General features: G+C 43.7%; 1 protein-coding gene across 2 annotated transcripts; it reads right to left on the bottom strand.

Moving 5' to 3' along the window:
• Window positions 1-1,898: 1,898 nt before the first annotated feature.
• KCTD3 (potassium channel tetramerization domain containing 3) lies at window positions 1,899-78,462 on the bottom strand. 2 transcript variants are annotated; one of them, XM_006137347.5, is made up of 18 exons: window positions 77,973-78,462; window positions 67,874-67,927; window positions 64,747-64,792; window positions 59,021-59,094; window positions 58,398-58,456; window positions 58,102-58,182; window positions 47,461-47,601; window positions 44,158-44,248; window positions 42,107-42,297; window positions 33,924-34,039; window positions 21,083-21,170; window positions 20,840-20,956; window positions 15,313-15,483; window positions 12,093-12,248; window positions 10,192-10,288; window positions 3,951-4,135; window positions 3,729-3,861; window positions 1,899-3,109 (listed from the first exon to the last, which is right to left on the bottom strand). In XM_006137347.5, exons 1-18 carry the CDS (start codon window positions 78,044-78,046, stop codon window positions 2,545-2,547), a joined length of 2,439 nt encoding a protein of 812 aa, XP_006137409.2. In that variant the 5' UTR covers window positions 78,047-78,462; the 3' UTR covers window positions 1,899-2,544. The 2 variants fall into 2 exon arrangements, with proteins under 2 accessions (XP_006137409.2, XP_006137408.2); XM_006137346.5 differs by having other exon boundaries at window positions 3,729-3,867; window positions 77,973-78,460.
• Window positions 78,463-121,896: the final 43,434 nt, after the last annotated feature.

The following is a 121,896-nucleotide window of genomic DNA, read 5'->3' as shown; positions in this document are numbered from 1 at the left end:
CCATATAGTATAGATAAACTCTACTAGAGTAGCTTAATTATTTTTGTTGTAGAGAGAAAGCATTGCATAGTTCAAAATGTAGTAATTCATTCATTTTCAAGAGTGTAGGAGTCTATTGTGCCTGTAAATTAATTTGAAAATATAGAATAAAAGATTACATCTAAATATGATTTAAGAATATCTGTTACCACATACTATAAAGAGCAAAACTTAGGCTGAATGTACAAGCCTGATATTAGTGTTGCAATAAGAAAGTGGTGACTTTGTACTACCTTTTCTCCAGTCTATTTAGCAACAGAAAGTTCAAAACAAACGTGATAAAGAACTGTGTGGTTTGAAATTGAAAGCTGAATCACAGGATTGATCAACAGTTGACATTTATAATGATAGTATTCCTACCCTACAGATCAATTCATAAATGAGCTACTTTATAGGGACTGATTTATTGATAAAACATGTACATTTGACCAGTCATCTTATTTCACATACTTGATTTTAGTATTATGTAAACTTTATCAGAAGATTTTTTTCTCCAATGAATAAGCACATTTTTAGACTGTGGAAATATTTTATCTGGAAATGTCCCAAATATACAACTGACATTATTGCGCAGCATACCAGATACAAATGGAAACTTATTCAGGTGCAGCACTTCCTGTTTATTCTTGCTGAGGTATCCTTTCATGAGAGATCATGTCTGAAGAGCAGCATCTTTATTTTGCATTTCAAAACCTGAATGAAATCATGCGAAACTGAGCATGAGTTGCTGACTTGTACTATGAACTGTCCTAGCAATAGAACTAGCATGCATAGAGCAACAGTTCTAAGAGCCATTTGAAAGTGGATCTAAAGTTAGCTTCAGTGAGTGGAAGGGAATGAAATTATTAAAATTGTGAGCAATTCTGAGCTTTGTATAAGTAAAGGAAAATAATAGCACACACTTATTTACATAGACTGCTATAACTATATTGGTGCATTGATTACATAAAGTTAAGTAGATTGAAACTTACTGTAATAAATATTACCCACATTAATTTGAAAGAACATAAAGCTGAAGAAACCACCAAGAATCAGGTCCCACTGAGAAAGAGTATTAGATAGTCCCTCGCTAGCAGAGCTTACAATTTAAGCAGACACAGGGTAGAGAAAGCAATGAGTGAACAAGATAATAGGAGCAAACATCCATTTTTTTTTCTTTTGGAGAGGAGCTAAATGGAAAGATGACAGGGCAGGTGTGGTGAAACCGAGGTGAAAGGCACCGTTAGGGAGGGGGAATAGGAGGGTTGGAGCAAAGAGCCAATAAGCACAGTGGCGACACAAAGTCCAGTTAAAACTAGAAAATTCTAAAGCTCCCTGCTTTAGTCCTTCCTACAGCTATTCTTATAGACTGAATGGACAAGATTCCCTCCAGAATTTGCAGGTGCAGATGGAAAGTCTTCTCTACACAGTTCTGGTGTTCAATTTACTCCCTCACAATAGTGCAGTGGTCCTTCCTTTGGCTGCTCCTTGCAGCTACAGTGTCAAACTTACATTCACAAAGTAAAGTTGTATGGGATACATCAGTTAAGGCCCACTTTAATTAAAGTTTAGTACTAAAGTAGCTGTAAGCAAGACGGGGGGGGGGGGGAGGGAGGGGGGGACTTCTATCCAGCATTTCTAGCCAAGTTCTGAAACTCCCATGATCTGGAAGAATCATGTGCAGCAGCAAGCTTAAAAGAGGAATATGTGAATAACCTAGTAAGTTTTCTAACAAGAAATATCTAATCTACTTCTTAGTGTCATATTACAGAAATAAAGCAAAATGTGTACTTTTTTTCCTCTCCATGAGTGGCTATAGTTTATAATTTCAAGTATTTGAAAGTTCTGTAGAGAGTACTGAGGAAAAAAGTACAGGTAAACAACATTACTTTGTATTTTAATATCAGGACAAATATATGCAAAATAATTTTAGAGCATCTAAGCATAAGACTTTGAATTTCAGTTTCATAAACAAAGGATTGAGCACATAAAATTTGTCAATACAAAAAATAGTAGCTCTACAAACAAGGCAAACTTCAAAAACAGCAGCTTTTATAATTAATGAGAAAACTAGCTGGATCATAAAAGCTCTATTTTATATCATCTTGAAGAAGGTGAAAGGGCAAGGTTCGTAGTCACTTGAATGACAGGCATTTAATTTTTTGGTGCTTGCGAAAGTAAGGTCCAGTAATGGAACTCAGTTATCCTTAATAGAAAATTCTTCCTAAAACAAATATTGTAGTGCATGCTAGACTGCATTAAATAGGACTATACATTAATGTTTTGTACCTAGTATTGTTTAGCTTTATACAATTAAGAAAATGAAGTACATAGAGTATTTTTGTTGGTTGTGCTGTAAACACAAGTTTTTGAGATGTAATATGAAAGCTCTTATTACAGTTTTAACTTTCAGTCAGAGACACTCAAATGAAGCCTTTTTATATGATAAATATGTAGTGTAAAGTTACATCCAGTTACGTGTTTAACTTTCATCTCAAACACAAACGTACATCATTGTAGGCATTTTCATAAGCTGTAGTCTTGGCAGGAAGAGTCACTTTTCTTGTGGCGTGGAGACGTGGTAGTCTTTGTGGGTGATGGCGATGCTGTACCAGGTGATTCAGGCCCTCCTTCTGCAATAATTGGCGAAGACACCAGAAGAGGTACCTTCTTTCTCCCTAGGAACCCTCCTCCATCAAATCCACTTTTCTTTTTATTCTCTACTTTGTTCTCATTTTCATCATCTGGCCCTCTTTTCTTCACTTCTGAAGAGTTTTCAGGCATTTTCTGAACCTCTGCCCCACCATCGGATATTTTAGCAGCTCTTACTTCAAGTACTGCTGCCTTTTTGTCTGTTGAATTGCTCTCACCTGCTGCTTTCTTCATTTCAGCTTGTATTAGACTCAAATTGCCAGTCTCAGGGACAACCTTGTCCACCACACTTTTGTTCATATTAAAAGTCTGAAAATCCCTGTAACTGTGAAAGCTCTCGGTTCGTCTTGCCCTTGCTAACAGAGGGCTCTCTCTATATGGTCTTACTGAGCCATATGTAGCAGCTTCATGGATGGTTTCATGATGCTGTAACTGGAGGCTGAAAATATAGTCAATAGTAAAACATTTCTCCCTCCTCTCTCATGTCACCAGTTACAACAAATAATGATGCTAACACACACACACACACAAATGGGTTTAGCTTTAAAAAGCAAGAAACATGCTGCGGGTTGTTTCTTCGCTCTAGCCAAACAGAAAATCATTTGGAATTTGTGAAAGGTATACTGGGTTCCCTAGATGTATTTAGAGCATACACATATAAATCCATGGGAATAACACTTCTGAACACCTGAGAACGGACATCCTGTCAACTGCATGCAAACTACCAGAAGAAAAATATGGTTTTTGAGGGAGGATGTTTCCTACTGTGGACATTTCAGAACTATTAACACTGAAGTATCCACGGCTGTGCTTATCCTATTATTGGCAGTGGAATGTGCTCAGGATTTCCAGCTTGTCTATCTCTGTAATCAGGGGCTCACTCAGTCCCTAAATTGTACACACACAATTCCAATGGGAGTAATGTTGCCACAACATCGGGGCACATGTTTGGGTGTCCAAATATGGTTTAAGGGGTACCTAAAATTAGACACTTGAGTTTGAAAGTTCTTGCCCAAGAACACAGAGCTGATAGTGTATCCTGTGGATCTTTGGCCTACCTCGAGCTTGATTCCCGCAGCCGGCTTTGCTGAACTACTGAAGTGGCTGGACTGATGTTAGGAGTAGCGCAGCGTGACGTGCTCAGATCACACTGATCAAGCAATTTAAGCAGCTCTTCTTCTGTTGGACCACCTACATCTTAGAAAATAACAATAACGGTCACTGATGACTTCTAATGGAAGCATTTGAGCCCAAAAAAGTTCTGCTACATTACAACCTACCCTTGTCTTCACTTTTATTAACCATGTCCATCGCTGTGGTCAAATCCCACATCTGAATACTGCCATTTGAATGACCGGTAAAGAGATAACGTCGTGGTCTTGAGCCCATCCTACTAGATCCTTCACATTCCCGTACAGTAAATGAAGAAATTGTGGTACAGTCTACAGCCTGGATCTCACATATTCTACAAAAAGGCATTTAACACAATTACAGATTATAAACCTAACTATATAGTATCACATACCCTGGAGGACAATTTTGAGGCTTAATTTATTGAGATTTGTGATCACTGGAAGGTGTTATGATAAGTTTTATATTTTACACCTTCCATTTTAACACCCATTTCTAACTCAAATTTTTGCAATTAACTTATCACTTTTAGTAGGGTTCCAAAAGAAAGGGGTAAAAATATAGATTAGTTGCTAGACATTTAAACAACACAAGCTTCCTGCTTTCTTATGGAACCCAGGCTGCAGATTTTGGGATTCTAGGTTTACATGTACTTCTCCAGAAAGTTCTGGGATCATGGATGTGTTCAAAGCCAGCAAAGTATTGTACATAACAGTATGAAATTTCTAACTGCTGTCAGTTTTTAAAGTTTATTGAACAAGTTTCTTCAAACATGTCACAGGTACTTGTTCTCACAGAGAAACAAAATCCAGGGCAACTCTGCATTTAACAACTAACCAGTTTAAGCAAAGAGTTTATTTAAATTCAGAAAATGTCACACCAAGATGAAAATGAGGTATGGAATGAAATGACAAACTGTTATAGTAGCTGTGATGGCACTGATCCCACCAGTGAAATCAGGAAGCCTGGAACTTGGGGATCTTAGTCACATATTTCTTGTTCCTACTTACAGCCTAAAGTTGTTTAGTTTTTTTTTTAAACACTTAAGGACAGATTTCATTACTATCATAGCCTATGAGAGAACGACCATACTGTGCATGTAGTTACAGTAAAACTCCAGTGGTCTGGCATCCAATGGTCTGGCACCATCTGGAACCCGGAAGTGCTCCGGGCAGCTGGACAATTGGAGCTGCTCTGCCCCCAGCTTCCCCGATTCAGCCGCTGCTGAAACTGACCAGCGGCTGACTCGAAGAAGTCAGGGGCAGAGCAGCTGGGGTGCTGCCGGGTTGGTCCCCTAGCGCCGCCCCTCGGCGCTGCGGGACCAACCCAGCAGCACCTCAACTGCTCTGCTCTGGGCTTCCCCGAGTCAGCCGCTGGTCAGTTTCAGCAGCGGCTTACTTGGGGATGCCTGGGGCAGAGCAGCTGGAGTGCTGCCGGGTTGGTCCCGCAGCACTGAGGGCGCATCCCCTCCACTGTACCCCAGATCCCTCATAGCCCCCCCCTTCCAGCATATCTGATAATCCAGCACCCCCGGGGTCTTCAAGGTGCCAGATTATCGGAAGTTTACTGTACATTGCAAGGAACTGAGAGACAAGCCAGAGTCTGAATCTATAACAGTTCCAGAGCAAGAAGCAATATGCTAACGTGTACTCAAGACTCTCAAGTGTTGTAGAGATGTTTGTTCCAGACATTAGCCTGGGGCAAGCTGCTGTGCTGCAGACTCAATCTGGCTTGCCAGGCAGAAATTTACTGTGTTGACAAGCTCTAGGAGTCAGTCTTCCAATACAGCCCATTGTACATATCCTCTTTGCACTTCTACTATGGTTTTAGAAACAAGATTTTTTCTGTAAGCAAAATCTTTATATAGTTGGCAAAACAAAACAAATAGAATTTTCAAACTGACCTTTTTCCTCCTGCATTGCATTAAAGGGAAGAAAAAATGGCTAAGCAATAGGAAACCCTCTTTTCCTTAACTATTGCTATACTACAGCATCAAAATCTTAAACTGTGGCTTAATTAAGTTATCAAGGAGGAATAGTTTGATTAGAATACAAAATCTGCCATAGCATAAAAAGACAGGGAACAAAAAACAGGTCAGAGTTGAAAATAGTTTTGAGTTATTACTTTATTAAAATTTATTCTAATAGGACACCAATTCTAATAAACATTTGGCAGCTTCTTCACTGTGTATGCATAGAACATTAAGTCATAGTGATTTATAACATTCATTGGGACAATAATTTGGCCTACAACCATATTACAGGCTTCTAATGCTATTTTTGTTTAAAAACAAACAAGCTGTCAAATGAATAGCCTAGGTACATGGAAAACGTACTCCTGATTAATTCCTTTAACAGTTACTTATGACTATATGTAATGAACTTTGAGGCAAACACGATTGATTCTCTTAGAGTTTTTATTCATTACAGGACTGAGCAAGAAAGAACTATAGTCCATAAATATTGGGTACTGGTGGACTACTATTAACAGTCATGGCAATAGTAGCAGTTGCAATTTAAAAAATAGCACTAGTTTTAAAAACTAGTATCCAAGGCATTGCAGATCATGTTAGCTACTGCCATCCCAGCTTTGGCTTTCATTTATTTTAAAAAGTGAGCACAATATCAGTTTCTTTATGAAAGTTAACAATACACACCAACACATAGAAGACCGCTTTAATATCAGGGACATAATTAAGTATCCAATAAAAAAATAGCAATAATTGGCCTGAAGCAGCTTGCATTTAACTTTCAAAGTACGACTTTGTCATGATATAAGTGAAACCCAAATTGATTTCATATAACCCCCATCCAAGGCTAACCAGCACTTTCAAATATTTATTAAGCCTCAAAATATCCCTGGAAGATAGTGTATACCCATTTTACATATAGGTAAAGAGAGACACTTTCATTAGCTGAAGGTCACAGTGAATTAACAGCAATGCCAGAAAAACAGCTTAGAAGAGTGCTGGTTCCCAATTTCCATTTTTACTCAGTAAATGGAAATTAGCAATAGTGAAACAAAAAGTCTATTCAAATCTTCTATCCCCAAGGCACTGCGTCAATTAATTCTACAAGGTCTTTTTTCAAGAAATACATTGTATAGTAAAAGCCAAAAGTGTTAAAACAATTTTTCAGGTTTCCTTTCAGCCATCTGACGATTACACTTTCTATGCTTGTCTGAAATAATTCTTTTATTTACGAATCTTTTTCTGATAAAGTAAAAAGCAAAAGCAAACACCAGTGTTCCCTGTAATCCGGGTGCTTGTGCGGCTGCTCTGGTGAAATGCTACCCAGCTGTTTAGCAGAGCACCCATAGATAGGTTTTGTGTTTCTATTGGTGCTGCACATAAAAAAATTATTCTGTACATGGACTGAAAAAGTTAGAGGGAACATTGCCAGGCACTCCTTATTGTTGGCAATGATAATGAAACCAGAGAACCTGTATTTTTACATTAAAGTGATTAAAACAGTTATATACTCACTTGAAACGTGTTCTAAATAGAGCATCCATCTGCTCTGACTTGCTAGCATAAGCATCAATGCCAACAATATTCATGTGACCTCTTGGATATGTACAATAAGTGGATTTGCCTCAGAATCATAGAGCTGGAAGAGACCTCAGAAGGCCATCAAATCCCAATTAAATCAACCCAGCCAGGGCTTTGTCAAGCCAAGACTTAAACACCTCTAGGGATGGAGACTCCACTACTTCCCTAGGTAACCCATTCAAGTGCTTCATCACCCTCCTAGTGAAATAGTTTTTCCTAATATCCAACCTGGACCTTTCCCACTGCAACTTGAGACCATTGCTCCTTGTTCTGCAATCCATCACTACCGCAAACAGCGTTTCTCCAGCCTCTTTGGAACCTCCCTTAGGGTATGTCTACACTAGCCACCTTAGTTCGAACTACGGTGGCTAATGTAGTCATTCGAACTTGCAAATGAAGCCCGGGATTAAAATATCTCAGGCTTTATTTACATGTTTCCAGGCGCCGACATTTTTAAATGATCGGTGGTTCAGACTCCCTGCCCGTGGCTACACGCAGAATGGGCTAGGTAGTTCGAACTAAAGCCCCTAATTCGAGGAGTAACAGTAGCCCAAATTAGGGGCTTTCGTTCGAACTACCTAGCCCGTGCCGCGTGTAGCCGCGGGCAGGGAGTCCGAACCACCGGGCATTTAAAAATGGCAGCTCCCGGGAAAAGAACGGTTACTTACCTGTAACTGTTGTTCTTCGAGATGTGTTGCTCATGTCCATTCGAATTAGGTGTGCGCAGCGCGTGCACTGTGTCTTCCGAAGCGTTTTCCCTAGCTGTACCCGTAGCGCCGGCAGGGCGGGGCATACGTACCCCTGCCAGCACTGCCCCACCTCAGTTCCTTCTTACCGCACGTAATGGTCGTTGGAGCGTGTCTCTCTCTCTCAGCTTAGTTAATGGTTCCTGTTCCTCTTAGCACTGTAAATAGTTCAATTAGTTAGGTAATTAGTGTCTACTTCGTTCTTTGTTCTTCCTCCCCCTTCAGGGGTGAGGAATGCCAGGGCCGCAAGGCGTGCACTGTCTGCGCAAAGTTCATGCCCAAAGGAGACCCACACGACAGCTGTCTGAAGTGTCTGGGTGAGAGCCTCCTCACAGACTCCTGTAAGATCTGTAAGTCTTTCAAGCCACGCACTAAAAGGGAGAGAGTCTCTCGCCTAAAACTTCTCCTCATGGAGACGGCTTTACAGACGGCACCAACTAGCCACCCTACGGTGCGCAGTGCACCGATCTCTCTCCGGCATTGAAGAGGGCGAGAGTCTCGCAGGAGGTCCCCGTCTCGGAAGACCACACCGGCCCTGCACCGTGGTGCCGACTCACCGGTGCACGCATCCTCTGCGGTGCGGCGTAAGCGAGCAGAACGCCCCTCTAGCCCAGGGCAATTGTCCCCGCACTGCCCGTCCACGCCGGACACCTTTGAGGCTGCACAGGACCTCATCAGTCTCACCACCTCCCCTCCATCGTCGGTTGAGGCAGAAGGGTCGAGGTCGCCTACGCCAGAGGCCGTGTTGGCTCGGGCTTCGCCTCCGCACCGGCATGACCGGCAGGCTCAGGCCCATTATGTGCCGGGACCGTCCCCAGTGGGACCGGTACCGCTTGTGTCGGCATCGACGCAGTTCTCGACGCCGGCTCCTAAGCCTCACTCGGCACCCGACTGGGCTCGATCCCCATTGGTGTTGGGTTCTCTCCTGGCCCCTCGTTTGGCTGCACCGGTGCCGTACCACCCTAGCCTTGGGGCAACATCTGTGGCACCGTCACCTTCGACGCCGGCTCAGAATACCTTTCAGGGACTGTGCCTCCAATCATTGGCACCGAGCTCTTCAGCACCGACGCATGTCTCGGCACCATCGCAAGCACTGGCACCGACCATGTGGACCTTGCCAGTGCCCCAGCCGACAGCGATGTCGTCCTCTTCAGGGTTTGTCTCGGCACCAGAGATGCAACCGGCACCGGGACTGGGCCTCCCGGCACCTCTTTCGGCACCAACACCGTTTTCTGCACCGGGTCTGGGTCCCCCGGTGTCGCAACAACCGTCGGTTCCCCCGGTACCGCTGCATGATTCGGCTCCCTATGTGCCGCAACAGCCTACTGTTCTCCCGGTGCCGCAACAGCCACCGGTACCGGCACGTCCCCACCGTGTACATGCCGACAAGCCCGAGTCCATGGCCAGGTTTGCCCCTCTGTTGGTTACAGGTCACTCCTCGTCGGCACCTCCCTGGCCAGAGTCCGATTATTCTTCGGATTCCGATGCGACATCCCTCAGGTCAGGATCTTCGGGAGCCTCTTCGGCCCATAGATCCCGTTCCCGGCACCAACGCATTTAAAAATGGCGGTGCCCAGGAACATGCAAATAAAGCCCGGGATATTTAAATCCCAGGCTTCATTTGCAAGTTCGAATGACTACATTAGCCACCCTAGTTCCAACTAGGGTGGCTAGTGTAGACATACCCTTAAGGAAGTTGAAGGCTGCTATCAAATTCCCCTTCACTCTTCTCTTCTGAAGACTAAATAGACCCAACTCCTTCAGCCTCTCCTCATAGGTCATATGTTCCAGCCCCCTAATCATTTTGGTTGCCCTCAGCTGGACCCTCTCCAATGCATCCACATCCTTCCTGTAATTGGGGGCCCAGAACTGGACACAATACTCCAGATGTGGCCTCACCAGAGCCGAATAAAGAGGAATAATCACATCTCGGGATCTACTGGCAATGCTCCTCTTAATGCAACCTAATATGCCATTAGCCTTCTTGGCTACAAGAGCACACTGTTGACTCATATCCAGCTTCTCATCCATTGTCTGCAGAAATGCAACAACAGATAACTATCTGTTCATGTAAGATCAGACTAGTGCTTTTACCTTTTCCCAGTAGAAGACAACCTCACAAAGAGTTTATTAGTGACAGGAACAACTTTTTGGATGAACACTTGTTGATCATCACGCTCACCAAATGGTCCTGTAGTTAGAAAAAGAAATAAGTATTTCAAACACATTACTCTGAAAAGTTATTGGAAAAAAAAAAAATCTAACCATTCCCATCCTGTCTAGAAATACAGAATTTCTCACACAGATTCAATCTCATTAAAATGAACCAGGAATCTCAATGATTTGTCTTTCAGCAAAATATAGCATTACTATGCATTGCGATGTGTAACTACCAACAGTCCCAATGAAACACCCAAACTGGAGGGCTATCCAGTTATGTTTAGTAATTCTGAACTACCAAGGAAAATGGTGACCTTTATACTGAAAAAAATCAATTTTATTCATTTTTGTTTTTAAAAATAAACCTCTCTATATTAGAGTCATGGAAATTACAGAAAGTGTAGTTATGATGTACTGAAAGAAAATATTTATGGGATCTGAAATATGATTTGGGATTCATCACCTCTTGGTCACTAATATGAATTAGGGAAGTAAAAAAGAGTAGTCAATTAGTCGGTTACCCAATAAGCCAGATAGTCACGCTGACTACTCGCATTCCCTGCCTTGCTTCCTCTCTCTCAGAGGCAGCAAGCGGGAGAGGGGAGCAGGAGCTGGTACTGGGCGCAGGAACCGGATTTAGCAGTTTCCCCCCCTCTCATGCTGTTGCCTCTCTCAGCCCGAGACCTCCTGCGCATAGGGGCTGCTGCCAGAGTAGCTTTCTCTGCTCCTCCTGTGCTGCTGCCTCAGAGATGCAGCAGTGGGAGGAGGCAAGCGGCACCGTGGAGAGCAGCCATGAAGAGAAGCTACTCTGCAGCATCCCCTCTGCTGGCAAACTCCCCTAACCCTCATGGACAGGGGCTGCTGGACCCAGTGTGAGCCGGGACGGAGCAAGCCCAGTTCAGTACTGGTTTGTACTAGGTATAGGAGCTACCCCCATTGCAGCTCTGAAGTTTAAATGTAACAGAAGCCAGGCTGCCTGCGTGCCTGACTCTTACTACATTTCAACTGAAGAGCTGCAGCAGGGATAGCTCCTCCTGAGTGCCTTCCCTTATCGACTAATCATGTATTTGACTACACGATTACCTAAACACCTGCCTCTTAACATCTTTAATACGAATGTGACCAAGTTTTCTATAGTCTTATTTTTCCAGTATTGCTCAGCACACCTGTACCTCCCTCTAATGTCAAGGGAGGTGAAGGTGCTTCATAATGTGTAACACTCTGTACTTGTTCAATACCCCCAGAATACAGACACTGTAAAAAGTTACAAGCAAATTGTTATCAGTATACATATTATAAGATGATCTGGAAGCTCAATCAAGAATCGGTGTTCTAGTGGGTTAAGGTGCTGTAATAATACACTATTAAAAGACAGACCTTGCCACAGAAAGCACACAGTTCAGTACTATAATAATCTTTTGATGGATAAAAAGCAAAGGTGAATGGCTTCTCAGTTTGCCACATGCCTACCCATTCAGTGTTGTGTTAGCATCATGCTACAGCAGATGCAATGTTAGCCCTAAGTAAAGACTTTCACAATTCTGTTGGGTTTGTGACCATTTCAATGTAGATTTCAAATGCAATATGAAAAGAATGTTAAATATTACTCACAATATTTTTTAATTTACAAAATGTGATTGCCCATCACACGTGCCACAATATTATCAAAATGCAAGCGGACTATGCTGTAATTACTCAAGTGTAAATCAGACTCTCACACTGTATGTCAATGGAGTCACATGAATGTGATGAGAGCAGAATCAGGCTAAATGCCTTCAGTGAGTTCACTAGCCCTCAAAGTCCAGTACCCAGTAATGGAAAAACATTTTGCCTACCTATGTCATTTCCAGAAGAGTAACTACCATGGCTCTCTGTTTCTTCCAAGGATAAGATTTTAAATGAAGCTAAGGGAGTAGACCCTGGTTGTGTGGAAATCATTCCTCTGAATCGAGTCACTGTCCATGTCCGAACATGGTTGTTGTCAGCACAAACTAAAAAAATAAATAAATAGGAATATTTAAAACAGATGGAAGATTGTTTTTTGAAACACTTTTTAATTTGTAAGACATAACATTTACGAGGTAATCAAAATTATCTGATCTCTCACTGAGATTATCTGATCTTCTCAGAGTATTTCTACACAGCAACTAGACACTCACGACTGGCCCATGACAGCTGACTTCAGGCAAGAACTTTTTCACTGCTGTATAGACTTCCAGGCTAATGCTGGAGCCTGGAATCTAGGACTCTTCAAGGGTTTTTCTTTGCTGTGCAAACAGATCCTCAATAGTCAAAAAACATTAATGTCCAAGCAAGCTAAACACTCGAATAAATTGCCTAGAGATGTTGTGGAATCTCAATCTCTGGAGATATTTAAGAGCAGGTTAAATAAACAACTATCAGTGATGGTCTCGACGGTACTGGATCCGGCCGTGAGGGCAGGGGACTGGACTCGATGACCTCTCGAGGTCCCTTCCAGTTCTAATGTTCTATGATTCTAAGTTCAATAAAAGGCATTCAATCAACTAAAATAACAAAATGAGAGGAAATTGTGGTCGTCAACAGTTAAATTATTTAATATGTTTTCTGGAGACAAAATGCTTAAGAAAGCTTTAAAATTAGCAATGCATGCCAAAGAAATTTGGAATTTAAAAAGTTAAAAATATTTGAAAACTGGGTCCTATGCATAATGCATATGCTCTCCAACTCCTGACTTCTAACAGGTATTTGCTTTGGTTGTAGGTAAAACAATTCACTGAGCTTTTCTGCCTTGGTTTTCCCATCTATAAAGTAGGACTAAAACCACTTACAGTACTCTGCTGTTGTAATGTTTAATTAACACGTGAAAGTACTACATCTTACTGTTGTAGTCTCTTATTGAAGAGACAAGGTGGGAAAAGTAATGCTATGTAACTGAAAGTTTGTCCCTCTCACCAAGAGAAATTGGTACAATACTCCTGGGGGAATTTTGTGCCACTGCACAATGCAGAATTTGGTGTGTTCCCTGTAGAATTGGCATTGCAGCGTGCAGGCTGAGAATGTTAAATTACAGTTATCTGGCTAATCTGATTTGTATTGACTACATTATTAGTCAATAAGGACCGCTTTGCAGAGCCACAGCAGAGCTCGGCTTGAGCTGGGACTGAGCAATCCTGGCTCGTGCCAGCTCCAGGAGCCATCCCCACTGCGGCTCTGCATTTTAAATGTATGAAGAGCTACCCAGCTATCACTACATTTAAAATGCAGAACCTCAGCATCCTGGACTAGCACGAGCTGGGACTGCTTGCACTGAGTCCAGAAGCCCCTGTTCACGACGGACAGCTCCCCACTGGAACCCTCGCAGCAGCCTCCCCTATCTACCCCCCACTATCTCTGATAGAGGCAGCGGGAGGGAGGGGGCACCGTGAGACAGTGCTGGAGGGAACTGGCTTTTAAGCCGGTTCCCCCCAGCACTGGCTCCTGCTACCCCCCCTCCCTTGCAGCAAAGGAGGAATGGGGGGGAAGCAAGTAGTAGACACTCTAGTCCAGTGGTTCTCAACGTGGGCCATATGGCTTCCCAGGGGCCCACATGGAATAAAACGGAACATTGGGGGCCACAGTAAGTTTCTGAGGGGGCTACTCAAACTTAACTGCCAGGCATATGATGAATGAGGCTCAGAAGGGGGCCATGAGCAAAAAAAGGTTGAGAAACATTGCTCTAGTCGATGACTCGCTAACATCCCTAAGGCAGACTGCAGTTTCCAGATAAGACAGCTCCATCTGATCTCATGGTGTGGCCAGAGCCACCCTCCTCCCCCACAAGTAACAGCCCTAGCTGCAGGTAGGAACTACTGTTTTCCAGGAAGAGAGAGCAAGGAAGTGCATTACTCAAGCTGTTTCAGAAGCAACTAAATTTTGAAATGGAGCCGCCCACTAAGAGCCCAGTGAGACAGTAATGAAGCTGTGTGGAACAACAGCTGGACTCTAGGAGCTGGGGGAGGAAGGTTGCAGAAAACTGGGCTAAGGTGGTGCTCTACAGCTAGGCTCTTTTGTGACTAGGCTCCTATGAGTAGGCTTTCAAGAGGAGGACATGCAGGAGACAGCTGTGGGGGCCCCTACAAGCCCTCCAGCATCCCCCAAATATCCCCTTTTATTCCTCCAACACTCCATAACTGATTCCCCCCCCATCCCTTCTCTCCCATCCCAACCAATGTGCTTTATTTGGGACCCTAAAGTAGGAGGGTGGAGCAAAAAAACCCTCAAAAATGACTAAAAAACTGGGAGGGGGCAGAGTTTTCCGCCAATATGTGTCCAGCTGGGGCATGTGACAAAAGCATAACAGAGAAACAGGAACAGAGCTGTTTTAGAGGTTTCTTAAACTCTGCTCCTGGGAGAATCTTTTTTGTTGTCTGTATTGTTACAAGTGTACTTGCTGACACTTGAAATCAATTACCAAAATAATTGAAACAGATATAATTAGTGTGTTATTTTGACAAGTAAAATATGCAGAATTTTAGGTGCCGAATACCCCCCAGGAATAAATAAAAGATGAACTCGCCCACCTTACCACACACGCGTGCGCTTTTCTTTTAAACGAGCCATCTCAGAATTCAACAACTGACAAAAGAACAGCAGTCACAGGAACAGCTTGCTGACAGAAATGGTAATTCTCCAACACTTGGAGCCTTTACATCCAAACTATCTTTCTGAAAGAGGCTCTACTTCAACTGCAAATTACTGAGCTCCACAGTATATGAATAATTCCTGCCACTGCAGTTATCACTGGAGTACTCTGGCTAGTATTATACTAGAAGTTCAGACTAGAGGACCATAATGGTCCAGTCTAGCTTTAAAATCCACTCTCCTGAGCCCAGCCCTCCCTGACGATCACGTGAAGAGCTGGGACTGCCATGAATCTTTTTTAGAATTTTTTTTCTTAATATGCTGTTCTGCATATAATCAACTATGTTTAGTAATTCCAAATGATGGGATTTGAGATAAGGACTGTGAACATTAGAAGAAATGGAAAAGGGAAAATGAGTGACACACATGTGCATCTGCAGATAAAACAATTACCGGACACCAGGTGTTTCTCGGACAGCATAATCTTTGTAACAGGACTTCGATGAACTGTAAAGGTTTGAAAAAGTTGAGGGCCTGATCCAACTGTTTCAGGATGCTGTACAATCACTCTTACTGCTCCAGAGCTGGTGCCGTATGCAATCTCAATCCAATTACCACTTACACCTACAAAATACACAAACAGAGATGTTTTAAACCAACCAACAATCCTCAAAAGTAGGGAGGGGAAGTTATATCAGCACATCTGTAACACTGAAATGGCTACTTATTAGTAATTGTTGATAATGGCTCCTTAAAAAGGGCTTTAAAAAAAAAGAATGATCTTTTCTTTAATTGGTGATTTTCAAGATACATGGCTCATGTTCATTCCATGTTTAAGGGTGTGTGTGCTTGCCACATGCAGCAGTTCTAGAAGTTGTTCTCTAAGTTCTTCCCTTAGTGGATCCCTCCCAGGCTGGGGAGCCCATCGCTGCTCCATTAGCCAGAATCCAGCCAATGGAGCAGCAAGAAGTCATGTCCGGGCCAGGGAGCCTGCGAGCAGCAAAGATGCAAAAAGCAAATAAGCGCCGCCTATATCTTGCACACCCCACTGCATCTGCGCTGAGACCCTGCACCCCCAAGCCTGCTCCTGCCCTCTTCCCCATGCCAGACGCACACAAGCACCCTGCTCCTGCCTCCTCCCCTATGGCCAGACACCACCCCCAGCTTGCTCCTGCACCCTGCCTGCCACCCAGATTTTGCAACTCCATCCCTATCCCAATCATTGGCAGCTGTGTCCTGCACACACTGTAGCCCTCATTTTTGGCTCAACCAGAGGGCCTGGAGGGCCCACAAAAATCAACAAACCCTGAAGCCCCAGAAGAATTAATTTGGTCTGAGGCCTTGAACCTCAGTCCTCCCTGCCCTCCTCTCCTCCCTTCTTCCCCCTCAACATGGGCTGGCGTAACAGGGGAGTGAGCTGTCTTAGTTGGGGGCCACAGTACTGAGGGTTCAAGGTTCTTGGAGGTGTTGTGTTTTTGCTTCTCACTTGTGTGGTCACGGATTCAAAATATGTTCCCCACTCCTGCCATAAATAAAGACATTGATGAAACCTCTTGTGTTGAACATAATATTGTACTTTATTTAAAACTGAAGCTTGGCCAACAAGCTTGGGGCCCATCCCTCATCTGGCAGGAGCATAACACACTTGCACCCCCCCATACACCTGAACGCTGAGCGCATCATACACCTGAACCCCCTGCTCTAAGTACTTCATACTCCCATATCCCCAAACTCCTGTACCCCCACATCCCCAATCCCCTGCCATAACTCTCCTGCAGCACCCACACATCCCAAACCTGTGCCCTGAGCCCTTCATACCGCCAAACTCACTGACCTGAGCCCCTCATATACGCGAACCCTGACTCCTACACCCCCACATCACCAGCTCCCCCCCCATAAGATTGACAGAAGACAGCCTGAAAGTATGCAAGAAGCTGGATTTGACCAGTTACGATGTAAACTTCAAAGAAATGTGCAAAAAGATGCAGCAGATGTTCCATTAAATAAAGTCTATGAGTACCAGGTTTCATTTTTGCTATTGATCATTATATCAATTATCAATAATATTGTCTATTTTTAGTCATGCAAATGGGCATTCTGATATGGCTCTTTGTTAACCACTTGCTCTGAAGTTTGATGTAGTTTGGTTCTTTGGTTTGAAAAGGTTGGTGACCAGCTTCACAGGTGATTAATCAGCCCCACCCAGTTAGAGGCTATGGGCTCCCTGCACTGAGCTGACTGACTAGGCAGGGCTTATTTTCCATCTGTGAAGTGGTGTTGCCCCACAGCTTAGAGGGAACACAGTTATGGACATCTGTGCTACAGTATAAAGTGTGCCACCAGTTCTGCAACCCTCTATTTCTTCTTGCTGGCACTCCAACAGTGAGGAAGGACAGTGGGTTATGGAATGGACATGTCCAACACATCTGGAAGGACGCCAGTTACAGATAAAGTATTTTTTTCTTCAAGTGCTTGCTCATGTCCATGTTAGGTGACTCCCTAACAGTACCAACAGCGGTGGATAAGAGTTCATGGATGTGAAGCTTGTTAACACAGCTTTGCCGAACCCAGTGTTATTTTTGGCCTGCTGATTGATGGCAGTGTGTGCTGTGAACATGTGAACCAAAGACCACATCATAGCTCTGCAAATGTCCTGGATGGGAATATGCACCAGAAAGACTGCCAAGGACACTGGCACTCTCACTAAGTGGGCCTTCACCAGAGGCAGCGGATGGACCCGCAATTATTCAAAATAGTCGGGAGGTGATCCAGCTGGAAATTCTTCATCCTGTCTGATATTGCGATGAAGAGCAGCGTTGATATACAAGAACCTGGATCGGCAGATGAAAAGCCAAGATGGCAGCCAGATGAACCTTGATAGAGATGGCCAGGCCCGACTCTTTAGGAAGAGCAGACAGTCCAAGATGGACTGCACAGAACAGCATGCCACGGAAATGCCACTCTGAGGTGCCCAGGAGAAGAACCTTGTCCACTTCACAAGCTAAGTCACCCTAGGGTTTTCAGTTTCCCAAAAGCACCTACTGCACCTATATGTTCAACCATGCATCTACCACAGAGTGAGGTGGAGGGAGGCAAGGCTGGGGTGCATGAAGTAACCATCGACTTAGGAGAGAAAGTCCAAGCAGAAGGGGGGGGGGGGAGGGAAGAGCCCTAGTTTGCACTGTAGAATCAGTCTCACCCAAAGTGTCGCCCTTGTCACTCATTCCCTGCCCCTTTTCCAGGATGTCCGGGAACTCTTTCCTGGGATCCTTTGGGAAAGAATCAATACATTTGGCCATTAACTGCCAAATATTGAAATTGTAATGGCTCAATAGGGTTTCATGATAGGCCATCCTCAGCTTGATGAATAAAGCTCCCTCCGAAAAAGGTCCTGTTTTTTCCAATCTCGATTTGTGGGAATAGCCCCCGGATGGCCCTATCTTTCCCACTTGTTGCCTGCAGACACTACTAATGAGTTCAGCGCAGGGCGGGTATAAAGCAGGGGTGGGGTACCTGAGGCTCAGGGGCTGCACGTAGCTCTCTGGTTTTCTTGCAACCAGCCCCCAAGGCTCAGGGCTACCTCCAGCATTGGAGAGCCTAAGCTGGTGCTCCAGCCCTACCCCCCGCCACCTACAGGGCCAGAACATGCAAAATCTTCTAGTCTAGGCCTCCCAAGGTTCTGGGGTGTGAGGGGAATGTGGAGAATGTCTGTCTTCCTACTTCTCAGTTGGGAGCTGCCTCAGTGAACTTTTTTTTGTTTTTGTTTCCCACTTGAGTGTGGCCCCCCAACTGATTCTTCTGTGAATCAGTGGCACCCAACCCAAAGAAAGGTACCTTTATACCAGAGGTGGGGAATTCATGCCCCCCCTGACACTTTAAACAACTGATTTGGGGGTTAGTAACTAGCATAGGCTGCCTATAGGCTTGGTCACCATTTTTATAACTATAATTAGTTTTTACAATTATAATTAAAATACACTACAGGAACTAATAGTAAGTGTTGCAACTATTTACAACAGAAAATTCTCAATGAACAGTTTGAGAGAAGGAATTATTTGCCAAAAAGAGGAACATTCCAGCGCTACAACTAGCAGGAAGAAGGAACTGAATGTGTGCGCCACTCGAAGAGGCACCAGAACCAGTCCTGTTCAGGGAAAAACAGTACCAGTGCATCTGGCAAGGACATAGACCTAACACAGAATGGACATGAACATACACTTAGGGAAGAATTAATTTTACCTATTCTACAAGCATTTACCAGCTACTATTGTGTAGTATACTCCACTACATCTTGCAGTTCCCAAAAAACCAAACACAAAAAGGGGGGGGGGGGTGCCTGAGGAAAAAACCAAGCAAATCCCAAAACACATAGTATACATCAGCTCCTTCTCTGTGACTCTAAAGACACACGTCAGTATTTGAAGAGTTAAGAAACAGAGATTAACATTTGTCTTGCAAGATTTTCTTCTCCTTGCTGTGGAAAACAGTAATATTAAAGAAGAAAATAAGTTGTATTAATAATGCAGGTATGAGAAAGATAAAAAACGGTTGATGAAATGTCTGTATCTTCATATAAAAATATTTGAAGCCCACATTTTAAAGCAACAACTGCATATATGAGAGCTAGTTTTCTATTTTTTTGCATTATCTCCCTATGGTTATAACACTTCATGAAAGGGTTAAACTGAATTCAAGCCACAGACTTACACTTATCAGTGAAGCAGCATTTTTTTTCCCCCAATAAACCACCATTATGTCTACAATGCTCACTTATACTTTTTCTTCTTCCTTAAGGCTGGGCATCACTCCATCCTCCCAGAACACATGGGCTATGTCTAGACTGGCATGATTTTCCGCAAATGCTTTTAACGGAAAAGTTTTCTGTTAAAAGCATTTGCGGAAAAGAGCGTCTAGATTGGCACAGAGGCTCTTGCGCAAAAGCAATCTGTGCCAATCTAGACGCGGTTTTGCGCAAGAAAGCCCTGATCGCCATTTTCGCGATCGGGGCTTTTTTGCTCAAAACAATACCGCATTGTCTTCACTGGCCCTCTTGCGCAAAAGCATTTGCGCAAGAGGGCTTTTGCCTGAATGGGAGCAGCACAGCATTTCCGCAAGAAGCACTGATTTCAGACTGTAGGAGTCAGTGTTCTTGCGGAAATTCAAGCGGCCAGTGCAGACAGCTGGCAAGTTTTTCCGCAAAAGCAACTGCTTTTGCAGAAAAACTTGCCAGTCTAGACACAGCCATAAGGTAAGCAGAGCAATCCCAACTATCAAAGTTTACAGTGGGAATTCTGATCTGAACCCTGCTCTTCTGGATCTCTTAATGACCTTTAATGTTTCGGTGCAGAGATTCCTGGTAAGAAACTCTGGTACAGTGTCACCAAACCAGAGCAGCTTCTATAGCAAGAGTGCCATTTATGGGGGGCTACCCCGAGGTTGGAACCCCTGGATTTCATACTTGAGGTGTCTTTAAAGCTGCATGCCCTAGCTGCAAAGACAGTTCTTAAACGCAACAGAGTTTGAGCCACCAAAATCTGAAATGGCACCCCTGTTGCATAGGCTGTGGCCATCTTGTCCATACAGCATAATGACAAAATGGATAAGAGCACTGATGTTTTTGAAAATAAAGAACACTGGTTAAAATCTAACTAATGTGCTCTGAATATCTTCCCAGGAGATCTGGGAATGCAATTTAGTCTAAACCGATACTATCGGTCTTTCTAAATCATACTTTCTAAAATGATTTTTTAATTAAATTTACATCCAGGCTGACAGTTTGTACACCAATTTTAAGACTGATGAAAATTAAAATGACAATTAAACACTGATAAATGTTTATAATGGAAAATGCAACACATGCCTTAAGTAACTTTATTAGTGATACTGTTGTTAGAAATCTAAAATACTTTAAAAATATGAACATGAAACCTTAATTTGCAATGTTTTTCAAGGGAATGTAAATGATATGCATTCTACAAACTTGTCTTGGGTGTGAGGTAGACACTGAGTGCTGTAATGGCATCATTGGAGGGATCATGATAAAGTTCTGTCACCAGAAGATCATTATCCTTCATTCGCAAGGGAAATTTCTGCATATCTGCATAAAATATAAACAATAAGACACAGCAGAAATTTGTAAGTCAGATCATAATAATGACTGCACTAATATTCCTGGTCAGAACAAAAGTGAACATTATAATCTTAATGTTGTTTTTATTCTTACCTATGTAATATATAGAGCCATTGTTACAGCCCAACAGCAGAAAAGATCCAGCAGTATCATAACTGGTGATAGGGACAACATCCTGAACCTAGTACAAGAGCAAACAAAATATAAAACATTAGTTCACCATTTTCTTTCAATTATAACTTCATCTGCATTCTTTTTTTGCTGCTTCTTGTAAAAATAATTTTTATAAACAAAACTTAAAGTGTATTTATCACCACACCATTTTAAAAAAACATAACAAAAAAACCCCACCCCCAACCTTCCAACCACTGCCCCAGACAGAAGTTTTGAAGCTCTCAGCGTTTGCCTAACTCCCCTGCCATTAAAATTGATGGAAGTTTCAATGAGGTACACTTAGGCCAGCACTGAGCATTTTTTTCAATCCAATTGTAAATATGCACAGATACAGAGAAACGTGGCACTAGAAGCTATAATTATTATTCAGCATTTTACCTTCAAAAATTATTACCATCAATAATTTTCAAAAATTCAAATATCTGCTAGAGCACTCTTTAAATACTACCTCCTAGCTTTTTAATATTATATATATTAAAATCCACACAACAGATTTTTTCCCCCTCCTGCTGATTTTTAGGAAGGGGGGGGGAATGAATAAATTGAAGAGCAGCCATTCCAAATACATTTGAGCCTGTCCCTTCTCTTCTCCCACTCTGTGGAACCTCCTGCCTGCCATATGTCAACATCAGTAGCAATGTTGAAAATGGGTCTCACTGTCGAGATCCATGGAAGGAAAAACGTATCTTTTCCAACTCCCATGTTTCAATAATTTCTTAGCCTCTCATAGGGAGCTCAAGGGAATGAAAGGGGATCTCTTACATTCCAGGCACCTATTTGTTTTGTTTCCTAGTCTGAGGACAAAAGAATGTCTCTTTTGCCAGAGACAAGATACATCAGCTGCTATGCTCGTCCCTGCCCTTGTATGAGTGTGGTCATCATTCTTGAGCATGAGACAGGAGGTTCAAGTCACTATTAAAAAAAACAACCAGTCCAACTGATTTTACATAGAGCATGGTCAAATGCACATAAAAAACGGAACCAGTTTTAGTCAATTAAGGAGTTGTCCAACTGTACTGAAAGGACAGGAGACACTTGTTATGAATTTAATAAGGAAACAACTTTATTATTAAATGTCTGAGACTACCTGGCAGATAAAAGTACACAGTTCAGGCAACCCAATGTTCATTTAAATAACTACCTGGAGCTTTCACTACCCCACTTTAATTTTTCATCCAGGTCCCTCATGGCCTGGGCCCCACTATAAGTAAAAGAGTGGAGGTTGGTTCCCTACTTTACAAAAGAAGCCCTAAACCACCTCTCACACAACCCAATTTGTTTAGCCAGCTACTCCTTTTAAGTACAGGCAGTCCCCGGGTTACATGGATCCGACTTACATCGGATCCCTACTTACAAACGGGGTGAGGCAACCCCGCAGTAGCTGCTTCCCCCCAGCAGACCAGGGAGACACGAAGCTAGTGCCCCCCCCCCCCCCCAGCAGACCAGGGAGACGCGGAGCGGCTTTTCTCAGCAGACACCTCAGCTTGAGAATAAAGGACTGAGGGAAGTGAGGTGTGGGAGAATAAAACTGAGCTCTGGAGAAATGTTTGGCTCGAGTTTCCCCTACAATATGTACCAGTTCCAACTTACATACAAATTCAACTTAAGAACAAACCTACAGTCCCTATCTTGTACGTAACCCGGGGACTGCCTGTACTGTATCAAACCATTTATCTGGTCACTTGGATGCCTTCCTCAGCCTGAGGGGGCTGGGCAAAGAGCACAGCTGCCTCAGGACCTAGCCATTTAAAAGGGCCCGGTGCTCCCGGCCGCTGCCACCATTACGGTGGAAATAGAACAACTGGAGCCACGGGCCCTTTAAATTGCCACTGACACCACTCTGGGCAGTGCATGGGGCAGTGCTGAAAAGCTGGGTCTAGCCTCCCCCAGCCAACTCCCCACTTCTGCCTGAGGGCCCAGAGCCACCCTCGCCTACCCATCCCACACACATCTTGCCCAGGGCCCAGCAAAGTTTGTCAGCCACCTTGGCCCTCCCTTTGGAGCATCTACACTGGACATCCACCCCAGGCTTACAAAGCAAGTTGTGACATACAGACTAACGACTTTTCCTCCTCACAATAGGGCCTCCCGACACCCATCGTGGGGAAGCAGAAAAACCTCCACTTTACCAAAGCCAAATGTGAGGTGAGGGAAAAATTCCTCCCTAGCTCTTTCCTTCTCTCCCCAAAAGAGGGAACCTACTGCAGTGCCAACAGCAGGACCTACCCAAGCCTGATATTCGCACCTTGAGGGAAGGGAGGGTGGGTGCTGCCTTGCTTGCTGCATGGAGAAAGGGCTTCCAATACCAGGGCTTGTACTTTTCAAACCCTTTTGTCCTTATGTTCTCAGGGGAAGGGGATGATGATGTCCTTTAAGTCCCTTGAAAAACAAACTATTTACATAATATCTACCACACAACAATGCATAGGATAAACAAACATTTTCCACATAACTATTTCTTGTTATTTTCTGCAATGCATATTTATTTATAAACTTACATTTTGTTTACAAGTAATCCACAGAATTATAGCACTTTCAGATTCTGTGTTAGGCTTCACAAATAAAACAACATATAAACTGAAGATATGTCTCTTATTTCAAAGGTCAAAGTTCCTTAGTCCAGACTGCCAAAGCTAACTCAGTGGGTCTATTTATTTAAGTGATAATTCCCTTTTCTTGCCTTCCTTCACCAGTATGATGCAGTGTCTGAGCTAAGGTTTAAACTTTTATTCTTGGAAGGAGTTCAGATATTACTACAATGAGCATCAACTTCATAACCCAGATGGCTTTTTTACTAGTGAGCGACTGCACAAAAAAACTGAGCAACAATGTCAAGAATAGCAACTTATTTAGACAATTCTTTCTTATTAGTAGAAGTGCACCATGTCAAATTCTTACTGTAAAACGGGAAAGCAAAAGAATCACCACAAAGAACAATTTTAAAGGCCTATGGTTCCATTATCAGAATTCTTAGACTACAGTAACACACCTTCCTAATGGTTCATTAGCGTCCCAAGTTCAGACATTTAAGACTGGAAGGCCAAAACCTCCTTAACTTCAACAACTTTACCAAGCCCACACAATTACCCAGGTCCTCTATGTGAAGAGGGTAGAACAAAAGATATATTAATACAAGACACCAAGCAGTTCCCACCATTTCAAGAGGAAGAGAATTACAGACCCATGAAAAAGCGGGTGGCAACTTGTCAAGCCATAATAGCTAAACTATCATAATCATCTCCATGTGATATTTCTGTGCAGGATCAAAAGGCATCTAAAAGACAACACTGGATGTGTTTCCTGAGGACTTCCAGAATGCTAGCAGTGTTTGTGCATGGACAGAAATAACACATACTTTGATACTATAAAGAAAAACATAAGAAGCAATAAAAATAGGCTCCACACAGTGAACCCACCTGAGCAGCAAAACAGGCCATAACAGAAGGAACTGTTTAGGGAAGGGGAAGTGTGTGTTTAGAAGACAAGTGAGACTCAAACTGCAATTATAGACAAATGTCCTATAGAGGGCAGAATACCTCTCATCTCTCAGGGACAGAGACAGGGGACTCCTGCACAAGAGCCCCAGAGAGGAGTGCAAGGCCCCTTCGCCTTTCATCTCTCAGGGAGTTCAAGTTGCTTTCTCTGAGTCAAGATTCATTTGTTAGCTTGTGTGTTTTATTTGCACTTATTGATAGTAAAATACAAATAAAATGGAGGGAAAACTGTAATAGTAACCAACAGAGCCAATGAATAGAAGCCCTGCTATGTGACATAGGCATAATCTACAACAACCAAGTAAGAAATGAGAACAGGCATGAATCTTACTAGGTCTCCTGTGTCATATCTTTATTACATTCTGTGCTTGGTCTACACTAAGGAGGACCATTTATAACCAATTCCTACCACTACTATTATGTTGACTAAAATACACAATGCAGAAAGGTACACTAATGCAAATCTTGAAACTTCTGAAGAAGTTTCAGAGTAGGTCATCCATTAGGTCATGGGAAACCAAAATATTAGATATTTTAGTGGTGACACTATCTTTTTCATCATTTCATGCTATTCATTCAAGTACATCAGTTATAATATGTTTTCAGATCTACTGATGAAAAGTGCAATACAAGAGCTAGGTACCATAACTTGTTGCGCAGACTTTTGTCCTAGTGTACATCCCAATAAAAACTGAATTTTTATGGCCACTTCTGGTAGCAAGAATGGAGGAAATACTATTAAATTCTGGAATGCTACAAATTAACATCTACAGAGAACTTACTATAGGTTCTTTCCATTAGCTGTCCACATGGGAAAAAGTCACACTGAGTAATGGACTGTTCACAGAAAAAGCCCCCCACAAACTAACACTGAAGGACTAAATTCTGACCTTTATAAAACCACATATAAAACGGATTAAAAACAGAAGTCATGAGGAGACCTTTCAAAGGTCCAAAGAACTCAACTTACTGGGACCTACAATAAAACAAACAAAATAAAATTCATTCTCTGTTATCCTGTTTGTGTGACAGCAGCACTAGCACATCTTTGGGTGCTTCTACATAACAGGCATTTGTGTCCCGTTCCCGCCCCCGCCCCCCCAATTTGGATTTTCCACAAAAAGCAACACATTTTCCACACCCTGGCAATTTATTTGGTCAAATTCATCATCTTTTAGCAAAGCTGGATTTTTTGCCAGAAGCCTAAGGCTACAGCTACAGTACAAGTTAGGAGTGTTATTTCCCTGCTCATGTATGCATAGTCATGCACTAGTGTGTTTAAATAACAGAGTAGCTGCAGTAGAAAAGGAAGAAGCAGTGGAAGGATAGCTGGGCTGTGATAAGTGCATACCCACAGGTTTTAGGCATCACTTTGGAGGACAGAACTGAAAATCAGAGGGATGTTCTTAACTTGCAGAATTGACAACAAAATGAAATTCAAAAAAAAGAGATGTAAAGGAAGAAAAACCAAATGCATTAATACAGATGTTAGGGCTGTTCCCCATGCTGCCACGCCAACTGCAGAAGGTGGAGGCCTGCAAGAGACCTTAAAATATCTTGCCTCTATAGGCACTGTTACAAAAACTCTACAGAGTCACAGATTCACTGACTTTGGGAGATATCTGCCACATCAAGTGATTTAATCCCTAAAAACCAGGATGAAACACTTGAATTTCTTCTCAAGGGGCACCCCAAGCTCCTTTGCCAGAAGAAAGCTTGAAAAAGAGAGAAACAAAAAACACAGAAAACAAACTCTCTCTGATAGCTGACCTTCCAGGCTAGGCCAGCACACACACAGGCCTCCTGTTACCTTCCAGGACACAAGAATCAAACCATTGCCTCAGAAGGAAAAAAAAAGTGATTGCATTAACAAAACAAAAAGGTATACTTGATAAAGTACACTTGGTTGCTTAATGTTACAGAGCAACCGAGGAAAGAGCAGATTAAAACACAGAGAAAAGAAATCTCTCTGGGTACAGCTTGGATATGGTAAATGGGGGGAGGCACAGAGGCACATGGATTTCACACAGAGAAGTTTTACCAAACAGCAAAATAAAGAAAAATAACCTGATCACAACTAAATATACATTTTCCCTCCACTTAGGACTGTACTGATCCACACTTTAAGGCCCAGTCCAGTCCTATGCCAATATTTTGCATAGGCATGGTAATTCTGGTTGATTATTTCATCTTGTTCCTCCCGCTGCTAACTTAGAACTCTCAGACAGAGAAAGGGCAGCAGAATTTAAATTTCAGCACTGTATCCTATTGGTTCTTCTGGCCCCCTCCCAACACCCTTAGCTACCTGAGTTTAACCCTTGAGTCATTGCGTGCTGGCCAGCTACCCTCCTATTCATCACAACAGAATAGGGATAGCTAGCTTGCCAGCAACACTGCTGAGAAAAATCTGAGTTGTGGTGGATCACACCCTCAAGATGAGCCAGCAATATGATGCTACAGCAGAAAAGCAAATGCATTTTAGGCTGCATTAACAGAGGCATAGCAGGCAAGGGATAGCACTGCTTTACTTGTTGCTGATTAAGTCTCAGATGTAGCACTATATTCAATTTTGCTTACCAGTGTACAAAAAGGATGTAGTTCTCTCTTGCCATAGAGGGCAGCACAAGAGGGGATGAATTCAAAATATTCCATAAGTGATTTAGATTAAATTTTTGGAACAGTTTCCTACCTGTAAGAACAGGAGGACAACTGAACAGATCTCCTAGGGAAATTGAGGAAGTTCCTTCACTGGAGCTTTTCAAAAGGAGGCTGGATAGCCATCTGTCTTGGAGGGTTTAGACACAACAAATCCTGCATCTTTGGCAGGAGATTAGACTAGATTACACTTACAGTACCTTCTAACCTTATGATTCTATGTCTGCATTCAGCAGAGCTCCAGTGCCAGTACTTACATACCTGTGACTATACTGTTATTTTATATTTGCACAAGCTCAAAAAGTATGTGTACACACAAGCAGGGGAATCAACCCCCTAGCTTGCCATGTAGACATAATCTAAGTGACCAAATGATTAACTATTTTTCCCAGTCTAAAAGCCTCAGAGCAGTAGCTGTGTAAATCCGTAACTTTAAAAACAACAAGTAGGTGCCAAGTAGTCCTGTGGCACCTTAGAGACTAATAAATAAAATAAAAATCTATATAAACATGGTCTAGTAGCATTTTATAGAATAACAAAACATGTAGATGGTATCATGAGCTTTCATGGGCACAGCCCACTTCTTCAGATGACCCGTCATCTGAAAAAGTGGGCTGTGCCCATGAAAGCTCATGATACCATCTACATGTTTTGTTAGTCTATAAAATGCTACCAGACAATTTGTTTTTTTAAAGTTTATCCTGTACAGATTAACTCTGCTACCCGCTGAAGTTTCTAAATTAAGATAGACAGACAGATGGATAAGCTTTCGTGGGCAAAACCAGATGAGATGATCTTGAGTCCAGAATAAAAGGGGGACCCTCAGAATAAAAAGAGAGAGGGAAAAAAAGTGCCTGTCAATTGCAGTCCCAATGCCAATGAGGCTAATTGAGTGGGCTGCAAATTTCCCATACTTAGCTTTTTTATTTTTCCCTGGTAGATGAAAACTTGATACATCTAGAAATAAGACTAAAATTAAATGACAACAGTCCTTACTTGCATAAGTGGCTAGAAATGTGCCATTAGGAATTATCGTACTGTTTGGCATACTGAAATGTTTATGTCAACAATTTAATACAGTATTACTAACTTAAAAATCTGAAAACTTTCTACACTTAAGCTCATCTGAAAAAGTGGGTTTTGTCCACGAAAGCTCATGATGATTTTTTTTTTAAACACACACACACACACACACACACACACACGGCTCGACAAATACAATCTACTTGCCACGGGTGAGTAGATTCGGGCGATCTGCGCATGTGCAGATCGCCGGACAGCGCGGCTGGCGAGCGGGGCTCGCCGCGGTTCAGCAAGCCCTGTATGTATGTATGTATGTATGTATGTATGTATGTATGTATACACACCCACACCAACTTACTTTTTTTTTCCTAAGGTGCCACAGGACTATTCGTTTTTTAAGTTACAGACTGATACAGCTATCCCTCTGAGATTTTTCAAACTCTTCTGTTTACACAACTGATTTTCATTGCTAGATTATCAAATGCCTATAACCTTCTTGCTATATCATATACCATCAAAATCTTGCCTGAGGAATGAGCATTGGGGAAAGCCTCCTCAACTGGTTTGCCCCAGTCTAAGAATCAGGGAGGAGATGCCAGAATCTATTATGGATACAGAAAAAGTAACATCCCAAAGGAAGAATTATATAAAATGCATAAGTATCTCAGCTCAAAGGAGAGTGGCTAGAACCAGGGAGGGGAGGGGGGCAAGGGGAGTAAAAAACCATCCTTAAAGTAGAGCTTGAATATTGGCAATTCAGAAAGAAAGGGATAGGAAAGCACTGACTGAGAGGACTTGTAAGAGAATGGGGTATTTTTTGTGTTTATACTAAGATTATAGGACACTGGAAAAAACATCCGCCTCTCTCTTCCCCCCCAATTTCATTGACAATGGCTCTCCCAAAGGCGGCACAACCTAATGAAGCATGAGGTTTATTTTTTATGTGCTAACAACTAAGAGTGGTGAGGAAACTATTGTACATTTTCTAGCTTGTGAAGCAGGAATAAAAGACCAAGAATTAGCAATTTTTTCAGAATGCTATTTAGAGTATGCCCACTGTAAATGAAAGAACATTGTACATGAAGTCATAATTTTCAATTTCTTTTCCAACTGAAAAGGGAATAACTCATATCTTTGCATAGGCCTTCTTTGTATGTTCTAAATGTAGTTCACTTAAAAAAAACCTGAAGAATAAGGGAATTGGACTGTGACATCTACTTTATGAAAACTGCTTCATTTCCTTCATTTAGGAGATCTTTTTCTTTATGCTATCTTTGGGAATCTAGGTGCTCTTCTGAAAATTCGTTGTTCCTTCTCAATGAGAAATCCTGTTGCTATAGCCATAAACATTATCCAAGTTTTTTAAATACTACAATCAGAAATCCCATTTTGGTCTCTTGACCTATTATCTTTGTCATTACAATCTCTAAGGACTTTAACAAGATCTGTTATAGGGTCTAGGAAATACATTTTACTGCCAAAATGGTTATATTAACTTACTGATTTACAGAATCTGTAAATTGTTTTTGATGTTCTAGAAGCCTACGTGACTGTAGCCAGACAGGAACCCCCCTGTAACATCCATTTTTGCTTGCCTGGAGCATACAGGGCACACAGAGCAGAAGGCCCAGGCTGTGTGACCGTGAATGACTATAAATAGAGATATGCCAATTGCTGACCAAGAGGCTGCCAAGGAGTGTCCTTGACTCAAACCCATATTGATCCAAACACACAGCCGTCCGCAGGGGGAGGAATCTCTCACCCAGTAAAAGAATATCCGGCACTCCTAATTTAGCTATCTTCCTCTCTTGCAAGTGTAAATTAACTTGAAACTTGCTTGTAAGAACTGGCGCCACAAAACGGACCAGTACAATTTGGCCTCTTAGATAAGAAAAGAGGATACAGGCCCCCAGGGATATAAAGATGGGTCCAGCAGCACATTTACTCCGAGTGTCAATCTACCATCTATCTGCTGGTCGGGTTAGGTGTTTGATCTCCCAAGGTTCCAAGGGGACGCCCACCTCGTATTCGTCTTTCCTAGGAATTGAGAGACCGGCCCTGGCCTGACACGCTGGAGTCGAGAGGCACAGAAAGGGGTAAAAATTGTACCTGGATGTGGTCCTTTGTTTTAAGTGTACACATAGATTTAGAGCTCTTTAAAGATTAAGCTGTCACTTGGTACCATTATTTCTACTTTCTATCTTTATTTTCTTTGTAACTATTTTTTTTTAAATCTATATTTGCTAGCAGTTAAGAAATAGAGCAATAGCCATTGTAACCATATGCTTTTATAAGTCTTTTTAATAAACCTGTAACTGTTTAAGCTTTAACCTGACTCCTTCAGTTGCTGTAACAGAACCAAGCACAATTTAAAAGAACTTCAGCCGGTCAAAAAAGGACAGGCATAGGAAGAGCTTGGGCGTTTGGATTTGTGTCACTCCCAGGTGGCAGATCCGTTGGGGCACCTCTCAGTCTTTCCCAGGCTGCCCGCTGCAAAGGAATCTTGCATTCTAGCAGCTAAAATCTGAGGTGTAATAAGCTCTTTCTATAAAGGGGTGTCTGTTGGCCTGCTGGCTACCCTCTGCGACGGGACCCCGGTCCTAGCAGTAAAGACATGGACGTTAAACCTTTTTTCAGAAACACACACACACACACACACACACACACACACACACACACACACACTCACTCACTCACTCTGCCCTGACCGTCGGCTGACATTCTCTAATACTGGAGAACCAGAGTTCTGAGACAGCTGCAATTCAGAATTCTGACACAAAATTATAAAAAGTCAGGAGTGGGAGTAACCCTTTTTGATAGACAGTGAAAGTAGTCAAAAAGTCTCTTCCTCACTAAAAATAAATCCAACTCACACCAGAAGAGAACCTAAACCAATTTCTTGTTACAGGTCTGCTGAGGAAATACAAAAAAAGTCTAGGAAAACTGACCATATTAAATTTCTACACAGAATGGAAATTTAACAAAACCTTGTAAAAGATGTGTACACTATGCGTTATTTTCGAAAGAGGATATGCAAATTCCTGTGGAAGATATTTGCATATCTTCTTCCAATCTCACTTTTGAAAGTGGGTCTTTCGAAAGTGAAAGTAGTCTGGATGTGTTTTCGGAAAACAAATCCTTTTTTTTGAAAAAAAATGCTCTTCCTTTAAAAAAAAAAAAAAAAAAAAAAGAGGTTTATGCAGTTTTTTGAAAAATGGTTTTTTCCCCCAAAACTCCCCCACATCCAGACTACTTTAATTTTCGAACAACCCGCTTTTGAAAGTGAGATCCTACGGAATTTGCATATCCTCTTTCAAAAATAATGCATAGTTTAGACATACCATATATGCAACTTCCAGAACAAAATCATATGGCACAGAAATACAAGTTCAAATCTGGACACATCCACATATTTCAGAGGGAGAGAATATTGATAGCATCTCAGCAGTACTGAAAAAAAAAAAAAAAACACACAAATTCCTGCCTTTCAGAGATATCTATGAGGTCTGATAACGAAGACAATTGTTTTTTCCTATATTGACTGTTTCTTCCACCTTGTTCCACGAGCATATTTTGTGTGAAGATTTAGTCCTAACCAAATGGTGGCATTACTTCAAAAATATTTCAGATGGTTTCTTGCATTTTGCACGGTGTCAATTTAGATTTCAAAAATGCCTTTCAGCTTGTTTCATTTCATGCAAACATATTAGGTCAGCCTTCACTATGTAACTAAAGAACTGTGCTGCACTGGTTGCCTTTTTGCACTCTCTGTGTTATTCATTGGCAGAATTGTTGCTAAAGGGCCAAATCAGAACTTAGTCAACTAGTGCTATGGCAGTCCTGGGGTGAGCCTCAGGTCACTTCTGCCACTTGAGATTTGTAAGGACAGCCCCTTGGATTTCATTACATTTTGTTCCTACATTGTACCATGGAGACATTCATCTGGCTGTATTTCAAGGTTTGTTTCTTGCATGAATGCCCAACTCTTTCCTCAGTCTTGTCTGGAATCCAAGAATCTCTACTCTTGTTGTCAGAGTGCATAACATACATAAAAACATCACAGAATAGCTATGATGAACACAGATATAAAATAGATGCGTTTGAGGCATGATATACGGAGTTATCAAAAGGAAGAGTCTCTATTTTTGCAATACTTTTGCAAAAAGTCACAGAATCGCCAGGCTCTTGTTACAGTTCAAAAGCAAAAACCCCACAGGGAGCACAGAGCCAGCGGGGACTCCTCCATTGGCGCAGGACCTCAGCCTTTGCAATTTACAAGAACCCCAATGGGGCTCTTGTACATTTCAAAAGGAAGCCCTAAAGGGAACATGGGGCCAACAGGGGAGTCCCCCACTGGCCCTACACTCCTGGTGGGGCTTTTGCTTTTGAAATGTACAAGAGCTCCACCGGGGCTCTTATACACTTCAAAAGCAGAATTACAGCAGAACCAGCATGAGTGGAGACTTCTTCAGTCCCTACTCGCACCATTTTCCACTGGGTCTCTACCTCCCCTGCCCCCCGTGGAGATGGTGCTGAGGGAAATTGGCTTTTTGGCAAGTCCCCCCAGCACCAGCTCCTGCTCCCCCCACTTACTGCCACTCTCTGATAGAGGTAGCAAGAGGGGGGAAGTGACTAGTCACATCACTAGTCATCTATCCGATAAGCATAAGCTTATCAACTAGTCACTTGCATCCTTGTTCTGGATATGCTCCTCATAGAACCTGGGTACTTTTCAATGTAATATATTAAGTTTCCTATTGGAACTACATACAGGCAGCCCCTGACTTGTGATGCAATAAGTTCCTGGGGAAGCGCTGCAAGTCGGGGGCATTGTAACTCGAACTCGCATTTACGATAGGTGTCGTGCACCGTTGTAAATGCGGGCCGAGGACATAGGTCAGGGGGGTTTCGGCCCCTTCCGCACTTACAAAAATTATTGTAAGTGCGAGGCGTGGGGGAGTGGGGGAGAGTGTCGCAACTCGGGCCATCACAAAGGCGGGGGGGTTTCCTGTATCCGAGTTCAAACCTGGGGTCCCATTGGGAAAACAAGGCTATTAAAATAAGAGGTAGAAGCTAAGGAAGGAAGGAAGGGTTTTGAAGACACTTATGGATAACATTGAATAAAAGTTCCCTTTTTGCTTAAGACCTAAAGGCATGATATTTAAAAGATATCAAAATGATAGGCATTGGTCAGAGTCTCACAATATTAAAAGTAGCGATGTAAAAGGTTAATTGGTAAGCCTCATCCTTAACAGTTACATTCTGGGGCTCCCCAGGAGCAGCTGCTGGGGAGCTGGATGCAGAACCTGCAGCAAAGCCGGAACCCCTTGCTGGCCCCACTCCCAGGGGGCGGCATCGCTGCATATTCTGCAGTATAAAGCAACCCTGCAGTTTGTGTAACTGACAACATTTTTGATGTTTACATGATTGCCTTTTTAAACGACTTTTTATATCCCAAATTAAAATGCTGATGTAGGAAAAATGTATGCATTATCTGAAAAATACATTTTGTTTCTGTTTCCTCGAAAAACATATCAGCTTTTGAAAAAAAACACAATTTATTAACTAAATGCTTTAATTCAACTCACCTGCCAATGCTGAGTCACAGCATTCCATACTCCCACCTTTCCTGTATGACTAGTAGCCACCAGCTGGTTGCCAATGAAGAAGAGAGCATCTACAGGGACTCCAAGACTGAAGACTCCTACAAAAAACAGTCCATGAAGCTTGTTTTCAGAATAAAAACGGGGTGGAAAAAAAAAAAAACAGTAAAAATGGACTCTGTCTCCTCCCTTTAGATATATAATGAATTTGACCAATTGCCACAGTAAGCCCCGATTCTAAATCAAAGGCATCTTTTCATGATCAGCCAATCATAGAAACTGCAAGAAGCTCCCCCCTCTTGCCTCTCAAAAATGACAGCCCAGAATGCATGAGCATCTCAATAATAATAATTATAATAATAAACCAATTTGCTAATAAAAATATCAGTATGATGAAAGCTGTTCAATCAATAATTAAGATATTTGAAGCAGTACTACAGAAGCAATAGGCCCTTATTTTTTCCTTTTTTCAAGTCTTACACCTACTGATCCTGTTTAAATATATTTTTCCACACATTTGTCTTTACCACTGAGTGCTACTGGTACTTTCACTAGCATTCACTTGTCACTACTGTGACTGCTGGAAAAAGATCAAAAGGGGCTCACAATACAAAAAACAGATGTTTAATTTTCTGAATTCTCACTCATCACATGATTAGGAAACGGTGTCAACCTAATTAGGGCAGCTGACTCATTCCACTTCACTGCATACTTATTAGATACTTCTAGTGGCACTAAGATGTCACAGTGGCATTCAGGCTCGGTCTACACCATGAACTTACATTGATATAACTACGTTACCCAGGAATATGAAAAATCCACATCCCCGAGCAATGTATTTATCCCAACCTAATCTTCAGTGCAGACAGCACTATGGCAACATTTGGCTTCTCTTCAACTTAGCAACATAGTTATTGCCCCTCGCAGAGGTAGATTAACTATGCCAACAGGAAAAATTTGCCCTTTGGAGTAGTAGCATCTGCACTGTAGCAGTGCAGCTGCACCATTGTAGCATTTTAAGTGTGGACCTGCCCTCAATCTCCCATTCAGGGCATAATATGACCGGTATTGATTGACATGCTTAAATTAGTGTATGATAATATTTAGTACAAAATCAGACTGATCGTGAAGAGTCACAGCAAATCAACATTGAAGAGTTTTCGTAGTTCTCCAAGTTTGTTTTCTTGGGGGTGATTTGGAAGGATGCTTGCCAGCTAGATCAATCGTGTATACTGCCATGTAACAAGAAACAACAATGCTAAATACAGTATGGTTGTAAATATAAACCTATCTTCTTTCATTATTAAACTCATCATTGCTTACTAGAACACATACACTGACAAAAAGGAGTTTCTCAGTCTACACTTGTCTACTGACATTTATACTAAGTTACACAAAGATCTCACACAGCTACTTAAATGTTTTAATAAATAATATATAGAGGTACATGTCCAAAAGCTATGCAAATGCCTATATTAAAACTCAACAGAAATCCCTTGAAGTTAAACACTGAAAATTCTCAAAACTTTATTTGGACAAATTTAAACGACAAAAATCAAGATGCTGTTTCAAACAAAAGAATAATAGTCTACTATGCTCTATGATGGCAGTCTGTAAGTTTGTGCACTAGTCATGATGCCAAAAGATTTTTCAGGTCATGGGAGATCATCTCTGATGCAAATTATATTCAGCAGTACCAGGCACATAAAACCAGGCAATAATAAAAAAAAAAAAAAAAGGGAAACAACTAGAATTGATTACTCCAGAGAAGGATAAGGTTCAGGGAAATCAAGGAAGACAGCTTGAATGGTCTGAAGGAATTTAAAATGTCACTCCTGCTTAGGCTCAACAATCTTGACGGCCATCTACAGGGAAGACGATGGTATAAGAAATGACAGGTTCCTGTCTTAAGGGGCCCTCTCAGTAAAACACTGCTTATAGCAGCAATCCAGTAGTGGTGTCCTACGTAACTAATATTGAAAGGAGTACAGCCTCTGGGAGAGCTCTATCATGGAGATGCCAGCCCTTGCAATTTTCTGTGGATAGTGTTGTCAGATTCTGAAGAGCATTTGTAACAACAAATTGTTTCTTTTACAGGACATGGAAAAACTACTGCTTTACTATCCCAAGGCCCAGCTGCAAACATTTGACTGTGTAGAGAAATAGGCCAGTAAAACTATTTTATTGTTGGGTTACTAGATTGCTTAGTTTAATTGAATTGGTGGAAGTGGGGAATCCTACACATTTGAACTGTAACAGCAATTTGGAAACAGAAGTGTGGAACACTTAGTCTGTAATATTAACAAGCACACATAATACAGTTAGATAGAATGTTTCAAATTAAAACATGGAAATTTTCATAAATGTTTGGATTCTTCTAAAATTTTCCATGTTCAAAAATATGGTAGCAACTTCCCACAAAAAAATTTAGGCTGTTGATTGCTCTGCAAAATATTTTTCTTTTTCTGGTTTCTGTTTTTAGTTGTTTTATTGACATTTGGTCCTAATAGGACATTGTTTTATTGACATTTGGTCCTAATAACTGGTCCTAATAGGAGAGGCAGACCTCAGAGCATGGGTTCCCAAACTGGGGGGGCGTGTCCCCCTGAAGGGGCATGAAGAAATTCCAGGGGGGGCCACAAGACAACCCAGCCCTCCTCTCCCCCCCCCCCAATCAACCCTCTCCCCCAAGTTTGCTGCTATTTTTATTCTTCGGCCCTGGTCAGTTCCTTTTTTCCCCCCTCAAGTTTTGCTGCTATTTGGTGGGGGGGAGGGGAGAAGAAGAGGGCCTGAGGGTTTCTCAAAAATGAAAAAGGGGGCATGAAGCCAAAAAGTTTGGGAACCACTGTCATTGAGAATGGGTTTATTGATATAGTAGATTGGTGCAAAACTGGTCTACAGAAACTAAGCCATGCTGCACTGGACAGGGAAAGATGGAAGGAAATAGTGAGGGAGGCATTGGACACCAATGGGCATTGAGCCCATGGTTGTTGATGATGATGAATTTTAACTGGCCTACTTAGACACACAGCAAGATCTTTTCTAATCTGAAATATTGTTTTCATAATTTTCAGATGTCACAATATATAAAAAAATGTGTTTTCAAAAACTTTTCCAAACAAAAGATATACTGCCATGTAACATTAAACATGTTTTTGAATTTCTGCACCTTGGTATGTAGAATATTTGAAGAGTGGGCGGGGGGGAAGGGGAGAAATTTTTGCAGGTATCAGAAACTATTTTAGCTACAGTAATCCAAAAATAATCATGTGTTGACATAAGCAGCAATAGTATAGCTATGGCTACAATGGCAATTACAGCTAGCTTTATAAACACACCCTAGGCTTCTCCAGAGTTTAATAATTTCTTTGAAAAAGGAAAGGTCATATAATGAAATCTCACAGACCCCTCTATGCTTTCACTGATGAGAGAAAGGAAATTTTAAAAATTCTATTTTTTTTGTGTTCAGATTGTGTCAGCTGTCTTGGACTCAACGCAAATTGTACTGTAGGCTAGGGATCATAGAATACTAAGACTGGAAGGGACCTCGAGAGGTCATCGAGTCCAGTCCCCCGCCCTCATGGCAGGACCAAATACCATCTAGACCATCCCTGACAGACACCTATCCAACCTACTCTTAAATATCTCCACAAATGGAGATTCCACAATCTTCCTGGGCAATTTATTCCAGTGTCTGACTACACTGACAGTTAGGAACTTTTTCCTAATATCCAACCTAAACCTCCCTTGCCCATTGCTTCTTGTTCTATCCTCAGAGGCCAAGATGAACAAGTTTTCTCCCTCCTTCTTATGACACCCTTTTAGATATCTGAAAACTGCTATCATGTCCCCCCTCAATCGTCTCTTTTCTAAACTAAACAACCCCAATTCCTTCAGTCTTCCCTCATAGGTCATGTTCTCTAGACCTTTAATTATTCTCAGTGCTCTTCTCTGGACCCTCTCCAATTTCTCCACATCTTTCTTGAAATGCGGTGCCCAGAACTGGACACAATACTCCAACTGAGGCTTAACCAGCACAGAGTAGAGAGGAAGAATGACTTCTCGTGTCTTGCTCACAACACACCTGTTAATGCATCCCAGAATCATGTTTGCTTTCTTTGCAACAGCATCACACTGCTGACTCATATTCAACTTGTGGTCCACTATAACCCCTAGATCGCTTTCTGCCATACTCTTTCCCAGACAGTCACTTCCCATTCTACATGTATGAAACTGATTGTTCCTTCCTAAGTGGAGAACTTTGCATTTGTCTTTATTAAACTTCATCCTATTTACCTCAGACCATTTCTCCAATTTGTCCAGGTCATTTTGAATTATTACACTATCCTCCAGATTAGTCGCAACCCCTCCCAGCTTGGTATCATCTGCAAACTTAATAAGCGTACTTTCTATACCAATATCTAAATCGTTGATGAAGATATTGAACAGAGCCAGTCCCTAAACAGACCACCACGGAATCCCACTTGTTATGCCTTTCTAGCAGGATTGTGAACAATTAATAACTACTCTGAGTATGGTTATCCAGCCAGTTATGCACCCACCTTATAGTAGCCCCTTCTGAGTTGTATTTACCTAGTTTATTGATAAGAAGATCATGCAAGATCGTATCAAACGCCTTACTAAAGTCTAGGTATACCACATCCACCGCTTCTCCCTTATCCACAAGACTCACTATCCTATTAAAGAAAGCTATCAGATTGGTTTGACATGATTTGTTCTTTACAAATCCATGCTGGCTGTTCCCTATCACCTTGCCACTTTCCAAGTGTTTACAGATGATTTCCTTACGTACTTGCTCCATTATCTTCCCTGGCACAGAAGTTAAACTAACAGGTCTGTAGTTCCCTGGGTTATTCTTATTTCCCTTTTTATAGATGGGCACTATATTTGCCCTTTTCCAGTCCTCTGGAATCTCTCCTGTCTCCCATGATTTTCCAAAGATGATAACTAGAGGCTCAGATACCTCCTCTATCAGCTCCTTGGGTATTCTAGGATGTAGTTCACCAGGCCCTGGTGACTTGCAGGCATCTAACTTTTCTAGGTGATTTTTGACTTGTTCTTTTTTTATTTTACCTTCTAGAACTACCCCCTTCCCACTAGTATTCACTATGTTAGGCATTCCTACAGACTTCTCAGTGAAGACCGAAACAAAGAAGTCATTGAGCATCTCTGCCATTTCCAAGTTTCCTATTACTGTTTCTCCCTCCTCACTGACTAGTGGGCCTACCCTCTCCTTGGTCTTCCTCTTGCTTCTAATGTATTTATCAAAAGTCTTCTTGTTTCCCTTTATTCCGGTAGCTAGTTTGAGCTCATTCTGTGCCTTTGCCTTTCTAATTTTGCCCCTGCATTCCTGTGCTGTTTGCCTATATTCATCCTTTGTAATTGTCCTACTTTCCATTTTTTATGGGGCTCCTTTATTTTTAGATCATGCAAGATCTCATGGTTAAGCCAAGGCGGTCTTTTGCTGTATTTTCTACCTTTCCGACACATCGGAATACCTTGCTTTGGGGCCCTTAACAATGTCCCTTTGAAAAACTGCCAACTCTCCTCAGTTGTTTCTCCCCCCCCCCCTCAGTCTCGATTCCCATGGGACCTTACCTATCAGCTCTCTGAGCTTACCAAAATCCGCCTTCCTGAAATCCATTGTCTCTATTTTGCTGTTCTCCCTTCTACCCTTCCTTAGAATTGTGAACTCTATGATTTCATGATCACTTTCACTCAAGCTGCCTTCCACTTTCAAATTCTCAACCAATTCTTCCCTATTTGTTAGGATCAAATCTAGAACAGCTTCCCCCCGGTAGCTTTTTCAACCTTCTGAAATAAAAAGTTGTCTCTAATGTAGCCGAAGAACTTATTGGATAATCTGTGCCCAATAAGTAGGTGGCCTGTAGTAGACTCCTAGCATGATATCACCCTTGTTTTTAATCCCTTTTAGCTTAATCCAGAGACTCTCAATACTTCTGTCTCCTATGTCTCCACCTCACTCCAAGGCCGTGTCCAGACTCAGGGGTTTTTTCGGGAAAAGTAGCCTTTTCCCGAAAAAACTTCCCCTGCACCCAGACTCAAGCCGCGTTCTTTCGAAATTATTTCGAAAGAACGCGGCTTTTCTTTCGATGGCGGTAAACCTCATTTCACGAGGAAGAACGCCTTCTTTCGAAAGTTCCTCTTTCGAAAGAAGGCGTTCTTCAATGTAAAGAGGCCGTCTTCGAAAGAGAGCATCCAGACTCGCTGGGTGCTCTCTTTCGAAAAAGCAGATTTTTCTTTTGAAAGATCCGCCTGCAGTCTAGACGCGATCTTTCGAAAGAGGCTCTTTCGAAAGAAGCCTGCAGTCTAGACATAGCCCAAGTGTGTTCATTTTTAATGTATAAGGCAACACCTCCTCCCTTTTTTCCCTGTCTATCCTTCCTGAGCAAGCTGTACCCTTCCATACAAACGTTCCAATCATGTGTATTATCCCACCAAGTTTCTGTGATGCCAAAAATGTCATAATTGTACTTATTTATTAGCACTTCCAGTTCTTCCTGCTTATTTCCCATACTTCTCGCATTTGTATATAGGCATCTAAGATCCTGATTTGACCTTGCCTTCCAGTTTTGCCCTGATCCTCCTTTCTCTCTGCCATTATAGCCCACGCTCCCTCCCATTTCCGACCCATCTCCCAGGTCTCCATGTTCTCCGCTTAAATGTTAAATATAGATTAATGGGCTAATCGAACAGTCAATGCTACAAGCGAAAGTACTGCAGGGAGCACAGGGCCAGCAGGGGATTCAAGCAGTCCTCTGTTAGCTCCACGTTCCCCGACGTTTCAAAGTGGCAGCTACATGTGGAGCCCAGGGTCTGGCTCTTTGCCACTTTGAACCACCCCTTCTACTCCCCTGTGCCTCTTTCTGATAAAGGCAACAGCAGAGGAAGAGGGGGAGCAACTAGTCAACTATCTGATAAGTCAAATGCTTATCAGATAGTTGACTAGTCGGTCACATGCCTAGTGTAAATGTTCAGGCTCTGAGACCAACCCACCTGCCACACCAGATTTTGGAGCCCAGGCTCCATACTGAGCTCAAACTCTACACTGCAATTTTTAGCCTCACAGCCCATGTGAGCTGACCCTGGTACTGCTGGGTTTTACACTCTTAGCCTTTCACATCAAAGTCTTCTGTTCAAATTCAATTATTTAGCACTACAAATTCAATCTAATGAATTGAGTTAAACTTTAATCTATGTTGTCAGATTAAACCAACTAAAAATGGCACAAACACAAACAGTAGCTCTGAATTGCAGCTGAGAGATACTCAGTTTTTGGATTATTCTTCTTTTCACCCATTCAAAAAGAAGCTTCTTCAGACCAAAATGAAGGGCAGAACGGCACACACACAAATTCCAATAATAGATTTCTGTATAGGGTTGCCAGGTGTCTGGTTTTCGCCCAGACAGTCTGGAAATCGCATCTTCTGTTCAGTAAAAAAACAAACAAAACAAAAACACAACACAGAAAATATCAATATTTTCTGCTTTTCTTGCTGGGCACCTGACAGAAGCCTGGCAGGGGTGGGGGAAGTGGCTGGGAAGGCGAGGCTGCAATCTCATTTCAGCACTGGGAGCCCTCTGCTGCTCAGTTGCATCTGATGTGGGAGCAATGCCTTGGGGAGGAGGAGTCCTGTCTGTGCTCCTGAGCGCTCTTCAAGCATGTGGTGCAGCCATAGTCTGGGAAAGAAGCCTGCAGGTGCCTTCTGGCTGCGTATTTAGGCTCCCTCCAAGGGCTCTTGTCTCAGCCAAAACTGACTGAGGGGGGGAGAATTTCTAACTGTTCCCACTAGGAAATTGATAAAAGCCACACAATCTAATGTAAAACATATGATGTAGATTGTTGTTAATAAAGTCCCCATTTCATGGTGTTGGATTTTTTTTTTTTGCTTGACAAATTTTTGGTTTATTTATTTATTTATTTATGCTTGACAAATTTTTAAGCACGTGTGTTCGGGTTGTTTTTTTTCTTAAACCATCTGGCAATCCTATTTCTGTACCAAGATTTATTTTGTATTAAGACTTTGTAAATATTTGTTATGAGTTGTAGACTACACCAGACTGTATTTTTAGGAGACAGAATACATTAGCAGTAAGACATTATTGCACAAAACTATCACACTCACCAATTTCACTACCACTGCCACCATCCTGAATGCTCCACAGGATGATGCTACTCTCAGAGGCAACAGCAACCATCTTATCTTTGTCCCCATGTGGCCCTCCAACGACCTTAGCATTCAGAGCCACTCGTTCAATAGTCCAATCCAGATATGGACTTGTGAAAACTTGTTGCCATCCTGAAGATTCTTTGATTCTGAGATTTTAAAAACATAAGTTTCAGAAATATACTTTCCAAACAACTTCAAGTTTGGAGTCTGTATCCATAATCAGTCTTACAAGCCTACTATATTTCCTTTTAGTTATAGAACAGAATCAAATAATGGATTCTGATATTAACATACTCTTCACAGGCCTACAACCATAAAAGACAGGAATTCTGGATTAAATACTTCACAAAAAGTTAACTTTTTGGAACTTAATAATGCAGAACATTTAGTCCTCTGCTCAGCGGCCCCAGAAAAGATGGCATTGTAAACCATCGCTCCCAGTCAGAAGGAAACACGTAAAGGTTGGAATGTTAGTGTTATGATGCTGGCTTTGCCAGTTCAAGACATAGCTTTAAGGTTCTGCCCCAACCAACAATAGAACCCACTCATGCTAAACTGAACGTGAATCTCAAAAAAAAAAAAAAAAAAAAAAAATCTAAATTTATGCACGTCATTGCCTAGAAATGATAAACCTTATTCCTAAATAATTCTTTCCATTGCTTATAGGTTTACTTTGTAATTCAGTGTTACTGATACACAATGAAGAAAACCATAAAAAGGGATGCAACAAAAAGAAGGTGGAGAATAAATGGGAAAGTGAAAAAAAAAGTTTAACAGACAAAAAACTGAATACTAAATGGGGGGAAGGGGGAGAAAACGCTGAAGAGTGAAACAGAATAGAAGGAAAAGATGATTAATGAAACAGTACAAAAATGTTATAAAAAATGTTTGACTAAAAAGATAAAATACTTTAAACGAACCATTCTTTAAAAGTTACAAAAAAGCAAGGCATAATGTTGCAGTTCCTATTTTTTGCATAGCTTTTAATGAAGAAAAGAAAACCTTTGTAATTAAGTTACTTTACTCCATCAGAATGCAAAACCACAAGAGAATATTTTAACACTTTTGGGTTATTTCTTTTCTAGTATGAAATTAATAAATCTATTTGCCCATATACTCAATAACTAAGTGTATATCAAAATGAGTAAAAGACAAGGACCAGCCATGGAGTATGCATGTGACTTCATGAGAGTTGTATTCTATTTATCTAGGGGAGATAGAAGGCATTCACAACTCAAGGTCTATTTCAGCCTATTTAAATCCAAATGGGGATACCTCTCTTTCCCTTGAAATTTTGGATCAGTGCACTTGAATGCAGCTCCTGCATTATATTTATTATATATTTATATTTACAGCTAACATTATTTGGTCATCTATTATTACAACTAAATAATACAGGGAGGCAATAATTTGCATTGGGGCCCACTCCAAGATTTTGGTAAGAAGTCAAAGGCTACACTTCTATGGAGGAAGTGCAGGGTCTGAGATGGCATGTGGGGGTGCAGAAGGGAATCGGTATAGAGGACTGGAGTGAAAGGAGGGGCGTCAGAGGGAGTTTGGATGAAGGAGGGGGTTATGATCTGGGGCAGGGGTTTGGGGTCCATGGTCCAAGAGGGGGTATGGGTGCTAGAGAGGATTCTAGCTTAGGGGAGGATTGTAAGAGGGGGTACAGGGTCTGGGAAGGAGTTCTGACCTGGAGATGGTGGGAAAAGGGTTACCAAGAGTTTGGATAATGATCTGAGGCAGGAGGGGGTGGTGACATAGGGCAGGTAGTTGGGGAGAGGGAGGAGGTAGGATGCCAGATGCAGGCTTTGGCCGCGGCAGCTCCCAGCCAGCAGCCCAGCAGGAACCGGAGACAGGCCTCATTCATGTCTGCTGTATTCCCAGGCTGATTGGCTGGCTGCTCCATGTAGCTCTGCACTAGCATAGGGAGGGAGGAGGCATCCAGAGCAATTAGCAGACAGCTGTTTAAAGAGGTGCAAGATATTCTGTAGTATTATTTATACCTATAGCAAACAGCAAAATGGGCATATGCAGCTACAATCCAGTTATGATGGCCAGCTACTATCAGAACCTTTCGAGGATCCACAGGAAATCCTAGAAAATAGTAAAGAAAAAAAAAAATTCTCAATTACAGACATCATTCTTTAATCAACTTAAATATACTAGGTGAGAGTTTAGGAAAACATACCCAAAGTGTTTCAAACTAGGACTTCCAAGACTGACTGTTTTGTAGAAATGAAACTTTACCTTCTGAGATGGTGTGTACTGGCCGTACCTACAAACAAACTTATTACTTGATTGACAGTGCCCCTTAAAATTACAAATCTACCAATGGTTTTGATATCTGAAAACACAGAACTTACGTTATTTTGTACAATAAGGCAACACAGATAATTTCTAAATCAAAGGTCTCACAATAAGTAAAAACTGGCAGGCAAACTTAATTAGGTCTGTGTTCTTGCAAAAAAAGGAGGGGGGAGGAGAGGAAGGGACTTTTATTGTTAAGTACTTTCCAATGTGTGTCAATCTTGTCAAGAAGCTTAGTCTCAGATGTAGCCAAAGGGAAACTTATGTCTAGACTACATCCCTCTGTCAACAGAGAGATGTAAATGACGCACTTCGAAACTGCAAATGAAGCCAGGATTTAAATATCACGCGCTTCAGTTGCATAAGCACATAATGCCGCTCTTTTGAAAAAGCGCTATTTCGAAATTGAAACCGCAGTCTAGACACAGTTCTTTTGAAAATGGCAGGCTTTTTTGAAAGATCCTGTAAACCACACCTACACACAGTTTGCCAAAGTCACCAGACAGCAAGAGAAGCAGTTGTATGGATTGTCCTGAGAGATAGCAAGACAGAGCTCATTGGACAACAGGACTCTCAGAAGATTCGGGTGCATATTTGTTTCTCCAGTGTTCAGGAAGACATGTCTTTATGTACATTCTTTATAAATAAAATAAGACTGCACCAGTGAAATGCCCAACTTGCATAATTAGTTTATCCTCCCAAAGAAATAACCCTACACCCTTAAATACTGGCTAGTGCCAATTGGACCAAAGGGGCAACAATGCTCTCTGGAGGATGAAAAGCATTGGAGGGATAGGTGAACAAAAAAAAAAAACAAAGGATGGGGTTACACAAGCGGACACAGTACACAACAGTCCCTGAGAGAAACACAGTTTGATACATATCGATTGAGCCACAGAGGCTAACAATTCTGCAGCTGCCAGATACTGTGGTTAATTTTTTACCTCAAGTGGTTGAAGTTTGTGTTGAAGTGTTAAAGATTCAGGGTTCATATGCTGATTCATGAAAGAAAGAAGCTACAAACTCTCTATAAAAATATATATATATTCCTGTGGGACAACAGAGTGACACCATCACATCACAACAGCCACAGGCTGAGGGGGCAGGAATGGGTGGGTAAAGTCTAGTTCCAAGTCCCACCCCTTCCAACTGAAGCTCTGTCCCTGGAGCCAATCCCCACCCACTGCCAGCCCAGCCTTCCCCGGTTGCCACGTGGAGAGCTGGGACTGGCTTTCCCTGGCTGCTGGGGCCAGAGCTGGGGCTGGCATGCTGTTGCCTTGGCCTTCCATGGTTGTCAGGAGTAGAGCTGGGCCTGGTGTACATAGCCTTGGCTCAGCCCTCCCCGGTGGCAGAGCTGGGCCTGGCATGCCATGGCCTTGGTCCTCCTCAGCCACCAGGTGAAGAGTCGGGGCTGGTATGCTTGCGACCGGGGGAGGGGAAGAGCTGGTACAGCCGCAGCTGGGAAGGGTGGGGAAAGAAAGAGCCATGGCTGACGCAGCTGGGGAGAGAGCTGGGGTTGCCTATCCCCCTGAAAGAGGGGGGTTGGCTAGCGTAGCAAGCAGGGGCACAGCCCCCTAGTAAACTACAGAAAGAATAATTTGTTTGACTTTTCGAAGAAAACTAGGAAAATACACACAAAAACTACATTAAAAGAATGTTGCTCACGTTTAAGTCAAGAACCTGAACATTAGGAAATGCTAAATGTCAAGCTACCTGCACATCTTCAATTATGTTGCCCTTTGCATAGAGGATTATGATATAATCTTTAGTTACATGATCACACATCATCTGTTCTACTAGACCATGTCTATTTCAATACAAAGGATGAGTAATGAAAGAAATAGAAGGTAATAAGAGAAACGATGTTCTCTTGCATTTAAAGCACTGGGCTAGGACCAAGAGTCTGGTTGTGTTTGGGACTTTGCAACAGAATTCCTATGTGAGGTTAAACAAGGCTATCATAATTCACATGCATACAGGGGACAAATTAAGGTTTCGTGTGTAACCTTAATTCTGCCTTTCCTAATTTTGTAATGCTTGACATTCTGTAATGCTTGGCTAGCATAGCAAGCAGGGGCATAGCCCCCTAGTAAACTACAGAAAGAATATGTAATGTTCAAGTATTGCTGAATGTGCAGTATATACTTAAAAACAGTATATACAGGCAGTCCCCGAGTTACGCGGATCCGACTCCGCAGTTACAAACGGGACCCTTCTGCAGACCAGGAGGATGGGGAGCAAAGCAGAGCAAAGCCGCGGAGCCCGAGGGCAGCAGGACAGCCACGGCGCGTCTGGGCTGTCCCGCTGCCCCCGTGCTCCGCGGCTTTGCTCTGGACGCCTGTGGTACAGCAGCTGGGGTGCTGCCGGTTGGTCCCGTAGCACCGCTCTGGGCGCTACTGGACCAACCCGGCAGCACCCCAGCTGCTCTGCGCCAGGCGTCCTGATTCAGCCTCTGCTGGTCAGTTTCAGCAGCGGCTGAATCAGGACGCCTGGGGCAGAGCAGCTTGGGTGCTGCTGGGTTGGTCCAGTAGCGCCGAGGAGCGGCGGTGCTACTGGACCAACCCAGCAGCACCCCAGCTGCTCTGCCCCAGGCGTCCCCAAGTCAGCCGCTGCTGAAACTGACCAGTGGCTGACTTGGGGATGCCTGGGGTTCTTAAGTTGAATCTGTATGCAAGTCAGAACTGGCATCCAGAGTCAGCCGCTGTTGAAACTGATCAGTTTCAGCAGCGGCTGAATCTGGACACCAGTTCCGACTTACATACAGATTCAACTTAAGAACAAACCTACAGTCCCTATCTTGTACGTAACCCGGGGACTGCCTGTAGTATACATTTAAAAACAGAAAAAGATAAAGCATTAGAGTTTGAGCATAGACAGATCATTAGCCCCTTAAACGCAGTATTTCCCACTGGAAATGCCACTGCCAACATGATGAATTAAAACAAAAAACAAACAGCTCAGATCCTACCCCCAACAAAGTAGATGAAAACTTGCCTCACCTAGCCTGACCATGCCTTCGCTAGGACCAGCAAGTGTAGGTTGGACACTACCTCCTCGGACCTCGGCTTCACAGTGGCTCTGACCTGTTCTAACATCACTACACAGCCCCGTGGTAGTGTTTATTTTACGACAGGGAATGCCTACCAGAAAAAGAAAAAGTTATTTTATCTCACCCCCTTTACTGTGGCAGGATAATTTATAAAACAGTTAATATACAAAGCACAATTAAAAATATTTAAATTCTTCTTATACGTCTAAGTCATCTTTCAGAGTTATCAAAAGGTGTTCTTGCATTTTATTCCCAAAACCAAATTTAGATGAATTGCTACAAAACTTAAACTAATAAGGTTTTACCAGGTTCATAAACAAATACCAGTTATCATAAAAGCTTTTAAATTAGTCTAGTGAGAAACCTATTAGCCAAGAATTAATTTAGGGTTACATTTAAAAGTCCAAGTAGATAGCTCACAGATATGATGCAATTACTGGATTAGTGTGTAGAAACTGAAACAATGCAATAACCATCCCTCTTCAGCAAATGTTAAATATAGTTTAACTTCTAGTGTAGACAGAACAAAATTGCCTTCTGTCACAGTGTAGAAAAAGGGGGTTCTTCCTTTCTACTTCATTAACTAAATCCATGATCACCAACCAGTCGATCGCGAGGCGTTCCAGGCCCTCGATTTCCCCCCACCCCCAAGAAGCCCCACTACCTACCTCAAGCAACAATGGAGGTAGTGGAAGCTTCCCACGGGGTGGATGGAAGTCCTGTAGCTGTGCGTCACTTCCAGGGGTTCCAGAAACGCACTCGCTGCTTCCTTGCCCCAAGTCTGTGGTGTGCCAAGAACTTACCAGGTAAGTACCTAGAGGCGCATGCTGGGACTTTCCTGCTCCGCAGGAGGAGGTAGTCAGGCTTGGAGGGGCCGTGCGATGGGGCTTCCTTCCTCTGAGGGAGGTGTGTGTGGGGGGGGGAAGGGTTGGTCCCAAGGGGGTGCATGCGCAGGCTTCCCTGCTGCGCGGGAGGGGGGAGTTGGGCCTGGAGGAGGCGTGCGACAGGGCTTTCCTCCTCTTGGGGGGAATCCTGGGAGGAGGCTGGTACAGGGGACTCTCTGCCCCCACTGACACCCTGCCCCTTGCCACAGAACCCTGTACCCTGCCATCCCAGCACCCTGTTCCCTTTCCCCTGCCCCTGGCCACAGAACTCTCCCCACTGGCACCCTGTCCCCTACCCCAGCACCCACTGGCACCCTTCCCCAGTACCATGTCTCCTGCTCCCACCAGCACAGTCGGGGCCACATTTGGGGAGGGGGGGGGGGGGGGGGAAGAGCCACCTTGGAGGATGTGGTTTTTTTTTTTTTTTTGCGCATCTCACTTGTGTAGTCCCAACTGACTTTTGAGTCAGGGGTCACTGACCCACAGAGAACAGCTTCCCTGCCCTTCTCATAAATAAAGAAAATGCAGAAACTTTTTGTGTTTGACATAGTATTTTATTTAAAAATGAAATCTGGCTAACAAACCCCCAATTGGGGCCAAGCCCCCATCTGGCCACAGCATCATAACACTCCTGCACTCCCCCTTATCCCAGACCCTAGATCTGAGCCTATCATACACTGGAACCCCCTGCCCGAGCCCCTCACATACCCCAACCCATATTCCTGAACCCTCACATCCACAAGCCTGTGGCTTGCTTAGTACCCTAACCCTACATCTGACCCCAACACTGCCCAGCCTGGAGCCCCCTCCCCAAGCCAGCATCCCCTTCTCCACCTCCTCCTGCATCCAGATATCCTCCCAGAGCTTGCACACCTCACCCCTTCCCACACCCCTATATCAACCCAGTGAGGGTACGGCTAGACTGCAGGAGTTTTTCAGGATTCTGGAGGTATCCCAGAAAAACTCTTCTGCATCAGTGATGCATTTGTTGTTCCACTTTTTTTAAGTGCAAGAGCAAACATGCTCTTTTGGTCACCACTATATTCCTCTTTCCACGAGGAATAAGGGGGCTTCCAAAAGAAGGGGTTTTTCTGACATTTGGTCCAGTCTAGATAGGCCAAATGTTGGAAAAACCTCTTCCTACAGAAGAATTGGAGGGAAAAAAAAAAACCAGCAGCAGCAGCATAAGGGTTGGGGATAGCAAGTGATGGAGAGGAGGATAATGGAGAGGGTGAGGCTTCAAGGAAGGGGCCAGGCGGTAGATCTTGGCTTGTTCTGTCATTTAAAAAGTGATCTTGGGTGTAAAAAGGTTGGAGATCACTGAACTAAATAATTCTCAAATGTGGCCTCCATATCTGCATGCAATTAGGTATGTAAATAACAACTGAATTAGTTAACAGGTTAACTGATTAAACTTGTAATGTTTAACTGATTAGCTGCCTGTCTGGCTTGGGTCGCTCTGGCATGGGGCGGGGTCCTACTGGCCTGCATGAGCCAAGTCAGGCCGGCCAGGATCAGAGCATGTGCAGTACCCCCTCCTACCTGCCCTGCCCACCTGGGGCCAGAATAGTGCTGGGCCATCCTACCCCACGGGGCTGAGGTTACACCAGGCTGCTTATACTATAAGCCATGTTCCAGGAGGCCTTAACAAAAACCAGTAAGCTTATTGCTTAACCATTTAAACAGTTAAACTCTTACATTCCTACATGCATCCACTAGTGGATTATTCTGCAGCCATGACAGCCTCCAAAGTCTGGATGAAGATTGGGGCAGGAGCAAAGCAGTGGCCCCTCCCCACAGCACACAGCTGTTGCTCCTGAATGGGCAGTGAGATGCACTGCCTTCATGTTAGTGCTGGCACTGCCAGAAGGGATCAGGCATTCTACAACACAGTCTCCTCAGAGGCTCAGGACAGCACCTCCAAAGACAAAGGGCAAAGTGTATGAAGACTGGAGGCAACTGCAACATTCACTCACTGGAGAGTTTACCTGAGCAGCTCTTCCACTTCCACCTGACTGGGGCATGAGGAGCCTGGGACTTCACAAGTAACTGGTGAGTGCCTGACCCACCTTCCTGAGGGCAGGCTCTTACCAAAGGGTCACAGGAGTCAGAGTCAGAGACATGGATTGATTCTTCCCCCATCTGGTGCTGCACTTGCTATCTGAAGTTGTTCTAGCTACTTCAGCAGCTCAAGATCTCCAGGCTGCTGCAGGACTTGGCAGCCACCCAGCAAGGATAAGGAGGTACTGCTCCATGATCACTACAGCTCAAGAGCAAAGTCTGGATGTGCTGAATGGGGAGCTCAACTTCCTACTACCTTCCCAATGCATAAATAAGTTATAATGGTTTGGATATGCATATGTTCTTTTTGTTTTTTCATAAAGTATTTTATGAAAAACTGTCAGAGAGGCCACCTGCAAGAGCTGGTGGCCATTCTGAGACTGTCAACCATTTGTTGAGAGAACCCCTTCATGTCATCATTGGCTCATGATAATTCTATGCTAGCAACTATTGTCAGTAGGAAAATTAGCCTACTTGTAGTTAAGACTCAAGGCATTAGCTGAGCTGTTAAAACAACTGTGGCTACCTCCCCACTGTCAGAGCCTTTCCCAATTGCCAGTCTTTACTTGCAGTAACGCTGCAGGTAGCAACTTCTGGTGGAGAAAGGCTCTGGTAACAGGGAGCTGCCACAGCATTACTCCTCTGCTGGAGCTTTTTCCTTCAGCAGGAAAAGTATGGGTGGCGAGCAGCATAGGTCAGGGATGGCTCCCCAAACAGCCTGGTCAACCTAACGCACTCTGCCTCCAGATCCACTCCTGCCTGCTTCCAGTTCCCTTCTCAGCACTTGTCCATGACTGAAAGGTTAGGGCAGGCAGTGTGGGGTCAGTATTCACAATGCTGGAGGTTCACGGTGGTGGGAGGGAGGCTAGACATTCATGGAGGGGGCAGCAGTGGTGTATGTGTGTGTGTGCGCGCGCGCGCGCACACACACTTTGGGCTCCAATGAGGAGAGGAGGAGTGGAAGGAAAAGAACAGTTACTTACCTGTAACTGTTGTTCTTCGAGATATGTTGCTCATGTCCATTCGAATTAGGTGTGCGCACCGCGTGCACAGCGTCTCCGGAGCATTTTCCCTAGCGGTACCCGTAGTGCTGCCAGGGCATCCCCTGGAGTGGCACCACTATGGCGGAGCATAAGTACCCCTGCCGATGCTCCCCCACCTCAGTTCCTTCTTGCCGGACACTCCGATGAAGGAAAGGTGTGTGTGTGTGGGGGGGGGAAATCGAATGGACATGAGCAACACGTCTCGAAGAACAACAGTTACAGGTAAGCAACCGTTCTTTTCTTCGAGTGGTTGCTCATGTCCATTCCAATCAGGTGACTTCCAAGCTAACCCCACTTCACGGAGGAGGGGTCGGAGCACCCAGAAAGAGAAGTCCATGAAAGTTGAACAACCCAAACATATTTATTCAAACAACAGAACACAGAGAACTGTTGAAAAAAAGTGCAACGTTGCACAGAAAAACAAAACACATTTATAACACGGAGCTGAGGACCGCAGAGCCCAACCCTGCATCCTCCCTGGCCTGCTGTGTCAGCGCATAGTGTGCTGTAAAGGTATGCACTGATGACCACGAGACCGCCCTGCAGATTTCAGTAACTGGAACCTGCACCCCAAAAGCTACAAAGGATACCTGTGCCCTAGTGGAATGTGCTGTAACCCGGGGCGGGACCTTCCCGGCCAGGACATAACACTCCCTGATACACCCCGCGACCCAATTGGACAACCTCTAGGTCGAGATAGGGAGCCCTTTCATTCTGTCCGCAAAAGCAACAAACAGTTGTGTGGACTTACGAAAGGGTTTAGTTCTATCGACATAGAAGGCTAACTCCTGCCTAGCATCTAGAGAGTGGAGCACTTGCTCCCTAGGAGAGGCATGGGGCTTTGGAAAGAAAAATGGGAGGTAAATTTCTTGGTACAGATGGAACGGTGACACCACCTTGGGTAGAAAAGCCGGGTGAGGATGGAGCCTCACATTATTCTCCGAGAACACTAGGTAGGGCGGGTTTACAGTTAGCACCCTCAGCTCGGAGACCCTGCGAGCCAATGTAATGGCTACAATGAACGCAACCTTCATAGAGAGGTGCTTCAAAGAGCATGTGGCCAGCGGGTCAAAGGGGGGGCGACACAAGTCTAGACAACATGAGGTTAAGGTTCCAAGCAAGGAGAGGGGGTCTAACTGAGGGGTACAACTTATCCAAACCCTTAAGGAACCTTTTGACCACAGGGTCAGAGACTAGAGAGACTCCTGCCGATCCAACATGGCAGATGGAGAGTGATGCCACATGGACTTTGATAGAAGAGGTAGAGAGCCCACCGGACCGGAGTTCGAAAAGGTAGTCCAGATCGGACAGGACAGGTGCACAGGATGGGTGCACCTCCCTTCTGGACGCCCAAGACGAGAACCACCACCACTTGGCTGCGTAGGACCACCTGGTAGATGGTTTACTGCTACCTAGTAGCACAATCTGCACCTCCTGGGAACATTCCCTTTCTGGTTGCATCAGCCACGGATAAACCAGGCCATGAGGCGGAGAGAGCTGAGATTCAGGTGAACCATGAGCCCCCCGTTCCAAGGCTGGGTCAGGAGATCCCAAACTGGCGGGAGCATTATAGACTCGTTGCTGAGCATATCCACCAGGATAGGGAACCAGAACTGCCTGGGCCACCAAGGGGCTATCAGGATGACCATGGATCTGAAGATCTTGACCCTGGTTAGAACCCTGGGAATTAGGGGAAATGGTGGGAATGCATAGAGGATGCCCACCGGCCACGGCACGGTCATGGCATTTCCCCTGGAGTGGTCCCCCAGCCCCAACAGGGAGCAGTAACTCTGGCAGTTGGTGCTGTGTGCCAAAGCAGAACAGGTCTACTAGGGGACAACACCACCTGTGGAAGACCAGATGAAGGGCCGAATCCTTGAGGGACCATTCGTGGGTTCTGAAGGACCTGCTCAGAGCATCGGCCAGCAAATTTTTGCACCCCAGCAGGTATTCTGCCTGCAAAAATTTATTGTGAGCTATGCACAGGTCCCACAGCCACAAAGCCTCGCAACAGAAGGGAGGCGACCGGGCTCCCCACGCCTGCTGATATAGAACACAGTCATTGTGTTGTCCAGGCGCACCAGGACGGAGCAGCAGGACAGCTGTGTCAGGAAAGTCTCGCAAGCTCTCCTGACTGCCTTGAGCTCCCAGATATTTATATATAGGGCCCACTCTGCAGGGTTATGTCTACACTACCTCCCTAGTTCGAACTAGGGGGGGTAATGTAGTCATACGGAGTTGCAAATGAAGCCCAGGATTTGAATTTCCCGGCTTCATTTGCATGAACCCGGCCGGCGCCATTTTTAAATGCCGGCTAGTTCGGACTGCGTGCCGCGCGGCTACAGGCGACACGCAGTCCGAACTAGCCGGCATTTAAAAATGGCGCCGGCCGGGTTCATGCAAATGAAGCCCGGGAAATTCAAATCCTGGGCTTCATTTGCAACTCCGTATGACTACATTACCCCCCCTAGTTCGAACTAGGGGGGTAGTGTAGACATACCCCAGGGGACTACAAGCCTTGGGTCCTGTGATGCCCCAGGTGCGCTCCCCAACTCAGGTCCGAAACGTCTGAGCAGTGTCACCGGAGGGGTGAAGTACAGTAAACGGAAGCCCGCTGCTCACCAGAGCCTCCTGAGTCCACCACTGTAAGGAGGCAATTACCGCTGGAAGCACCGTGAGAACCATGTCCCAGAGACCCCTGGACTGGTCGAACACCTTCGCTAACCAGTCCTGCAGCGATCTGAGCCTCATTCGAGCATGGCGTACCGCATAAGTGCATGCTGCCATGTGTCCCATCAGTCTCGAGCAGACTCGGGCGGTCGTAATGGGGAACCGGGTTAACTCCGAGACCAGCTCCACTATGGCCAGAAATCTGTTCCTGGGGAGGAGTGCTCTCGCCACCCTGGCGTCCAAGAGCCTCCACAAATCGAGGCACTGAGAGGGAGTCAACGATGACTTTTCCTCGTTCAGCATGAGACCTAGTCTTAAGAAGAGAGTCCTTATAAGGGAAACATGAGCCACCACTTGTTCGTAGTATCGACCACAAATTAGCCAGTCGTCTAGATACGGAAAGATGTGTATCCACTTTTTGCGCAGGAATGCCGCAACAAGCTACATGCAGTTTGTGAAGACCCTGGGTGCTGTTGAAAGTCCAAAGGGGAGCACCGTAGACTGGAAGTGACAGCAGGACACTATAAAGCGGAGAAACCTCCTGTGGCTGGGTCTTACTGCCACATGGAAGTAAGCGTCCTTGAGAGTGAGAGTTGCGTACCAGTCTCCTAACTGTAATACCGGGATAACAGAGGCCAGGGTTACCATTCTGAACTTGGATTTCACCACCATCTTGTTGAGGTCCTTGAGGTCTAGAATGGAACAAACCCCACCCTTGAGTTTTGGAACAATAAAATACCAGGAATAAAACTCCTTGCCCCTTAAGTGTGAAGGGACCCTCTCTACCGCTCCCTTTTGGAGAAGCGCTAACACCTCCTGGCGGAGAATGCCTTCGTGAGAGGTGTCCCTGAAAAGGGATGGGGCAGGCAGGTTGGAAGGGAGCGAGCCCAGGAAAGGGATAGTATAGCCATCCCTGACTATTCTCAGAACCCAGGCGCCGGTGGTGATTTCTGCCCAGGCACGGGCAAAGTGGGATAACCTGGCCCCAAACAGGGGGCTGGGGGAAACTGGTGCGCAACGCTCTAGAGGACCATCAAAACGGGTGCTTGGACTGTTGAGGGGGGTCCTGACCAACCCCACGGGGGTTGTCTCCTCTCGGGCGGCGACAAGGAGCTCTGGATGCAGACGGGGCCGCAGCCGCCCCTGTCCCCACTGGAAGCGTGAGGACAGCATCTCCAGTAATCCCCATGGAGGACCTGGGACTGCATTCTGCCCTGTTGTCTGTAGGGAAGCTGACGTCACTGAGGAGCCGGCGTGTGGACTCCCAAGGACCAGAGAGTGGATCTTGAGCGTATGGAGCCTTGAGTCAGCATGCTCGGAGAACAACACTTTGCCATCAAAGGACAGGTCCTGAATAGTAGTCTGGACATCAGGAGGTATTCCAGACACCTGCAGCTAGGCACCACGACGCATAACTACACCCGACGCCATGGTACGGGCTGCAGAGTCAACAGCATCCAGGGAAGCCTGAAGAGCCGTGTGGGTGATAGTTCTGTGGTCATAGCCCCAAACTCTTGACGCGCCTTGGCGGGGAGTTTATCTTTGAACTTATCCATCACCTGCTATGTGTTATAGGAGTATCGACTCAGCATTGCCTGCTGGTTAGCAATGCGGAGTTGCACCCCACCAGTGGCATATACCTTACACCCCATTAAACAGAGGTGTTTGGGTTCCCTAGCCTACAGGGACGGCCCTGATTGCGGAAGCCTCTCCTTCTGGGCCGCGGCCTGGACAACCAAGGACCCCGGGACAGGCTGGGAATATAGGTGCTCGTGCCCCAACTGCAGGACATAACAGCACCTCTTGTCTGTTACACGTGCGAATGATCACGCTGGTGCCGGGAACAGGATCTATGCTGTGACAAAGCCCTCGAGGATCCTGATCTGAAAGAGCCCACATCCGAATCTGAAGAGTAATCAGACTCTGGCCAGGGTGGCATCGATGACGAGTACCCCGTCACCATCCGGGGGGAAGAGGGGGGTGAACCTGGCCATGGATTCTAGCTTGCCCGCATGCATGCGGTGAGGTCGTACAGGTGCTGGAGCCAGAAAGACAGGCTTCGGGCCTGACTGTGGCGCCGACACGGTGCACATGGACTACGGTGCGGAGGTCGGTGTCGGTTGCAAGCACGGAACTGCAGAGTCCAACTGCCCCAGAGCTGGCGCCCCTATCGGTGCCGCCATGGGCGCCATGGTGGGTAGGACTGAAGGGGCCAGAGCCGTGGTGGCCGCCCTAGAAGGGATCTGCGGCACCAGCAATGGTGGTACCGGCATGGCCCACGAGGCCGATGCCGGTACTTGCAGCAGTGCCAAAACTTGCAGTGGTGCCGAAGAGGCTGGTGCCAATGACTGCAGCGGCACCCCGGGCAAGAGGCCCGGTGCCAGTCCTTCTGACGGTGTCATTGATGGTGCCACAAGGCCTGAGTAATACGGCACTGGCGCAGCTAAGACCAGTTCCGGGAAAGGTCCCAGCACCGAGGGAGGTCAAGTCCAATCAAGCGCCGGGTGAGGCCTGGCAGCCTGTGCTGAGACTGGCAATGACAGAGGTAAGCGGTACTGGTCCCACAGCATACGTGACTGGTGCCAACCGATCCAACCAGTGTGGAGGAGAAACCGGTGCCAACATGGCTCCCAGCATAGAAGACCTCGGCCACTCCGCCTCAACAGACGACGGAGGGGAGGTATTGAGGCTGATCAAGTCCTGCGCCACCTCAAATGTGTCCGGCATCGAGGGATGATGCGAGGGTAGCTGACCCGGACTGGATGGTCGGCCTGCTCGCTTCCGCCGCACAGCAGCACTTGGTGATGTCTGCACCGGCGACTCGAAGCAATGGTATAGGCCTGACCTGGACTTCTGGCTCAGAGACCTACCCCACGAAGTCTTTAGTTTCTTCGTCGCTGGGGAATGAGAACGGTGCCGAGCCCTCGGTACCAAAGTCCACGCACGGGATGGGGTGTTGCGCGTCGACACCAGCGCACTGCGCACCATGGAGTGGCCAGTCGGTGCTGGTTGTAGAGCCGCCTCCATGAGGAGAAGCTTCAAACACGATTCTTGCTCCCTCTTCGTGCGCAGCTTGAACGACTTGCAGATCTTACTGGCATCTGCTAAGTGGCCCTTACTCAAACACTTTAAGCAGCTATCGTGAGGGTCTCCCTTAGGCACGAACTTAGCGCATACTGCGCAAGCCTTAAAGCCTTACAGCCCTGGCATTCCTCACCCACGGGGGGGGGGGGGGGGGGGAGGGGGAAGGAAAACAAAGAACTCGCTAACTAATTAAAACTATTTATAACGCTACAATGACCATCATGAGCAGTAAGAAAGAACTGAGGTGGGGGAGCACCGGCAGGGATACTTATGCTCCGCCATAGTGGCGCCACTCCAGAGGGCATTCTTGCAGGCACTACGGGTACCGCTAGGGAAAATGCTCCGGAGACACGGTGCACACACCTGATTCGAATGGACATGAGCATCACTCGAAGAAGAAAGGGATGGGTCCTCAGGCAGAGGGGGCATGTTGGAGGCTAGCCTCCTCCAATAGTTTGTTCACCCATCACTCATGGGGAAAAGATTGCAGTGAGACGATATAAACAAAAACAGCAGTGTAAATAGGAGGGGCATTGCTTAAGCATATAGAGGGCAGTATAGGTATATACCCTAAAGTCCAGATGTGTCTACTCCATATGCTTAAGCAGTACAATCACTATCTACACTGCTATTTATACCCATGCTACAGCAGTGCATATATGGAAAAGGCTGCTCTAAGTGTAGACACAACCTTAAAATTACAGCCTCTATCATCAATAGTAATTGTTCATCCAGACTGGAAGATAAAATGACGACTCCAAGCTGACAGACTTATATAGTTCAGATTTATATAAGGCAATGGATTGGAAGTGGTATATGAAATTCACAGTAAGCGAACACAAGTAGTACCTGGTGGTGGCAGGTAGCCATGAAAAAGAACACTGCCACATGATGAGCGTTCCAGCTCTTCACATAAGAGTAGTCTTCTTACTAAACAAGATACATATATTAACATCAAAAGCAAAGAACTTCAATGAAGTTTTATTTTCTAAGAGGTTGATAAGATTTGAAAATATCTGCTTGAATACTGTCAACTTCAGCACAAATAAGTTCAGCTCATAATTGTTCCAAATGTTAGAATCACAAAATTATTATTATGGAAGTGCCACAATTAGGAACCACATAACTTTAATGCAAATAGTTACCTAAAGGAGTGATTCCATAAAATTCAGCTTCATGCCTGAGAACATTAATACTCACTCCCCTGGGGGGAAAAAAAAAACAAAGAAAGGAAAGCAATGCCTTGAAAATACAATTTTTTCCTTTAAAAAAAAATCAAATATTTTTTTCCAAAGCTAGATATTATATCTTGGAGGGTTGTAAAGCAAAAACTAGAAATATGAATTTCCACAAAAAATATCAAACCCCTAAACTTCCCGAAGCACCTTTTTAGTAACTTAACACAGTATTTCCACTCCAGAGTTGGACTCAGTCTGTAGCTAGAGATACAGTATCTTTCTGGGTACGGATTACTTCAACAAAAAATCCGATTAAAATGTATTGTACTAAAATGGCTTAAAAATACATAATTTTATTTTATACTTTTATTCCGTCACTTGCATGAAACATTAAGCTAAGGAAATAGGACCTGAGTCTACAGATTAGACTGTACTAGTAAAGGACTTACAAAGTATCAGTCAAATCCCAGTCACATGACAGAACATCCAATTGATCAGTTGAATCAGAAAACTCCTCTCAGAGGATTTTAAAATTCCTACCCATGTGAACTATACTTAGAAGGATTTTTAGAAGAATTAGAACTTCTTACCGTAAGTCTAGCTCTTTTGTACGAAGAAAATTTAAGATGGGTGCAAATGCCGCTGGATCTCTATCAATAAATATCTACAAATAAAAATAGTTAAGTTATTCTTCTTGCCTTAAGAGTTAGCTTTTAAATAACTATATTACCTAGATAAAAATCACTTTCAGAACACTCTTTTGAGGTGCCCATCAATTTCCAGGCCCATTATGGTATCCAGAATTTGGCCGTGTGAGGCACTCAGCTAACAAGGATTAGCCCAGAATATTTAGAGACAAATAAAGCAAGAAGTGTCTTCTATATTTTCCCTACATAGGATATGTCTACACAGCCATTAAAATTAGGGATGTTAAATATCAAGTAATAAACTAATCGAATAGTCGATGCATTGTGCATCATCTACTGGATTAGTCGATAGGGCGCCTCCACCTCTGAAGTGTAGTAACAGCCCTACACTGTTTCTACACTTCAAAGGTGAAAGCACCACATGGAGCTAAGGATCAGCTGAGGACACCCCCTCTGATCTTGGGCTTCATGCGGCGTTGCCGCTTTGAAATGCTGTGTGCAGCCTAACGCTGGGCTCCCCATGGTGTTTCAAAGTGGCAGTATCACATGGAACCCGGGATCAGCAAGAGAGTCCCCAGCTGCCTCCAGGCTCCACGTGGCACTGCCGCTTTGAAACCCCGCATGCAGCCTGATGCTGGGCTCCCACAGAATTTCAAATAAGCAGTGCCTCATGGAGCGGGGGATCAGCAGGGGAGTCCCTTGCACATCCCAGGCTCCACTAGGGATGTTAAATATCAGTTAATTTAATAGTTGAGTAACCTCATGAATTTTTTATTGGTTAGTCGACTATTCTATAGTCCCCAGGGGTGGGGCCAGCAGCCACTGTATCAGAGGCAGCAGTGCAGGGTGCCAGGCAAGAGCAGGTCCATGAGGGGAGCCGGTTTAAAAACCGGCTCCCCTTCTGGACCTGCTGCCTGTTGCCCAGTGCTGCTGCCACTGATAAAGAGGCAGCAGCATGGGGAGGCAGCAGCCTCTGTTTAAAGGGGAGGGTGAATTTAAGCTCCTAGACCCAGCAGGAGCCAGAACTGAGCCGGGCTGCTGGCCAGCCTGCAAAAAATGTATTGGTAAGGGTGGGGGGAGGGAAATGTGTAGACTATAGCATTAACCTATAAGCTTTTGCTTATTGGTTAATCAACTACACTATTACATCTCTAGGCTCCACGCGACGCTGTTGCTTTGAAACGCCATGTGCAGCCTGGGGACACCCCAGCTGGCGGTGCAGCGCTGCATTGAGCCAGGTCTGGCGCCAGGCTCCAGATGGCACTGCTGCTTTGAAGTACCTCCTGCTCTTTCCCCGCCTTGCTGCCTCTTTCTGAAAGAGGCAGCGGGGGGGGGGGGGGGGGGGGAAGAGGGAGGGAGACAGGGAGAAGAAACTAGTTGACTAGACTGTCAACTATCCAATAAGCAAATGCTTATTGGATAATCGACTAGTTATTCACCTCCCTAATTAAAACCCACTGCTGGCCCATTTCAGCAGACTGGGGCTTGGACTGCCAGGCTGTTTAATTGCAGTGTAGAGTTTTGGGTTCAAACTGCATACTGAAGTCTGGAACCCTTCCATCTTGTAAGTCCTAAACCATGGGTTGCAGCCCAAGCTTAAAGTCTACCCTGCAATCCAAGCCAGCTGGCAAGGGCCAGACATGAATGCAGTGTAAACATATTCATAGATTACACAATGCAGCTCTGACTCTTAAACACCACCCTCCCCCAACACACACACACAGTCTTATATACCCCCCCCCCCCCCCCCGACACACACACACTGCAAGCAGAGCTTTACCTGGAAGGAGAGAAGTGACAGATTTCATCAAGTCCAGTAGGGACTTTGCTACTGATTTTACGTAGAAGGGACTCAGATATTAAGGAGATGAATAGCAATATAAATCTCTAGAATAGACTGAAATTTTGCAAGTCTATCTGTAAAGATTGAAATTGTGTGCAACTCTTTCATGAGCAAGAAAAATATAATTCATCATTGTCATCACAAATGCAATCTTTTAAGTTCAAGAATGAAGTTGTGTGTGCTTGGTCTAGTATAATTTTTTTTAAAGTGTAAGCCTGCCCATCCATCATTGCTATGAGTTTAGTTTATAAGTCTGATTAATGGAAAAAAGTTTATTTGTATATGAAGTATCACACATTATTCAATGTAGATGCGAAAGACTGTTATAGCTACTTTGTAATGTTTTTTGTTTATATTAAATCTAGCAATACTTTCAAAGTCATAGAAAGGCTCAACTATTAGAGAGCCAGATGGATGAGGTAATATTTTTATTGAACCAACTTCTCTCAGTGAGAAGCTTCCAAGCCAGAACTTTTAGTGTCTAGCAAAATAATAAATGTAAGTTACCAGGCTCACATGAAAATGTTGTGCAGGTTTCCTTTGAAGATGAAGAATGATAGGTCAGATATAGATTGATAGCTTTGTCAAAAGTGTTCACCCATAAAGGCATTGTATTTATGTCTTGCTACAACAATCTACCCAGCCCCTTTTTTTGTCCTATAACTGCAGAAGTGTTAACCAGCCACTTACCTTAGAATAGTCTCTTATAATTTGTGCAAACTGTTTATGCTAAATAACCTGTTCCACTTCGCAATTTGTTGTGACAGTGGGAATAACTTTCCCAAATATTGAACGTGTGACTAGAAAGCTTCTGAAGTTGATTCAATAAAAGATATTACCTCACCAATCTTGTCTCTAATATTCTGAGACCAACACAGCTTTAGAGACACTGCATACTTTGCATACTAAACTTTGTAAGTTAAGAATATCTTTTCTGATTATGGCTCTCTCAGTTTAAAAGTGTTAGTTTTAAAAAAACTGAGCAAAAAAAGCAATTACAGTAAACTTCCGATAATCCAGCACCTTTAGGACCCATGGGGTGCCAGATTATCAGATATGCCAGACTATCAGAAGGGGGGGCTATGAGGGGTCTAGGGTTGTATTGGGGGATGCCACCCCAGACTCCTCATAGCCCCCCCCTTCCAATAGTCCGGCTCTGCCCCAGGCGTCCCCAATTCAGCCGCTGCTGGTCAGTTTCAGCAGCAGCTGAATGGGGACGCCTGCGGCAGAGCAGCTGGGGTGCTGCTGGGTTGGTCCAGTAGCGCCGCCCCTTGGCGCTGCGAGATCAACCCGGCAGCACCCCAGTTGCTCTTGGGGATGCCTGGGGCTTCCTGGAGTCAGATGCTGGTCAGTTTCAGCAGCGGCTGACTTGAGGACTCCGGGGGCAGGGCAGCTGGGGTGCTGCTGGGTTGGTCCGGTAGTGTTGCTCCTCGGTGCTACTGAACCAACCCGGCAGCACCCCAGCTGCTCTGCCTCAGGCATCCCCAAGTCAGCCGCTGCTGAAACTGACCAGCAGCTGACTCCAGGAAGCCCGGGGCAGAGCAGCTCTGCCCCCGGCTTCCCCAATTTGGCCGTTGGTCAGTTTCAGCAGCGGCTGAATTGGGGAAGCTGGGGGCAGAGCAGCTCCAATGGTCCGGCTGCCCGGAGCACTTCCAGGTTCCTGATGGTGCCGGACCATCAGGAGTGCCAGACCATCAGATGCCGGACCAATGGAGTTTTACTGTAGTAAGTCTAAATCATTTACTTATGGATCTGTAAAAGGAGAAAAAAAGAAACACTGGTGTAGCAATATGCACATTCCTTTATCTTCCTTTTTCATCCATATTAGAATAGAGTCAAGAACCATGAAAAGAAAGTAGATGAGAGGATCTCTTTCCTCCTGTTTGTTGACCATCATGTTCACACCTGCAAAACTTCATTTCACCTACCTGGAAATACCTTATTTTCCTATAAATCTAAATCCCTCACTTTCTTCCAAGTCTCTGCTACTATTACAGGACAGTTAAAACTTCCACAGCTTCAGTTTCCTTTACCAGTTAAATTGTCCATGCTGCCAGTGGTGTTTGAAGTGAAAAAAATACCCGTACCAAAAGAAAAAAAAAGCACAGAACTACCCCTGCTCTAGGCACTCATTATGCATGTATTAGAACCCATTCATTATGCACCCAGTTCTGACAGTTCACTGTGAAGTCCCTTCCTGAGATATGAAATATCCTATTCGGTGTTACAGATGTTAAATTGCTAATCAAGTAATAGAATTAGTTGATAACGGTGGGAAACTGCAGAACCGGCCCCGGGAGCTAACTCCACTGCAGCTCTGCCTTTTAAATGTATTAAGATCCTATTGGCAGAGCTGCAGCGATTTTAATACATTTAAAAGGAAGAGGTGCAGTGGGGGGGAACGAGCACGAGTCAGGAATCATCTGATTCCCGGCTCACACCCAATCCCCCCACTACGCCTTTGCTTCCTCTGTCACCCTGTGGAGACAGTGCTGGGTGGAACCAGCTTTTAAGCAGACTCCCCCCCAACACCAGCTCCTGCTCCCCTCTCTTGTTTCCTCTCTTTGATAGAGGCAGCAAAGGGGGGAAAACAACTATTCAATTGACTACTCAATTACCCGATAAGCATATGCTTATCAGGTAGTCCACTAGTCGCTTACATTCCTAATATGGACAAAATTTTCAAAAGCCTCTAAATCCATAGCTGTGATGGGATGGATACACCCCACACTAGAGAGAGGGGGGTAAAAGGCCTATGGATGGAGGAAGCCCCACCCCTTTCAACAAACTGGGCATGTTCCCAGTGTGGGAACTGTATAAAAGGCTTAAGGCCAGCTCATTCAAGGGAAGCTGCAGGCAGGGAGGGAGTTCAGGCTGGAGCCAGCCTGGTTGGCACAGTCGTCCTCCGAGCAGCAACCCCAGCAGCAGACCCAGTCGCAGCTGCCACCAGAGGAACAAACCAAGCAGCTGTCCCAGCCACAGCCCTCTCTGGAGCTGCAGATCCCCATTGAAGGTGCCACTGCCGCGATCCCAGACACCACCCTAGGACCGGGAGACAACCGCAAGGTCCAGGTACACCATGCTGCAATCCAGAGACTGAACCACCTCCAGAGACAGTAGGAAGTGGCCCAGGGCAGAGGAATACTCTCCTGGGAGCACAGCATGCTGTGGGCAGACTTCCCGCTGAGTTGGCGGTGCAGTCATCACTGCCAACAGGGCCCTGCGTCAGGACCCGGTGGAGTGGGAGGGCATGGGCCCCCCTACACTCACCCCAACTAGTGGTTGGCTCCCCAGCAGCCAGGAAGAGCACACCGGCTATTCAGGCCTCTAGGCCACAGAACTTTTAGACTAGGCCAGTGGGCCATATTTCCCCTGAAAAAGGGGCACCGAATTGTGAGGCTGGTATCACGGGGGGTGTCGCACCCCATAACAATGGCACTTAGAAGTCTATGCCCCACTGACTTCTAAACTACTTGAGCACTTTTGAAAATGTTACCATTAGCTTTTGAATTAAAATGTACTTCTCTGGGTCTTCTGGTTGTGGTCACCTGACAGAAAAGTAACATTGGTATACAGGGGTAATTTCTCCTGGCCTTATTATTATTTAAATAATTCTTAAAACATTAAGACCTTTTAAAGAATGTAAAGCATTTGGTCAGATGTTAGTCTGATGTATTTATTATACCCATATAACTAATCTATGTATCAGTAATACTCTAACATTTCAGAACTATCAGTATTGAGCTTCAGTATAGAAGCTACTTCTATTAAGGACCCTATTTGAAAATAAGTGCTTATTCTTATAATTATCAGTAGCATTACTCACAGCACCAGTTTCATCTTTAAGTGTTGAAATTCTTCCACTCAGTAAACTGAAAAATAAAATATTTAAGTTACAATGTAGTCTAGAAGAAAAGAGCATTAAACATGTGCAGAAATATTCTGACTCTCCATTATACAACTAACGCATCTATAATTCCATGAAATCACCTAATAACTGTGCATTGTCAAGGCTCCAAGTTTTCTGGGCAATATAGTGTCAGGAATTCATGATCTCTGAAAGGACATTAATGAAGAACTCATTCAGAGACATCTTTTCAGATGGAAGATGGAGTTGCAAGACGAAGTTGCAAGACAGGAGGGGGTGGGGGGCAGGTCCTTCCCTGTGCTGCCTTCTCTTCCATGTGACAGGGAACCTAAGTTCCCTGGCTTCTCATTAAACCCTTTTCAGGGGCTATTAAACCCCATGCAGGGGCTCAGGGCTACAGCAGGGAAAGCTCTCTCCCCCCCCCCCCCAATCCTTGAAGCTGCAGGGGACAGTAGGGAGGAGGCCCTCCCCACCAGCCCCAGCATGGAGCTGTTGCGGGGAAAAGGGGTCCTTCCTCACTGTCCCCAGCAGGTAGCTGCCCAGGTAAGCCTAAGCCCCAACACCCTGCCCCACCTTGAGCCCATCCCTGATCCCCCTCCTGTAACCCCAAACCCTCATCCCTGGCCCCACCTCAAAGCCTGCACCCCTAGACTAAAGCCTATACCCCCTCCAGCACCCAAGGTCCTACCCCAAAGTCTATACTGCCTCCTGCATACAAATTCCCAGGCCTGAGCCCCTCTCCAAGCCGGGAACTTCCCTCATCCACTCCAAACCCTTCATCCTTAACCCTTGCACCCTAAGCCCTGCCCTCTGACATGGTGTTGTACATCAACTCTACAATAGTGCATGTTAGAAAAATCATTTTTCACAGGACTGGGAAAAAATAGAGGGAACACAGCATCAGACAGGAGACCATCCCCTGGAACTCCATTTTCTCCATGGATTCAGTGTAGCTGACAGAGGCACTACTGCCCAGCACCCGCTCGTCTTCTTCAAACGTGAGGCAGAAATCCATTGTGACATGAAAAGTCCGCCATAGTTTCTCTCTCTATATAGTGGGTGAAGATGCCAGTTGCCAGGAAAGAGAACTAGCAACTCTAACAAACAGTGCTAGGTGAAGGCAGTGCTGGATTAGCTACTAGATCAGCGGGTTCCCAAACTTTTCCAAATGGGTACCCATTTTGACAATTCAGGAAGACATGGTGACCCAGGGCAATTAAAAAAAAAAAAAGTGTGAATGGCTCCTTAAGAGCCACCTGGGGAGACACCTGGTGACCCTTTTGAAATGTAATGGCAACCCATATTTGGGTCCCGACCCATAGATTGGGAAACCTTGTACTAGATTAACAGGGTCTATGCCCAGAAGCCGAAGCCTGCCGGCTATTAATATATTTAAAAATCAAAAGCAGTGGAAGAAACCCAGCGTGAGCTGGGACAGCTGATTCCCAACTCACGCAGGTCCCCCACGTTGCGCACCACCCTTTTAAATATATTAAGAGCCTGTCTACTCTTAATACATTTAAAAGGCTAAAGCGCAGGAGGGACCCAGCACAAACCTTCTAAATGTATTAAGAGCCAACAGGGCCAGGAGTTAACCCTGCTGCAGCTCCCCCAGCTTATCGACTAATTAATGGAAAATCCATTGACTAGTCAATTGGTTGATTAAATTAAATTTAACGTCTCTAATCTAACTCCATTCCTGGCACAAGCCCCCAGACATGGAAAGTCCAAGCACTCCCGACCAGAAGCCATGGAGTGGCAGGCTTGTGCCAAACCCTGGTCTCTGGAAGATGTGCTGGGCAGATGAGGTGGCAGAAGCCCCAGAACTCTGACCCTGGCCCCTCACAGAAGCCGGTGGTGAGGGAAGCCCCAGAAGCTGGACCTTTACTATGTTCCTAGAACTGGAGGAGCTCCCCAGCATACCTCAGGACTATGGTGTAGGGACAGAACTTTTCCAGTCTTGGGGCCACTTGGGAGGGGGCAGAAAGGAGCAAAAGGAGTTGTGGAGCTGCACGGAGGGGAAAAGTGGGAAGAACCCAGGGCTGAACAAGGGAAGTCCCCAGAAAAAAAGCAAAAAAAGGGTGAGGCTGCAGAAAGAAGCGAATGTGTGTTCTGGCCCAGGGCAGAAAGAACTTATAGCTAGGAGAAACTATGCTTTTTCCTAAAAATGACAACAAGCTTTGGATATTTGGGAGGGTTAGACACGACAAACTTAAGATTCAGATTTTGAAGGCTAGTTACTGCAAAAAGCAAGAAATATTTTTAAAATATTTCATTGAATATTCTCTCACATATGAAGACAAAAGAATTTAAATATCTGACTACTAGTTCTCCCAAGGGTGCAGCACAGTATACAAAATGATGAATATCATGGAGAAGTCAATACAGTGCTCCTGTTGACCACTCTCCTGATACAAGCACAAGCAGACATTTGAAATAGAACTCAAGAGGGAATACATTTTAAATCAAGAGAAGGATTTTTAACACTGTATAATAAAAATGTGGAATGTATTGCCACTAGATACAATGAGGCAGGCCAAGGGCTTGCTTGGAGTCAAAATACAGAGATAGGAAAATATACAGTTATATTAGATAAACAATTTTTATACATTCAATACACAAACCACTGACTGATTGGAGAAGAGATAGGACAGAAAAATTAATCATATGGACCCTTTATTCCTTCCTCCCAATCTATCTATTTGGAACAAGTTTTTATATGCTATGAGGAGACCCCAAAAAATTAGAGGGAAAAAATTCATGTGTCAAATCCAGGTTCATAATGGGGAAACTAGCAATTTTAATTAGACACACATTGTGCAACAGCAGTGGAAAAGGCGTATACTGCTGATCTAACACAGGTCTGGCTCAGCTTCACCCACCCACAGCACTGAATACCTCAGGAAGATGAATGATCCCTTCACCATTCTGTCTTCCTCCTGCACTCTGCCCCAATTGTGAGTGGAGGGAGTTGTGATGATAGAAAAAAATATATAATAATCAAACCCTCATAGTGTTGTTGATATAAAATGTTTTTTAATGCTAAGTAATTTTATTTAGTAAAAAGTATTAACATTTGAAATACCTGGAAAAAAAGGAATCTGGAATCCACATTAGTGTTTGTCTTGAGGTGCTGAACCTGTAAAACCAAAAATTAAAAGATCAAGCATTGCAGATACAGAGTACTTAGATGAGTTTCAGTTTTTTCAACACTACTTGAAAGAAGCCTAGACATACACTACACTGCAAAAAAACAAAAACAAAAAAAAACCACCACCCCACAATAGCAAGTCTCAGAGCCCAGGTCAACTAACTTGGGGTCACGGCTCATTCTATGGAGCTAAAAACAGCTATATACATATTCAGGTTTAGGGTGGAGTCTGGGTTCTGAAACCCAGGAAGGAGGGTGGATCACAGCCAGAAAGTCCACAATGAAGTCAACATAGGCTTCAAGACTTACTTCCATGGGTGGTCTTTTATTTTTTGTTGTTGTTGGGTTGTTTCTTTTTGGGTTTGGGGGTTTTTTGTTTTTGTTTGTTTGTGTGTTTTGCCACCATTCATATCCTTAGAGGTCAGACAGTGGTTCGGAAAACAGATTCCAGAGTGTAATCCTTACTGTGTGCGAAAATCTTAAAAGATGTGAAAAAACTATATTATTCTCATATCTCATTTTTATTATGGCAACTGAAGCCCCAAATCAGGACCCCAATCATTGTGCTAGACCCTATACAAAAACAAACAGTGAGAATCTCTGCTCCAAATATCTTATAATCCACAGACCTGCTCTTGTAAACATTCAGGCCACTTGAGTAATTTTATACAAAGAACCAATCAATGCTAGTATTTGCAATATTAATTCCTAAATTAAAACATGCAACAAACTTAGGGAGAATGTCAGTAATAATGACAAGGCAATAAGTAAAAAATATTTTAGAGTATGCTTATAGTATCCGTATTTATCTGCAACCGCTACTTATGTTTAATTGCCTACCAGTGTCTAGGGTTGCCAGGTGTCCGGTATTCACTCTACCAATTATACTGTGGCTGACCCCAGGCTCCCTGCAGTGCTGCCCCTTTGAAACACCACAGCAGCAGCAAAGAGTGGGGGAGCAACTAGTTGACTCTCCTGTCGACTAGTCCTTAACATCCCTAGCTCCTTGCCTGCCATAGTAGCTCTAGCCTGGCTGGAACAGCCCCTATCTGCAATGAACCCAGCCTGACAGCCCCACCTGCAGCGGGTGTGCGGGGGAAGGCTCTAGCCCACCCTGATTAAATCGGTAACCCAGTTAAATATAAAGTTTAAGCAATTAACTAAACAAATGGAATTTTATATCCCTAATGCTTATCCAGATGGTCTTGGAATTCGTTATGCTTAATGGTAGCGTAAGGAAGGGTAAATTATCAAAATAAAGGATCATTAAGGTTCCTAAAATACAGCTCCCACTTAAAAAAAAAATTGTTTCACCCAAAGGATGCAATTCCAATATCGTCATTGTAGGGAAAGGGACTGAAGAGAGGAAAGTTGAGGGTAAAGTGCCAAAATACCATTTTTTGTATAAAGTGTCACAATGTCTGTAAAAGAACAAGTATTTTATGAATTCATCCTTTTACTGGATCAGCTTCATATTTCCAGTGCCTACATTTCCTATTTATTGAAGGAAAACATTAGTTTCTAACACTGCAAAAAGTAGAAGCACAAAGATAATATAAACTCTTCTGTACTATACACAATGAGGACTGTCTGTAGTCATTCAGTGGTTCATTGTAAGCATGACAATGCCAAATCTGAACAAAGATACAACAGTGTGAGTACTGAGCATGAACATGCAAAATAAGAATTTATTTTTCTTGCCACTAAAAAATTTAAGCATGGCCTGTTGTTATTTGAGCTATTGTGAGTTCAAGATTTTCGGTAACTTTTCAGTTGAGACTTTGCTATAGCTTCCTTTATCATCAGGTATAAAATTCAATTTCTCTCTCTTAAAAAATCAGAATGCCCACATTACCATAGTTAGGTATGCATATAAACTTCAGAGTAAGAGAAACAAGTTTTCTGTAGTCAAAGAAAACAGTGATTTATACTACAATAAGATAGTCATTTGTCAATCTTCAGATCTTTGAAAATGCTTTAAATATATTCTTTAAACATACAAAATCAGTTAAATAAAGCCTTTCCTATTGTCTAAACTATATCCTTAGAACAATTACATTTTTATTTATAGCACTTTATCTCAAAATATGAGAAAAGTCAATTTTGAAATTTTACAAAATATTACCTTAGCTGATCGAGAACTTTTAAAACCCAAGAGCTTATGACCAACATTCACAAGCTACATGTCAATGTTTTATAAAAAACTAATGCAGAAGAGCCCAGGTAACAATTACTTTCAAAGTTTCAATGAGACTTTGTAACCCAAATCTTTGCTCAGCATTGCAATTCCTAAGTATCTTTCAGAATCTGGGCTCTAACCAATGACCTAGTTTTCATTGGGATATACATGTGCTCAGAAATGCTGAAAAATCAAGCCACTTACGAAGGCGACTAACTTAAAGCAAACTTGTGTAAAATGGTCCTAGAAGAATAAGGCACAAAACTAAAAACTAGGAGGGGAAACAATCCCTTCACTCCCATTCTTTATGAGAAAATCATTCAAGACATAGAGTAGCACTTTAAACAGCAGACTGTAATAAAGTGGAGACACAATCCTTATTTCACAATAGCACAATTTAATACATATTACTTAACTGTCCTAAAAACTGATATTCACTGTAAGTAGAGTTAAAGTGAACATTACAGTTAATGCAGACAATGCAACTGAAGAACAAGAAATGTAAAAATAAAATCTAGACCTCATTTCTGGGACTGAGAAATAGCAATTCTAGTAAAGGTCACACATGCAACAATTTATATATGCAGTAACAAACTGCTAAGCGAGCAGCCATACCAGACATCTGCCCACACAAGATGTGGAAGTTGGGCAGGACAAAAACTGAGTGCCTTCAAACTTTCTAAAAGTGTCATCTACATCACAGCTATACTTCTTGAAGAATTATTTCATTTATAAAATTATTTTAATTGTATTGTGATTAAAGAAGATGAAAATTAGAACTAGAGATAAAGGAAATATAACCTGAATATCTTTTATTTATCAGATATAAAAACCACTGATTCAATCTATTGCCCTTGTGCAGCATCTTTTATCTGAAAGGGGAACAGGAGGAAATAATAGTTTCAGGTCTGCAGGGTATGTTACAAGGTTGTGATCAATAAGGTTTGACATGCAAAAAAAAACAAACACTAAAAAGAGGACAGTTTCTACTCACTCTGCTTACTCCTTAGTCTAGAGCCGTGTTTCTCAACCAGTGGTATGAGTACCCTAAGTAGTACTTGAGAGAAGTCTGGGAGGTACATAAACACAACTGAAATTTGGAGAAAACGGAATTTTTGTTTTAAGTTTTTACAGTGCTTTGTTATTTTTATATGTTTTACACCCAAAAATTTCATTGCCCGCCCTGCTATGATTAAGTTGTTTAAACAAATGTGTTGCAATGGTAGAAAAAAAAATGTTGTGTGTCTGAAAGCGGTAGGTACTAGGAGTAGTTTTTTTTTTTGTTTTTTTTAATGGGTACTTTATAAATAAAATAAAATAAAAAAAAGACTGACACACACTGGTCTAGAGCACCTTACTGTATACTACAGGATATTGAAAGAGGGAAGTGCTCACTCTGCTTTTCTGAGATTGCATATAATGCGGGCATTCCAGCACTATTTAGAGCCAGAAAGCAAGTCTATTAACTCAATTAATAGGCTAAAATTCTATATGCCAGGCACTGAGGACAGGTCTAGAGTACAAATTTACGGTGGCACAGCTACACCACTGTAGTGTGTCTAGGGAAGATGCTCTAGTCTAGGAGGCATAGAGTTCTCCCGTCACTTAGTGCCACCTCCAGAAGAGAAGCTCTCACAGACATACTGCTGCCTCTCCATGGGGGGGAAGGAGGTGGGGTTTAAGGTCAGTATAACTGCATCACCAGGCATGGTGATTTTTCACACGACCAGGCAACATAGTTACACCAAAGTATGTTTGTAGTGCACTCCAAGTCTGAATCTCAACAAAAGGTATAAGGGTGATTTCAGTCTAGTATGGATAATGACCATCGTTTTTTTCCTTTCTTAGAACAAGAAATAAAATCCACTCGGCATTCCATACTATTGATACAAGAATGAATCTGCTCCATCTTATTGTCCCAGATTATCCATTGTTGCTTCAATTTGGGTCATCACCCTGTTGATATTTTCAAGGACCTGTCAAACAATGTCTCACAGACCTGTTTTTCTCTTTGAACTTGTGCAGTTTGACAGGATAATTCTCTATAAAAGGAGGAACCTTCTTCAAGAAATCTTAGGCGTTTTATTCTTTAGCATCTTCACTCCCAATACAAGGCAATTCTACACAAAAGGGTATCTTCAGAATGTGAGCCAAACCAGAACATATCCACTCAGATGAAAGGTGTAGCCTCCTTCAATTAATTTGTATTTTAATACAAAAGAGAAAGTATATGACCCACCTAGCCAGATTGTCTACAGAGAACAGAATAGACTAATGTCCACACTGAAACTGAATAGCCATTCCTACGTGGATTCTATGGACAGTTTTAAACCCAATGTTTATGAGTGAAAAGCAATACAAAGATTTACAGATGTTAATTTGAGTCTCAAAGACAGGATATGAACTAGTATATGCTATAATGTAACAACATTATAAAAAACTGATATAATGCTATCCAAAGTCACTAAGATTTGCACCACTCGTAAATTTCTATCTAAAAAATCCGCTGTGAACAATATATGAAAGAACAATTACTGAAAGTCATCTTTTAGAATTCATTTCCACCACTGATCAACTAGGAACATCACATCTGAATATAAAAAACTGCAACTATTACATTATAAAAAAAGAAAAATTAAAGCATATTTAAAATACAAGAGGGTTATAATCAAGCAATTATGTAATCAAGTGTCAAGATTATATTTTATCTATTGTTCAATCAATAATTGGGCATATCTGTCATTTCAAGTTTTAAAAGTTTAAACAATTAAAACTTCAGTCATTTTACTAGGCATACATTTTAGGCTTTTTTCCTCTCCGGTATAGCTCACCTACTCTTGCATCCCCAGCAAGGAAATGTTTCAATTCAAATTATATAATGTTTTACTTTAGAATGAAAATGTTATGTTGTTATGATGAAAACATGGCTAAACATAGATAACTCTTTTTATGAAAAGTTTTGTTTCTGAACACTTCATTATTATACCTAAAAGATGCAAAATAAGCTATCAGGGTGGAGGTATAATATGTAAAATTATAAGTATTATATGTAATTTAGGAAAGCTGATACATATAAAAACTTTTCCACCTGGAAAGCAACACTAATCACATTTTTAGTAGGGCTGTCAATTGATCTGCATTAACGCCTGCGATTAATGCAAGGCAGGATTAAAACATTAATTTTTTAACACACTAATCACAGGTGTTAATGCTGTGCTGACCCTTTGAAGTGCCACTTTAGTCCCCAGCTGATTGCAGGCTCCTAACGCGCTGCCCCTTTGAAGCACTGGAGCGGTGCTTCAAAGAGGCAGCACAATGTGGAGCTGGGAATCATCTGGGCACTCCAGCTGATCCCAGGCTCCTTACACGCTGCCCCTTCGAGGCGCCAGGATGGTGCTTCAAAGAGACAGCATAACATGGAGCTCAGGATCAGCTGCAGTGCCCAGCTGACACCCAGGCTCCCATGGTGCTGCCCCTTGGAAATGCCAGGGTGGCCTTTCCAAGGGGCAATGCTGCACCGAGCTAGGGTCAGCTGGGGACTCCAGCTCATTCTGGGCTTCTGCAGCACTGCCCCTTTGAAACGCCACCTCAGTAAAGGGGCAGTGCGCATGATTAATCACAATTAAATTTTTTAATCATTGTTTAATTTTTAGCAGTCTCAGAGGGGGTAGCCATGTTAGTGTGTAACTTTAAAAACAAGTAGTCACCTGACAATAATATATAATATGAGCAGCTTTCATGGGTAACACCCACCTCATCAGATGAGGAGTGAGTCTTATCCATGAAAGCTCATCATACTGTGTGTGTGTGCGCGCACACACACACACACACACACTCAAATGTTTACCAATATACAATTTTCAAAGGGAAACAATCTTTATTGTAATTCCTGAGATCCACATTAGTATGTCAAAGTCTTTCCTTATTTTTTTACTATGTTAGCTTGTTCAAGTTATTTATGAGTATCTGATAAACTGCACATTATAACATACACACAGAAATCAACTTAATGATATGAATGTCCTAGTGCTATTTTCACTCTCAAAAAATAGTTTCATGAAGCTTCCCTATAATCTGACCTACTAATTTTTATTTTGTTTCTTTTTACACTGGACAGTAAGGCTGTGTCTAGACTGGCCAGTTTTTCCAGAAAAAATCAGCCACTTTTCCAGAAAAACTTGCCAGCTGTCTACACTGGCCGCTTGAATTTCCGCAAAAGCACTGACTTCCCACTGTAAGAAATCAGTGCTTTTTGCGGAAATGCTATGCTGCTCCCGTTCGGACAAAAGTCCCTTTTGCGCAAAAGTTTTGCGCAAAAGTGCCAGTGTAGACAGCTGAGATTTGTTTTCCGCAAAAAAGCCCCGATTGCAAAAATGGCGATCGGGGCTTTCTTACGCAAAAGAGAGTCTAGATTGGCCACGGACGCTTTTCCGCAAAAAGTGCTTTTGCGGAAAAGCGTCCGTGCCAATCTAGACACTCTGTTCCGAAAACGTTTAATGGAAAACTTTTCCGTTAAAAGCATTTCCGGAAAATCATGCCACTCTAGACGTAGCCTATGGGTATATCTATACTATGCAGCTTTTTATGGACAGCCCTGTTGCCAAAAATTACTATGTATGAATGCTATTTGTTGGCATTTTTATCTACAAAATACTTCCACTCACAATGAAGAGATTTTGTGTTGTCTGCAGCAGAGCACTCCTGTTAAAGCAGCATCCATATTTTAAAAAATAAAAGGCAAAATTTATACACACACTATCCATATAATTTTGGATGGGCAGATTCTATATTAACAAAGCAGCAACAAACAAAAATACAATAAATATTGTATTTACTAAAATTGAGGCATGAAAAACAATACAGTTAGTACCACTGAAATTGTAAATTTAGCAATACCCATTTCTTCAAGAAAAATGCACTTGCAAACCTGGACTAGGAAAAAAAATGCAGAAGCAAAGTAAAGTACAGGACAGAGTGGTTATTTTTGTAAACCAAGGAATCTAAAGAAATTCCTAATCCTCTAAATTACTTACCAAATTAGCAATTCAGTAACTTAGTCTGAAGACACCTATTTCTTCTTCACATGTCTTCTGCTTATACTTCTCTGTGATTTTCATAATTATTTGTTAAATATATTTCTAAACATGATCTCCTAAAAACACACACCCAAAACTGTACAAACAGACCATTGTATAACTGCAGAGCAGTGAAGACTTCTCAAGGTAAGCACAGCCAAACCTGGTTTGAGTTATACATGTGCAATATAAATTTTAACCCATGCCATACATTTGCAGATACCAATTTTCACTGCTGAGTAGCACTGAACCATGGATTTTGAGGGGAGAGCAAAACATATGTCAGCTCTGCCAGCCTGCTGGGGCTACACTGTTGTATAGGGATGGGGCTTTGTTCTTCACCATGCTGGGGTTGCCAGGCCCCACTGCCGGCCGGGGCTGCACTCCTCACTGCACTGCTGGCTCCACTGCCTCCAACGCAGGTAAGGCTGCATTTCCTGATGTGCCAGCTCGGCTGGGGCTGTGTTCCCTGCTCTGCTCGCTCAGCCAGGGCTACAGTCCCAAGCACTGGCCCCACTGCCTGCATCACTCCCTGCAACCAGTCCCAGACAGGGACTCTGCTGTCCACCATGCCAACCCTGCTGCCGCCAAGGCTGCACTTCCCAACGCCAGCCCAGCCCCTGAACCTAGCCAACAGGGGCTCTCTGATCCAGCAATATCCATGGTCTTGCTGGACCACAGATGTTGCCAGACGAGAGAGTCCCAGATTTTAGAGGTTTAACATGTACTAATTTTAAGTTATCACTTAGGCAGAAATTTTGGTGAATCAGAGATATAGTATAATCAGAGCCCTATGTAGTCTAAGATTTTGCAACATCTGCTACAGAGGATGTTTGCTGTATAACTACAGTATACAATACCAACTTTAAATTTTAGCAAGTTATGTTTCTAAACCACATGGCTATAAAGATAACCTCGAAAACACAAAGTAAGCAGAAACTAATGCAATGTTGTCTTGGTGAATCTCCAGACAGCTAGAAACTATTGCTCCATGAGGTATGAAGTATATTTGTTTCAATAAATTGTTCTCTCTTTTGTTTCAGGTTGCATTCTAAGGATAATGTCGACTATTTTGCTGCTTAATATTTTAGCAAAAACATTCAGTTAATATATTAAACACATAATCCTAAAATTGCTCTAATTGTTCTCTAACAAATCTTTAAAAACTTCCAGGCCAGATCCATCCCTCTCCCTCTGCATTCACAATGTACAATTAAGTTATGCACTTTAATACAGAATGCTTCCTGGTATTATATATTGAAAGCAGAAGAGCAGCAAAAAATAAGCCAAACTCAATATAAAAAAAAACTATACTTAGATTTACTTTTCATATTTCATAAAAACTTCAATTTTTAATAAATCTGAGGCAGATATATGTTCCAGGCTAAGATTGCTAGAGAATCCAAGGCCTTGTAGTACAGTATACATAAGCTTGGAATGATTAGATTTTAATCAGAAAAATGTTTAATTTCACTACACACAGAAACCAATACAAATATTTCCATTTAATCAAAATATACAAATAGGCAAAATAAGAAAAACGCCGCTTCAGCACTCATCATGACAACCATTTAAGGATATTTGCTTTGTTTATTTTGCATGTGAAAGCAACAATTTGTGCTTCAATGTTATAAAAAAATATTTTTTTAGATCTCAACTTCTATTGTCTTTAAAAAGCTATAGCGTGACCCTACCTCATAATTTCCTACAACTGTAAAAAAATTAAATATGTACACATTGGAAAAATACTTAGTCCCCAAAATTTTGCGCAAGAAAAAGAAAGAGAAATTAAGCATTCTTAAAAATAATCAGACATCAAAATTAATTATTAATTTCATTCTCCAACACTTCATTATACAGAACTCTGACTAGAACATTCCAACTCCTTAAATATGTTTTATTCCAAAAGAGCTAAATGCCAACGACAGACATAGAAGTGAGACACACATTACAGTAACCATTTTAAAACACTTAAAAGCGTTAGACATTGACTGGAATTGAAAGAGAACGTAGTGCTACAACATCCACTTTTCTCCTGGATGGTCCTGAGTTTAACTCCTTTGCAACAGGTTACATGGGCTCAAATTTTCTTTACCACCCAAACAGCTCCATCACAGACACAAAGCTACCTGCAATACAGCACAATAGACATTCATCCCTACAATGAAAATAGTGATAGAAATGTAGCCGTGTTAGTCTGTAGCCGTGTAGTCCCTACAATGAGTTCCTTTAGCAGCATGATGCCAACAAGACCAAAATGCAATGACAACTGGGTTGAGCCAGCGCTCAGCAGCTTCAGGACAAGCCCTATCAGCAGGAATTCAGGACAAGACAGACACAGACAGACCAGATTATGGAATAATGCAACAAGATCCAGGTGGACCAGGTTATGTGATATTAAATAAAAACAAATCCTGCCCTTGGGCCACCTGAGGGAGATGCACGATCCTCCTAGCCTTGAATCCCAAACCAGGGCTCTTCTCCCCATTAACTCCTCTGCCCCACACCCAGCTCCCACTACCATCCCCCTCTCTCTGGTCCTCGGCTCCCCATTGATGGGTCTTCCCCTCCTCAAGCCCCGCTCACCTCCCCCAGGTCCTGGGGCTTCACTGGGGCTTCTTTCTCCCTCCCCATCCCCGGCTCCGGCCCATTCCCAGGCCTCCCTCCCTCCCTCCAGCCCATTGCTTGGGCTTCCCAGCCCCAGCTCGGACCCCTCGCTCCCCCATCCCCGCTGCGCCCCCTCCCGATATTGCCTATCCCGAGCTGCGCTCCAGCTCACCTGGTGCCCCCGACGTTGAGCTGGATGATCTCCCCGCTTCCCGCGCCGGCGAAGCCCCCACCGTTCCCCGCCATCTTCCCCGCCGCCGCCGCCGCCTGCAGCTCTGGGCAGCGCCCGCCGCCACCTCCCGGAGCCCAGGGAAGCAGCAGGAGGCGGCAGCTGGAGCCGGGGGGACGTGCTGCGGGGTGCCCGGGGCCGGGCCAGCACGGAAGGAACCAGGCCCCGAGAAGCTGCGGCCCCTCGGCCTCAGGCCAGCAAAGGCCGCGACGCCTCCTCTCTCCCTGGCCGGAGCCAGGCGGAAAGTGCCATGGCAACGCGCAGCACCTGGAGGAGGGGGCCGGCACGGGACAAAATACTCCGAGTTCTTCGCGAAACGGACCGGAGGGGAGGAGGTTCGAAGCCCACCACCGCCTCTTGTCTCGGGGAGTTCGCTCACGCAGCCCTTCAAAGGGGGCTAGCTAGACACGCCCACCCCGCGCGGGAATATACAGACACACACACGCCAGTCCTCAGTAGGGGAATGCAACCCTCCCCCTCCAGGGGAGCAGGGCCCATCCCCACACACCCCACAAGGAATTCTTCCGTGCAGTTTCCCCGTGGTTCACTGCTGTTGCAGTGGAGTTACAGCAGCGTAAAACTGGGCTACAGCAATGGTGGAGTAGGGCCTTTTTCAAGGGTTTTAGTCAGATTACTGAAAACCGAAGAAAAATGTGCACAGGACAAGGAGGGGGAGGAAGATTGTCAAGCTAAGAAGTTCTATTTACTTAATGCATAGAATTATTAATAACAGTCGCATTCTTTAAAAAATGCTCAATTCACTATGCTCAATTTTTGAGAGGCCATTAACATTATGATTGCATTTCTTTTTCCTCACTCCTTTATATCCACAGAGAACATGATATCAAGACTGCAAAGATGGAAATCCAAAGTCTGAATTCTGTATGACAACTTTTTTTTTCTACTCATAAAATCTGAGACAAAATTTGAACATGACCAAGCTATTGAACCCTGCTACGGAAAGCTACTACAGCTAGGGAAACATGCTTACATTACTTATTATTATTAAGCATTAAGGCCAGTGGGATGAAATTAAAAGCCATTAGCTACCAAACAGATCACCTCATTAAACAGACATCGAAGGCTTGAGTCCATCAGAACCTCATTAACCATTGAGGGAGACTTATGGGTCCGAAAGACATGAATCTCCCAGGAGGTGGACCTAAACTATACAACTCACTCCTGCACAAGATAAGACTGATCACAGACTTCAGGATTCAGAACTACATACATAACTCTGTTGTTTGACTTGGTTTCCCATCTCCATTGTACTTTCATTTGGGAGTCAAGGGAAAAGGGGAGGGAAAAGGTAAATTCTGCTCCCTCTTCAGCTTCTCCAAAAGGGAAAGCTATAGAGGGATTTTTGTTTACCATACTTTTCATTATGTGGGACCACTGAAGGCCATGTAAGTACAGAGAGACTATGTCTTCACTGCAAGATCTTCCAGCAGAAAATATGCTAATGAGGAACTCATTAGCATAAGTCACAATCTCATTAGTATATTTTCTGCCGTTTCTTTTTGCATAAGCGGTTTTTGCGCAAAAAGAAGCAGTGTGGACGTGGGGGAGGAGGGTTTGTGCAAAACCCCCATTTTGCGTAAGATCCTTATGCCTGTCCTGGAGCGATATGGAGCTGCTCCATGCTCAAGGGTCCCATTGAAGCAGGCCATTGACTTATTAAAAGTCTTGCTAGGCTGGATCTGACCCCGTGGGGTGTATCGTGATTGCCCCAGCGTTAAAGGATAATGTGTATTGTCCTTTGTACAATGAAACATGCTGGTCATAAAGAGATGCACATCTCAGGTTGGCAGAACATATATTGCAACTCTGAAACCACAATGCAATTTGAAAACGAAATCAGCCTACTACAGCATGTAATGGAATTTTGACAAAGAAATAAATTACTATATAGTTTAGGAGAGAAAGTCATAATATTGTGGTTTGAAGGAGTGAGTGTATGCTGCCAGCTTTGTGACCAAGTCTTACAGCCAAGCAAGGTTTTACTGTTTTCAAAGAGTAAGAATTTATAAATCTGGGCTTTTTTCAAGTAGGTGACAATTTGACAAGATACAAAGGTCTTGTGCCAGTTACCCAGCACTATTTAAACCCAATATTGCCATTCTGCAAGGGCAGAGTGGCCATCAGGGTCACAGCCTTACAGTGGAACCTCTGCAGTCATTTTATGTTGTACAAGGGGGCTAATTGTTAGTTTCCAATTAGTCCATATAGAGAGAACCACCAGAGGTGGGCGAGTGTCAGAGCTATTGAATCTTCGCTCACGTGATTCAGTGGTATGAAGAGGGGTAGTAACTGCAATTTCAATCTGTATGCTGAAAAAGTATTTACAGAGAGGGGCTAATTATGGAGTGGATGCCATCCTCACGATCCCCAGGAAGTTCCCCAAACAAAACATTTACTATGATTTTTACCCTGCCACACACAGGCCCAGTGGTACTAACTGGTAAAGGATTCGATATTGTATAACACCACCTATCAGGCCTAACATACTCAGTACTCCTAGCACACTGCTTTCATAGTATTTATCAAGAAAGTGATGTGAGATCTTAAATGCAAACCAAGATCATACTGGTCATTAAGATAATTGTAAAACGTATTGCCTGACACTGTGTAAGGAGTTATTAATATATGCCAGAAAAGAAGTCTTTAAAAGTCTTACTCAAAGCAGGGTTTACATATAGGTTTTTGTCAAAGGGATGTACTGTCTACTTTGTCTACTGTCTTCTGTGGTTCACATTAGATGTGTTGAACTAATTTTTATAGTGGGGGGTTGCTGATGGAAACCATATATTTGGTTTTTGTTATTATTCAGTCAAGGGGTTCAGCAACCCCTTCTCTCTAGTTCTAGCATCATTAGTTTACATGTAAAATGAGTATTGTAAGCCAACACAATAGAAGGTCTAGTTGCATATTAAATTAACATGAAGTCAGCGCACCAGAGAATAAACTTGTGGGCAAGGGTGGTGTCATCCTAACTCTAGGACCAACAATGAATTTTGGACATATGAGGAAAAGGCAAAAGGATATCTTTTTATTTTTCACTGATAAGCAAAAAGGTTTTTTTTTCTTTGTGAAAGAGATGACAGCTATGTTGGTAGAAGATACTGTGAGATTTGTTTAGGTGAGATAAATTACTTGAGAGAGAGGGTTAGCCTGAAAAATTAAGTTTATAATCTAGGAAATATATTATATTTTGTTTTATATATAATAATGTGTTTCAACAATGTGTACTCACTATCTCTTAACTTAGCTTGTGATAATAAACTTACAATTGTTTTCACTAGAAATATACCTCAGTGCTGTGATATTATAAAAGAGTTGATCCTCAATTGAATCAAACCAGCTTGAGTGTACAGTGACCTCTTGAAGATAGCAACAATGCAGCCCTTAACCACTGAATACTTCAGGGAGCGCTTTGAGGATATACTCTGTGCCTTCTCACTAGTCTCCACATAAAGAAGTAGGTCCGCTGAGGCCTGGAAGGCAGTGCTTATGTTGCCAGAGGCGGTTGGTTTTACGGAGCTGACCCTCAGCAGACACAGATGAGACTGCTTCACAGTAATAGCAGGTAGTAGGGAGGTGCTTCACAACTCTGGCATCCTCTTAAGAGAGCCACACATGTTATCCCCATAGAAGTCACAATCCTAGCATCTGCAAAACCATTTTTTATTAATAGTGGTGAAATGCTTTCATTTTAAAGGGGTATCCCCAAAGAAAACTGTTGTGAGGAGTAGTCTACTTAGAAGTTTTAGATTCAGGAGGGGACTACAGTTCCACTGCCTTTTGTTACATAATCAGTAGTTAAGATTTTCTAAACATCTGTGAAAAGATTTAACTTTGCATCAGTCTACTGTCAGAGGAAAACCACAGCTATAGTTCTGAGGTTACCACAGATTGAAGTTAATGACTATTTCAGTGCATACACAGAGAAACTTTCCACAAGTGTACCACATGCAGAGATTTTGTGGGAAACACTAACATTTGCATAAACGTACCATTAATTTACTACAGTCATTATTGCTAAGAACTATTCAAACTTCTTATTGAAAGGGGAAAATGTCAACTTCAAAAGTTAACTTAAATGTCACTGCTTTGCCTGAAAATTGGTACAAGTTTCACCTAAGACTATTACATTTGAAAAAAAAAATGCTGGTCTTTTTTTAAAGTTATTTTGTACATTTCTATACGGATGTAAAATCCAATTTAAAATGTTAACCAGTTAAACTATATGTTTAACTGGTTAACCATAACATTGTAACATAGGCAAGGGGCAGCTAGAAAAGCTCCCTGCTCGTGGTGCAGAGCGATGGGCCTGGTCAGGCTGGAGCAACCACTCTCTGGGCAGCACGTGGGCCCAGCCGGCAGGGCCTTCCCCACCATGCCACAAACAGGGGGCTGCTTCAGTTGCGCTGGGCACCTGTCAACCAGTTACCCGGTAAGGTTCTTCCTACATCAAAGATAGGGTTTCAAGTTAGTCCTCCAAATTCCTGAGATCCCAGGGAAATTATCTCTTCTTGAGACTCTCTGCTGTACAAATTCAGTAAGTCTGATGTGTCCTCTATGAAACATAATCCCCCTTGAAGCAGAATATATTTTAACATTCCTTTGGGAACTGTGAGGCTCTCTCCCTCCAATGCAGAGCTGTGACTAAGAGCCACCATGGAACCAACAATAAATAACACAAAAGAATATTGTATTGTATTTTTCCTTAATATTTAACCCTTTATTGTAAAATTTCTGTGAAGCTGCTGCTATGTGTTGAAGAAGCTAGGGAGCCTTATCACAGAATTTGACCCTAACTTGCATAGATTACACAAGGCACTGAACATATCAAAATAATACTTTGTGTGATTATGATGTATGATTTTTACAGTGTCCTTATGTATTGTAAAGACTCCTTACATTTCTCTATTCTGTTTTTGAGGGGGGTATGATTCTTATAAACTATAAGAAACTAGGAATATTACTTCTAAGAATAAATGGTCAGATTGTTCTTAGTTATTTTGAAGAGAGGGCAGGAAAATATCTGAAAATAGCCTTTAATTGTCTTGAATCTCAGTGGCATTATCTTTCACTGCTCCAGAAACAGTCCATTTACATGATCACCACATATTTGGACATAGCATTGGACATAGCTGGGAGGAGGAAAGATAAAACTTGAAAAAAGGTACTCTCATCAATATTATTGCTTACAAATCTCTATTCTATAGATATTCCTATGGAAGACCATGATGATTTCTCCAGCATATTTTATTCAATGATTGTTTTATGTTCTCTCACAACATACACAAAAGGGCATTATTTATTGTCCTTATGATTTTTGGCACCCTACACACCTGAGTATCTGCACTCTTGATCCCCCACTAGGCAGGAGGAACAACCACTCTCTGGGTGCGGCGGGAGGGCTGCGCTTAGATAATTAGGGCAGGGGCAGGAGTAGGGCAAGGAGGCTGTGGGCCAGGGAACTGGGGCTGCTGGAGTCAGCCTGCCTGTGGCTAGCAATGGTTCTGGGCATACACATCATGTGGTGCCCTACACAGCTGTGTATGCTACATATGCCCAAAGAAGTTATGCTGCCTCAAGGGGTTGGAAGATATAATGTACATAGAGAAATATGCACCAACCTTTTACATCCATGGGATTTTCATATCGATCTTGGGACATCTGTAAATTAACAAACTATTGAGAGCCAGTTGGACTTTTGCTCCTGTAAGTCACACAGAAACTTCTGAAAATCCAACCCCCTACACTAGAATAGGGTTACCATATTTGAACTTTTTAAAAAAAGAGGACATTCCTGAGAGGGAGTGTATCTGTATCAGTATCTACCAATTCACATTGTATTAATGTGTATAGTATAGCACCATGGTCACCAACCAGTAGATCGCGATCTACTGGTAGATCTCGGAGGCGCTAAGAGTAGCTCTTGAGCCCTCTCTGAACTGCACGCCTGCACAGTACATTTACATTAGATTTCCTCATTTGAGGAGCAGCTACTCACCGAGCAACAGCACAGGTGAGTAGCTGCGAGGAATGGTGGGAATTTTGTTTTTTTTACTTAGCAGTATAAGGATTGGGGATAGCAAGTGATGGAGAGGAGGAGAATAGAGAGGGTGGGGCTTCAAGGAAGGGGCGGGGTGGTAGATCTTGGCTTGGTCTGTCATTTAAAAAGTGATCTTGGGTATAGAAAGGTTGGAGACCACTGCAGCATATAACACATTAATACAACGTGAGTTGGTAGATACTGATACAGATACACTCCCTCTCAGGGGTGTCTTCTTTTTTGAAAGATCAAATATGGTAACCCTACACTAGAAATCAATCATCTAACTGTTGGATTTTTAAACCAGGAAACAATAGAAATTCTATATCCTAAACAAAAAACAGCTGCTGTAATCTGTGTCAACTGCAGTTTCAGAATTTGCCCACTAGATGACTCTATTGGTCTGAAAGTAGAACTCTTGTTTAACCTGACTTTGTAAAATGCATTTTCTCCTCTGTCCTGAAATACTTAAAATACATAATTTGCAGTTCTTTCAATAAGAAAAGTAAAGTTTTATTAGAAGCATACATTTCACATCAGAATTATACATCAATATTCAAAGGAAACTTATATAGTCATTTATACAAGCTTTTTATTAATTCATGATGAATAACATACCATCTTCACCTTTCTGTCAATGGGGTCCTGTATGGTTCAAGGTAAACATAATTGGTGGACACTTCAGAATTAATAATACATGTGTTTGAGTAATGAACATGCAGTATTTAGGAATCTGCAAAACCAGATAACAATATTACTTTCTACTTAATGATATACCCACAAATACAAGACTGACTTCATAATCTGATTATTTTAGTTAGAATTATTCCAGCTATGATTGATGTAAGCAGTGGTTGAACTACTGCTTGTTATCAACCAGCTAAAAGGAGGGAGTTGCTCTGGGGGTGGGGGTGCTCACTCCAAGGCTGTGTCTAGACTGGCAAGTTTTTCCGCAAAATCATCTGCTTTTGCGGAAAAACTTGCCAGCTGTCTACACTGGCCGCTTGAATTTCCGCAAGAACACCGACGATCTCATGTATGATCGTCAGTGTTCTTGCGGAAATACTGTGCTGCTCCCGTTCGGGCAAAAGCCCTCTTGTGCAAATCATTTGTGCAAGAGGGCCAGTGTAGACAGCACAGTACTGTTTTGCGCAAAAAAGCCCCGATGGCTAAAATGGCAATTGGGGCTTTTTTGCGCAAAAACCCGTCTAGATTGGCACGGACGCTTTTCCGCAAAAAGTGCTTTTGCAGAAAAGCGTCTGTGCCAATCTAGATGCTCTTTTCTGAAAATGCTTTTAACGGAAAACTTCTCCATTAAAAGCACTTCCGGAAAATCATGCTAGTGTAGACGTAGCCCAATTGTTTAGCGCTGCAAGGTAATTAACTGTTAACTGTTGATATGTAAATACAGCTCATGCCAGGAGGGGGAAGGAATCCGAGGTGTGGTTATGTAAATCCAACTCAGCCAGGGTTGATGGAGGATCAGTGTTGGAATGGAATGTGATGTATTGTAAATAATTTGGGGCTGTTATGGAGGTCACAAATCATGCTACCCCTAAATGTGGGAACTGTAAAAAATGACACCAATGCGTAGAGGAGAGACACCATCACTGTAAGAGGTCTCCGAGGAACAAGCCACCCCGTTCCAGAGTAGAGTGAATGGAGTTGGGGGAAGGGCTAAAGGGCTTGAGTCAGCCTGCTTCATGCATGCCAGGTGTAAGCTGTAAGGCTGGCCCAAACCTGCCTCTTTCCCTCTTTTGTTTTAAAGATAGACCTGAAGTAGACTTCATGAGGGCAATCTCTACACTGGCATGATTTTCTGAAAATGCTTTTAATGGAAAACTTTTCCATTAAAAGCATTTTTGGAAAAGCGCGTCTGGATTGGCAGGATGCTTTTCCACAAAAGCACTTTTTGTAGAAAAGCGTCCGTGGCCAATCTCGACGCGCTTTTCTGCAAAAAAGCCCCGATCACCATTTTCGTGATCAGGGCTTTTTTGCGGAAAACAGTACTGTGCTGTCTACACTGGCCCTTTTGCGCAAAAGTCTTTTGGAAAAAGACTTTTGCCCGAACGGGAGCAGCATAGTATTTCTAGAAAAGCACCGACGATCTTACATGAGATTGTCAGTGCTTTTCCGGAAATTCAAGCAGCCAGTGTAGACAGCTGGCAAGTTTTTCCGCAAAAGCAGATGATTTTGCGGCAAAACTTGCCAGTCTAGACACAGCCGGAGGAGTCTCTTTGCTAGTCCAGTGGAAGCTGGAATCTTTTGCCAGTCTAGGTGATGTCTAAAGAGTTGAAATCACTAAGAGCTGAAATCACTGGTTTGACCGGGAGCCAGACCCATTGCAGCTAGCGGAGCAGCTGGTGAGAGAGGCCAGTAAGAGTGGCAGCAGGCGACCTGCGGAGCAGTCGGTGGAGTGGAATAAGACAGCTGTTGGAGTGTGGCGGAGTGGCTCGTGGTAAAGGCTGCAGCAGAATCATATGGAGAGGTGGCGCTGTCGGCCTCAGACTATGTAAGGTGCCCCATCAACCCTCTTGCCCCCCTTTCCACCCAGGTTGGGAGGTAGAACCCTGCAGGTGAACTTTTGAACTCTGGGCGGCACTGACCAGGGACAGAGACTTTTGAGATGTCGGACTCTGGGAGATTTTGGCATTGCGCAAGAGGGTTTTTCTTGCACAAGAAGGGGCAGTGTAGATGCTCCTTCTTGCGCAAGAGCCTCTTCTGAAAAAAATGGTGGCTCATTAGCTTTGCAAATGAGGCTCGGCGATATTCCACGCTTAGCCTCATTTGCATATTACTCGTGCAAGAAGCCGTGAGTGTAGACATAGCCTTGGGGTGTTGGACTTTGCTCATGGTTTGGGCTATGAACTCTGTTTGTGGTATTTTCCCAGGTTAATGCCATGTGACTTCTCTCTCTGTTTCATTAAATGTTTCTTTTCTACACTCAGACTCTGTGCTTGCAAGTGGGGAAGCATTGCCTCTCAGAGGCGCCCATGGGTGTGTGAATTTCCCAGTCTACTGCGTGGGGGCTCGAGGAAGTTCTGTGTGTGCTCGACCCCTAGATATTGAACCCGGCCCTGGTTGCTGCCGGGCCTACCCGGCAGACAGGTTACATTACAAAGAAGCTTTTTCTAATGCAGATATTATTATAGAAATAATGTTTTGTAAAGTACCATCAACATAAGTATATAGGTAGGCTTGAAAGGTTTATATTTTTATTGGTAAAAGTCACTAAACAAACCATTTTGTTTATATTTTTTTGGTAAAAGTCACTAAACAAAAACAATTTTACCACGTGCAAACATATGAAAAATATTTCCATCAACAGTAATCAAAATTTGCAGACAGGTAAAGTAAGAAAAAAACTGCTTAAGAACTTGAGAGTTTGAGTTTATGGATATTTACTTTGTATATTTTGACATGCCATGTTAACAATTCATATTTTAATTGTAATAAAACTTATTCACTTTTCTGCTATATATTTGAGAGAGCTTGTTTGTATGTATGTTTGTGTTTCTGTCTGTTTGTTCAAGAACTCCTTCTAAAAAGTAAAAGCTAGGACTACCAAATTCGGTATACAGCTTCCTCTTATCATAACTTAAAGTAAGGTAAGGGTTTGGTTGTGCCAGGGAAGTGGGATGTACTTGGAGATAGAATCAGGCAGGTAAAAGGGGTTGGCTGGGAGTGTGACTTTCCCACCTCCCAGCTGGAACTGCCCCAGACCTGAGCCTTAGTGAGGGGAGAGAGGCTAAAGCTTCCTCCCTGAATTTGTATTGCTGGTTGTTCCTCTTCATCAGGGAGCGAGGAGAATGTGCACAGTTTGCTCATTTCTCACTCTGGCTAAGAAGTGAAGGGAGCAGACGAACTAGGACTTGCCCCAGATGAGGAACATGCACCCCTCTCCCAGATGTGCCCGCTGGAGGTGCAGTAGCCATGGAGAAGTGCTTCTCACCTGGCCCCAAGTTGTAGTGGTGAGAGACGGCTGGGGTAATCCTCTCTCCTGCTGTGTCTAGACTACATCCCTATTTCAACAGAGGGATGTCAATTAGACACTGAGAAATTGCAAATGAAGCAGGGATTTCAACATTTTTTGAGGACAGGATCTTTCAAAAAAGAACCATTTTCAAAAGAACCGCGTGTAGACCGCAGTTTTACTTTCGAAATGGCACTTTTTTGAAAGAGCACCATGATACGAATATGCAAATGAAGCACAGGATATTTAAATGCCTGCTTCACTTGCAATTTCAAAGTGTATAATATCATACTCACTAATACAGTCACAGAGACAGCCCCAAAGGACACTAAATTAGAATGAGCATCCAAGCTTTTCAAAATACAAGACTATAAATGATTTTTTAAAAATATTTAACTTGCTTATTAATAGAGCCTTGCAAAACCATGGATATCCACTTTATATCCATGGGTATCCATATTTAGGGATGTGGGTGTCATGGGGTTCACTTTTGTGGATAGAGATGCAGATACAAAATTTTGTATTTGTGCAGGGCTCTATTAAAAACATTTTCACTAATTTATCATAGATCATGGGTAAATCTGAGGAGCATACAATGCAAACCAGTGCAGAAAGGCTTAATAAAGCTCACCCTTGCATTCCCCTAATTCTGGGCTTCTTTGAGCTGGTTCCTTGCAGTGGGGCCAACAACTTCTGCAGGTTCCTGGCCAAGGTGTGGGGAGGGCTGGCTCTCCGTCCCAGAAGGAGCTGGGCCTTGGGCGAAAGGGGCAATGCCAGAGGCAGCCAGCTCACAGCACTGCCTGAACCATGATGCTGTTCTCTCCCTTTCCCCCAGGCTGGGTAGAACACTCTGGTGGCAATTTAAAGAGTCAGGGTTCCAGCCGTTGTGGCAGCAGCAGCCGGAAGCCCTGGGCCCCCTTAAATCATTGGCTGCTGGGGCAATTGCCCCTTTTGCCCATCCACTGTCTGTGGGCTTGGTTCTGTGTAAGTGTAAGCTGAATTGCCCAAGGGCCATTTTAAGTTATACGAGGTGGTAGGATAGGGAGTCAAACTGGGAAAAAGGACTCAGCATAGTGTGGAAGTACTGGCTCTAACCCTTTCATCTTGCCATGCCCCTTGCTCTCCAGTGATCTTCACAATCATTGTGGTCTTTCTTGGGTTGGTTATATTTGGTCTATAATCTGAATGGACCAGCAGTGCAACACAAAATGGTTCTGGCCACTTGTTTTTCTTCATTTAAAATCATGTAATATTTTTCATAACTTTTGGAAATTGGTAAGCAAGTTACATTCCAAGCATGATATTGTGCCTACCTCTTTGGGTTAAACTATCATAATGCTTTATTTTAAGGATTTACTTTACAAAAAACTAGATATACTGTGCTCTTTTAAAATATATTAGCTGTTTGTGGCAGGGATCTTGTCTTCTCTTGATTGCAGCTGGTCAGCCTTCCCCTGCGTGACTCACGAGGGGGCAGGCCTGGCCTGGGCAAGCAGGCTTTAAAAGCCAGAGGCAGAGCAATCAGGGAGTGAAGCAGATAGGAACTGCAGACAGGGGAGTTTGAGAGGGAGTTTGACAGAGGGAGGCCTACGATGGTTTGGAGACCCACAACACCTGTGCCAGCACTGTTTCTGTCTCCTTCACTGGCACCTGTAGCCAGACAGAGAGCCTGAGCATGGATGCCTCTACCCAGATCCTGGTGTGATTTTGCAGGGACTGTGGCTTGCAATTCCCACTTCCTGATATCCAGGCTGGGGAGATCATCCAATGCGAAAGGTGCCTGCTGGTGGAATCTCTCAGGCAGCAGGTGGGAGAGCTACAGGAAGAGGTGGCTAAGTTGAGGAGCACCTGCATCCATGAGGAATTCCTGGACTGAGTCCATAAGGAGATAGCTGAGGTAGCTGTCCCGGTACACAGGACTGTGGACACACCATTGGTGGAGGAGAAGATGGCTCAGGGTGGACACTGGCAGCTGGTTACTTCTGGCAGCAGGCACTGCTCCATCCCCGCTCCAAACCCTCCCGCTGTGGTACTAGGAAACCATTATGCTCTTCTTTATACAGGAGATAAACAATCACCCCCTACACCAGAGGAGGAGAAGCCCGTACCCTCAAAGCTGGGAGGTATGCTGCCACCACTGCGAATAGGAAACTTAGGGTAGTGGTGGTCAGATACTCTCTTCTGAGGGGGACGGAGGCGCCCATATGTCTCCCTGACGTTTCATCTCGGGAGGTATGCTGTCTGCCGGGGATCCGTATCCGAGATGTTACGGAGGCATTGTCGAGGATTATCCTCTGACTACTACCCCATGCTACTCATGCATGTGGGCACTAATGATACTGTGAGGTGTAACATTGAGTGGATCAAGAGTGACTTCAGGTCTCTGGGAATACGGGTGAAGGAGTTTGGAGTGCAGCTGGTATTCTTGTTCATCTTGGCCTCTGAGGATAGAACAAGAAGCAATGGGCTTAAACTGCAGCAAGGGAGGTTTAGGTTGGATATTAGGAAAAAGTTCCTAACTGTCAGTGTAGTCAGACACTGGAATAAATTGCCCAGGGAGGTTGTGGAATCTCAATTTGTGGAGATATTTAAGAGTAGGTTAGATAAATGTCTATCAGGGATGGTCTAGACAGTATTTGGTCCTGCCATGAGGGCAGGGGACTGGACTCAATGACCTCTCGAGGTCCCTTCCAGTCCTAGTATTCTATGATTCTATGATTCATATTTGTCTGCAAAGTGCCAGTGATTGTTGGTATTATATAATAATAATAACACCAAATTAAAGAGTTTGTGTCATCTATTTCCAAAGGATTCTGTCTTGGATTCTGCTGAACAGAACCATGGTCTGATGATGGTCTTGAGAATGACGACCTGAAGTCACGATGTATAATATCTAATGTATGGCCATATTCTTCCCCAGTTTACTTAACATTACTTAGTTTAAAGAGCCTGCAGTTTGAAGCTCTAATGCTCTTCCTCCTTTACAACTAGAGCCATGAAGTTCATCGAGGTGCAAGAGGAAAACCCCTTGAAGCTCACAAGGAATAGGTGGACTCTGTTCTTCCACTATCCCAAACATGCTGTGGTCACTTGCAATTAGTGAAAAGCTCTTCATCTGAACTTAGCTGCACTGCTAGGAATGTACAACCTGTGTGGCTGCTCCTGTTATGACTCCTGCATCCAGCAGCCAAATCAAGTTATTGACAGAAGAACTTTTGTTTTTTTAAAATGGAAATTAAGAAGTATGTGTGTGTGTGGGGGGGGGGGGGGAGCAGGAGCCACACTATATGAGATTTTAAAAAATCATGTCAATTTACTAAGAAAGGTTAGAGCAAGGCTGCTAAATTTCTGATACATTTAAAATTCCTTTCAAAGAATAGGTTCAAAGCTTACTGCAGTCTAGAAATGGATTTGCTTCCACTTGTAGTCCAGCAGGACTAATAGAAGTGCTGCACATTGAGTGTCAGGGAGTTTTCCTTCCCAGGTGGATATATTAGTTTATCCTAATAAAATAAAATAATAATAATGAATAAATAATTTAGTAGTAGTAGTATTACAGATTTCTGTAACTGACAGGTTTATTTTTTTTTCTGCTGCATAATTCAGCCTTTCTTGAGGACTGGGATTCTCAAGCTTTACACTTTCTTCTCTTGTATTTCACAATTTGAAGTTATTGTGTATCAGTCAAGGGTTGGACTAATGAGAAGTTATTTTGAAAGCATGTTGCTTCCAGTATATTTTGGGGGGAAAGGTTAAAGTAAGTGAACTTGTATGATTTTTGGCTGTGGTTATTAACCCCAGTAACCACAGCGTGGAGCTGTTTGCTTACACAATCAAGTTTGTTTTAAAGTGCTTGCAATGAAATAGTGCAGGATCATTCCCCAAACCTCTTGAGTTTTAAACTAAAAAAAATCATACAAAGCACAGGACTTGATGGTGATGGGGGTTTCAACTACACAGACATCTGTTGGAAAAATAACACAGTAGGGCACTGATTATCCAACAAGTCCTTTGCATATATTGGAGACCATTTTTAATTTCAGAAGGTGGAAACAATTATTAGGGGAGAAGCTGTTCTAGATTTACTTTTGACAAATAGGGAGGAACTAGTTGAGAATTTGAAAATGGAAGGTAGCTTAGGTGAAAGTGATCAAGAAATGACACAGTTCGTTGTTCCAAGAAATGGTAGGAGGGAAAACAGCACAATAAAGATAATGAATGCTGAGGCAGCAGACTTTAGCAAACTCAGGCTATGTCTAGACTACAGGAGTTTTTGATTTTTTTTTAAAGTGGCCCCTATTTAAAAAAAACAACAAAACTTCACCTGCATCTAGACTGCCGTTGCGTTCTTTCAAAATTAAATTGAAAGAACACGGTGGTTTTTTTGACAGTGGTAAATGTCATTTTGCAAGGAAGAACATCTTTTTTCTAAAGCTCTTTCAAAAAAAGGCATTCTTGACTTCAAACAGGGCTTTTTTGAAAGAGAGCTTCCAGATTGTGGCTGTCTAGACAATCTCTTTCGAAAGAAGTGTGTAGTCTAGACTTACCCTCAGGGAGATAGTAGGTAAGATTCCATAGCAATTGAAAACAATTGAAGCCAGTTGGCAGTTTTTCAAAGAGACATTATTAAGGGTACAGGAGCAAACTATCCCACTACATAGGAAAGATAGGAAGTATGGCAAGAGACCATCCTGGTTAACCAGAAAATATTAAAATTATTTAAAAACTAGAAATGAGTCCTACAAAACGTGGAAACCACATCAGCTTACAAAGGATGAATATAAACAAATAACACAAGTATGTAGGGACAAAATTACAAAGGTCATGGCACAAAATGAGACTAAATTAGCTATAATTATAAACATAAACTTTTTACAAATATATTAGAAACAAGAGGAAGACCAAGGGGGAAAAAATGTGGAAATGGCAAAAGTGCTAAATTATTTCTTTGTTTCATTTTCACCAAAAAGGTTAGTAGTGATGGGATGTCTAACACAGTGAATGTCTGTGAAAATGAGGTAGAGTCAGAGGCTAAAATAGAGAAAGAATGAGTTTAAAATTACTTAGACGAGGTACATGTCTTCAAGACACCAGAACCTGATTAAATGCATTCTAGAATACTCAAGGAGCTGACTGCAGAAACCTTTGAGCCATTAGTGATGGTGGTTTTCAAAATTTGCACCAAATTGTCAAAATTTTCTGTGGAAAATCAACAAATATTATTTGTGATTATTTACGTGTTTGGAAAATGCTTATCCCTCGCCCTACAGAAAAAGTCAGACAGCTCTCTGAACAAAAACTGTGGTAATTCTCCTTCATTCTTCAGAGTATCATACACTCGTTCTGTGATATCCTTTTTCCTTCTCCTGAGAGGCACTAAGGAAATGGCTTTGTTTTCTTTGTCCACCCAATATTTGCTTCAGACCACACTCCTTATATAAAATGATTACTTGACTTTTCTGATTATCTCCTTTGGGAGCTTGCCTCTTGACTACTGATTACTTGCCTCTTGACCCCTTGTCCTGTGTCTTTATTATGCTTGTCTCTTCTGCTGATTATTCCCTTTGGCCTTTCATCTGATTCAGTATATTTGGTCTTTCTTAAAAGGCTTCCCATTGTCTGTGCTAAATACGGAAATTCATTGTAGAGGTTACATTTGCAGAGCTTTTTCAGGGTGGGAGGAGGAGGAGTGTGCCTTCCTCTGCAGCATGGGGTATGGATCACCATCTGGTTTAGAGTAATCTTTACGTCATAATTTCAGAATTCACTAAGTCAGTCAGAGGTTATGCACCTATTACAGGTGTGCAGAGGAGAGGTTCCCTGATCTGTGATGTGCAGGAGGTCAGTCTAGAATTCAATGGTCCCCAAACTGTTTGGCATCATGCCTATTTTTTAATTTTTGAGAAACAAACAAAAAAAAAATAGCAGCAAAACTTGTTGACCAAAAAAAAAAAATAAATAAAATAAAAATAAAAAAAAGAACTGACCCAGGCCAAAAAAACAGTCGCAGCCCTTTTAATTCCCAGGACCAATGTAAAAAAAAGGTGCCGGTACTCCAGGGGAAAAGTTGTTGATCAAAAAAAAAAAAAAGGTTGCCCTTTTAAGAGCAGGGCAGACATTGCCCTTTTAAGGTGGCCATTTTGAAGTCTGCCCAGGATGCTCCATTCTCCCCCAGCCAGCCCAAGCTGCGCGTGTTCCGGCGGATTTCCAAGCCAGGAAAAACAGAAAATACCAGACATTTCACATGGTATTTTCTGAATTTTTTTACCAGATGGACCGAGCTCTTTCTTGGGGAAGGATTGACAGGAGGGGGACTGGGTCACTTTATACCACCCCTGGAATTTCTTCACGACCCCCAGTTTGGGAACCTATGATCTAGTTGATCGTGGTGGTGGTCCCTTCTGGTCTTAATTCAATATGAGGGCTGTCAATATGGCACTTTTCAGGATCACTAAACTAAAACAAAGCTTTGTAAAATTCTAGGTCTGATCATAATAATACGTGAAGTAAAAAAATTACACTATGTTAGTTCAATGTCCACATTTTCCTCAGAAGTAATCAGTGCAACATCCGTTTTATGTTCATATTACAGACACTGTGCTGGACTTATGAAAGAGAACAAGTAATTGCTAACTGAGATGCTACATTACACACACTGTCTTATTCATGACATAATATTCAAATTTTCAACATCAGCTCTTATATTACTTGAGAAAGAGAACATAAATGAATAATACATATTGAATCCAATAATCATTTACTGAAATGGACTAATTACCATGAAGGCTGCCAATAAGTTGTATTGTTCCATTTGCATACAGGAAAAAAAAATCCCATTTTAGAGAATCCGTAAGGAGAAAAGAATTCAAATTGTTTATACACGCCCAGAGGAAAATCTTTGGCTCACTCTGAAGTGCTCAGACGGTGGCAGTATTTTTTTTTTATGTTAATTTAGTGCTTCTGAGAAGTGCCAGATTAAGAGACCTGGAGAATGAAGGTCTGTTTAGCCACAGAACAGTAACATGCTGAGGAGCAGAGGGGAAAGCTTCCCTAGACTACTGTACTAATGTGCTTCAATTGTAGGCTAAGGTAGTTTACAGGCTAGAGCAGGGGTGGGAAACCTTTTATTTTAAAAAAAATCAGGGGTCATTAATCCACAGAAAAAATTGAATTGGGGCCTAGTATGGCCCTACAGGGGACGGGAGAAGATCAGGGAATCCCCTAGGCTCTGGGGTAGAGCCAGAATGGAGAAGAGTGAGGGCTCCGGCTGGGGATGTGTGCTCTGGGGTGAGGGTTGCAATAAGGGATTTGGCGTACAGGAGAGGTTATAGGCTGGAGTAGGAGTGCAGGGATTGGGAGGGAGTTAGGATGCACGAGGGGGTTCAGGGTGTGAATTTCACATTGGTTTGCCAAATTGTGTTGAACCTCTCTCCCTTCCCAAGTCATTTTTAAAGAACACACACAACAATTTTTTATTCAAAATGACTTCCAACATTTCCTCCACATTTATTAGAAATATTTTTAAAACTTTACAAAAACACCCAAAACTGAAACAAAATATTTCATTTGGCTCAAAAAAATTCTTTTCGCTTTTCAATTCATAAAAATTTTTAAAATAATTTTTGCATGACTTAAAAAGGGGTGTTGCATGGGGGATTATACCCCGCACTTAGAATCGCCCATAAACCAAAAACATCTTTGTTTGTATAACTCTCCAACAGGTCCATTTAAGCATCTCTTAACCAAGTGGGTTGTGAAGAAGGAAAACAATTACTGACAACCATGTTAGTATTTTTTTTGTCACAGGGTCAGCTAGCTCGCCTGTTCAAAGAGATCACCATCCTCATTTAACATTTAAATAAAATAGAGTTGCACCCCTACCTGGAAAACTGTGTTAAAACATAGACAGAAAAAATAAATTAACAGACATAAGGTGAAATTGAGAATTCCTATTCATTCTCATGTAAATAAATAAAGAAGAAAAAGGACAGATGCAATGAAATTGACAGGCAATGCAAAATTAGTAAATAAACTCTCTCTTTCTATATAAAAAAGTTTTTCCTGCAGGACGACAGAGTGAAGATATCACATCACTCTGCGTCCCGCAGGCTCTGCCCTCCCATAGCCTCCCTGACCCAGACACTGTTTGGGGATTGGCAAAGCTGCCTGGCAACTTTTTATAGAGAGAGAGAGAGATAAGACATTTATATGCATATTAAAAATATCCATAGTCACACTAGACACTTACAAAAAGCCAGCCACTAATTGATAGGGTGAGGGAAAAAAATCTTAACTGTAGGTAGTTCCATCCACTACATGGTTCTTTGGCCCATTATATGATAGTGCCCATCACCAGATATTTTGGAGATAAGATACTGAAGTAAGCTGGCTCACAGGTATGATTCTGTATGGCAATTTTATGGTCTTCCAATTCAGTAGCATATATAAAAATCTCCCTTGGTCTTTATTTGTAGTGGTTACCTAGAGATGAAGACTAACGTTGAAATCCTGACCCTATTGATGTCAATTGTAAAACTCCCATTGACTTCAGTGAGAGCAAGATTTCACCCCAAGATAGTCAAAAAAGATTAGTGCTTTTGGATGTCCAAACTTAGACATCTTGAAGGGAACTGATTTTCAGAGGGTGAGTGCTCAACATTTTCTGAAACTCTTCATTGAAAGAGTCTCAGTTTGAGCACTTGATTACTGAGGCATTGCAAATGACTAATCACTTCAGAAAATCTTTCCTTCAAGGGTCTATGTATTGTTACCAGTCCTTTGACTGATCCAGTTAATCAAACTCCAGTTATGAATTTTTGCTCCCATATTGGCAGAGAAAAAAATGTTGTATAGCTATGGATGAAATAGTTGTTTTATGGAAACTTTGTAAGTTATACGAAGGAATAATGAGCCAATTTTTCAACAGGAAGGATTCAACGCATGAGTGACATTACTATTTGTTATTTATTCACTTTTGAATTGAAATGAATAGTTGCCCTTCATAATTTATGATTTCCTATGTTTTCAGAAAAGCAGCTCACATAGTCTATTAATATCCTAATATGAATGCCTGTTTTTCTATGAGAAGTAGAGAAATCATCTGTGGAACAGAGACAAACAACAAAATGAAGTTCTATTTATCAGGTAAAGTTCTACTCATGGAACATATTTAGCTGTTTGTCCTTCAGGTAGTTGTGCGCAAGCCTCATGCTAATGGACATGAACCACACACACAAACTTCATTGACTTGTTGTTTTATGACTTGTACCCTAAATTGGAGGGCCTCCTGCTTCTCAATCAAGAGATAATAAAGCAGAGCTATACTAAAATCTTGTTACTGAACCATTGTTTTGAAATGTATTTGTTACAGTACAATATATTATTTTACTTAGATTCATCTAATGGTTTCTATTGCTATAGTATTTGAGTTTGCAGAACCGGCTTCTTGTCCTGATGGAAAGATTCACACTAATTGCCAAAGGCTTTCAATCAAGACTTCTGTTTGTAACATTATAATATTTCATTAAATATGGTAACTATTGCATTTTCCTGTAAAGAAATGAGTTTCTGCAAAGCAATGGGTTGTTTCTTTCCTCCTTCTTTCACCCAGGTAATTGGACCAATCCACTTTTTAAAAAAGAATGTGCTATTTTGCTTTTAGAATGTTCCCAATTTTTGAAGAAGAAATTACAGGATACAGCATTAATCCATAAAATTAGTGACAATAATATTACTTCCGATATCTAAGGAAAGTTAGAGCACACTTTGCAGAACATGAAGCTGATTAAGAAAACAAATTAAAGCAGGTTGCTTTTGATAAATTAAAATGAACATCTTATGTACATTGGTAATTGGACCAATCCACTTTTTTTGGACATTAGCACCCATAGTCTAGGGCTACGTCTAGACTAGCCCCAAATTCCGGAAAAGGGATGCAAAGCAGGTAAGTCAGCATAGGGAAATCCGCGGGGGATTTAAATATCCCCCGTGGATTTAAATAAACATGTCCGCCGCTTTTTTTCCGGCTTGGGGAAAAGCCGGGAAAAAAGCGTCTAGACTGGCGCGATCCTCCGGAATAAAGCCCTTTTCCGGAGGATCTCTTATTCCTACTTGAAAGTCATGTGTGGACTTGAAAGTAGGAATAAGAGATCCTCCGGAAAAGGGCTTTATTCCGGAGGATCGCGCCAGTCTAAATGCTTTTTTCCCGGCTTTTCCCCAAGCCGGAAAAAAAGCGGTGGACATGTTTATTTAAATCCGCGGGGGATATTTAAATCCCCCGCGGATTTCCCTATGCTGACTTACCTGCTTTGCATCCCTTTTCCGGAATTTGGGGCCAGTCTAGACATAGCCTAGGTCTAGACTGCAAACTTCTTTTCGAAGAAGCTTTTCTGGAAGATCTCTTCCAGAAAAGCTTATTTCAAAAGAGAGCGTTCACACAGCAAAAGTGCAATGAAAAAGCGATTTGCTTTTTCGAAAGATAGCATCCACACTGAATGGACACTATCTCTCATTTAAGTTGTGATTAGTATGGACAGAATGACCACCAAGGCACCTGTGTTATTTCCTGAAGGCCTCTTCTTTCGAAAGAACTCCCTCTTCTGCGTCCACACATGCCTTTTTCCAAAAAAGCTTTTTCGGAAAAAGGCTTCTTCCTCATAGAAAGTGGTTTACCGCTGTTGGAAAAACCCCTCTGTTCTTTCGACTTTCTGTTGAAAGAACACAATAGCAGTGAAAGTATAGTTTTTCTGGAAAAATGCTGCAGCGTAGACATAGCCATAGAAACAGCACACACTAAGAAGGCTACAAGTCTCAGAGGGGTAACCATGTTACTCTGCAGCAGCAAAAACAACAAGGAGTCCTGTGGTACCTTAGGCCATGTCTAACTACAGAGAAGATTGAAGCTGCTGCAGTCCATCTTCGGGAGTTTGAATTAACAGGTCTAGTGAAGACCCACTAATTCAAACTGAGAGGGTGCTCCCGTCAATGCCAAAAGTCCTGCTCCTATGAGGAGTAAGTAAAGTCAACGGTAGAGTGTGCTCCTGTTGACTTCCCACAGTGTGGACAGGGCCAAAATTGCATTTAAGATACTCTGACTCCAGCTGTACAATTAATTTAGCTAGAGTTGCATATCTTAATTCAAATTTATCCCCTAATCTAGGCCTAGTAATGACTAATAGATTTATTTGGGAATAAGCTTTCTAAATTGAAGTTACTTGCTTGTAACTGGAGTTCTTCAAGATAACTGCATATTCGCACTTGCAGGCAAAACAGGGTGCAGGGACTCTTATTCAAGGAAGCTCTTGATGCTAGATCTTCTGGTTCTGGGAGATTTTCAGAGCCAAAGGCTTGAAGTCCCATATCAACATGTGCTTCATCACCAAATAAGTCTAAGGTGCCTAAGTTGTCTGATATCTGTGTTGTTGGTCTGCTCTGGCTCTGGCCCCATGATGTGGAGACAGTTCCCACTGAATCGTCCAGTCATTGCTGCCAACAGGTTGCACACACCAACTGGTCATGCAATAGCAAAGGACCATATATCAAGTCCATTGGTTTAACTGTGTTGATTCTGAAGGTGATGATGAGGGAGAAAGCAGCCATTGTTAGCAAGATCAGACCTTATGGATCAGATTGATCAAATCCTTCTGATTTGGACCTGTCTTCCATGACTCTGGTTGTAAGACCTAAGTCTGTTCCACAAGCCAGTCTCACGTCTGGGATTATGGATTTTAGGCCTTGCTGGAATCTCATTATAGCTAAGCTTACAAGATCAGCACTGCTACCTTTATCAGCTCTAGTTTGGATGTACGATCTGAAGAGAACTATTACTGTGTCGGCAGAAGTTCCCTGTGCTGAAATAGATCATTTTTCAGATCCTAATGAGAGATATGTTAGGGACAGTAAGAGAAAGATCACAGTGGGTCCAAGATCTAAATTATCCACTTCTGAAATAGGGGCAGGAACAAAGATATCTTATTTTTTTCTTCAAAATATTCTCTGCCACCATCTCCAGGTATGTCTAAACTGCAGAGGTTTTTTCAGAAAAACAGTAGTTTTTCTGAAAAAACTTCACTTATGTCCATACTGCAATTATGTTCTTTCGAAAAAAAAGTGACAGAGGGTTTTTTCTGACATTGGTAAATCTCTTTCTATGAGGAAGAAGTCTTTTTCCGGAAGAGCTCTTTTGGAAAAAGGCATGTGTGGAGAGGAAAGGGAGTTCTTTCAAAAAAAAAAAAAAAAAAAAAAGAGGAAAAAGGAAAAAGCACAGGTGCCCACTCCGTCCATAGTAATCACACATTTAATGGGAAATAGTGTCCATTCAGTGTGGATGCTATCTTTCACAAAAGCAGATCGCTTTTTTGATGAGCTTTTGCTGTGTGGACGCTCTCTTTTAGAAGTTTTCCAGAAGATCTCTTCATCAACCAATTACAGAGAGAGTCTGCAGAACTGGAATTCATCTTCAAATTTGACACTGATACCCTGGACTTAAAGATATTAACTGGTTGGTGCATTACAAAGCCAATTTCTCTTACCTCTAACATCCACATTTTCCCATCAAAAGGCATGAATGGGACACATCTGGCCCACTTAATTAGCCTCATTAACACAGGTCCTACACTTGACATGTACGTCTTCTGAGTATATATTTCCACTCCAGTTCATCTGATGAAGTGGGTTTACCCATGAAATCTCATGATTCTATATATTTCTGTTAGTTTCTAAGGTGCTATTGGACTACTTGTTTCACAGTATCTGCCATTAAAGATTGTAGTCTGATGGACATGAAGAGCCTTCATCTCTGAGAGGAATAAAAAACAATTAAGATGAAGGCTGTTGATTTGAGTAATGCCTTTTATTAGTGATCAAACTAGTTTGACCTGCGACTGATGTGGAAACACAGTCTAGCAGATTAGATCTGTATTTGGAGGAGTTGGATTTGATTTGACAATTTTCTTCAGGCTACATCAGCATTTGTATGCGAATGGGTACACTGACAGATTTTCATGTGTGAGAAAATTCTTCCTGAATGTTCACAAACTTTCCTTCAACTTTTATTCCACAAATCATTAGATACTTGTCTGTACTTTTCCAGAGTTGCCTGTAATCACAGTGCAGGTTGACCCTCTCTACTTCAGCACCGTCAAGATCTGACCAGTGCCAAACTAGACAATTTGCTGAACCATGGGAGGTCAATATTGTCTGGCAGCATTACCAACACTTCCATTGCTTGCTGGGCTCTTAGAAGACATTTAGGGGTCAGTAAGAGCTAAATAACAGTACAGAACACTGAGAGCCAGGACTGGTGGCTATAAGCAAACTTTACAGGACTGTGAGAAACTTGCCTACACCATTGATAAGTGGACATCCAGCTAACTAAAACCATACCAGACACCACAGATGTCACCGGACCATAGAGTGCCAGACTAAAGAAGTTCAATCTGTAATAATAAAAGCAGGTGCTGGTGACATGTATTGAAAGTAAACTAAAAAAGCTTTTTTACTCAGCAAGATGCCTGTGGAGGAATTTCTTTTTCCCTTGACTAGATGATGCCATCATTAATACTTAATGGTGCAGGGAGCTGTACATCTTACACTGCTTTAGATCTTTACAAGATCCTCAGTAGTAGTATGGAGTCTTAGCAGCACCCAAAACAAAAAAACCCAGAGTATGCCTGTGTTGAGCTCATTGTAAGATCAAGGACGTGGACTGGGAGATGTAATGTAAAATGTGAATTCTGATTGAGCAAACTGAACTCAGAACTATGCTGAAGATTAATGCAATCCATTGAGCCCAGTTTCTCTCCAGATTCTTACAAACCTTTCAAAAAGAGTAGTCTGCATTTTGAGGGTGTTACATAATCTGTCTTATGTTAGTATTACACAAGGTGGTGACAACCTTTCTTTGGTTCCCTAAAATCTAGGGGGATCTACAACCCAAAACAAAAGCCTTATTGATCAGAACAGAGGCACTGACTCAGGAAACTTTTCCCACTGCTTGTCCCAGCAAGACTCCTGGGAAGCTGCCTATACCACTTGGCAGTAACCCAGACCGATGGCAATGGTACCAGCAAGTGTCTCCTCTCAGAATGAATCACTCTTCCCCGCTCCCTCACTTTCAAAGAGTTAATTCCTATGTCAGACAATTGTGTATTATTGCTACCACCAAAGTGTGTCTCTTTTTGCATACTTTGCTTTAAGTACTCTTTTGCTATACAATAAATTGATGCTGTTTTCTCTTCTATTAAATAATGGAAAATGCTTGGATTAAAACAGAGGACTATAAATAAACTGATTTTCGGTTGTGGTTTGAGCCAAAAATATTTATTTTAACTGAATTGATTTTTTAAATTATTTTGCAAAGCAGGTTTGCATTGTTTACTATTATTTGGTATTAAATATTTAAATCATAAAACTACTCTAACTTAAGCAAGTCCAGTTTACTAATGTTATTCTGGGTTTCTCCTACACATTCAAACATTTTAAAATTACTCAAGGAACAATGCTTTAATATCTCTGAGATATGTAAGGTCTTTTCCTAAAAAGAACATATCTGTGGGAAAAGAAGAGATGAAGAATCCAGATGTATGGCGTCATAAAGTTTAATATTTGTGACAGCCAGGTGTATCTGAGTGTGTGAGCTGTAATCTTTATTTGATTTATGAGGCCAAATTTTGCTCGACAAACAAATCCATACAACCACGTTAAAGGCAACATATTGCATTAATCCTCAACATTAGTTTGAGTTTGGGATCAGTTGCTCACTGAGAATTCACATTTTGCATTATATCATCTCCCAACCCACATCTTTGATCTTACTATGAGCTCAACACAGGCAGATCACTGATGTGAATTCCTAGCCCCATTCAAGTCAACAGCAAAATTTCTGTTGAATCCTGCTGGCTCAGGATTTCAGCCCTGGTCTTCAGTAGGACTTTATGCAGATTCTGGGGTCTGCTCATGTAGTAGAGTTCCTTGTAGAATTGGGACCCATTTTTTGGGAAGACAGTTTATTAATAAGTAAGATACATCAGCAGCTTTGGCTCACCCAAGTTTCTTTTATATTAACCCTCTCCCTCAAACTAGTCACCATCCAGCTGCCCTTAACAATGCCTGTAAACATGTTGAGGCTACCCGAGCAGAGAAAAACATATATAATTTTATTAGGCCATAGATTGAAGTCAGTAGGGTTGCACAAGGTATTTCTCACGATAAAAATCTGGTCTATGATGTTACAATGCCCTTGATGTACTTATAATGCAGAGTAGAAAACTATCATCTCAGGTCTGCCCTGACACACAGAGACAGGCTCTTTCAGACATAGTCCTTCATAGATAAAGGTTTAGGCCACACCTGAGGTCCAAGGAAGAATAGTTGTCTCTACATTCTAAAGTTAAAAAACTCAGAAGCCTTTTCTGATACAAAAAAGAAACAAGTGGAGGAAGCACATTAAGCTAAATTTCATAGACCCAGCTCCAAGTAGTTTGATTCTAGATGTAACCGGGTGCATTGCTCAGGGGTCCTGGGGCACCCCCAGTTCACAAGCCCGAGCCGTGCTGGGTCCTGGGCTGCCCCTGCTCCTGGCCTCTATCTCACCGCTCCAATGGTCCTCTCCTCTTGGTCGGCTCACACCGAGCACACGGCTCCTGCCGTCCCTGGGATCACCGGCCTCCCGGCCTCCGACCGTCTGTCCGGCGTCTGCTGCCGGCCCGGGCCCGCGCCGGCCCGTCCCGCTGCTCCCTGGTCCGGCCGCCCGCTTTGGCTGTTGGGATCCGGGCTCCGTGCGCCGTGCCGGCTCCTGCCGAGTCTCCCACGGGCCCTGTGGAGGAGGCTGAGAGCGGGACCTCTCCTGCTCTGTCCAGTCCTCCCCCCTCCCTGCTCCTCCCGGCCCCCTTTTGAATTCCCCGCTCAGCATCCGGTCCGCCCCTCCGCCGGCCGCCCTGCCGCCCCGGGGTCCTAGCGCCGGCTGGCTATCGCCCTAGCCGCCCTGCACATGCGTGTCGGGCGCGCCGGTTTCCTCCGGCCCCTCTGCCGCTGCGCCGGGCTCCCGGCGCCAGCTGCTCGTCCCGCTGGGGTGCGGGGCTTCGGCTCCGGGGGCCGAGAGTGCGGGGGTGAGTCCCCCCGTCACACCCCTTCCCCCTGATCTCTGATGTCTTCTCCCCTGCCTCCTCCTGTTCCGTGCACCTGGACAGAAAGTCTACGTTAGTATGTTCCCATCCTGCCCGGTGCATTATTTTAAACGAATACTGCTGCAGAAACAGGTACCATCTCATTATGCGGGGATTAGCTTCTCTCATGTTATGCATCCATGTTAATGGTGCATGGTCTGTCACTAAAAGGAACGTATTGCTCAATGCTTCTATGGCCCATCTAATGGCCAAGGCTTCCTTTTCTATGGTGGAATAGCGTTGCTCTCGTGGCAGTAGTTTGCGGCTCAGATATACAATGGGCCTATCGCCTCCTCCTTGTTCTTGGGCTAAAACTGCCCCTAACCCTATATTTGATGCGTCTGTCTGCACCACGAAGGGATTAGCAAAGTCCGGTTGCGCCAATACTGCCACCGTGATGAGGCACTGCTTTAGCTGCTGGAACGCTTCCTCGCATTGCGCCGTCCACCTCACCTTCTCCGGGTAGCCCTTTCTCGTCAGGTCTGTTAAGGGGGCCGCCCTCATGGCAAACTGCGGGATGAACCTGCGGTAGTATCCCGCCAAGCCCAGGAATTGCCGCACTTGTTTCTTCATGGACGGTGCCCGGTACTTCTGTACCGCTTCCACCTTGCCCACTTGCGGTTTCAGGCAGCCCCGTCCTACCACGTAACCCAGGTACGTCACCTCTGCTTGGCCGAATGCGCATTTGCTAGGGTTAGCCGTCATCCGCGCCTCCTCTAATGCCTGGAGCACGGCTTGGACGTGGTTTAGATGTTCTTCCCATGATGCGCTAAAGATAATTATATCATCAATGTAAGCAGCGGCGTATGCCTGGTGGTCTCGCAGCACCTTGTCCATAACCCTCTGGAAGGTGGCTGCCGCTCCATTCAACCCGAAGGGCATCATGAGGAAGTGGTATAGTCCTGACGGGGTGGCAAAGGCGGTCTTCGCCTGTGACGCTGGTGTGAGCGGGATCTGCCAATATCCTTTGGTCAGATCTAATGTTGACAGAAACCGCGCCTGTCCCAGTCTCTCCAGCAATCCCTCTACTCAGGGCATCGGGTAGGCGTCCATTCGGGAGATGGCATTCACCTTTCTAAAATCGATGCAGAATCGCAGGGTCCCGTCCCGCTTGGGGACGAGTACAATGGGGCTTCGCCAGATGATCCTGGATTCTTGTATGACTCCCATCCGTAACATCTTGTTTACCTCATCTCGCACCGGGTCCCACATCTTTCGTGGCAAGGGCCGGAGCGGCTCCCGAACCTTCTGTCCGGGGGCAGTCTGGATATGGTGGTAGCCCACTCGTTTTCCCCAGCCGGGTTGACAGCACGGCTGCAAATTCTCGCAATAGGTTCCTCATTCCCTCCTTCTGGGGCTCTGTCAATCCCCCTCCCAGGGCCGCCTCCATCCCGGCGTCCTCGATATCGCCGCCCCAGGGTCCCAGTTCCGGCTCCAACCTTTGCAGGCTGACCATCAGGCCTTCTTGTTCTTTCCATTCTTTCAACAAGTTTACGTGGTAGATTTGGGCCCCCTTTCGCCGGTCGGGGAGTTTGATCTCATAGTCGACCGGGCCCACTTGCCGAAGGACTTCATAGGGGCCTTGCCATTTTGCTAGCAGTTTTGATTCTGCCGATGGTAGTAGCAGCAGGACCCTGTCCCCAGGGGCGAAGGCCCGTGCTCGCGCCTCCTGGTTGTAGTAGCGGACTTGTCTCGCTTGGGCCTTGCAGAGGTTTTCCTGGGCAAGCTCTCCGACCGCCTTCAGTTTCTCCCGCAGTTCCAAAATATACGGGACCGTCCCCTGTACTCTGGGGGCCTGCTCTTCCCACTCCTCCTTGATTAGGTCTAATATCCCCCGGGGCTGCCTCCCATAGAGTAACTCAAACGGGGAAAACCCGGTAGAGGCCTGGGGTACCTCCCGTACTGCAAACAGGAGGGCCGGCAGGAACTGGTCCCAATCTTGGGGGTCTATTTCTACGAACTTCCTGAGCATGGTCTTAAGGGTTCTATTAAAACGCTCCACCAACCCATCTGTTTGGGGGTGGTATACGGAAGTGCGGAGCCGTTTCACCTTTAGCAAGCGGCAAAGTCATGACCCTCCCCGTGAGGTTTGTTCCCTGGTCCGTTAGTATCTCCTGGGGTAACCCTACGCGGGAGAACACCTTGACTAATTCCTCGGCCAAGACCGGGGCCTTCGTGCTGCGGAGCGGGACTGCCTCCGGGTAGAGGGTGGCATAGTCTATCAATACCAAAATATGGCGGTTGCCCCTCCATGACCGCTCTATGGGCCCCACTAGGTCCAACGCTATCCTTTTAAAGGGTACGTCCACCACTGGCAAGGGTACGAGTGGGGCTCGCGCCACGTTCTTCCCGGCCACTCGCTGGCACTCGGAGCATGAGTTGCAAAAGTCTTTGGCCTCTTTATGAACTCCCGGCCAATAAAACTGCTGCAGTATACGCTGCAGGGTCTTTTTGGTTCCTAAATGCCCTGCCCAGGGATTAGCGTGAGCGGCTTCCAACACCTGCCACCCCCGCCGGGTTGGTAGCAGCAGCTGTCGCACCTCCTCTTGGTGGCCTGTCTGAGGGACTACCCGATAAAGGTGCTCATTTCTTACCTCAAAGCGAGGTCCTTGCTCGCCCGTCCCGGCAGGATCCGGTGCAGCCCCCGCTTGCTCCCAGACGTGCTTTAGGGATTCGTCCTCGCACTGCTCCCGCATGAAGTCCGGGCTGTCGGTCGGGACCCCTCTCCCCGCTCCGTCGCTTAGCGTGTCCCCTGCCTGGGCCTCCCGCGTGGGCTCCTCTCCGTTGCACCACGCTTCTTCGTCCCCCTCCTGGGTGGGCCGGGCCTTCCCCCACTCTTGGATGAGTTTCGGTAGCCCCGGCCAGTCCCGCCCTAGCACGACTGGGTATGCCAGGCTAGGGGCCACGGCGACCCGGCACCCTTGTGGCTGTCCTCCGTCCGTAATCCAGACCCACCGGGTTGGGTAGTGCTTCACATCCCCGTGAATACACTGCATCGCCATTGTAGGGCCCGCCGGCCCTTCCCGGGGCAGCAACTCCTCCTGGACCATCGTCTGGTTGCACCCTGTGTCCACCAGGGCCCATACCGTTTTACCCGCCAGGCCTACCTGCACGGTGATATTGCCATCGTCCCGACTCCTCGCTCGCTGGGCCGTCATCACGGCCCTCCCATACGAGCAGTCCATGAACGGGCAGTCTCGGCGGAAGTGTCCCTCCTGCCCGCACTCGAAGCAGGCGCCGCGGGCCGGCGTCTCCGGGGGTTTTGGGGCAGCCTCCTTCTGTTCCCGGGTCGGGCTCTCCTTTGGGGTTCCCGGTGGCGCTGTGGCGGCATTGTCCCCCCATCTCCTCCATGGTATGGGCGGCGCGCCCCGGGTCCCACGTGTCCTCGTCGTACGGGCTCTCCCACGCTCCCCTCGACCCTCAGGGCCCTCTGGGCCCCTCTCTGGTTTTTCTTCTCCACCTGCCACCGCCATGTAATTTTCCAGAATGGCGGTGGCCTCCCCCAGGGTGGTGGGTTGGTGGCGGCGGACCCACAGGCGGCTGTCCGATGGCAGGATCTGCAGGAACTGGTCCAACACTATCATTTCGACTACTTGCATGGCTGACTTTCTCTCGGGCTCCAGCCACCGCACGGCCGCCTCTTTAAGTCTCTGTACCACCGCCCTAGGACACTCCCCCGGCCGGTATTTTTCCGCCCTGAACTTTTGCCGGTGGGTCTCCGGTGTAATCCCTGCTTGATCTAAAATGGCCTCTTTTACCTTGTGGTAATGCAAAGCTTCCCGTGCTGACATGCCCCGATAGGCCCCTTACGCTGCACCCGTAAGGTATGGGGCCAACAGGGTCGCCCAATTCTCCTCGGGCCACCTAGCCGCCGTGGCCACTCTCTCAAACGTTACGAGGAACGCATCTGGGTCATCTCTCGGTGTCATTTTCACCAGCCTCAGGGGTAGTGCCAGGGCCACGCCTACCCCGGCCCCTTCGCCCATAGCCCCGGTTGGGTCCCCAGCCCCCGCTGGCCCTTGTCAGAGCCATCGGTCCATCTGGCTCTGCTGCTGCTCCATTAATTCTTTTACCAGCCTCTGCTGCTCTTTCTGTTGCTCCGCCATTTGCTGGAGGAGCTGGGTTTGCTGTTGCTGTTGCTGGCACTGGTTGCCGGCCAGCCATTCCAGCAGCTTCCCTGCATCCATCTCTGCACTCTGAGTTGCCCTCAATCTACCCCTCCCTTTGTGTCTATACATACATACAGTGAACCCTTTTTCCCCCCCCCCTTGTGCCTCCTACGCTACTTGTGGACTCCCCCTAGGGGTTGCCCACATTCTCCACCAGTGTAACCGGGTCCATTGCTCAGGGGTCCTGGGGCGCCCCCAGTTCACAAGCCCGAGCTGCGCTGGGTCCTGGGCTGCCCCTGCTCCTGGCCTCTATCTCACCGCTCCAATGGTCCTCTCCTCTTGGTCGGCTCACACCGAGCACGTGGCTCCTGTCGTCCCTGGGATCACCGGCCTCCCGGCCTCCGACAGTCTGTCCGGCGTCTGCTGCTGGCCCGGGCCCGCGCCGTCCCGTCCCGCTGCTCCCTGGTCCGGCCACCCGCTTTGGCTGTTGGGATCCGGGCTCCATGCGCCGTGCCGGCTCCTGCCGGGTCTCCCACGGGCCCTGTGGAGGAGGCTGAGAGCGGGACCTCTCCTGCTCTCTCCAGTCCTCCCCCCTCCCTGCTCCTCCTGGCCCCCTTTTGAATTCCCCGCTCGGCGTCTGGTCCACCCCTCCGCCAGCCGCCCTGCCGCCCCAGGGTCCTAGTGCCGGCTGGCTATCGCCCCAGCCGCCCTGCGCATGCGCGTCGGGCGCGCCGGTTTCCCCCGGCCCCTCTGCCGCCGCACCGGACTCCCGGCGCCAGCTGCTCGTCCCGCTGGGGTGCGGGGCTTCGGCTCCGGGGGCCGAGAGTGCGGGGGTGAGTCCCCCCGTCACACTAGGGAAGAGACAAAAACAAACCAAACAGCCCTTAACTCAATTCATCCATTTCCCAAGCTTCCTTTTCTTCCCTCTCCAATGAAGATAATATTATTTGTAATGAACTTCACAGCCACATTATAGAGATTTTACAGATTTCCCATCCTCTTCAGAGTCTGCGCCCCACAAAGGAAGAAATTTTCCAACTTGACGCAGAAGAAATACAAAATCAGACATGACAGCTTCTATTTCCCTAGGAGGGTGGTGAAGCTCTGAAATGGGTTCCCTAGGGAAGTAGTGGAGTCTCCATCCCTAGAGGTGTTAAGTCTCGGCTTGACAAAGCCCTGGCCGGGTTGATTTAGTTGGGATTGGTCCTGCCTAGAGCAGGGGGCTGGACTTGATGACCTTCTGAGGTCTCTTCCAGCTCTATGGTTCTATGATCAAAAAGCTCCTGTGCATCCTTCTCTGAATGAGCCAGCAATTCACAGTCATTGGCAAACAGAAGGTCATGTCAATGTAATGTCAAGCTGGAGGACTTCTTACTCTTAACTCCCATAACCCTCATTTTACGAGGAGTAAGGAAGTCGGAGGAAGAGTGGATTTCCTGCTCTGTAGACAGTGCCAAAAGCTGAAAAAAATCAATTTTGACTTTGAGCTATGTTAATTGAGTAGCTTAAGTTGCTTAGCTTATTTCTACTTTAGCCCTGCTGTGTAGATGTGCCCTAAGAGGGACAGAGTGTTATCTGGAAAGAGAACAGATGAACTAGTGGTAAGGAAGACACCCAGTAAAACTTCCCTTAGAACCTCTTCTGAGGAAACCACCCATCATGAGGGACTACTTGCAGAGGACATGGAAGATCACTGCTCTGTGGTGTACAAACCTTTAAAGAAAGGTGCCTCTTATAAGAAATAACTTTTGCCAACTCCAATGAGTGGTTGCTCTTGGCAACTTTTACTTTTATTGGATTTAGTACGAGTAGGGAATCTAGACAAATGTGGTATGTCTCAGTTAAAGTGGAATTTCTGAGAAGCATGTTGCAAAATATCTTGGCTCATCAACTATTAAACTTGTGCACTTTTCAATGGGTGATTTTATAGAGTAATTCCAAGAAGAAATGGCAGGATAGATCCCTAACATAATGACTACACAGTCTGAAACCTGTCATGTAAAAGACTTATTTTGTGCAGGAACATACAATATCTTCTCACTGTAATAGGAAGAAAAATAGCTTAAAATAAGATTACATTGATTTTTCTGGATCCTGTTAGATACAAAAGAATTTAATCTTGTCTCTTGGCACTCATTAACTTCCATTACATATAATAGGTGTTACAAACCAGTTTAAGGGAGAATCAACTTGGCTGTATAACTTTTGCTGGTGACAAGATCTGTTCTGTTCCATTGTACAGCTTGTGATTTCACAGACAGCAGTTAGTTCGTTCTATTCAAAAAGTGTTATTCTTGTAAAGGATTTTTTTTTCATGAAGTTTCAGTTATAGTAGAACTAGAAGGCTTACCCAGCACTCCTTGGGCCCAACCTGAGAGAGTAGTTGGGGGGTGGGGGGAGGGGAGCATGCAGGCCAGCCAGCTGCAGCTGCATTGGGCAGCCTGGCTGTGCTGGGGGGACAGGCTATCGTTCTTGTGGTGGGGGCTGAGCCACGGCATTGAGGCAGGTGGGGCTTTCCTCTCCCCACCCCCTCAGTCCGGCACTGTTGAAAGTAGAGGTTTGGGGTAGGGGAGCCACTTACCTAGGTTAGTGTCAGGCAAGATGGTGAGCCCTGTCCTCAGCTGGCTACTCCCTTGGTGGTGCGTCTTCCTCCAGTGGTCACTCTGCAGTATAGCTGTCCCCTGTGCTCGCTGCCTTCAGTGGTGACTGAGTATAGCGTCCCTCTGCTCAGCCCTCCCCTTACCATGTTATGGAAAACAATCAATTTCCAGGTACATCTTGTTTTCCTGGCACAAGCATACCCTGATTTTGCTTTAAGTTAGGATAAGAGGAAGCTGCCTACCAAATTTGGTGCTCCTAGATCTTACCGTTTAGGAGGCACAAACAGACTAGCACAAATGGACTCGCAGACAGACTCAAACAGACAGATGCACAATATCTAATAGCTATATAGCTAGCCCCCATTTTTCTGTATTTTCACAGCTAAACAGCAAAATGCATTGTTAATAAACAATTAAGGTCTAATCTTAGCATAATCTTAGCTTAGCATGAACATCTCAAGTAGGTTTTTAAAAATAATAAAAATGAAACTTGTTTTTCTTGTTTCAGTCACTTTTCCAACACTCTTGATAACATTATCCTCTCTGGAAGAAGATCTCAACCCTCTCTGTATCATGGGTATTGGTACCGCAGAGAGGGTTGAGATCATAGCTCATAGAAATAGTCAGGTTTCATAACCCTCATCACTTGTGTTTCATCATTGCCTCAAGGCAACAAGGGGGTTCTGTCACTTTGATGAGGTCAGTAATTAGGATGTGAGCCTAGGAAACGTGGGCAAGAGTACAGTCTGGAATTCAAAGATACATATCCTGCTGGTATAGAAAAGAGAGACTTGCCGTTACTGGAAGAAAGAACTTCAAATATTAGAATGGGTCATCTTTTCAAATGCTCTTTGAAACCATGGCCAAAATGTTTGACCCTGGAGCACCTTTCTATTATTAATTATGGTTTATTATTTGTATTACTATAGCACCTAAGAATAAGGTTGCCAATGTGCTAGGTGCTGTACAAACACAGAACAAAAAAGTGGCACCTGCTCCAAGGAACTTAAAGTCTATATATAAGACAAGAGATAACATAGGAGTACAGAGAGATGGATGAATACAGAGAAACAATGAGACATGATTCGTCAGCACAATAGGCAGGTGCTTCTGCATGCCAGTGACCTAACTGTTGCCAAGTATTTTGCAGGCATCCTGTCAAAGAACATTTAAGAAGGGATTTGAAAGAGGACCTGTTGGCAAGGTTAATAGGAGATGCAAGAGCTTCATGTCTGAGAGAAAAAAACAGTCCTCTTACGTGTATACTTAAGCATATTGCTTTGTGTTCACTCTTGTAACAAGAGTTGCTAATATTAAAACCAATTTTTGTGGCTCAATGCAGCTACAGCAGTTCCAAGCACACTTTCAGTGCCTTAATCTAAATCTGTTTTCAGAACCTATTATAAATGCATGAGGCTGATATTCTACCTAGTTGCATGACAATATATTAGCATGGTTAAAGGAGCTGGGAAAATGGTTCTTCTGGTATATTGTACAAAGAAGGTCAGCCAACCCCGGGTAAAGCTGAGCTTTCAAATGAAAAATCTGCTCCATTCTGGAAGAAGCATTTGTTTTGCATTGATAATTGTTTATCATTTCTGAAAAACTGTAGTTATGTAAATGTTGCATCAGATCCTCAGATTATATAAATGGCTCTAAATCTAGTCTTTGTTTTTCCAAGCTTAGATCATCACCCTGGTTGGTTCCTTCCTTGTTCCTATAAACATTATCCCTAGCAATTAACTGTGTCATCATTCCTCCTGTGTTACTGATGGATCAATGATGATTTCCTTAAGAAGCAAAAATTTGAATGAAGTTTCCGCTTCTTTTTTTGGAAAAAAGCATTAAAAATAATGTTTTTTTAGAGTTTTGAGATATACAGCAAATTCCATGAAGACATATGACTAGAGTCCTAAAAAAGTTAAACACGTTCTAATAACACATGCTAATAAGATGCTAATAACACCAATGTACATCTAGGGTTAAATTCTGGGCTTCTGGGGCCTATTAAGCAGGGGAGGGTAGACAGCTGTAGCTCTGAAGCCTTGGTGCTGTGAGCTTTTCTCCCTCTGTTGGTTAGACATAGGTAAAAAGTCTCAGGGGACTGATGGATTTGTTCAGAGCTACTACTTACTCCCACTGCAGAACATTGATGGGTACATTAACTTTGACTGTGCTTGTGCCCAAACACCAGCAGGAGAGCAGAACTGTACTCTAGTGGTGTCCTCTGTCTGAAAGGAAGTGTCACTTTGAAGGCATATAGCAGCTCTGAACATACCGGTCAGTCCTCTTGTCTCAGGGCAATGGGAAAGTTCTGTGTGAGTACAGTCAGGGAAGTTCAAAGGCTGGGGAAAAGGTTCCCTTTTTCCCAAATTCAATGCGCCTGTACAAGATAATGGAGAACCTGGTGCCTACTTAAGGTGCCCTGAAAATATGTACAGGCAGTCCCCGACTTACGCGGATCTGACTTACGTCGGATCCGCACTTACGAACGGAGCTTTCTCGCCCCGGAAGTCGGGGCGAGAAAGCCCCGTTCGTAAGCTGCTCCGGTGCCCCTGGTCTGCTGGAGACCGTCTCCAGCAGACCAGGGGCACCGGGGCGGGTTCCCGCGCTTCTGAGGCTTTGCCAGAGCAAAGCCTCAGAGGCGCGGGACCCCCCGCGGCTGCGGCTTCAGTCCGGGTGCCTGTGGTCTGCTGGGGACGGTCCCCAGCAGACCACAGGCACCCTGACTGAAGCCGCAGCCGCGGGGGGTCCCGCGCCTCAGAGGCTTTGCCAGAGCAAAGCCTCAGAGGCGCGGCACCCCGCTGCCGCTGCGGCTCTGCTCCCCGTGTCCCTGGTCTGCTGGAGGGGGGGGGGCGCAGCTAGTGTGTTCCCCCCCCCCCCAGCAGACCAGGCTTTTGTTTTGGACTCTGGGGCAGAGCAGCTGGGGCGCTGCCGATTGGTCCTGCAGCGCCGTGGGCACTACTGGACCAACCCGGCAGCACCCCAGCTGCTCTGCCCCAGGTCCTGATTCAGCCGCTGCTGGTCAGTTTCAGCAGCGGCTGAATCAGGACGTCTGGGGCAGAGCAGATGGGGTGCTGCTGGGTTGGTCCAGTAGCACCCCAGCTGCTCTGCCCCAGGCGTCCCCAAGTCAGCTTCTGCTGAAACTGACCAGCGCTGACTACAGGAAGCCCGAGGCAGAGTTGCTCTGCCCCGGGCTTCCTGGAATCAGCTGCTGATCAGTTTCAGCAGCAGCTGACTTGGGGACGCCTGGGGTTCTTAAATTGATTCTGTATGTAAGTCAGAACTGGCGGTCAGTTTCAGCAGTGTCTGAATCTGGACGCCAGTTCCGACTTACATACAGATTCAACTTAAGAACAAACCTACAGTCCCTATCTTGTACGTAACCCGGGGACTGCCTGTACCCAAGAACACTATGTATCCATGAAACTATGTAGCTAGCATTGAGTAACCCATCAAATCATAGAATCCTAGGGCTGCAAGAGATCTCAGGAGGTCATCAAGTCCAGGTTTCTGCCCAAAGCAGGACCAACCCCAACTAAATCAACCCAGCTAGGGCTTTGTAAAGCTGAGACTTAAAAACATCTAGGGTTGAAGATTCCACCACCTCCCTTCGTAACCCATTCCAGTGCTTCACCACCCTCTTAGGGAAATAGTTTTTCCTAAAATCCTCCCCACTGCAACTTGAGACCATTGCTCCTTATTCTGCCATCCATCACTACTGAGAACAGCCTCTCTCCATCCTCTTTGGAACCTTCCTTCAGGAAGTTGAAGGGCGCTATCAAATCCCCCCTCACTCTTCGCTTCTGCAGACTAAACAGGCCCAAATCCCTCAGCCTCTCTAGGTAGGTCATTAGTGCCCTAATCATTTTCATTGCCCTCTGCTGGACCCTCTCCAATGTGTCCACATCCTTCCTGTAATAGGGTCCCAGAATTTAATGCAATACTCCAGATGTGGCCTCACTGATCCCGAATAAAAGGAAATAATCTCCTCTATAGATCTGCTGGAAATGGTCCTCCCAATGCACCCTGATATACCACTAGCCTTCTTGGCTACATGGACACACTGACTCATATCCAGCTTTTCATCCAATGTAATTCCCAGGTCCTTTTCTACAGAACTGCTGCTTAGCCAATCAGTCTTCAGTCTGTAACAATGCTTGGGATTCTTTCGTCTCGTGCAGGACTCTGCACTTGTTCTTGTTGAACCTCAGGTTTTTTTTGGCCCAATTCTCCAATTTGTCTAGGTCACTCTGGACCCTATCCCTGCCCTCCAGTGTATCTACCTTTCACCCTAGCTTAGTGTCATCTGCAAACTTGTTGGGGGTGCAATCCATCCCCTCACCCAGATCATTAATAAAAGATATTGAACAAAACAAAAAAATCAGGATGGCCTTTTTCAAAGCTTCTATCTCTTCATTTGTCTGAAGATTTTCAAAATAATGTATTAACATTTTCTATCACTAGTACCCAATACCTCGTCTATCTGTTTTAGAGACACTTTGTTTTTGAACAGTCATACAATTCACCCATTGTAATGTAGTTTACTTTGCTTCTTATAGCACTTAACCTTTAGCTAACCCAGCTATAGGGAAAACATAAGCATCAGTGTCATGAATACCATTAGACGTTAAGATCTAATGTTCTTTGTGCATAAAGTCAAAAAGTTGTAACCCAGACTAGGAAACAGGAGATGACAGAGCTTTTGAATGGCTGGAACAATGCTAGCCTAGCAAAAGAACAGCGTTGAGTAACTGGAGCTTCCTCTGGAGCTTACTACATATGACACGGTGCTTGTTGATATGGACACTGAGTGTGTGGCAAGCCAAAGTATCAGTATACTGGTGTGACCCATGAGCAAGCCATTCCGTACAACAACAGTGTGCCAAAGCACACTACAGAACTTCTAGTGTATGAGAGCAGGCTCTATGCAGCAACTTATTGTGTGGCAACCTAACTTGCTACAGATTTACACCCCCGCTTGCCGCACTGCCACAGAAGTAATTTACAAAGTGTTCATGCACCAATGATTAAATATAATAAAGTGGATGCTCACGTTTAAAAGCATCATTTGTAGCTAACCCAACTGCTAGATTATTTTAGGAAATCATTTCCCCTCTGGGCTCCTAGACACTTTGAAGAAGAGGGAGACTAAACTGATGAAGTACAAGTATCGCATAACTGAAAATGAAAGGACATGTCAGCTTTTTACCTACTTGACTTGCTCAGAAATGTTGGCCATCACCATCTTCAAAATTGTTGATGAAGAACATACGACCACTAGCAGCATTTTATCTAGAGAACATAACACTCCAGATTCCTGCTTGTACGTTAATTTCTTTCTTCAAAGTGGTCACGATTTCTCGAAATCATCCTTTATTATCTGCCTTCAAAAGAGACACAAGGACTAACTTTTTAAAGGTGCTAATATAAATCATTATGCCTTTATTTTCACCTATGCACTCTGATTCAATAGTCTGCCTAACTTCTACAGCAAATATTTCAACTTTCCTTTCGTGTGTCATTGGCATGTGTTATTAAACAGTCTAAGGAGACACCATTCATAACTTAAGATTATTCAATTAATAATTTACTGGCTTTCAGTGATTAATTTCAGCAAGGGACAATATGGTTGGGGCAACATTCTGAAATCCAGGGGCTTCCTACACACTTTGCATTGATGGTTTATGGAGGACTTATCAGTAAATCTTTGCTGAAACTCTCTGGGGTGAGAAGATTTGGAACAAGATGTCCTTCCTGTTCTAACCAGCTGCTAATAATATGTTTAAATAAATATGCTAAACAAACAAATTGCCTTAAAACGTTCATAGTCAGATTCCTGTAGGGACAACAACACAAATTTATTTTCACAATGCGTTAGATAATGCAAAAATCAGACTGAATTTACTTTATTTGCAATTTGTGTGCTATCTTTGAAAGATGAAACCTGTTACCATAGAGATACCTCTGCTCAAAGACTTCTGGCCCACATCTGGCATTTATAAATGCCAAGCACAGTATAAAATGTGATACAGAAAAATAAATTCAGATTTACATCTCATAGTTTATTTTATGCAAAATCTTTTTTTCATCCCCAATGTGATCATAGTTAGATTTTCTCATCTATTGAATAGTTACATTTTACATTCATATAGCCTAACAGAGTATTAATACATGTTGATTGAAATGAGATGTCCCCATAGCCAGTACAGAAGCAGATCCAGTACTATATAGCGGCACAATATTGGTACTGATGTGCTATGGAATTTCAGGGGCAGAGATTATACTTGCTGATGCCAGTGCTGAAATGTGTTACATTGAAATTCAAGGGCAAAATACGAGGATAAAAAATAGACCTAAGAAGAGATGGTGGTCACAAACAACTAATTATCATATGAGAGAACATTGGAGCATCAGCATATCTTTTGTATGCTTTTTCCACAAACCTAGTATTTCATTTTTTTTCATGTTTGAGAGACAAAGTATAAGGCTATGTCTACTCTGTGTGTTTTTTTCAGAAAAAGATATGCAAATTGTGAACCATAATTTGCGTACTTTTTTCTGCTTGGTTTTTTGGAAGAGGCTTTTCTGACATTTGGCCCATCTACACAGGACCAAATGTGGGGAAAACCTCCTCTTTTGGAAGAGCCCTTATTCCTCATAAAATGAGGAATACAAGGATGCTGAAAGAACATGCCCACTTTTTCAGAAACTGTTCCGAAAAAGCAGACACGTTCCCTGGACGCGGCAGTTTTCCAGGATACTATGAGTATCCCGGAAAAACTCTGCCATCTAGACATAGCATAAGTAAGCTCTGTGATTTTGCCATTAAATGCTTTAAAAGGAGCATAATAGAAGTATGCCTTCAACCAGCAGAACAACCAGCTGTTTTTTTAAATTATATTTTAAAACTGTCCCTGAAGTCTAATTCTGACATGTCCAATATATATTAATACTTACAATTCATACAAGTTAGACTCAATATTCAAAAGTGAGACACTTCCAAATCTGTTCCTCCCCATGACTTTAAAACTTTCCATCAGAAAAAGATCTAGGGGAACATAAGCTTTCTAGTATGACTGGAATGTCTCTAAATCCAAGGGTCAAAGGATGTAGGGAAGAAAGTACATTCAAAAATCAAGGACCCTGCACCAAGAATTCTTTCCATTTAAATGAGGCAGCTAGTAGCTCACATACCTCAGTTGGTATCATACAGAGGATACACATGCTATCGCAACATCTTAGACATCATTTGGAAATCAACTGGTAATACCGAGAACCTTGGGAAAATAGTTAATAGTTGGGAAACCAAGATCTACATTAGTTGCAATTGTAAAAGATGAAGGTGTAGCCCCGTGTAGACAGAGCCTAGGGGCGGCAGGGGTGGCAGGATGAGTCAGCCTTCCTGTAGCACCTGCCACCTTGGTGAGGGCAGGAGAAGAGCCATACAGCAACCTTATTCATTGCCATTTCCCAGACAGGTCACTCCACTTCACCAAAGCAGTGGGAAAAGGAATGTCTGGCCCCAGCTCAGGGAGCAGAGTGGGCCAAGGCCAGAGTACTCCACTTCCCACCGCTGCAGGGAAGCGAAGCAACCTGGCTGGGAGATGGCAGCAGAGGGGGGCAGGTTGCTGTGGTGAGGGCAGGGGGCTGACTGCTGCTGCCCCAAACCAACCTCCCCAACCCCCCACCAGTTAGTCCCCCAGGCTGCCCTGGGCCTCACAGCTAACCTGGCGGACTGTCCCATCCGTAGCATGGTTGAGGCAGTTGCCCCGAACCATCCTCTGGAAGGAGCGGTTCTGTGTGTAGAGCATATTGCAGTGATCTAACCTTGAGGTGACAAAGGAATGGAGAATGTTGGGAAGGCCTACATATAAATGAGAGAGACAATCTTCTCACCAAATGATAGAAATTACGTTCTTGCCAATCACCGTGACTTGCATATCTACCAACAGCTCAACCACTAGCTCATACCGCCTTGAATCAACTCTTCAGATATAAAAATACAGTTCCCCCTTAACCAATTATGGTGGCCTTTTGATGTGTTCAATATTTATTTTACTTACATTTTCTCCTAGGAGATGAATACATTATTTTGGCATCCATAAATAGAGATAGCAATGATTCATCAGTAGTGAAACAGAGACCTAATCAATACAAATGTTAACAGGCATATTATCCTGTGCTATGTTGTCAACAATTTTATTCATATCCACATGCTTCAGGTATAATAATTTAGGAGACAATGACTTGATGACAAGGTATATTGTATACATTTTTTCCAGCTGATTTATCAATAGCTAGACAACAAATGATTGTGAATGCCGGGCTAGCCAAGATGAGGACAGTGGAAAATAAGAGCTAATGTCATGAACTGCACGCTGTCCCTTGCTGACAAATAGGCCATTTGCTCAGTCTAACAAGACCTGTCACAGTTTGTAGGAGAGTCAATCATGGTGTTTAATAATTGAAACACACTTCCTTTGACAAACAGGCCTACCAAGAAAGGTTGGAGTCTCAAATCGCCAAAAAAGTTCATTAAAGGTATTTTTGTACTTACATTGTATGTGCTACTCTTGCAAACCTTACTGAAGTGGGAAAAAAGAGATTGCAGAATCCAGATATGAATTAATTCTGCTAACAGATTTCATTAACAATCTTAATATAATCTGCTTATTTTTTGTTAAATTGTCTCCCATTCCCAGGTCTTACAAGCCTACCTCAGGTTCTCTAACAGAAATTGTCATTTCTTCAAAACACATCATGGAAATGTGGAGTGAACAACAAATTCATAATCAGTACAATTAGAGAGAACATTCTGCAAATATCAGTATTAATAAAACAAAAGTCATGTGTTTAGTTTTGTTGTGGTTCCCAGCAGAATTTATCCATTATTTATTTCCAACTGTACTTAGAATGTAAGACAAGAGGGAATCAAAATGTTTCTGTCTTAAATCTACTAGATGCTTTTTAGTCTGGGTGGACATTAATAACAAAAAATTGTTATGCAAGATATTGATGGTACCTGCTGGGAGTTTCTCATGCACAATGTATTTGTTCTATTACAAGTATTATAATTAATGCATGCATCAGTTTCATATGGAAAGGAGTGATTTAAGTTCCAACTGAATATATAATGCCTCTTTGAAGAAAAAATTTAAGATGAACATCACAAAATTCAGAAGTGGATTTTTTTTATATAAATTCAGTGCTTTTGCCTACTGGGTCAGTTTAAGAAGGGACTAAATTAAGCCTGATTAAAGGCTTAATTTAGAATATGCAAAGTTATGAACAATTTAGAACAAGCTAAGGAGCATCATTTAATAATTTAAGATGAATTGCACACACACATGATTTTTTTTAAATTTTCTTTCTCAGAAATTTAATTTGTTAGACAAGCCACTCTGTACTGATGTGATTCATCAGTTCAGCATCACATATTTAAAGCAGCATGAAAACAATTTGCAGGATCCCAGCTATCTCAATTAATGTTAAGGCATGATACTGGCCTCCTGCCCTTTCTACCTTCTGAAAGGCTGACTGTGTCCTCCCGGCTTCCCAGCTCACCTGCCTGGTGATGCACTATGACAGTCCTGCTTCAGAGTCTTATGTCCTCTCCTACTGTCTGGTCCATATAGCTAGTGTATCCAGAACATTAAATTTTTTTTCCAAAATGAAACAGGTCTTTCTTTTGCCCCATTGGTCTGGAGAATGGACTCCAGCAATAGCTATCATTACAACTGCCAGATGTTTTACAGTCAAAATTCATTAAATCAGCTACCGATGTGTTATGAAGTAAGTGATACCACATCCTGAGGTCTTGGCTCAGAAAAGGAGAGTGCAGTCTGTGATCAATAGCTAGTGACAGCTGATCAAAATTTTAAAGGAATCATTTGAACAGGAAAAGGCTGGTGCATGCACTGTGCTGGGTGTAGTGGTGAAGACTTCAGAGAGCACATTTTATTCTAGAATGTTTCAAATACATGTTTTTATTTTCATCAAAAAACCACATTTGGCTAATCAGTTCATTGATGATGATTTTAAGTACTTCACTGAAGGTACCATTATTTTCCTCTTAGCTAAGTAAGAAAGAGAGTCCATGACTACTCACAGCATTGCACTTAGTCTTGACTAAACAAGAAAAAAATCCATTACTAGCTTGTGTGTGAGGATGGGGGAGGATTATTAACTAGTGAATCTGGGGAACTATTATTTGTGCTTTGGTAATGATGGAGGAAAATGCAAATGTGAAATGAATAGTAACAGTGTACAATACATATAAAACCAATCCTGGTATTTCAAAATCTGCCATGGATTTCTTTATGCCTGCAAGGGGGGTTAAGTTTTAATTAGTGGGTAAACATTTCAAAAACACTCTCTCCCATGGGGTCCTCTGAGAACACCCATGGAAAGTTTTCCATCTCTCGGTGTCACCTCTCTTGGGCAAAGACCTGAATTCCCTACTGACCAGGCATTTTCCAGTTCCACAGCATCCTGCCTACATAGTGAAAAAGTCTCAGAGGGGTAGCCATGTTAGCTTGTAACATTAAAACAAGTAGTCCCATGGCATCTTAAGCTATGTCTACACTGCAGAGTTTTTGTGCAAAAACTTGCAGAGCATCCACACTACAAGTGCATTTTTGCACAAGAAAAAGTACAGTAGATAGAAGACACGGCTTTTGGCGCAAGAGTTATTTCTCTTTCTACAAGGAATAAGCCTTTTTGCGCAAGAGCTCGTGTGCAGAAATGTGTGTGTGGACGGACAACAGGTCCTCTGTTATGCTTTCCCCAGCAGCTAACTCAGCTCTCTCGCCTTCTGGCTGGAGCACACACAAACCACTCTCTAACTCTTCCCTTTCCACTGCCCCTCTGGCTGCCCTATCTAGCCTGCTAGCTAATGAGGCCCACAGCTGCTTCCATTAGCCCGTCAGGCCTGGGCTTGCTCAGTTGGCTGCAATTGG

The sequence above is a fragment of the Pelodiscus sinensis genome, chromosome 3 (genome assembly GCF_052426305.1).
Source record: "Pelodiscus sinensis isolate ZL-2025 chromosome 3, ASM5242630v1, whole genome shotgun sequence".
Lineage (NCBI taxonomy): Eukaryota > Metazoa > Chordata > Testudines > Trionychidae > Pelodiscus > Pelodiscus sinensis.
The sequence above is the reverse complement of the archived record's forward strand: the minus strand, read 5'-3'. Positions and strand labels throughout refer to the sequence as shown.

Bases quoted from the DNA above. Each gene is read 5' to 3' on its own strand.
- KCTD3 (XM_006137346.5), bottom strand. From the start codon at position 78,046: ATGGCGGGGAACGGTGGGGGCTTCGCCGGCGCGGGAAGCGGGGAGATC. The intron at 47,602-58,101 runs GTACTACTTGTG...TTTTTCTGGTAG, and splicing joins TGGCTACCTGCCACCACCAG to GCATTCCCTGTCGTAAAATA. The intron at 4,136-10,191 runs GTAAAAGCACTA...GCCTTTTTGTAG, and splicing joins TTGTCTTCTACTGGGAAAAG to AATATGTGAGATCCAGGCTG.